This window comes from Anthonomus grandis, chromosome 12, assembly GCF_022605725.1.
Source record: "Anthonomus grandis grandis chromosome 12, icAntGran1.3, whole genome shotgun sequence".
Taxonomy (NCBI): Eukaryota; Metazoa; Arthropoda; class Insecta; order Coleoptera; family Curculionidae; genus Anthonomus; species Anthonomus grandis.
Genome location: NC_065557.1, coordinates 26,406,043 through 26,527,938, shown reverse-complemented (window position 1 = coordinate 26,527,938; position 121,896 = coordinate 26,406,043). Strand labels below are relative to the sequence as shown.

Here is a 121,896-nt window from a genome sequence, read left to right as displayed (position 1 = left end):
CAACATACCTTTATGCCACACTTCTAAATAACAAACAGCATTAGACAGGTACTTACAGGTTGTAATACTAGGTTATTGATTGAGTAGCCTCAGCACAGAAGATAGCGTATCAACAAATAGATCTATGTTGTAGTTACAAAGCGTATTAAACAAATTACATATGTAAAAAATCGGAGCTCTCTTGAAAATATTATTTAATGCTCTGTTGCAATAAAAAGTGCGAGAATTTCTGGAGTTTATCCTTGGGACAATGTACCAAATCTGATTTAGGAGTGAAATGCAGTCTATTTTGTTGTTTACTAGCTTATATAAGAAAGTTATAGCCGTTGTCACACGACGATCGAGTAAGGTTTTCATATTGAACCGTCCAAGCATGACATTTTGGCAAGTGCCTCTGGCTGGATAAACGCCATCTTCCCTATAGTGCAAATACTTTATAAACCTGCGTTGTATATATTCAACGTTTTTGATTTCAGTTTCATATATTGGATGCCATATAAGTGACGCATACTCGAGTCTTGAGCGTACAAAAGATTGATATAATAATAGTACCACGCTGGTATCGTTAAAATTACGACAATTTCTAATAATAAACCCCAAAGACCTGGATGATGATAGTACAATATTCTGAATGTGGCTTTTAAAGTCAAAATTTTCATCAAACGTTACACCCAAATCCTTGATTTCATGGCATCTTGTTAAAGGAAGATTCTGTATATGGTAATCATATTGTATAGAAGTTTTATTTCTACAATAGGAAACAAGAAAACATTTTGATACATTAAGAAAAAGTCTGTTATTCTGACACCAGCTATTAATACTATTTAATACTTCTTGAAGATGTTGGCAGTCGGCTAAACAGTTAATTTTAGTGTAAATTTTCAGATCGTCGGCAAAAAGCAATTTATAACAAGAGATGATTAATGCGAGATCGTTAATAAACAATATAAACAACAAAGGACCCAAATTTGCTCCCTGGGGAACTCCAGATTTCACTATATATTGAGAAGAACGGAAGCCGTCGATCTCGACAAACTGCCTACGCCCATTGAGATACGAGGAAAGAAAACTTAACAGACCTGTGGAACAGCCCAGATAATCCAGTTTTTTTAATAAAATTCTGAGATCTACCTGATCAAACGCCTTCTGAAAGTCCATGTAAAGGACATCTACCTGACCTCTAGCATTAAGCGCCTGACACACATATTCAGAAAGACAGCTCAGGTTTGTGACACATGATCTCTGCTCCACAAACCCGTGCTGATCGATAGAGATGAAAGATTTAACTTGATTGTACAGTTGTTTATGAATACAAATTTCAAAGAGCTTGGAAAAATTGCATAAAATAGATATAGGTCTATAATTTCGAAGCTCCGACTTATCGCCCTTTTTAAAGATTGGTATGACTCGCGCTATCTTCCAGCAAGAAGGAAATATACCTGTGCGTATGCAGAGGTTAAAAATGTAAGTCAATGGTTTCGCCAATGCCGCAATACAGTCTTTCACTATGAAGCTCGGAATAAAGTCTGTACCGCAAGTTGACTTGTTTTTAAGTTTTTTGGAGGCTTCAATAATATCAGACTCATTTAAATAATTTAAAGTTACATCATTTTGACAATGTTTTAGTGTAGATGAAGTAAAGTTGTTAGCGTCAGACTCAATGTAAACACTCTGAAAAAAATTGGCGAAAGCATCAACTATCGATTGTGGATTCGAAAACTCATCGGCACCATCCCTTATAATACCCGGTATTCTAGAATCGCCCTTCCTCATTTGAATGTACCTCCAAAACTCAGAACTATCCCTGCAAATATTCGTTTCTATATTACGTAAATAGTTAGGTAAATAATAGTCTATATTACGTATATGCGTTTGTTTTTAATGTTTTGAGAGTAGTTCGTATGTTTTTAAATTTATCATAATGGTAGATTGTATTATATCTTTTATAATTCTTGTGGGCTGATTCTTTACTTTTAATTAACTGTATGATCTCTGAGGTAAACCAGGGAGGATACCGACGCCTTCGATCCTTCCTCAAAGGTACAGTGTTCTGAAACATAACGTTAAGAGAGTTATATAAATGGTCACAGGCTTCGTTGACACCCAAACACTTAAACAATTGTTCCCAATTTGCATGCAATATTGAATCGTATAACAAAGGAAAATTGGCCCTTCGAAAATTGAACGTCTTGGGTGCATTTCTGCATAGTTCCAATGATGGTGATTTTTTGATTTTTAAGTTATTAACATAGACGAGTAGCGGGGGGTGATATTGATCAACCCTCGAAATCGGCATGTCTGATTCTATGACCGTACAGTCAACATTCGAAATTACCAAATCCAGGGTTCGGTCAATAATATTTTTGACATTGTTTATGTGCTTTAGATCTAAAATATTTAGAAAATAATTAATAAGTGCACATTTATTATCAAGTTCACTAATACCAAAGAGAGGTACGTTGAAATCACCCAAGACAATCAACTTCTGGTTTAAAACTGCATCATGCAGGCACAGTGCTTCAATAAAATTTTCCAGATAATCATAGGATAAAGACGGCATAAGATAAATTATAATTACACCAATACGAAAATGAGAGTTAATATTTAGTCTACACCCTACAATATCTATTAATGCAAAATGTTGATTTATATGGGAAAAGTCAAGGCACAGCCCTGAGTTCCCTTTTGATGGCCAAGAGTACACCCCCGCCCCTTGCGACACTATGAGACTCGAAGTTACGGTCGGCGCGATAGACGTCATAATAAGTTGGAAACAGTTCAGAACTTGAGATGTCGTCTTTTAACCACGTTTCAGTAAGTCCCACGATGTCACAAAAACCCGTAGATAATGAGTTATAAATTTCATGAGTTTTACTATTACAGCCTCTAGAGTTTTGATAGTATAATATAAGATCTTTGCTTAAATTCGTATCGGAAGTGGGTGACCTTATGAGTTTAAAGATACAATTCTAGGAATTCCTAGTACATATTTAATTGTAAGATCATGTTTACCCTGATCTACCCTAGCATTAAGTTGCGCCTTCACATCTTTATAATAACTAATTTGTTTGGGAGTTTTATCGTAAGATATGGTTACATTTTTATAATATTGCGAATCACGAAGTTTTTTGCTGTTTTTTATTAGTTTATGGATCGTATCTTCTCCTGGGAGTGACACTTTAATTGGTCGCGGTGTGTTTCTTCCAGGATCATATTTGCCCAGCCTGTGCATATCGAAATCATTGATCTGAGTGTCGGGAGTGATTGTCTTCATTATATTCTTAATATCCTCTCGCTCTTTGCGAATTCTTTGTTCTTTATTTTCATTAGACTAGGGTTCCTTTAGATTAAATATGATCAAATTTCTCTTACGGATATTACGCTCGTTGACCTTGAAATGTATACAAACTGTCATTAAACATAAGAATTTGATTATTATAAAAAAGAAAAATATTGTACGTAAAAGAACGGGTAAACAGAGCAGTTGAATGGCGTGGCATAGTGAAGGTATTATGTCTAATATTTCGTACGTCCATGTACTCGATTTCTAGGTAAAAGTTTTTCATACAGATATTTGGGGCTTTGGGTATTATTAATTAATATAAACGGTAAAGAGATGTAGACAATAAAAACTTAAATACAATATTTTGAGCCATTTTAAATTATAAATGCCTTGAGAGACATGATCAAACCTGCTTAAATTAAAAATAAATCGGAAAAAGGTGTTTTGATCACGTTGTAAACGGTACTGTGCCTGTTGATCTAAACAGGGAAAATAAACTATATTGGATAATGGATAAAATAAAAACTTTAGTAAGTTTTCTCCTAGTCTTATAATTTAAAATTAATTTGTTAGCATGAAGCATACGTATTCTCAAATAACACCTTTTTAGCAGAATACTGATATATTCTCTAAACCGCAAAGAGCTATCTAAAGTCAATCCAAGAACCTTCATATTACCAGAAAAAGGCTTGATGTGTTTTGTGTTCAGATGAATTTTAACGGATGAAACAATATTTTTACGATTTACGACATTTTTATTTGAAAATAGTATCATTTTAGTTTTGGCTGGATTAATGACTAAGTTAAGCTCCTTTGAGTAGATTGAAATGGAATTAAGTTCAGCATTTAAATTATATTCAACTAAATTATCGTTGGTCATACTGGTGACTTTCTGATAAATTAAAAACCTTTCGTAGGTTGACGTGTAAACAAGAAATAAAAGAGGCCCAAGAATAGATCCCGGAGGTACCCCTAATACTATGTTTTGACTCAGAACAGTTGGCATGTATGCGTACTCTTTGTGTACGTTTCCACAGATATGTTTTAAAAAAAGATAAAACCATATCGTTGCAGCCATAATACTTAAGTTCGGCAATAATTAAGTCATGGTCTAGTACATCAGAAGCCTTTGAGTAATCAAGAGTTACATTACTCTTGACTTGGAATAGTCAGCGAATTAAGTTGAGGAATTTTAGTTTTAAAATTAAACCAATGGGTATGTATATTTTGGGGAACGGCTTCATCCCAGTTTAGTCGCTAGAGCCATAGCTTTTGAAGTAGAATTTTAGCTTGGTAATAGATCTAGAGGATCGAATATTTGTCCAACCGCGGAAAGAATGATTCGCTTTGTAACGAGAACATCAGTGCTTTCAGGCTCGATCTTGAAAGTCAAATTGTCGGTGTCGCATGACCAACGGAGGCCTAAAGTTTTAACGTTTTTATCTTCCCCGAATTGAACTGTGTTTTGCGAAGGTACTTCGCCTTGTATAATTTTGAGTACTTTATCGCTTGCAGTTTAAAGCGAGCTCAACTATACAACGAATAGCTAAAAACGGCGCAGACGCAGTTCCGTAAGTAATCGTATTAAGTTCATATGTTTCTAGTTCCGCGTATGGATCACTACGCCAACCTATTGGTTGCAAGGCGCGTTGATTGGGTTCAATCATTACTTGCCGATACATTTTCTCGATATCGGCCGTTATAACAAATGTATGAATTCAAAATCTTAGAAGTATGGATAAAAGATTGTTTTGGATTGTGGGACTATTTCAGACAGTTCAGTCGTTGAGAGATATACCCGAACTTGTAGAAGCCGAAGCGTCAAATACAAGTTGAAATTTAGTGCTATTCGACGCGAAGATTTGGTGGATTGATTTAATTGTTTCTGCTTTTAAATATTTTGAAATTGAATCAATTAAAAATCTTAACGCTTTCGAAGACTCGAAGTTCTTAACTTCTAAGTTAAATAGTGCTTTCACGCGGTTATGAACAAGAAGCCTTTCATTGTTGTATCGTTCGCACAGCAAATTCCATGCTGCCGCGTAATTTGCCTCAGAAAATTCAATTGACGCTATAACCTGCGACGCGCAGCATGAAAGAGATGATTTAAGGTAATGAAACTTCTGAAAATCACGTAGCGCACTGTTTGCATGCACTAAATAATTAAAAGTCTCACGAAATTGCAACCAATCCTCATGACTGGCGTTAAATTTTGGTACTTCAACCAGCGGTAATCAAAAACCACTAAAATCGTTTACGTGCATAATGATTCATTTTCCGCGTGAGAACTGCCAATTGAAAGCTTATCATCCGTAGAAAATTTCGAATGTAGTCGCTTAGCTCGCGCTAACTCGGCATAAGAATGACTCGAAAATTTTTCGCATTCGGCATACAAAGCATTTATCTTAGCCTAATCGACTAAATTCTCTAAATCTGACTGTACCTGCTCATAAGCCTCTTTTATTTTGTAAATGTCATCTACCATCCACAATATCTACATCAGAAATCGCATATTTTAATTCTAAATCGTCTAAAAATTTCTTAAGAAGTCTGGATTTTACAGAACCTCGTTTACGTCTAATACTCTTTATTAGCTCTTCAACATCAGCCATTTTTTTAAAAATAAAGTAAAACAACCAAAATCGTATACGACAATATCCACACAAACAGAAACGATCTTACAGAGAGGAAATTATCAGGAAAAAACGACTTACCCACTTGCAAATTCTGCCAACCGACTAAATCCGGCAATCGTGCCCGCCACTGCTCCTCATTCGCGACTCGTCTCGCTCCCGTTACGCTTGCACTTAAATTATTCTCGCTGGACCCTTAATCGGAGTCGTAGGACCAACACTATGTCGATATAAGTGGACTGTATATTTAAGTTGTAATAAATAAAGACACGTTAGTTATATAAAAACGGTTTATTCTGTAAAAAACATTGAAAAAAATAAAATTTAGACGCGTTGATGCGGTCGTGTCGGCGGTCGGTGGGAGAGAGAGCATCATGGCGGTTGATCACGCCGCATACGAAGTGTTATTTGTTTAACATGAATAAATAGGTTTGTTAGCTCCTTCCTAGGCCCCGAGTCGTGTCTGTCATCTGAGTAAAAAGCAAATTTCCCAGAAAATAACTGGGACTGGAAAAACATGAGAAAAAACTGGAGAATGACAAAAGGATGTAGCCAGGCCAAGGAGATGATACCAGATTATGACTTCTCTAAAGTAAGACGACTCCTAACAAAAAGCCGACAAGGGATCCGAGACTTGATCCCTTGTCGGGACTAGGTGAGAATCCTAAGCTGGAACTCTAAATACTGGGGTTGGCGAAAAGGAACTTCGTCCTACTTGCCAAACTCTAGCTCTCCCACCCTTACTACTACTACTACTAGCCAAAGAGCAGAACCGGCCAGAGATTATCCTATCCCAGAATATTTCAGGGTGCTGCAAAAAGGGTAATCCAACTTGCAATGAAGGGGGCCAGCAACAGAATGCAAAAGGTAACAGGGCTGCTCACAGGCCGTGACATACATCGCATACATAGACTCGGAAAAGTAGATACTCCGCTATGTAGAGTTTGTAAGGAAAAGAAAGAAACCACTTTTGCCATTCAATGGTTCCTTAAATCACTCAACCAGACCAGCTAAACCCTCACCAGAGAAGATAAGAACTACAGCACTGGCAAAGTACTGCACTTCCTAAAACCAACAGAACTTAACATGTGGGGGAGTAAATCTATGGGACACAATAGATACCGGGGAAGTTTTAGTGGGTAACCGAGCACGGGACTCCCACACTACTGGAGATTCAAGAACTAGAATTTCCTCACCGATAAAAAACAGAAAAAAACTGTCGGCAATTGACGCATTAGTTGCGCTCTGGCTTCAACAGCGCCTTACTAAAATAGCCAATGAATTTTTCATTTTGGCTATCCTGGATTTGGAACAACACAGCTCACGCAGCAGCCCACATTGATAGCGTCGGTGCCCAAAACAAATTTTTCTTCGAGTAGGGGAAAACTCAGGGCGCTTGTCAGAGGCTCTTTTAGATGATTGAAAGCTTCCTGAGACCGCTAGAAATGTCGTTCTCCTTCTGGTTAAGCCTGGTCAATAATTTTGCGATGTTGGCCAAATCCTTTCACGTAGCGTCGGCAGCAAGTGCATAATCCCGAGAAGCTGCGTAGCTCATGCTTATGCTTATCTTTGAGAACTGGCTAATTTGACAGTTTGGATCTGGGCCTTGTCCACCGCAACTCCTAGAAATGACCTAGATACTGCACAGCCCTTTGAAACAGATGACGTTTCTTTGAGTTCAATTTTAGTCCAGAACCTCATAGTCTTAGGAACGATTTTTCTACCACAATAATGTCATCAAGGTAAACCAGGCAAATCTTCCAGGACAGTCCTCTTATATATAAGTGGCAGGGGCACAGTCCAAGTTGCACAGTCCAAATGGAATAACGTTAAATTACCATAATCTAGCACCCACCGTAAAGGCCAGCATTTCCCGATCTTTAGAGGCCAACTCAACCCTACGGTATCCTTTTTTTAGGCCTACCGAGAAGAAAATCTTCAATTAGGCCAGGGTGTCCAAAATGTCAACAGTACGACAAAGAGAATCGCTGTCCCTTTTAGTTTCATTATTAAGTTGTCAGCAATTCACGCAGAAATTGGTCGAGCTGTCTTTTTTCTTTACCAGTATCATACGGTGAAGATCATGACCATGGATTACTGCTAGATGGTTTCATGGCCTTGCTTTCATTTTTTGTATTGACTACGTTGGTCCTGCCTTCCTGCGCAGTATCATAAACATCTCGATATCTATTAATTAAATGCCTCTGTCTCCTTCTTTGGTCTGGCCTTAGAGCGGTGCCCGACGACGACCGACCCGTTTTTTAATAACACAGAATAATGATTGACATTATTTCACCATCGCGGAGTCCACCAGTAATGCTTGATCTGCCAAACATTCCATGATCCTTTCTTCGACATCTGGATATGCCAGTTGCCTTGCAAGGACTCTCCTGATTTTCAGCACCAATCTTTTAACTGAGGGTGGTAGACATGTTCCAGATGTGAATAGCCAGCATCTTCAAATGCCTCACGTCGGGGACATTCGTTGCAGGGTAGCAGCAGCATCTCTTCTAGAAGCCAATCTAAGAGCAGTTTCTACCTGGATGACCAACCTTTTGCTTTTGCAGCCGCTTCAAATTGAGGCGGTTTACGGCGCTTCACTATTATTTATTTTTCACCAATGTCCAGTCAACACCTAATACCAATGTATCGTTATTACCATTTATCAAGTTTTAAATTAAAATACTCGATACACTAAAATAGTCAATGATTTATTTTACATGCACACGCACACACTAGACACGATCACTTAAGACTACTAGAAATATTTATTTACACTGTATTTATTTATCACTATTTATATCCATTTTAAACGTCGCGTCAATGTTGACTTGGTCTCCCGGCGGCGCGGAATCCTTATAGACTGGGCAGACCATGGTTTCGAAAGATTCGCTAACTTTCCACGCGTCACCAGGGATGCCGCGCGGTGCAATGAATGGTGAAGGACAGCTGATATTCGCAGCGTTGCAATATTAATATTTAAAACCTAAGGTTCTTCCTTATCGTGGATGCAATATATAAAATAAGAGTATTCTATTATAAAGAGGATATTTATTAAAGATTATAATAAATATTTAATAAAAATCAAATTCTTATATAAGAAAATGTGTTCCTTTTTTTAATGTAATCAAGATATTAAAAAAAAAAATAAATAAATGTCTAGCTTATCGGAATTGCTTTTTTTCCAATAATTCCTTGTAGCCATCGCTGATGATTTGTAAAGCTTTTATGTCATTATTAACGATGTTGACGAGTTGAGAGATACCACTCTGTTCCATCTTGAGGAATTGTCGAATGTCTTCTTGGGCGTCGGCGTCAATTCTGTAACAGCCGCTTTGTTTGGCTGAAGTCTCTAACAATTTAACATGAGAGAGTAGTTCATTGATTTGACCCTGGAAAAAAAAATTATATTACTTTTTAAATTTTGAATCAAATAATTAGACAGATCAAGAAATTAAATAAGGCGAATACTATGTTTCTGATTTTTATCGTCATGAAGTTAAATGTTTTAGTTTAAAAGTGTTTTAAGGCGAAAAAGATCTGGATGGCTAATACAAAATATAGTATTGGATTGGCGTCGTTTAGTTAGTTACCTTTAATCCTTAGATTGCATTTAGATTTGAAGTTTTGGTACACTTTTGATTTTAATAACAAAATATCTATACAATATCTTACTGAATAATGTATTCACGTACATTGGTTACATTGGTGGTTTTTCAGAAAGGCAGAAAGGTGCAATAAAAATTCATATATATATATATATATATATATATATTCGAGAAATTTTGGATTTTAAATATTTGCAGTACTTTATACCAAAACTTAAGCAAAAGGCGAGTAACTAATTATCAATAATATATAATAATAATTTTAAGTAGTAGGGTATATATATATATATATATATATACCCAAAATCTTAAAAGAAATCTAGTCTTATCAAGAGAAGCTTTTTTTTAAACAGGTTGATCTAAATTTTGTACCTTTTGTTCCAATAACAAAACTCAGGTTCTACGCCAATCGCCATAATAATTGTATTTGTGACAAGATTTTCTTGCCGCACAAAGCGATGCCAATGTACCAAATTTCCCCAAAGAGTATAAGAAGTCTTCGAATTATGCAACTTTGTACTAAGATAAGTTTACTTAAATCGGCTAATTTTGATCTAAAGAATATGTAGTAGGTTTTTTTAAAAGCGTTTTTCCGATATCTTTTATAACCGAGGAATAGATCTATCCTTCGTGTGCTGTTTGAACATTATTTGATAAAGTTTTAAATTATTGTTAGATTTGGTTCACGTATTGAATAGCGGCTCGACATTCCCATGTAGATATGTACTCGAAACCGGCACACCCCGCAAACAGACCTTTCCGAATTACGTATTTCGAGAGAGAATTGCTTATGAAAATTATTTACAAAATTACCTTTGAATTTATTATCATTTCAAAAAGAAATTTATAAAATATTTCCAATAATTATCAATGTCATATAGTGTCATAACCTAACCTTAAAACATAAAACGAGAAATATACTATTTAATTGTTTCGTTAATTAGTATTTACCTTGCCTGCATTAATTATCCTCGTAGGAAAGTATAATTTTCATAAAATGCAAAAATATATTTAACTTATCAGTAAAAAAGTGGATAGAATTTGTTAATTGTAATGACTCATTTATAATTACCGCAATACTCTAAAAAAATGTGGCAATATTATCACTTTGTTAAAAAATATTTACTAGTTTATGAACATTGTCTGTTGTGCATCTACTTTTTTCAACACTGGCATTAGAAAACTTAGTCATGAATTTTCTTACAGATGCTTATAACAGCACTGTACATTTCTTCTCAAATACTTATGATAATATTAAGCATTCATTGTTCACAAGCCCTAAGAGCACCATGGTAAGTAATATCATGGTAAGATAGTAGTTATTTTTTTAACAATAATTATATGCTATATTTTCTATTAATTTCTGCTATACTGTAGTTTTTGAGTTACATATTATATCAATTTATAAAAAATTAAATTAAGCAGTCTGTACAATAACAAATAAATTGCATCTTATTTAATAAATATTTTGGGAAAGGGTAATTTAAGGTGTATGAGGGATAGAATTACATATGACTTAGAAAAAAACATTTTATCGAATTAATTTAGATTCCGACAAACAAAATCAACAGAAGATCTGCTTTATTTGGTATTAAAGAGCCTCTTGCAATATTGCCTGAAAAAAAAGCTTTTCATACCGTTTCATATTATTTTAAAAATACTAAATAACTAGGTAATAATAAATAAGTTATAAACCTTGCATTATTAAAAAAATATCATGAAGATTGAAAGGAGTTAAATCAGTGTCCACGGTGTAGTATACCGTGGACACTGATCAAGCAGATAAAGTTAAAATACACTCAGATCTGTCTATCCAAGAAGAATGGGTGTACTGATTTCGTTCCGATAAGATAAAGAAATGTAACGCACAAATGCAAAACTTCGTAAATTTATTAATAAGTTTCATCAAATTAGAAATAGTATAACAACTGATATTCTGAAATGCTATACACGACTGGCCAATTTTTTTCTTAGGTACCGGAATACCAATGCATTAGCAAGCAAAAGAAATTCATAGGCAAAGCCTTAAGAGCCTTTATACGCTTGGAAAAATGAGCAAAAAAAAGGGAATGATATCTAACGGTTTCTGGTTTAAACAGTGTTGCCAGAACGTGAAGTGAACCCTTAGTAGGACCGCTTCGATTTTTTTTTTGGGAAAACAAAATTTCAAAGCAAAAACCACTTATTGTATTTGTTGAAAATTTCATACAATGAGTACTAGTTTTTTCTTAAATTTTTTACTATTTGTAATAATTTCATTAAAAAAAAATCTAGTATGTACTAGTATGTTGTCTTTATTGGGAAAAAAATATTTATGGGGATCGCTAAAATTGCGTCGAAAAGTAACATAATGGTATTGACTTTGTATTGAAGATATATTGTGACCCGCAAATCATCGACATAAATGTGATTTGTCATTATTGGGATTTTTATGTCATTATCGGTATTGTGTCATAATTGCAAAGGTTTAGTGTCAGCTCTAATTATACTCTCTATATACCACTATTTTCATTGTTAATTATAAGGTTTGTGGTTTCCTTTTTCTATTTCTACTTAGTTGATTATTATTATGTTTAGAGCAATAATTTTTAAGAAATGTGTTAGCAATGCTACTAAGAGAAATATTTGAAGTGTTTTTTATAGTTTTTGTATTTCTCAAAAGGCGTTAAAAGTTTAGATTTAATAAGATAATTGAAAATTAATTGGCAAAGAAAATACTTTTGATTGTAGATGTCCAGAAATATCTCTTCAAATTCATTGATTAGGTTTCTTAAATATAATGTATGATACAATCACTATATCTAGTACTTGATTACGAGGATATAAAAGAGCGCTACGACTTAAGGATTGAATTAGATTATAAGAATCTTCTACAATACAAGATTGGTTACAGGTAAGATTTTCTTTACAAAAATCGCATTTTTTTTAAAGTGATATAGCATCAATATTCACTCAAATAAAATATAACTGGCATCTCAGGTTTTATAGTGTTTTTTAGGATAACACACTATCAATCTGGTTAGAATAACTTAAATGAGTATCTACGAACTAAAAATCACCCAGGATCTCACAATCAGGTTCGAAAAAATTGTTGATGTCAATATTTCCATAATGCTGAGATTTTAGTGATAATATAGATTGAATTCTAAGCCTCTTTTCTGATTCATATAGCTGACCAACAGAGATATGTTAATGCCCACCAGCTAATTGCCTATATTTTCCAAAACGCACTTCCAATGGATCTGTGGTATTTGTCTAATATATAATCCATATCTAACTCAGTTAAACAGTGTTTAGCAACTTGAGGAAGTCTATGGATGGTATAATTTAATGCTGTGTGTGTTTGTCGACTTAAGGGGGGAAATGATTGATGCACTCCAAGTATCAAGCCAATTGTGCATTTTTTTAAAAAAAATAAATTTTGGATCATTATTCTAGGCTGCTAATATTATTTTGGTGAAAGGTTCTTGCTAGTTTTTTGTTAGAAAGTTTCTTGCTACTTATCTAATAAATGTTTTCCCTTAAGGAGAGTTTTTACATTGACAATTTTCCACCATATCAATATAATGCCAATAAAATCTGCTGTACCTTGTGAAAAAGACATATTATTAACAAAGCTCTTCAGAGCCTCGATAACAAAAGGATTAAAAATTTTAAGTGCTAATTTAACATTTTGTTTTTCTATAGATGATGAATATAAAGCTTTTAAACTAAGTGAATAGCCACGTTTTAATAATTTGTCTTGTTCCAATTCATGCAGTCTTTTTATGATGGAAAAAGCAGCACATTTCTCTTGACCTGCCTCAAAATCAGGATAAGAAAATGTTTGATCTGGTTTTGAATTACGCCAATATCAATATTATACAAATTAAAATTAACTTGTTCAACAGTATAGTAGAAATATAAAAATAAACCAAGAATATTGCATCTTGTACCAATGATTTTCGTTGCATACATTTTGTGTGCTTTGTCCATTGTTTTGTGCTTCTTTGGTTGTGATTTATACATATTTTTTTAAAGCGCTCTGGGGTATTCGTTATCCCACTTTATTTTAGCCTAAAGTAAGTCTTAAATTATCTAATTGAAGTGAATTATAAATTTTTCGTGAAAATCGTGCTTTTCTGTGGAAAGATTTGCTTTCCAGTCTAAACACTCACGATTTGTTTATTTCTACATTGACAGCGCGAGTCGTTCATCAACCGGCAACTGAGAAGCATTTGTCTTTGCTTTTATTGAGAAATTTTAAATAGACGTCGCTGATAAGTCATTTATATGTCTAAGGAGTAAGTATTCTTGATAGGATTTTGCCTACTTGTTTTCCGCATTGATTGACTTCAGCATTTCATGGAGATTTTGATTGGAATTGTGTTTTCTTCTTATGTTTTTAGAGAAAAACGATATTAGGTCATTCTCAGATGATTGGAGCTAACTTTAATCTGATGCTTAATCTGTCAGCATTATAGCGGACTAATTCACCATCATCACACGATCCGGATTATTCTGGGTGTTAGCAAGTTTTATGTTTTTATTGCCCTTGGTGATTTTATTGTTGTCAGTAATTGTTAATTCTTGTTATTTGTTATGCCTTGTTATACATCTTTCCATCGAACGTTTTTTTTTTTTAATTTTAACCACGAGCGCTATATAACCATATTTCAACTTTAATCTTGGAAAATTCATAAATAACATGGAAATATTCCACGCATGACAACAATGTGAAAGTTTTAACAAAAAAGTAAGGAAATCATAATCATAAGCATTACCACCATTAAAGATGTACATATCTTGATAATATTGGCGACAGATTTATGGAGATACACAATATTTCCCTATTGCTATATATATTACTCATTTTTTATAAAGTTTAAAAAAACTTAAAAAAAGGAAATGCACTTGTGGTTCCTTAATTCCATCCAGCAGAAATCCCTGTCGCTTATCTTATCCATTTAGTACAACAACCTTAATTGTATAGTTTTGCAGCTCTTACTCTTTGGTACTCTCTGTGCATTCAGCGTCGACGTGACGTTATCGTATCTTACAGGATGCGACGAGCGTTTAAATATAAAAATAAAAGTTTGGTTCGCAAGGCCGTATTTATACCATTAAATTTATAATACAAAATATATTCATTACAAATATAAGAAAGCAACGATTTCTAAACAACTTTTTTCCTTAATTACTATAAAAATATTCAATTGTTAATACAAAATAAACAAAAGCGTATTTTGTCAATTAAATATAATATAAATGTTAATTCCTACCCTTGAAAAATTCGGGTCCTGTTTGCAAAAGCCTCATTTCCATGTTTTTTAAAAGAAATTGTCAAACTAAGCATGTGTCCTATAAATAGCTTAAGAATTTTGTTTGAGTAAAATTTAATTAAAGCTTTATTTACTAACCTTAAATTGTTTGGGTTGATTAAGCTGGGTGTACATTAATTCTAAGCGTCCCCTAAGCACCTCTTCCTCAGGTTGAATAGCCACTCCTACTTTCCTTGTGCTTTCTTGTTTCACCAACACCTGTTAAATTAAAATATTTTTGTGTCTATGCCCAAAAGTTGATATTAACTGAGATACAGAGTGGTTCGAATCGAAAATTTTTTCACAAAATTTGGTATTTGGCGATTTTTCAAGATAAAAATCGATTTTCTTCTTAAGTTTTGATGTAAAATGTAAAATTTAAATTTGTTAGGTTACAACTTTTTATTCTACGGTATTTTTAGGCTTTTGAATAGAAAAAAACGTTCAGTCACCGTTTTGAAATTATTTGCGTTCAAAATTGTTCGCTCAACCCTTATCAATTTTCCTAACTTGTGTGTGTTTTTTTGTGTAGCTCTAAATATTTATTTTTTTGTAGGCTATGAAAAAATAATTGATTCATGAATGAATTTCGCTTTTTTTTCTTTCAACACAGAAAAGCCTGAATGAAAAATGCTTGATTTTAAAATTTTCAAGAATCTTCACGGCGGATTAGGAGAAACCACTAAATAACATGGGCTTAGCACTAGGCCATTACATGGGGATAGATAGACTGACATTATTTGATAACGATAGTTTTTTTATCGTTAATTAATTTATTTTAAGGAACATGAGTAATCTTATAGACTTGTTCATAAATTCTGAAAGCGTATTTTTGTGATTTGGTCTAATATCTACAAGGTGTAGTATTAAATATAGGCTCCCAACTACCCTACACCTGCGCCAAAATTCAGGATCCCTGAAAAGTCCCTAAATTGCCCTTATATTTTTTCCTAGATTTCTTTAGTGAGTCTTTATTAAATAAAAATCTTATTACACATAAATACATATACAATAATAAAAAATATCCTTTGGTACTTTAGGTCTACTTTGTTAAGGTATCAAGTTTTCTTTTTATTAGTTTTTGCTGTTTTTAAATGGACATCCATCGAAATTTGAGACATATTTTTGTTCAATACAAAAAAGAAATGGTTGAAGTATAAAAAATCTTCTGTTAAACGTGTCTAGAAATATGTTCTCATGATCATTTACCAACTTATGAATTAAGTCCAATTTATCCTCAACAATAAATTGCTTATCATATACCAATATTTGTTTACGGGTGTCTAATTTTAGTTTTTTTAATGTTATGTAGCGTAATAACAACCTAAATAGCTACTTAACGGCAATACATCTTTGATGTCCTGAAACTAATTATCATTTATAATAATTTTAGGTAATACACTTCCAGTTAGATAAAGTCTTGTGGAGAGCAGTTTTCTTTTGGATCATAATCAGATAGCTTATACAGGGTGTCCGGAAAAAGGAGGCCAATCCGCCGGCCACATATGGGGTGGACCAAAATAATGCGACTTTCGTTATGCCATTTTTTAATTGCGCGCTCGTTATTCAATGTACAGGGCGTCAAAATAAGAAATATAGAATCGTTTTTTTTAATAAGTCGAGTGTTTCATAAGATATTGAATTAAAATTTGGTATGAGGGGGTTTTTTGGAACGAGAAATTGAAATCCGTTCATGGGTTCGCTATACCTTGCAGAGGGCGCCACCTGCGGTATATTGCATGTGTTAAAAATACCAAAACTTTTTTGTTTCCTTGTATAATAAAGTTCTAGTAAAAAATTCTAATTATCCAATATTTTCTTGTAAAAAAAGTATTCTTAGTAAATGTCGGCCTGAGAATCCGTTTATTAGATATCTTAATTTTAAAATCCAGATACTTCTTTCTAAGCAAATTGGCTGACCTCGGGATCCAGTAACTTTTTACGTACTGTCAAAGTAACAAATTTAAACGCTTCTGACACTCTTTACAAGCTTCTCAATTACTCCTAAAATAAATCTACGTTTTTTAATTACATATTTGTATTTGGTGTGTTTTCTTACAACTTATAAAACCATAATGACTCATAGACCAAGAAATGTACCCTTTTCCGAAATGGTAGATATGTTTTTGATGTTAGGCAAGTTTTAAATATTATTGTAAAGGGTAAATACCTGTCAATTCTTAACTAGGAAAATGTGACTCCAATGCTAGTTTAGCCGCTAGGAAGAAATTTTAAGAATTGTCGAAGAATCACCAAACAATAGCACTAGGGTTTTCGCTGAACGGGTGAGAACTGAGAAAACCGAGACACAATAATACAATAATATTTTACGGAGTTTACCCAAAACAACTTTACCCATTTCATCTTCACCCGAATACCCGACGATCCCGAGGCAAGACTTGCTTTTTGTACATGGTTATGTAAAATGAATAATAGAAATGTGGATTTTATAAGGGCAATTCTGTTTACTGACGAGGCCACGTTCACGAGAAACGGCATGACAAATATCCATAACGCACACATAAGTAGCGGCTGAAGAGAATCCTAGGGCCATAGTTAAGACACATCATTAAGTAGGCAGGTGTTCTGGATAATTTTCTTTTAGGACCTGTCATTTTACCAGGTAATTTGACTGGTGATTAATTTCTGTTGTTTCTACAAGAAATACTGCCCGATTTGCTTGATGATTTGCCTCTAAATTTAAGACAAAATCTTTGGTTTCAACTCGATGGTGCTCCGGCTCATTTTGCTATAAATGTTAGGAACTATTTACATTAAGTATTTTCTAATCGCTGGATTGATAGGGGTCGAGATGCTCCTGTTCCGTGGCCACCCCGTTCGTCCGACCTTACTGCATTGGATTTTTTAGTCTGGGGGTGTATGAACGACTTCATGATCATTTAAGGGAAAGAATCATTACAGCTGGAGAGTATTTCAGGTTAAAACCAAATATTTTTCAAAGCCTTATATTTTCATTAATAAATAGGGCTTGTATGTGTATACAAACAAATGGAGGTCACGTAGGGTGAAAAATTTTAGGGTGATTATTCTATGATTTTTATTATAAGAAGTAATTTAGCATTAATTTAGAAAAAATAATTTACGTTTATTTTGTTAACTTGTTAAAATGTATCTAGATTTTAAAATTAAGATATCTAATAAACGGATTCTCAGGCCGACATTTACAAAGAATACTTTTTTTACAAGAAAAGATTGGATAATTAGAATTTTTTACTAGAACTTTATTATACAGGGGTACAAAAAAGTTTTGGCATTTTTAACACATGCAATATACCGCAGGTGGCGCCCTCTGCGAGGTATAGCAAATCCGTGAACGGATTTTAATTTCTCGTTTCAAAAAAAACCCTTACACCAAATTTTAATTTAATATCTTATGAAACACTCGAATTATTAAATGAAAACGATTTTATATTTCTCATTTTGACGCCCTGTATATTAAATACCGAGCGCCCAATTAAAAAATGGCATAACGAAAGTCGCATTATTTTGGTCCGGCCTATATGTGGTCGGCGGATTGGCCTCCTTTTTCTGGACACCCTGTAGAACTAATACATATTAGCACAGATTTAACGAGACAAACAGATAAGTAAAGCAATGCATTAAAACATTACACCGAATGGATCCCAACTTTAAAAAGTTAAGATCCATTGGACTTCGACCCGACGGATTCGCTCCTCGGTCCGTGCTTAGTTGCCAATCCAATTACAATTTTGTATGAGGAAGGTTTTTATCTATTTTTAGTATTTTAGGAAAAATGCCTGCTTCGGTCTGCGCTGGTTGGATTCATTGCGGCCGTCGGCGATGAACGGCGTCGAGTCGATGAACGTCTTTACCCTTTTATTTAGGAACTAGGCAAATTGAAAATTATTGTAAATGATTATTTCTCACTTTACTCCCGTGCGTTCTATGGGTCTGATAGTCTGATATTTATAAAAGACATAATTGCGTTTTCAATATGCTTCCCCGTTCAAGGGTTACTGCAGCAGTCAATAAATGCGACTATTACAATTGCGGAAATACTAGACGTATTGAAAAAATAAAAATGTTTAAATTTCCAATTATAATATCCTATCTTATAATAGTAAATACAGCTATAATAGTAAGCTATAGTATATAATTGCCTGAACATTGAAATAATTACTGATATGAGTTATTTATGCTCGAATTTATCTTTTCGGAGATACCAAACATTTATCCTCTAACCAAATAATAATGTAATTTAGACATCTAGAACAATTATCAAACACATTTTTGTCTCTTAACCTTTTAAAAAAATTTGAAAAAGGCAAAACCTTATTTTATCAAAAATTTTTTTTAATAATAAACATAAATGCAGAGCTACTTTCTTATTACAAAAATAATTTAGTAAATTAGTACACATATTATACATTTATTTTAAATTTAAAATTATTTTTACAGTAGAAACAACACTTAAAGCCCCCAAAATAATAAAAAATAAACTTCTTAAAAAGATCTTATTGTTATTAATACTTTACAAATATAATTTAACTATATTAGCAATAAATATAACTTTTTTTAAAACATCTTTTTTAACAAAAATAATATGTTAATTTACACAATAAACAAATAAATATACAGGGTGTCCCATAAATAATGGTAAATATTTTAACAGTAGATTTCTTTAAAAAAAATGTAAGATTAGGTAAAATTTTGCTTGTCCGAAAGTCAAGGCATCCATGATTCAGAGTGATAAATTAAATAACGTTACTAAACGTAAGTGAGTTTGAATTTTTATAACCAAGCATCAAAGTAACTGACAAGAACATAAACCATAACAGTGACAATGACGTCTATAATAATTCATCTTGTTCTGCACAGTCTATTTAAAAAATATTTTAACTTCAAGTGGGAAAATAAAATTTTATCTTGAGGGCATTGAAAACCCTAAATGTAAATATTTCGAAAAGGGTGAATCGTAGCGAGATTTTTGAAGAATTTTTTTTAAGCAAAAATGTTTGCACAATGCATATTTTAAATCAACAAAACTTTTTAGACACCTCCTTAAACTTATGATAATATTTACTTTTATTTTTTAACGATGTTTGTTATTTTAGGAAATACACAACTAGTCGGTCTTCCGGAAGATATGCTTAAAAACAAATGTATTTGCGAAAGACATTTTACAGAGAATGACTGGAAAACGGAAAAAAGACAGTGCCGTTCCTATTAATTATAAATGTTATCGAATTCCCGGATACTCTTAACAGTCCAAGAAAAGTAAAACTTAAAAATAAAATCTCTTATCAAAGGAAAAAAATACATAATATTAATAGAAGAATTACTCGGTTGAGAGAAAAAGTTCGCAAGTGAAAATGTTCAATTTTTAATTTGCTACCTTTTTTATCATTGTTATCCATACCTGCAAAAACGTTTGTTATGATGCAAGTACGGGGTAAACGTCGTACTTTATATTCCCGTAACGAAAAGGAGTTGGCGGTCTCCCTGTACTATAAATCACCATCGTGTTACAATTTTTTAAGAAGAAAAGGCATTATATTACCATCTACGTCAACCATTTAAAAATGGATTGGTCAAAATACATTTAAGACTGGCGTAGATGATAATATAAAAACCTGTCTTAAGCTGAAGTGTGCAGGTATGGATAAGAATGAAAAAACATGTTTGGAGGCTTTTGATGAAATGTCAATCAAAAAATGCCTCGAATATAATAAAAAACTGGACCTAATAAAAGGTTTTGAAGACTTAGGTCCTCTAGGATGAAAACCAACGGAAGCCACTCATGTCTTAGTTTTTTCTATTAGAGGCATATATTCATCATGGAAATTTCCACTTGCATACTTTTTCTCTCACACCACTACAAGTGGCAAGAATTTAAAACTTTTGATTTTTTACGTTTTAAAATCTCTAAATGAGATTGGTTTTATTCCCAAGGCCATAGTGTGTAACCAAGGAAGTCCTAATAGGGCAGCTTTTAAATTATTGAGTGTTACTAACGAACGACCTTTGTTTATTATAATGATTTAAACATTTTTGCTCTATTTGACGCTCCCCATCTTTTCAAACGTATTAGGAACAATTTGTTGTCGGGAACTTTTAAGTTGGGAAATAATAGCATATGTTTCAATGTTATTATGAAAACGTATGAAATTGAAAAATCTTCATCTACAACAAGAACTCTTCCCAAAATTACCGATAAACATATTTTTCCTAATGCATTTGAAAAAATGTCATGCTCCTTAGCGCTACAGGTTTTTTCAAGTACTATGGCAGCCGCTATACGAATTGCTGTCGATAAGTGTTTTATACCCAAGGAGCTAGGTAATAATACTGCTGATTTTATAGAACTGAAACAATTTATTCGATGCTTTAAATAGCAAACGCCCTTTTGCCAAAAATCCTTTTAACCGTGGTCTTAGCGAAAACAGTTCTTGTGTGAATCTGGTTTTTGGCAAAGGTAAATCTGTTTTTGAAGCATTGATTAAGTTGTACCGTAAAAAGGGAAAGACCGTAATTAGCGAAACAAGGCCTCCATGTTTCGATGGAATTATTCATACTATAAATGCAATTGAACAGCTTTTTGAAAGTGAAAAAAAAGGAAAATATTCAGTTTATTCTGACAAATAGATTAAATCAAGATTTCTTGGAAAACTTGTTTTCAATGGCCAGGCAACGGGGTGGTTGGAATTTAAATCCAACTGCAAAGTCATTTCGACTAATTTTCAGGATTAAATCCATAAAGGGTTTATTAACTCCATCAAAGTTATCGAATTGAGAAGATGATACAGATACTCAACTTTTGTTGTCAGGAATTACAAGGAATATTGATACAAAATGTGACAGCGAAAAATCCACTCAAAGTGTTCATATATCACAAGAACTAAATACAAAAGAAGATCGGTCTGAAAGTCCGGTTTCTAAATTAGAAGAAATTGCAGCAGTCAAAGAACCTGAGATAAATTGGGAAGAATCGGCAAATAACTATTATGCGGGGTATTTAGTTCGACGTGTTATCGAACAATTTAAAGGTAAAAAATGCAAATTAAAATTTCAAAACAGCACAAAATTTACAGACCCTTCTCAAATTGTTTCCCTTCATAAAAGTTTCACTGGGCAAGAGAAAACATCTCTTGTAATTCCTACTTCAGAAGTTGAGTATATTGTGTCAAAAGCAATGTCCACGTTTCAAAAATATTTTAAAAAATATTTTTGAAATCATCAAGAGTTTGTGGCAACAAAAATTTAAAATAAAATTGTTTCAAAACATCTAATATGTTTGGGGAAAAAAACTGACGACTGTCATGACCATAAACTGTTTTTATTAAACAAACTTGTTCAAATAGGTTTAAGTTCTGCAAATGGTCAAGGGAAATGTCAAAAAATCACAAACAAAAAATTAGAAATTTGCAAAATTTGTAAAAAAAATATAATGTACTTAACTTACCTAAGAATATTTTTTATACTATACTTTATCTACAGTGCGTTTTTTAAGAATCATCATAGATGATCTTACATGGATGATTTTACATGAAAAAAGTTATTTTTTGATTTATCATTTCAAACATTTTTAATTTAATAGCGGAGATCAAAATTTGAATAGACAAAGGCTAGGATTCATGTTAAGGTAATATAACTGAAAATTTTTTTTCTTAAAACGCCTGGTATATTAATGACCACCAATTTTAATAATAAAATTAAGACAATTTGTTAAATTTGTTAATGGCTGGATTTAAATACCTATCTCGATAAAAATTTTACCTTTTTGCAATTAATTTTATTGTTTTTTTGTACAACTCCAAAAAACTTTTCAATAATTAAATTTTACAAAAAAAAAAAAATTAATTATTTGATAATTTTAATAACGTCTTTCAACACCAAGCACACAAAATTAGTACTTTACTACCAAATAACATCTAATAAGTTAATATAACACCTCCAAATCCATCCATCCATCCATCTAATAAGTTATAATAATTATAACAACTTCAATATGTAGGTATGTTGATATTCAAGGCATCGCAACCCACGAAAAAGACGAAAAAGTCTTTTTAGTTTGGCCGGGCAGCGTACGTACTTCGACTAAACAATCAATAAATCGCGTCTGTAGATATCAGGAGAGATTCTATCCTAGTAATTCACATATGGCTTATAATCTGGCAACGTGGTCTAATATCGTATTGCCGCGAGAGAAGTAAAATTTAAAATATTGAGAATTTAACTGATCGCTCGATCGAAACGCCGCCAAACACCGTGTTCCATATACCGCCGTAAGATTACGTATCTGTTTGTCTCGTTAAATCTGTGATATTAGTAGGGCCTAAACTGGGACAAGTGTTAAAATACATTGAATTCTAAACCTAGTTTTTGTCTCATCTAACTGACGCAGAGAAATATCATAATAACTGCTTGCCATTTGCCAGTATTTATTAAAACTGTCCTTGGGGTCAAAGAGAAAATATCTTAAATCTAGTTCATTGAATCAGTAAATTCAAGCAACCATTACAAACAACAATAACCAATCAAACAACCAAACCGCCAGTATGACTTAAAGCAGCCAACCTAGAAATTTTTCTAAGAACTCTTACAAAACTGCGTATTTTTTCTAAGGTGTTGAAATTAGGAAAATAAAATATTTGATAAGGTTTAGAGTTAAGCAAATGAGTAAGGATTAAAGATTGATAAAGCTGTGAGTAAGTAAACTGTGCCAAATAAGTGAAATAATGGCCTTTCATTATCTACTGGTTGAGGATAAACAATAATTAGTTAGTCTGTTGTTGATAAATGGCTCATTGCTTTCCCGTTAACAGGATTATTGTATTTTTTAAATTAATTTTTAAAATAGGGGCTATATTAACAATCCTCTTAAAGCTAGAACAGAGACTCGAAATGATATGAAAATAAATGCTGAAGAAACTAGAGAGTTATTATTAGTGCTCACAATACTATAAAGAGTCAATAGTCAGGTTATAATTACATTTGCTCAATAACAATTGCCCAATTAATATATGGGTTAGGTTTATATTCAATTTTAAAAATGGCCAATCTTTTACCGCCAAACCTAAGTTTTTCAAAATTAGTTTTCTGAAATAGAAAACCAATCTTTTGGAAACTGAAATGTAGCAAACTTGATAATATATGCCTCAAAATTTCCAAAATAAATGTTTTTTTTTTTAATTTTTTCATCAAATGCAATTATGCTTATTCAAAGGATTTTGATAAATTTAATTCATCAATATGTTTAAGCCTTTCATATTTACTTGGCCTTATTTGTAAATTTTTCGATAAATAAGGTGCAGAAAATACTTGGAACACATTCTTCTTTAAGTCGGGATTTTAATAAATTTGTTGTAAAAATTCTACCAGTATTTCTATCTTGATGTATGTTTTATACTGCCTTTAGAAAAATGGAATTCACCTACTTTTGTGTTGTTTGTTGGCTCAAAGCTCTCTCGGGGTATAGCTTTTAACCACTTTAGTCGCAAACTTGCGTCCTTTGAAAAAGCCAAAAGATTTGAACATACGTCTCATTTTTATGATTTCCACTACAGCGAAGAACACTACACTTTTAATGCATAATTATATGCAACACGCAGATAACAAAAAGCCGCGAAATTAGAAGATGCAGACGTAATTAATCACCAATAAAATCTTATCGGCTGTGATGAAAAGGATAAATATGAAATATCCACCTACCGGTAGAAATGGCTCAAAATATTAGCAGTTTAGGGATACATGTTTGAGCGTTTTAGCATATTAAACACCCAACACAGGAAAAATTGTATATCTAAATATTATGTACAAAATACAAGCACTAAATACACATTAATACTTTCGATTTAAGAAAAATATCAGTAATTACGTTAACCATTACGGCCAAAATTTAAAAATAATCCTATCGTTTTGTTCTGTTGCTCATCGTTTTGTTTCTGTTGCTCAAGTGATCAAGCGGTTGCTGGTTGTATAAGCAAAAGTATTACTTTAAATAAATGCACGAACGAGGCAGAATAGATTCAACAGCACTAGATTCCTTTCGTCAAAATAATGTGATTAAGATCAACTTGCCTTATCCTAACTTTAATAGTAACTGAAATACAGGGTGTCAAAGTGGTATTTGATTTATCGTTTTTTTTTCATAGGTCCTGTACCAATTGACGACCACTTTTCAAATGCGGTTTCTTTTTCCCAATAATTTGATATGATTATTTTTTAAATCGGTTAATAAATAGGCCCATAAGAAGAAAAAAACTAATTTAAAAAAACGAACGAACAGGAAGCATTATAATGACACGCCTGCCTATTTTTTCAACTGACGTAACACATCATATTTTTTCAAACGTCATATTACTATTTGAGAATAAAAATAGCGTGCGGCATGTCAACCTTTTCTTCATTGGTAAACATTTCAAATATTAGCAAATTTATTTAAGTAACAAATAATCATTGCGCTTGACAAGATGTCATGTACTATGTCAATTGAAAAATAATTGAAGAACGTGTCAAAACGCAGCCTACTCGAGAAATCAAAGCCTTGTATGCTATTTTTATTAATTAAATGCGTTTATTTATGTGAATTAGTTTTTTTCTTCCTATGGGCTTATTTATCAAGTGATTTAAAAAATAATCATATCAAATTAAAAAAGAAACCGCATTTGAAAAGTGGTTGTTCCCAATAATGTGCTATTTAAAAAATATGTAAATGCCAAAATTAATGGTTTAGATATTTTAAATAGGCGTGTGAAAGATTTAAGTCTTATTAGATAGGTACCCTACTAAATCTTTTACGTCACTGGAACAGATTCCTTGTCTTGCTAGGATCAATAATGCGATCGAGCGGCGTTGCGATGTTGTTGTCCTTTTCTCTAATATGCATTATCTATATTCATTTAACTTTAAATATTGCCTTTTTTATAGAGTATCTTATTTTATTTTATTTTAAAAAAATGCTTCATATTTTATTAAAGGGGAATAATGGAATTGTTTTGTGCCTGTCAAAATAAGCCATAAATTTATGTAATATTATAAATTGTTTTTGGTCATTTCTACATAAGCATTTGGCATCGTCGCATCAGAGATGTTGCAAGCAAACAAACTCCCCATAATTCCACAGCGATGCTAATTTTAATTTAAACAGGAAAGTATTTAAAGAAGAAAAGTGTAGGAATAAAATCTTCAAAATCAGAAGAGAATTGTTTAGTTATATTTAAAATCTACTCTTTTATTTTTTAGTCTGCAAATACTTTATTCGCTATTGTCGAAAGCTAAAATATTTGTTATAAAAGTTTTTCTTCTATTGAAAAAATACAAAGACCATTAAGTCCATCCTGAGCCATCGTACTTCTTAAAAACCACTTTAGGAAAAGTTTTTTTTATAGCTGTTAAACATATTAGGCAATTGAAGTTGTTAACATAATAAATCAATTTTATGATTTCGTACTTTCCTGTACGTGTTTGTCAAAATTTATTACATACATACTTATGGTTATACATATACACTATCTGCATTTTTTGACTGAACTTGATTAAAAAATATTTTGAATTGTGGAGTTATATGATAAACGATTCCCGAAAGGAATTTAAATTACGTATAGGTCCATTTGACGATGACATAGCATTCAATCTTTATTCTTTTGTAAAATTTTTCTAAGAATTCAAGAAACATTTGCATACTACCGTTGATTTATAAATCGGGCGTGGAACGACCTATCTTTTTTATTTCAATTAACTATTTTTTAAATATATTTGATAGTACTCATTATTGATATTATTTACATTAAACATAAAAAAATAGGTCTAACCGAAATTACGATACAAGATCCGCAATGATAATAATCGATTTAGGCTCTGCTGAACTCCGGAAGGTTGCAAACACTTAAGGCCGCAGTATCAGCAAGACGGTGCCCATTGTCACGGCAACCACAGACCTACTCGCCGATCTATTGACATCGAATTTCACTCGGTTTGAGGCCCTTTGGAAGTAAAGTTTAGCCACCACCAATGTCCAGTCATTATTTTACTCTTGCGGAAACACTCAAAATTACTTTCCGATCAATCTCGCTGTACGCGGACGCGGCTGCCCGTTTAGGCTTGGATGAGGGTTAAACATGTATGTTACGAAGAAAGTTTAATAGCTTAACCTGGTTATTTTTATTTTTAGTTTATTTATTATTTTATTAAAAAATCGTGTTCCTGTGCTTCCTGGCAGTAGCCGCTAACCACGGCAAGGCACAAAGTAAAATTACTTTTTTCGTCTGGATATTTTTGACCTGATTAGCTAACCATTTCATTATGGACGACTAAGGCTTCATGTATCATCACGCGATGCGTGGTCCACAATAAATAAACAGGTTCGTCGGTATTTTTTATTTATTCTACGTGTTTGCGAGACTTTTTTATTGCTTTTTCGATTTTCTTAAATTTTTTGTTGTTGTTTGTTATTCACTTGTTATATATTTGTTATAAAGTGATTACATTGGTTTCATAGAAATATGCCACGAGTGATATTAACATGGAAGTTTCAAAAGCAAAAATTAGGTAATAACCATAGTCATACGCATAGTCAACGGTAAAGTAATACATATCTCATACAATATTGGCGACAGAGATAACAATTCACTATTTATTTTGACTGGTACATATTCTCGATAAGGACCTTCTTAAAATTACATTTACATTAGCAGTTAGGAGTTTATAATTTTGAAAACTTTACTATTTTTATTATTAATAATATCTGTTATTATAGCTAATAATATTAAGTTTTTACTACATAAAGTTTCAAGCTATTAATTCTGTAATCTTTCATAATCATAAAAAGTATGAAATAATATGGACAATATTGTATTATATTTGATTTAGTACAATACATTATTCTACATATTTATAAAGTTGTTTTTTCTAAATAATTCAATATTTTTTTTATGATTTTTATTATGATTAGTTATTGACTTTTATAGAAATAAAATAAAAAAATACCGTACGCCAATGAAGCGGCCATATTTAATATCCGAACTCCATTTCTGCTGCTTGTATGTGGCTATTATAAAGATTGTTGTATGACGCTAGTTTACAAAGAAAAGAATTATTAATTAATCTCTCTAATTATTAACATTCATTGAAATTGAAATCAAAACAACTTATTCATTTACTACAAGAAAACCGGATATTATTTTCTTTTCAACTTTTTTTTTGTATGTATGATTAATTATTATTAACCTGTCTTAAAAGATGATAAAGATCTTATAACTTCGAAACGATGAGAAGGTGGAAAAAACATTTCTTCATTTAAAACTTAAAAATACCCAGGCACAAAAGTTGTTACTTAGTAAAATAGGAAAATTCGAAGAAAAGTCAAAATTAAATTTTAAACTTTATATACCGAGTATCTCAGTAAATATCCACTGTTGCAATAATTAAATCTTAATATTGTGGGATAAGAAAGCTGTGATTTTTTCACGCATTAATTAGCAGATACTTTTTATGAGATATATATTTATTTACCCTCAATACTCTATGCTGTAGTTCTAAAAATTTTTGCTTGAGATCAGCAATATGAGCCAGAGATGAAGCATGCTTGGTCTTTAATTCCTTAATATCCTTGTCGACCTTTTCTAAAAAGGCTGAATGCAAACCGGTCTGATATTCCTGATTTAACATTCGTGCTCGCAGGTCTGAGAATCCGTTAATGGACACTGGGATGTACTTTTTGGGATTTGGATTGTCCTGAATTGCAGCCTGCCACATCTGTGGTTCTATACCTAATTAATGAAAATATAAACATTTATTAATTAATAATTATATCCAACATATTTAACTATTATTGTACAAAATTTTATAAAAATTATATTATTACAAAAAATAATTAAATACAAAAATTAATTAAATAAATAATTAATTAAATTTAATATAAAAATATTAAATGAGTCATCTTGCACCCTAGGCATTTTCAACAGACTTGCTTATCACTTTTCCATAAAAATGTATACTTAACAAAACTCAATGAGATCACCTGTTTTCTCGGATATTTGGTTTTATATAATTTCAATTATATACTTTTAAGTTTAAGCTAACAAAAAACGCATATTTTTTGTTAGCTTAAACTTAAGGTCAAAGGTCAACAAGGACATTTTTAACAAATCTGAAGCAAAATCTACTGAAAAAAAAATTGCATTATTTTCAAAAAAATTATTAGAAGTTTTTTAGATAAAGCTAGCAATATATTATAAAACTTACCAAAGAACAAACAAAAAAAGACATACATAATTATATATTCTTAATCTGTGTACAATAAAATGAAAATTGTACAAGTATAATCTAAGTAAAAAATATAAAAAAATGAAACATTTTAATAAAAGAATATTTCTAAATTTCTATATTAATAAATAAAAACTGGTTTACTGCTCTCTACAGCAAGTATGATTTCAAATGACAATGGTTGGAAGGTAAAGATCTCCCATACCCTAAGTGGGTAGTGATGAGATGGTCTTTCTGAATTGCTAATACATGCTTGCGAATTAAGCAAATGAATAATTGATATTTTCTATTTTTGAAACAATTCTTCCAATAATTTAATCCTGGGGTTTGTATGCATTTCAAAACATGCACCTGATAATTGGTATGGAGAAAGGAAAGAAAAAGCCTGAGAATTTTTAATATGGAAGGATCCCTCAGTCTGGTCTCGTTAAGAAGTAGCAGGAGCAATTTTTTGGGCAAATCTTACATTTTTTTATATCGTCCTTATCAGAACCAAACGGCACAAATTTGGCCTCACCAGAATTTCTTACCGGTGATGTACAGAATTTGACACCAGCGGTGTTGCTTTTTCGGGAGTGATTTTATAGAGGATTTGTAAGATGGGGTAGTAATTTTTTTCTAAGTAATTTCTATTATGCCTTTGCTCTCCTCTGAATGGTAGATTTAAATTAAGAACTTTTTTACCAACAGGGGGCTATTTCTAATATTACGCTTATCTTTGGCAACTTCTTTATAGTCTATGCCATTATAATAAAAATATTCCCTGTGTTAAGGGAATTTTGAAAAAAAAAACATTTTCAATCACGTTCCGATTTAAAAAATGTGCTTTAACATGATCTTAATTTTTACCATAAAATTCACAATTTTGCTAAAAAAAACTACTTTTAAACGATGGCCGATAATGAAGACTCGACAATATTATTTTTTTACTACCAGTACTGAAATCTGACTTTATATATTGTAAATTATTGTTACTGTATTTCTACTGCCGATTTGATTTTGACGAGCTGTTTGAGCAAAACTAAAAGGTTCGCAGACAACTTTATCTCCAAAAAAATTGTACTGTGTTACCCTGTTAATTTTCGTATTATTTACAAGCCAATGAAAAAATAGGATAAATATTGATATGTCTCTATTTTCTTGAAATAATCAAGTTTATATTTTTTACAAGTAACCTTATTTTAAACAATAAACTTGAAAATTAGGTGAGTTTTGTTTTAAACAATATCATCAGGTAGTTACTGTACTTTTACATTGTACTATTACAAATGACTAAACACTAAATAAAAAAACTGATTATTACAATTCTCAAATTATTTAATTAAAATGGATTCAAATAATTATATTTAAGGAAACCCGTATCGAAATGCTTTCACGTGGCATTGCCAGGGTCATCCTATACGGAAACGATCTTTGAAAAACTTCAACTGAAAATAATAAGTTAGAAAGTGTAGATTTAATAATGAATTTCATCATGTAACAATCCTCAAAAATTTTTGAGGATTTTTTCGTAGCCACAGGTAGGATTGCCTAACAGTAATTGTATGGCCGGGGCCTAATAAATACAAGAGTAGGTAATATATCATATAATTATCCTTCAATATTAAATGATAAATATGTATAATTAAATGAAATGAAAAACAGTATTTTTTCTTTTAAATGATTGGACAAAATTATAGCAACAGTTTTTTTCTTATAATAACTAAAAAATTAAAAGTTAATTCTTCAAAAAAATACAATCACGTTATTACTTAAGGATTAATATTTTGTATAATGACTTGGCACTGACTGGAATAAATTGTTTATGATTTCATCCGGAATACTTCTCTAAGCCCCTGTGATAGCCTCAAACAATTCATAAAATTTTTATAATTTTGATTACGACGTTTTCAACAAGATGTTTAATCGGGTTTTGGGTCGAGTGACTGCGAGAGCCAGAGCAAAACGTTAATGTTATTGTTGTGCAACAATTTTGGACTAACTTCGAAGAATGTTTGAATTTTAATCTTGGGTCATTATCGTGCTGAAATATGAATAGCATAGGCATGAATTCCTTTCAATAGGGTTCCAAAATATTTTTTAGTATATAAATTGTCCCATTATTCCCTCTATTCTGTGCAGCGGACCCATACCATGACCCGAGAAACATCCCCACACCATCACTGAATTTGCTTCCTGCTTAGCGGTTAGACAGATGTACTAATATTTAATCTTTTACCTTTGGGGCACCTTACATGACATATACCATCACTGCATTTTTCTCCGCACTCAAATTTTAAGTCGTCGCCAAAAACAAGATTTCTCCACTGTTGAATAGTCCAATCAACGTGAGCAATAGCAAACTCCAGACGGGCTCAAATATTTTCTTTGGAAAGCAGTGGTTTCTTTGCTTGCAGGCGACTAAACAGACCACTTTCTATTAATTCCTCCTTAGAGTCGTTGTTGCTACACGGCATTGAGCCGTTCCTCCAAATTCTGCTCAGATTTTAGCCGATGAAAAATGGCTTTTCTTTATACATTTTTTGTATTCGTCGGTTAAGCACTGTAATTGTTTTTCGACTACTATTTTGAGCACCGTACGGTATTATTTTTTGGTATTCTTGATACTATTGAGCGCTAAATTTCAAATCTTTTCGATATTTCGGCTTGTTTGATACCAGCCCGATGCATTTCCGCCATTTTGCTTCGAATTTCAGTTCCCTACAATGTTGCTACGAGCCATAATTCAATTTAATTTTTACTCGCTATCTAACAGCAATTTAATATTACAGATCTAACTTAGCTGATGAATTGCGACAAAATACTGATAAAGAAAGTATTTGTTTCTATTTTTTTTTTAACACAAAATGTGATTCTTGCATATTTCAGAAACTATTTGAAATAAGACATAAAAATGGTAGATTTTATATTATCTGCTATGCCAAATATTTGCCATTTGAAAATATTAACCATATTCTTTTATAAGATACTGACAAATATATTTGAATATCACGTTTTTAGAAATTTTATAGGTGTTGCTATAATTATGTCCAATACTGTATGTTATTGTTTTGTTGAATCTTGCAAAAAGCATTCAAGTGGCACATAGATATAATTTTTTCGTATTCCCAATATCCAAAATAAAAAATCATTATTGTACTTAGCGAACAAATAGTGAATTCTTCACTAATATCCGAACAATCCAATACCGGCGTAAAAGTAAAGTCGGTTTAGCAAAATCAAAACATTAAGTCATACGAAGAAATAAACTTATATCCAATCATACTAGTATTTTAATTTATAAGTGAAACTAAAACGAAAGAATTACCTGGTGGGGGATTTTTTAAATATTCTTCCAACTCCGCTTTACTAGGCGTTACGAATGGGGTGACAGATAAAACTCCTACATTAGTAAGTTGCTGTTTCTGCATGGGTTGGTTTAAAAAAGCTGCCAGTTCGGTGGCAGGTATTTTTCTGTTAATACCTGTGACGCCTTTTTCTGACACACACATTTTTACCTAATGAGAAAACGATTAAACAAAAAAATACTTTTATCCAAAAATGTATGTAATGAAATGATTTAGAGTACTTTTTTAAAATATATATGTATAAATATAGGGTGGATCAAGGTATTAACCGACCTTTTTTTTAAATTTATTGCAAAAAGTTTTCAACAAAAAAGAAATTACACGCTAGCGCTCTTAAAAAAATAATTGAGAAAAACGCAAAAGAATTAGATAATTTTTGAATGAATTACTGACGATGGATAGGTCGAGGAGGTCCCTTGGAGCCAGCTGGATCTCCCGACCTCAAGCGAATTAATTCGATCAGATTTGTAACAAAGGCATTTGTGAAGAAGTAAGGAATGCCCTTAGAATAAATTCTTATTAAAGTAAACTTTTATTTATTATATAAACCTAAATTCGTTTCAATGAGGGATTTTGAAAGGTTTCACGGGCAACTTATTTTTGATAATCAATTATTAGAACATCATACGCGTGACAGATTTTTATCAACTGTCTCTTTTCTCGAAAAGGTTAGGTTTAAGCCACTTTTTGAAGAAGGACCTTTTTTTACGAAAAGTTGTTATTGTTGTTTTTCCCGAATTAGGCCTCTATGCCACTGACAAATTTAAAATTTCTGTTTATGAGACTTATGCCAAATGCAATTTTTTTGCCGTTTACCAAATTTTATGATGACGATTGGTGACGGTTAGTTCAAACTTTTTTTTTATCTTATTTGTGTAGCGTTTTCTAATAAATGTAAGATTTAAAATTAAGCAGACGTATTTAGAAAAAATCTAAGTAAGAAAGTTCTAAGTAATAAATATATTCTTAAAGTATTTGTAGTGATAATAAAATAGCCCCTATCATATATTAATACTTACTTCAGTCTGACTATCTGTTGTTGCTTTTAATAATACTATGTCAACGGTAAGATTAGGTCGATTTCCAAGGATTCCTGCTAATCCGTTTTTTAAGATGTCTTGTTGATTTCTAGATAAATAATATTAGTTAATGACATTGAAACTTCATAAGGCCAATCTTTTAAATACCTTAATTCCGTTACCTTTCGATTAAAAACCAATTTGACTATTCCTTCTGAGTTATCTTGTTCAGGTATAACATTGTATCCCATTGCTTTGAACCTGTATTTGAAAACAAATTCATATAAATATCGTTTTATTAACTTAATCTCGCATTAAATCACATCTTTAAAAAGTTTTGTATTTACCGGTAAAATGGATTTTGAGGTGTATACTCCACAGGCGGCAACTGAGAATTGTAAAAACCCTTTCCTGTTCCCCAACAAGCTTGTAACATATTCCATTTTTTTAAGATATCGTCTCTTTCGTCATTAAAAATATTTATTGCATAAACAGAGGCGATGATTTGTTGGTTTTTATTTAGGGTGGTAGTCTGTTGAGCTGCTTGAACACCTAAAATTTAATGCTTCCATTACTATTTTGATACAACGAAATAAAGGCACCTAATTCGATTTAAGTGGCCCTTGAATAAGGTCTACAAGTTGTTTGAATATATTTGTTAACAAACGCTTAGATTTTTATTCATTATCAGCAAACTTTACTGTTTTCAATAAAACATGAGAAATTGGTTCAAAACAAGTTACATTTTCTCTAGCGCTTTTAATTTAGTTGAATTTGTCACTCAACAAAATACCTATAAATAGTCAGCTGAGTAAATAGTCAATAACATATAGGTATTTTAACATGTTTAAAATCAATCTCTTAAAATGTCCAGTTTAAGATTAAGCCCCGCCGTCTTTGCATAATTACAAATAGCATGTAAATCTAAAGTCTCTAAACTTTATAATATATATTAGGAAAAAAAAATAAATCTTAAAATATGCTGAACGGCATGTCGCCATGTGTGTTTCTTATTCTTATTATCGGTAAGTAAGTCATAACTATGTTAGATAGTCTCTTTGGTAACTTTTTTAAGTATGCTTAATAAAGACTTAAAATAATTTTGTAGTTTTATAAGTAAATAAGATAACAACCTAGTCTCTCTACTCACACCATGAATTTTAAAGTAAACAATCCGCCCGCTCCCCCGGTCCTATGCATTTCTAGGATGGTCACCATCCCCGTGGAATTCATTATTTAAAAAAAATTTTAACTGCACTGTTGACGCAATTAACCATAGGGGACGTAAGTCAGGGTGGGAGGACTTATTTACTTCACGAGGACTTCATATAATTACAATCGAGCTTCATTACAGGTAAGTTCGTTTGATTTAGTAATTATATTTCATCCTCGTTCCATAAATAAGATAAAACGTAGATGTTTAAAAATAGTTAATTATGCAACTGTAGACTAAGAAATAAAAAACCTTTAAAACAAAGATAATAAAATACAAAACATTAAATTAATGTTTTTGATATTTACATCTATACCGGGTGGTGCGTCACCGAGCGGAACAAAATCCCATGTAAATTTTAAGGGGGTCAATTATTGGCTTCCCTGTACATTTTACAGAAGAAATGTAAGATAACTTTTTGAAGAGACCAATCTGGCAAACCCTCGTGCAAAGTTTAAAAAAATTGTAATAAGCGAATCTTGAATTATTCAATTAAATGTAATTGCAGAATTACCAAATTTTCGGTTCAGGTAAAACCAAACGGGCACCAGTAAAATGAATATAGTCACTGACGTGAGGAAAAGTGTCCATAAGTTAGTGACAGTCAATATTTGAAAATAAGTATGAATTATTCAATCGACGAAAAAATAGCCATAATTAAGTGGCATTATGCGGGAAACAGTTTTAGAGCAGTATCTGAAAAAATCTTCAGATACTACATCAACCATAAACATTTCTTGTATTCGGCTCTACGTCAGATTTGACAAAGCCTTATAACAAATTGCTTGCTGGTGGCTGGTGTCTGGTTTTTTTGCACGGAGATTTGCCAGATTGGTCTCTTCAAAAAATTATCTTATATTTTTTCTGTAAAATGTACAGGGAAGCCAATAATTGACCCCCTTAAAATTTACATGGGATTTCCTATGTTCCGATCGGCGACGCAGCACCCGGTATAAGAATTATTTCATGAAGACAATCTTAAACACTTAGTAATAATAATATCTTTTTAAACATTAGAATACAAATTGATGTATTTGATTATTTTCAAAAAATGCCCTTGCATTAATATCAGCATTACAACAGTTATTTTGCAATTGCATTACATTGTCTTCTTTTTTTAAAATGGCGACCAAAGATTTGACTGTTTTTTACTTGGATCAAAAGTTTTACGACTTTAAATAATTTGATGATTGAAAGACGTCAATCTTAAAAGGGAAAGACCTAGATTCCTCTGAGCAGAGGCAAAAACCTAATAACATGCGGATTTATAAGAAATCTATAATGCTCTAATATACTGATGCCATAACCAATGTTTGCAAATTTATTTACCTGACCCCTTCCAAAAATTCTTTAATAATGTATTTGAAAATTGTGAGTAGTGGCGAGATACAGTATGCATAAAAAAAAACGAAAGAGCAAAAGACGTGAGTAAAATCTATATTGTGACGTGCTTAATTGCAATCAAGATAGGTAAATATTAAATAATTTTTACTTTTCAATAGACTTATAGCTTTATTGTAGATATCATTTAATATTTATCAAATCATACATTAGGTTTACAATAAACAAATACTACAGTCCACAGAAATATCTGAAAAAAAGCTCGAAGAGGTAATTTTTTATTTTGATGGAGATTTTATCTGCACACCAAATTTTACTTTTGTGGCTTTAATTAAATAAAACATTCAACCCCTAAATATTCGGAAAATTGTATTAGGAAAAGGGGCAGTGTCGTGCCATATCACTTTAAATATATTTTGTGTCATACTTATTTATTATAAGAAAGATATATCAGTCTTGTATATTAAAATGTACAGGTGTCATTAAGAAAGATTTTATACCAATGTTTTTCAAAAAACCTTGGGCATAGAGTGGCAATCTAAATATTTTATGATGATTTAAAAATGAGTCACCAACTTTTTCAACATTTTTTTTAAAATAAAAATATTTCTATTCCTTTAAATATCATATAAGAGTATGAAGGTTATTCTACAAAGAACTACTGCTAAGAATCTGTTAAAAATTTATTTTTAACGTAGGATAGGTTATAATTATAATGATAAGTTATTTTTATATTATTCAGTCATAGTTTTTCTATGGCTATTTTTATAAACTTAACATATTTTTATAACGTTATAATATTATAGATATTATACTTTCTTTATATCTTCATATACGTACATTTAGAGTTTTTTTTAATTTATATATTTTTAATAAATCTGCCTTGTTTCATAGTGATGAGCCTGATACTATTAGAAGTATGTCACCTGAGATAATTGTGGAGCATGTCAAATTTGGTCACGTAATTCTCAATGAAAAGTATAATTTTAAAAACTTTGGTATGAGTATGTTTCTTGATAAAAAAATCGTTACTTTAACAATTAAAGTCAGATAGAAAATACCATAGTAGGAAAAAGAATATTTGACGTTCGACACTTGTTTCCTTAAATATTAGAGAAATAAATATCTTTCTTTTGGATGCTCGTTTGCGGATATGGAAGTTAATATGCCCATGATGATTTGTGAAAGTCCGTGGAGTTAATGGAGGTTGCAGCGAGTGAAGAAGCCAAAATTGTCATAAGGAAGGGGAATAAAATGGAATAAATACCTTCCATTGCCGTTGTAACTAACGATGTTTGGTCGAACCGCTCATAGAATGTGAATTATGACGAGAGGGCAAAAACACCTTTTTAGGAAAATTATAGTTGTAATTTGTTAGAAAACATACGATGGCCGATTATACTTTCAGTGGTATTTTCTTAGAGTCATCCTTTTATTTGAATTTAGGAAGAAAACGAACCAATTCCAAAAATTTACCAGTTTTACAAATGTTAAAGAAGTTTGGCTGTTATGTGTGTATTGTCTGCTAATGTACACAGAATGCGTATAGCGATAAACAAAATATTCATACACAAAAAATGAAGCTGGCGGTTACCTCGAGAAAAAGTGCATGAGAGTGATGAAATATGAAATGTGGCATCTCATATATTTGGAGAACATTAGATGTGCACATCATTGAGGGCACATGATGACATGGACATTTCACCTATACGATAAAGGGCATTGAAAAAAATTGTATTCCTGAAATCAAGGAATGCGGCTTATTTGAGGATATTGAGATTTGCCTTGAACGCGTCGCAACAGTACATCCAGCGTAATTTTAAATAAAGATAATAATTTGGCGGAGCATTACAATTCTATAATTTGTAAATTCCTTGGTGGAAAAGGCATAAATTATTCCCTTAAAGGATCCTATCCGACCGGTTGTAATGCAGCTGCAATTTTTTTAAATTCATGATTATTATATGAATATAAAATCCTCATCCATTTTCTCCAAGAGACCACACAAAATGTAAACAAACAAACAAAAAACAATGTCATGGTCTCATAAGCCAATTTTTATTGGCTACACGTGTTTCGCCCTGTATAATATATCATGATTATTATGATATTATTCAGAGTGGTTCAAAATTTTAGAAGAAAATTTTAGAAAAAAAAAAAGAAAATTTCAAAATATAAAGGCTGAGCGCAGGATTTCTTCAAGAAAAGACACTTTTTCAACAAAGACGCTCAAACCTAGCAGTTCTTCCTGATGAAGATTATGGCCTAACGAAAATACGAAACTAACCTAATAAACCTAACGAAATAAACCCAATAGACGGAAACGTAAGAATATAAAAATAGAGATTTTTTTTTTAAATTGCAGAAACTATCCAAGGAAACAGACGCCATTAAAAAAAAAACAGAGATCAAAACAGTTATTTTAAATGGATCCAGAAGAGATTCATAGGAATTACTGCAATCAAAAAAATATGCAAGCTAAGAAAAAATACTTCCTGCTTCAACACAGTTAAAAACTTATTATGCTCCAATTTTTTTGGAAATAATTCCATCAAATATGGTAAGGATTCTAAGTCTGTTGATTCTTGATGCCGCTTCCTGCCACAACGGAATTAATATTCAATTGTTTGATATATCAAAATATAACCATAAATCGTCACTAAATTTTTAAATTTAAATATATTTTTTATCTAACAGGAATCTAATCCTAATTACTAAGATTAAATATGAAAAATAAGTACCAACAATGCATATATAAAGAAAAATAATAATAATCATATACAGTGTGGCCCAAATTGGGTGTACATGTATGGGTATCTTGGAAACTATAAGAGATAGAAAATTGGTTAAATGGGGAAAGTTGTAGGGCATTTAGTTACTAATTTAGTGCCGCTTTTAGAACGATTTTATCTTTTTCCGATTTTGAAATATTTCGAAAAAATCAAAAAGTTGCATTTTTGAAAAAGGGCTGTATTTTTTTATTTCAGCGTATTTTTAAAATCTGTAAAAACATTATTAGGAAAACTTTTTAACGACAACGCATACCTGAATTCAGTTTTTGTTTTCGATGTTTCGGTTCTCAGAGAGATTCCATCCTCAACTTCTTTTTTTCTTATGGCGGCCATTTTGTTTTTTTGCTAAATTTAAAAGATCTTTTTTTTCCCTTTAAAATAATGTATAACACTTTATAAAAATATTTTGTTTACGTCAAAAAATTAAATAGTTTATTTTTCGCTGAGTTGGCCATGACTTTTGTTGGCATTTTGTCGTACACACAAATATTATTAACTTACTAACTTGCTAACTTATACTTTTACGTAATTTCTAATTGTAACAAAACTATTTGTAACAATAATATTAAATTAAACTATTCAGAATGACGGCCATTTTTGTTAAAACATTTTTCACATTTCTTTTAAACACTTCTAGTTACCTTGCGCAGGGTGCCTCTGTTTATATTATTTAAGACATTCCGAACCCTCTCCTTTAGTTGTTCGAGAGTCTTAGGAGGTTCAAACTCTTAAACTTCATTTTTAACATATCCCCAATGATAAAAATCCAGGGGTGTATACCTGGAGACCTAGCTGGCCAATTTACAGCACCGCGGTTCGCGATAAGTTTATTGTTAAATGCTTGCGTTAATAAGTTTTGAACGTCCCGAGTATTATGCGCGGGACACCCGTCCTGTTGAAACCTAACATTACTCCCTATTTGTTTTTCAGGTATTACAGCTCTTACGACAGGTAATATCTGCTCTATCAAAAGATTTAAATATCGTTGACCTGTCAGTTTGGTTATAAATAAGGGGCACAATAAATTGATTATCTAAAAATAATTATAGCATTTTACTTGAAAATAATTTTGTGGAGTGGGTAATTAACTTACCGTACATACCACACCATACTTTAAATCCAAAACTTACTTGTAGCCTACGTTCAGCCACTTCATGAGGATTCTCAGTAGCCCAAAAATGACGATTATGCCTGTTGAATACTCCGCAGTTGCTAGAAAATGTCTCGTTGGTTCAAATAATTTTCCTGCTGAAATTAGGTATTTCTTGACATTGGCTTACAAACCAGTTTGAAAATTCTAATCGTCTTGGATAGTCTGTATCTCTTAAACCTTGAACAATAGTAGGCTTATATGGACAATATTTATTTTTTTAAGGACTCTCTGAATGGTCTTTTCGGGTTCGCATTAAAATGGTCTAAAATGAAGTTTTTGACATAAGAATGAAATATTTTCATAAAGTGTTATACATCATTTTAAAGGAAAAAATATATATTTTTAATTTAGCAAAAAAACAAAATGGCCGCTATAAGAAAAAAAGAAGTTGAGGATGGCATCTCAGAACCGAAACGTCAAAAATAAAAACTGAATTCAGGTATGCGTTGTCCTTAAAAAGTTGTCTTAATAATATTTTTACAGATTTTAAAAATACGTTGAAATAAAAAAAATACAGGTCTTTTTCAAAAATGCAACTTTTTGATTTTTTCCAAATATTTCAAAATCGGAAAAAGATAAAATCGTTCTAAAAGCGGCACTAAATTAGTACCTAAATCCCCTACAACTTTCCCCATTTAACCAATTTTCTATCTCTTATAGTTTCCAAGATACCCATACATGTACACCCAATTTGGGCCACACTGTATAAAAATATAACTAATAGGTAATGATAAAATATATGCGAAAAAAGTACAAGAAAGTACAATACGTTACCTAAGTACTAATAATATTATTTGACAATAATCTTTTGTAAATGACGAGGAGACATGTGAAAAAGATCGACATCCAGATATAAATTGACAAAGTTAAACGAAGAGCATGCCCTGTACAAAGGTTGTGTTATATGTTTGTAAGTAAAAATGTTTTGTCTGCTAGTATTAAAGTAGGCACAACAAGAATAGAACTGCTGGCAATTCTGACCATTACATCACTTGAAAAGAAAAAGCAAATGGTTTTGATGAAGGGAAAGCATATTTAAGCTGCTGAATAATAAGTGCTGATCATATCCTTATTTGGGTTCAGCTTATTCAGGGATATATTTCCGAAATTTATGTTTATCTCTGACAATGTGAACAATATAGTTTATATACCAGAGTGGAGCCGCATGAAGTAATCGCGATTTTATTAGGGAATTAAACAAAATGATTCTAATTAATATATTAGTGAAAACTAAGAGATTTCTAAAGATGTTAGCTATATGATTGCACAAATTATTAATTATTCTTGTCAATAGTGACACCGAAATCACAGAACTACAGGTAGAAAGAATTGTACCATTTAATATATATTCGAAGCTAATTTCATTTTTCAACAAACAAATTGACATCTTTTTACAGTTTTCAATATTAAAAGGAAATTTACTAATCTTGCAGCAGTTGAAGATTAAATTAATCTTGTTTTGGAGAAGCAAATAATCTTCTTAAATAGCTACAATGCGAAATAGCTTAACGTCGTCAATAGACAAAAGACAATTGCCTTAAATATTAACAGAGATGTCATTGATAAAAATGGAAAACAAAAAGAGTAGCAAGATTGCTACCCTGAGCAGGATCGCTATATGCTTTATAAACATATCTAAACCCAATATTCTACAAACTGGTGTCTATCTGCCAGATAGGAAGCAAAAAAAATCTATAAGATTAGAATGAAAACCAAGCCTGTTAAGTTTCTGATCAAGAAGTCCATCTTATCAAAGGCTTTAGCTAAATCTGTGTAAATTACGTCTAGTTGACATTTGTTATTTATAGCTTCATATGCAGTCTAAATAAATGATGTTAAGTTATTTACTGTTGATCTGGACTGAAAGAAACCATCTTAAAAGTATCCATCTTTTTTTTTTGATCGAGATATCGCTTGGCTAAGTTATATCGGTGACACTCCGTAGTATAATTTCTAATTTCGATTTTGAGCAGAAGGTCAAAAATGTGTGAAGCTCATTTTATATTATTTAAAGCTAAACTTATTTTAAGTAGTGTTAATAAAGTTTTTTTTATACATTTACTCCATTTTGTATTATGTAATGACGCATAGTTATATCTTTCCTAAATCTGTATTATAAATATTTTTCGAGTAATTTAGCTAAAAAAAAATTATATTAATATTATATTATAAAAATTTGCTTATAGATGGTAGTAAAAACCATACTCGACTGTCAAAAAATAGGTTGAGCATATAGAGCTACTTTCTATAAAAAAAGCTATTGAAAAAAATATTGTACAACATCAAAGTTTAAATGTACTTTATAAAACTTATTATTTAAGCCTATTTAAAGTTATTCCATAATTAATAAAGATAAAATTTCCTTTTTTACTTTTTTACGGGATTCAGCATGTAAAGCAACAAATGCCTGTGCAACCAAGTAAATCTTTACAGAAAATTATCGACATAAGAAAAATAGATGATTATTTTTAATGTTACCTATGTTTTTTAAATTTTTAATTATTATTGATTAATTGATATAAGGGGGGGTCCATTTGAAAACTGCCCACCACGGATTTATCGAAAACCACTGTTAAAAAAAAAAAACGCCGAAATGTGTCAAAAGGTTTGTCAAGGGGGACAACTTTCTAACCTAAAATTATTTCACCCCCTTTCACCTATTGCCCCACAGGGTCATCCCCTTAAAATTTTTAAATGGCAAGGAGTATCGAGTAATAGCTTGTTTAAAAGGTCTTTCGAAGTCTTTTATTTTGACGTTTGATTTTTTTAAATCGGTCGATTCGTCATCGAGAAAATTATATCTTAATTTATTCACATAGAAAACAAAAACATGAAAATATCAGTTTTTATTTCAATAAGTGTTCAAAATGTTGCCCGTTTTTGGCCAAACAATAATATAGGCGATGTTCAAATTCCGAACGGACATTTTCAACAACATGTTAGTCAAAAACATGTAGTGAGGAGGAGCGCCGTCTTGCTGGAAATATATTTCAGCATCATCAAGTATAGGGTTTCCATCATCATCGATTTGGTTTTCAATGGATTCAGTGATAAGCGGATTGATGGTATTTTCCAACATATCCAAATAAATGCCTCCATTTAAATTTTCGTTAATAAATAATGGCCAAATCACTTTATTTCCTAAAATGCCTGCCCATACATTAATTTTTTGAGGGTACTGGGTATGCCCTTCTACAAATGCATGAGGATTTTTATTACTCCAATATAAATCCATTTAGATAAAATGTGCATTCATCGGCGAAGCAGATATTCTTTACATGAATAGTATTATCATTAATCGCTTCAGTCATTTTTTTACAAAACTCAACTCGCCTATTGAAATCGTCTTCGGTTAACTCTTGCATCATTTTTATTTTGAATGGATGAAATTTATGAAGTTTGGTAACTGTGTAAAATGAGCCTAATGAAATACCAGTGGCAGCAACAATTTTGCGTAATGAAGTATTAGGATTTATTCCAAAATGACCCAAAACTTCAACTTGAGCGGCTTCATCCAAAATTCGTCGATGATCACGTTTTTTATTTGCCAGTTTCAGTAAACTTAGTAACAAGGTCCAAAACATACCTATGCGAAGTTATCTTCTCCGGATGTCTGGCGTTAAACGTGACGGCAGTTTGCCGAGCACATTGATTTTGGGCACCATAAATTAGAATAATTTCCACTCTTTCGGCTAGTGTGTAAACCATTTTGGAAGTAAAATCATCAATTCAACAAATAAATTTTCACTATTCCAAGACTGTCACAAATGTAACTGACGGCAAAATAAATTCTTTATTTTCCTTAGCAACTATAAATAACTAAGCAGGTATAACAATAAAAACAATAAATACAGTTCGCCCAGGATATCTGTGTTGATGAAAAGAATGCGGAAAAAAAATTCAGGTTGTTATTTAGTTTTTTCCACGTCTAATCTTCGGAATTGCTGTTTATGTTGGTAGTTTCCGTTTTAAATTATAAACGAATTGTAGATTTGGCAAACCCTAACGGGCAACATTTTGAACACTTATTGAAATAAAAACTGATATTTTCATGTTTTTGTTTTCTATCTGAACAAATTAAGATAAACAAAGATTTTTCTAATTTTCTCGAAAACGAATCGACCGATTTAAAAAAATCAAACGTCAAAATAAAAGACTTCGAAAGACCTTTTAAACAAGCAATTACTCGATACCCCTTGCCATTTAAAATTTTTAAGAGGATGACCTTGGGGGGAAATGGGTGAAGTAATTTTAGGTTAGAAAGTTGTCCCCCTTGACAAACCTTTTGACGTATTTCGGCATTTTTTTTTAAACAGTGGTTTTCGATAAATCCGTGGTGGGAAGTTTCAAATGAACTCCCTGTATAATAGAAAACATTTTGTTCAAAACTTGTGAAAACAAAATTGTTACTGTCCAAAAACAATAACCCCAAAAAAGCCTATTTCTATTAGCTAATATTCAAAAAAGTAGTCCATTTTTCTCAAAGAGACCTCTTAATAATAAAAATTCAGAGATTGGAGGGACACAAAGTCAATGGTCTCAAATTATGTTTATTTTTTTAAAAAACGACTACACGTGTTTCGCCCTAAGGCATCGTCAGATCTAAAAGAAAAAAGAAAGCAACCCTAGTACAAAAACAACAATGCATAGACATAAATTACGATATTGAGATATGACTTACCGGTAAAGCTATTGGATTAACACCACAAACATTTAAGTTAAAACAAAAATAAATAAATAAAAAATAATGCTGACGTTCCCATTAAATCCGGTGTCAAAACTAAATAAAACACACAACGCACTGTGGTATTAGGTTAAAGTATACAGTGTGGTGACTTTAACTGGAATAAATTCAGTTAAAACTAATCAATTTTTATCTCGCAAAATTCCTGAGACCCATCGATTTTTGTTTATTTTTTTTTCAAATTTCAAGATAGTTTTGGTATTTATTCACCTACAGGAGGGGTCCAAATTAACCCAAACTTTTTTTTTTCAAATGGAAAGCCACTTTTTTTTAACTTTCATTGAAAAGAGCCCTTTTTCCTGATTAAATTGCTCTATTTACTTTTGTGATTATCTAAAGGAGAAATATGAAAAAAAATAAAAACCATTAAATTATTAAAAGTCTCGAAATATTTTGTGTTGGTAGATTTTTGTCGTGTTTGTTTATTTTATTGGTATCGAGATATTTCCTGACATTGTTGTAGTGTCACTGTTAAAGTAAATTTTAACCAGTTGTTAAATAAGTTAACTTATATTGAAAAAATGCCTTATTTATCCGAATCCCACAAGATTGAAATCTTAATGATGATTGGTTATGGGGACAGAAGTCGTACTCAGCTAGAGGTTGTCCACTTATTCAGGCAGAAATATCCAGATTTGCCACCTATTAACCAAGGTACGGTTAGTAAAATCGAAAGCAGATTTCGAGAAGTTGGGCACGTGAGGGATGTTATAAGACAAAGGTCTTCTACCACCCAATTAAATGTATTGTTAACGATGAAAGAAAATCCGGTAACTGCAGCCAGAAGAGTAGCTCGCGAAAACTCTATTCATCATGAATCTGTGCTAAAAATTTTAAAAAGTGCAAACAAACGACCTTATAAAATGCAACCCGTTCAAGAGTTATTGGAAGACGATCCAGATCGCAGAGTTCAATTCTGTGAATTAATGATGAACGCCATTGACGAAAATTGCATATCTTCGGAGTGGATCCTTTTTTCTGATGAGGCTACATTCACCCTAAATGGCCATGTTAATAAGCAGAACTGTCGCTACTAGTCTGACGAGAACCCACACTGGGTAAGGGAAACTAATACATAATATCCCCAGAAAACGAATGTTTGGGCTGGCATAATTGGCAGGCAAGTTATAGGGCCCATATTCTTCAATGATACTTTAACTGGCGAAAGATATCTAGAATTTCTTGAATATGAACTAGTTCCAGTCTTACGTGCCTTATATCCGAGTCAGTTCGATCCAGATTTGTATGATGAAAGAATCTGGATGCAACAAGATGATGCTCCCCCACATTATGCCCGTAGTACGCAAGTATTTAGATGACAATTTTCCAAACAGATGGATTGGTAGAAGGGGTGCAATCGAGTGGCCGGCACGTTCTCCCGATCTCACCCCACTTGATTTTTTTCTATGGGGACATTTAAAAAGTCAAATTTATATGAGCAAACCAGGAAACCTAGACGAACTCAAAGAACGTATTAGGCAAGAAATCCGACAAATATCTCCAGAAGTGTTAGAAAATGTCAGAAACAAATTTTATTATCGTCTTGGGCTTTGCCAACAAGTAAATGGTGCTCATTTTGAGCATCTTATACATTAAACGCAACTTTTAATAATTTAATGGTTTTTATTTTTTTTTTCGTATTTCTCCTTTAGATAATCACAAAAGAAATAGGGCAATTTAATCAGGAAAAAGGGGTCTTTTCAATGAGAGTTTAAAAAAAGTGGCTTTCCATTTGAAAAAAAAGTTTGAGTTAATTTGGACTCCCCCTGTAGGTGAAAAAATACAAAAACTATCTTGAAATTTGAAAAAAAATAAACAAAAATCGACGGGTCTCAGGAATTTTGCGAGATAAATTTTGATTAGTTTTAACTGAATTTATTCTAGTTAAAGTCACCACACTGTATTATAAAAAGGCACATAGAGCGTTAGGGCATTTAATATATACCCTACTACATTTTTATAGGGTATGGTTTAATATGGGAAATTGTGTTTTGCAGTACTAGAATGTATACCCAAACAGGGAATTATAGTTATAGTTAGTACAGAGAATTATTTTGGGGCAAACAGAGAATGGAAAAGTGGGAAATTTAGTTTTTATAGACTTTAGACTCAACTTAAATAAAACAAATAATAATATAAAAAGCTTTTATGAAAGAAGGCATTTAAAAAAAAACAAAAAATCTTAAATTTAATTAATTTAGCGAGCGTTTTGGACATTTATTTTAATGTTCTTTCCTAAGTCATGCTTTCTTTTTCGACTCGTGCTGGTTCGTTCTGCATTGGAAGGCCGTCCAGCTTGAATTCTGGACTTAGTCTTTCTTAAATCTCTATCTTTTCGTCGACTCAGTGCTGTGCTTTGAACTTTAATTTTCCTTGGTATACGTTTTGGTATCATCTGTTGGAAAATAAATTGTTGTCCTTGCTCTGAAGTATTAATTTTTTTTATCATACTTATAAATTTTGTTAGGGCTTTTAGATTGTGGATAGTTGGGTTTGCTTCAAACAACTGTGCGAAACGGTCTATTTCTGTTTTAAACTCTGCAAGTACATTCCTATATTGCTGTGGAAATTCTACAGCAACTTGTGCCATGCAAGATTTAGAATTGCCCTCATACTGCATTGCCTCTTGGGTATGAGATAAAGGGCACTGAGTAATGTCTAAATGATCATTTGGTGTTTCATTTAGGGTCATATTCATGTAGAAATTTTTATTTATATCATCTCCTGTCGCAATTCTTGCCAGTAATATTCTGTCATTAACCGATAGCCGAGAGGAATTTGGGAATATAAGACCAAATTTTTGCTCAATGATACATAGGTGCTTGCAGAATTTGCCACATTTTCCAACCTCACAATCGCAAACACCTGCATCTGTTCGAATACTATAAAAAGTATTTGGAATCGTCGCCGATTCCACACTATACTCATAATCGTTAGTATTTTTTTTTGCAGTCTTTACAAACATTGCATATATGGAATCCTTTGTCTTTTTCATGTTTGCATAAGAGATGATGCGCCGTTGGAATTAATTTTCAAAAATAGAAGTTATGAAATCTACTAATGCGCAGGCATTAAATGCTTTACAGCGCTGGAGTATAATGTCTTTGAGAATGCGTTTAGAAGCTTCTCTTATATTGTTAGTTATTTTCCCGAGTTAGTAAGTCCTGTCTATAAGCGACACACCATTCAACTCGCCGATTCCATAAATTGTTTAATTGATTTAGCAGAGCTGGCATTTTCTTAACATAATCGTCACCTGTTAAATTATCATACAATTTGGTTGCTTCCTCTGTATGAGTTGTAAAAAGGAAATTACGAAATCGAATCATAGTTAACTATCTTTTCATTATGTCAACTTTATGATCTATAACACAAAGCCACCGCCAAAATGCTTGGCTAACATGGAATGCACATAATAGTAATCGAGAATTTGGAAAAATTGTTTTTAAAGCATTCCGTTCTGCCGTAGAATCGTCCGTCACAATAATATCAGGATCGAATTGTTTATTCATCTCGTTATTTTCTATCCCTTCTTTAATAGCGGCAAAAACTAGCGTGTAGTTGAACTCATTTTGCTCGGTGTGTATAGCACAAGCTAATGGAAGACCGCCAGTTTTATGAGATGTAAAAACTAGAATAATCGCAGAACTGGTCTGGTCACATAATGATGTTGTGTCTACAAATATCATATTCTCATACGCAGTAGATAGAAATACCCGTTTCATTATAGGAGTAGCTATAACGATAATCCTGGGATTCTGTTCCAGAAATATCAAGTAGCCTTTGGCTTTTAAATCGTTAATTTTCCCTTCTATAATTTCGGGGAGATTGCATTCATTACGATCACCATACTTTTCGGAATGCCATTTGTTATACATATAGTACCCATGATTTTCAGAGGGATTTATTTGAGAATTCGATAACATCTCCAATCCATTTACACCAGTACCTTCAAACGAGTCCAATACGTTTAATTCATTGTAGTTGTTGTCATTCCACTATCGAAATATTTCTTGAAAGATTCTTCGGTTTCCTGACTGCATTTCAATAAACTTAAAGCCTCTGCCACATAAACATGATGAGAATGTTCAAAAACTATAGTCACTAACTCGTTATAACCATTCAACAACAGTTTGTCGTTGCGAGTAGTGCCCTTGTTAATTTTTTTAATTACAAAGTCTATTTTAGCCTTACAGTCTTGTCCACGAGGGGTTTTGCACTTAACCTTTTTTTTATTAAACGATGAGTGTTGGCATGTATACATTTTCCGGAACATAGGACGCTTTAAAGAAGGAAATGTCTTTCGAACTATCCAGTTAGTTTTCGTGAAATTAGAAAATGCTTTAACAAACTCGTCGATGAAACAAAAGTACAACAAAAAAAACAAACATTTTGTTTAAAGAGCATCACGGTTATACAGGACGTCAATAGAGGTGGTATAATTAGAGGAAAGTTGAGCAATATAGTTTCCTTTTATAATAAAATCCAAATACTTCCTAAATTTTGTAAAAAACTGAAATTTGGAAAAATTATTTTTATTTTTTTTTCTGGCGTTATTAAAAAATACATAACAAAAGTATTTATTAAATAAATAAATTATTGTGACCACTTTTTCTCGCCTATACGATGACACCATTAAATTTAAAATACGACGTTCTGTCTTTAAAGAGTTATCATCAACTTTGTTTTTCTTCGTCGGCGCTATATTGACCATTTGCAATTTTGAATAGCCCTTTTAATTACCTTTTTAATGAAGTATCTTGTATTTCGAATTGTATTTTGAACCATTATAATGGTAAATGTATACAGGGTGACCCCTTTGGACAGGCTGAGATACAGCCCTAAAATCTTAAATAGAAAGATACATAGTCAAATCAAAGATAAATCATCTCGAAGCTCTTGAAAAATGCTTTCCAATGAAACTATAGAAAATTCCTCTCTATTTATCAATGAAACCACATTTTTTAATATTATTTAATTAAATGTTCAAAAGGAACTAAATATTCAATATATAATATATTCAAATATGCTGGCATGAATAAATCAGAAAGATACTTACATTTCATAAGTTATATCCCTATAAACTGCAAATACTGCAAGAAGTTAAAATTAGTTCAAGTAATGAATTTATATAGGTATTAAAAAGAATAAGTCCCATTATATTCCCTTAAGGAAAGCCGATTTTATATAAATTCCTGGACAAAATTATCGCACCACTGAATATTTTGTCAAGAAAATTTAAATAAAAATAAATATCAGTTAAAACAGTTATATATCTTTTCTCATACAAAAAGCAGAACTACACAAAAACTATGTTTATGTTCTATCATGGAACATGCCGCTTGTGAGGAGTGGGAAAACATTCCGCAGGAAAGTATTCAAAATTTGATACGAGGAATGCCGCGAAGACTTCAAGCGGTCATTGAGTCACAGTCAAGGAGCTAGAGGTGGCAATACACGATATTAAGAATTCATATGGAGTCTATTGTTTTATTTTTGCATCAAAATTGAAGTTAGTGAAAATCAATGTTTTTTCCTTGTATTGAATTAAGTTACCTAAATTTCGTTTTGTTAAATAGAATATAATTTTTTTTGTTAATAAATAAGTTAACAATGCTTATTACTCATTTTTTTATCTTTATTAAAAAAAAATCTGTAAAAATCAAGTGGCTCAATAATTTTGTTCAGGAGTTTATTTCTGGGGAACCTAACTTGTTATTTACTTTAGTGTATTGCTTTATTGAGAATAAATAACTTTCAACGACTTCCAGCACAATGCCTTTCACTCCATAATGTTCAAGAACATCAAAGAGGTGTCGAAACCCTTAACAAGGTCCTTGAAAACTAGTATCACCTTTTCATGATCGTCAAGGCCTTTAGCCACTCTATAGCATCGGTGATCCCTCTTCCTTCTAAAAATCGCTATTGTCTCGATGGTAAGATTTTAGATTGCTTGAAAAAATGTATCAGTCTACCATTTAATGCTTTTTCAAATAATTTGGCTAGATTATTAACAAGGTTAATTGATCGATAATTTTGAATTTTATTTCGTGATTCGGCCCTATGAATTGGAGTTATTAAGGAGACTTTAAAGTGTTCTCGTAACTTTTCCGTTTTAACGATTGGATTAACTATGTGTTGTAAAACAATAAAAGGGTGAATCAATAAAATCCTGCTGATTATTGCGTGCATCCCTCGACTACTATCTGATTTTAATGATGAGAAGTCTGAGTCATATCTAGTTGTTAGTTTAATATAGAGCAGAAGACCACAATTTGACATGGGACTGAGATATTCATTTACTGTACTGCTATTTACGTCCTTCAAGTCAATATCTATATCCTCTGTAAAGATTTCTATATTATTTTGCAATTTGTCATCAAAAAACATTATCAGCGCATCATTACTATTAAATCGCCTCCATTATAGTATGTGCTATAACCTTCAATATTAAAATATTCAGAAGATGTTAATTGAAAATACTCAATACACAACTCACGGCAAAAATAAACACATCACAATGATTAAATCTTGCTTGTTGAAATAAAAGTAATAATTTATCAAAATTTTCTTGGTGAATTCTGACTGTATCAATCAATCAATGCTTTATTATCATAAAATTTAAAATTTTGTTGACAAAGCTATTATTTAAATAAATCATACAAACAAAATATACACAAAGACAAAACAAAAAATACAAATATATAAAAATAAAAAATACAACAAAACATACAAAAAACTTAACAATTTTATAAATTGTTTAGGTCACATTTCCTTAAAATCTATAAAACATATATACATTCACTTGTATACAAAGTCGGCAAAAGGCAGTTGTTTACAAAAACATTATTAGCAAACTACTAATTTGTTTATATAATATACGAATATTATTTATGTACATTATCATAACAACATAAACAAATTTACCAGTGTTTAGGAAGCGCGTGCTTAAAATTACATAACATTATTTATTAAAAAATTAAAAAAAGTCGTTTACTGTGTATAAGGCTCTCTCCAGCAAATATGATTTCAGATCTTTCCGAAATTTGGAAAAAGTTGTTATTGATTTGATTTCAAATGGGAGATGATTGTGCATTTTTTTTGCTTTGTAAAGAATGGATCGTTTAACTAGTTCTGATCGTGGGGTTGGTAGATAAAGATCGTACTCTGCGTTTCTAAGAGGATAATTATGAGATGGCCTTTCTGACATATCTGATAAGTGCTTGCGGATTAGGCAGACGGATTCAAATATAAATAAGGAAGGAAGAGTTAGTATTTTAAATTTTTTTAAATATTCCTGGCAGTGAGTTCTGTAATTTAGTCTTAATGAATAGCGTATAGCTCTCTTTTGTAGCTTAAATATGCGTTCAAATTGAGTCGCACCACACGTACCCCAAAACGGAAGGGCATATCGGAGGTGCGACTCAAACAGGGCATAATAAACTGTTATAGCCGTTGCCAAACTTAGCTCTCTGGATACTGATCTCAGAGCAAAACATGCAGAACTTAATTTTTTGGATAAGTAATCGATGTGGATATCCCATTTTAAAGAGTTGTCTACCATCAGTCCCAAGAACTTTACGGAATCAACGACCTCCATTCTGTTGTTATTAATTACAAAAGGTTGCAACGCACCGCTAAATGATAATACTCTAGTTTTTGAGACGTTAAGGCACAAGAGATTTGAATCGCACCACGATTTAATGGTGACTAGGTCACGAGATATGGTTCTACGAAGAGCCACCATATTTAAGTTGCTCCAAGAAAAACTAGTATCGTCCGCAAAGAGACAAATTTTACCATTTATGTCCAGATTAGCAATATCATTTATAAATAGAAGAAACAAAATAGGGCCTAGAACTGAGCCCTGAGGTACCCCGCATTCTATTGGCTTGCTCGAAGACGTCATCGAATCAACCCTAACAAACTGATTCCTGTTGTTCAGGAATGACATGAACCACTCGAAAGGTGTTCCTCTAATTCCATAGTGCTGCAATTTATTAATTAGGATATTATGGTTTACACAGTCGAAAGCTTTAGAGAAATCACAGAAAATTGTTGCTGTAGAGAGATGGCTGTTTAGGCTGGAGTATATATTATTAAAGAGGGACAACATAGCATCATTGGTGCACTTGTTACTTAAGAATCCGAACTGATGCGGGGTTATAATTTTATATTTAAACAAAAAGGATAAAAGTCGTTTCTTTACCAGTCTTTCAATAATCTTCGATAATGTTGGGAGAAGTGCAATTGGGCGATAGTTCGAACATTGATCCTTCTCGCCCCCTTTATGTAAAGGAATAATAATTGCCGGCAGCTTGGAAAGATTCCAATTTGAAGAGACATATTAATCAAGTTGGTAAGATGGTTTAAAGTGATATCCGGGAGATTTGAAAACATTTTGAGCGTTAGACCATCAGCCCCAGATGAAGATTTGTTTTTAATGTCTTTTATTGTGCTGCGTAGTTCTTCTAATGCTATGGGTGTAAGAAAGAAATTATGTAAATTCCCATTTTTGGCTACATTTATAAAGTAGTTGTTTAAGTTATCCGGTGAAGTGGGGATTGTGATAGATGGAGAAGCCTTATCCCTTAATTCATTAACAATAGACCAAGTTTCCTTACCAACATTTGCAGAATTAGAAATCCTTTTATTGTAATAGATTTTGCCTTTATTGTTTTATGGTAAATTTTTTTGTACAACCTTACGTATTTGTGGAAGAACACACTGTCTGAGAATTTTTTTAAGTGTGATAAGGAGCGTATATTTTTAGAAGACAAGCGTAAGCCTTTAGTAGACCATGGTTTTTTTTGTTTAATTTTGATGGGTCTAAGAGGAAATGAGTTGGATGCCAAATCAGACAGTGACTTTATAAATCGAGAAAACTCAGTGTTAACATCATCAGATAGGAAGTCCCAGTCCGTTCTTAGACATAGATTTTTGAAATTTAGGAAATTTTTTTCCCCAAAGATACGGCACATTTTGCGCGGGACTCTTTTATTTTTGTGATTTAGAGAAAATTTAGTTAACACTGCTTCATGATCGGAGAAACCTGAGTTAAAGACAGTTAAATCAACGAGTTCCGGATCAAAGGTTGATACGACGTAGTCAATGATACTAGAGCTAGTTTTGGTTATTCTGGTTGGGGAGTTAATATGCATAACCATCCCAAATGAATCAAATATGGACTGAAGGGATTCCTTAGCAGCACACACACTGGAGAAGTCAATATTAAGATCGCCACACAAGATTAATTTGCTTATTAAGGGCAGGGATTCTAGCAAGCTTAATAATTTTTGGCAGAAAATTTGCACGTCCGCGTCAGGTGTTTTGTAAATACAAACTATATAAAGGTCAAGGGTATTATGATAGACAATGGAAAATTCGAATACTTTTTCAGATAATAAATTATCAAATTTTGTGACCGCGGAAAAATCGTTGTTAGTGGACATTATCATAGTACCCCCATGAGATAAATTACTTCTATTATATCTAGCTAAAGTGGTATAGTTTTTAATAAATACAGGCTCATCAGTCTTTAACCAATGTTCTGTTATGGCAACAATATGTGGAAAGTTTAGCTCTTCCAATAAAAGATGTAATTCGTCTGTTTTATGTCTTAAGGACTGAATGTTAATGAGGAATATATTAAGCTTGCTAACGTCCATTTTTTTAGAGGGTGCTTGATCCTCTATTCGCGTCGTTTTATTTAAAAATTTTTTGACTTAGTTGGAGAAAAATAATTAGTTTGACCTTCTCTAATTTTCTGGAGCCGTAGGAGTCTTTCTGAAGAGAAGAAGGATCCAAAGGCGGAGAGGTCTGCTTCAATTTCAGCCGAACCAATACCATAGGCATTATGAAACCGACAGTATAATTTTCTCAGGGAGTCCATGTCAGTGGGAAGTCCTTCTGCGGCAAGCATTAGTTTAATGCTAGTTTTCGTGTGCCCTTCAAAGCATGTACTCGCCGGCAGGTCGTGGAGGTATGCCAGGTAGAGCCTTAGTGATTTTAAAATTGAGGGGTCCCTCAGTCTGGCCAATAGGTAACGGCTATTCTCAGGATCAGAATTTTGGGACAGCCTCACTATTGGCGGAGTCAACGGATCCATAAAGGGCTCGTCTTCGTTCATCGTTTTTTTTTCTATTATTATTTTAGAGGGTTTCCGTGCAAGGGACTTACTCGCAACGATTGCTTCCTTGTCTGAAGCAATTCTTAAAGATCTCTCTGGCGTAGCAGTGGCTTCTGGTGGTGGCTGAATCTTGGATGTTGGTGAATCTGGATGGGTTGAAGCATTCAATTTGTAGCCATCTACAATTGTACCTGCTGGCCACATAGTTGGGTCTTTTAAAGTTTTTAGGTGCTCCTTTTTTTGCACGCCAACTTTGAAGTCTGAGTCTGGACGGTCCTTGTTCTTCAGCATAGGAAAGCATCTAACAAAGTCCGTGGTTTTAAGTTTCTCCCTGACGTAGTGTCCAAGTTGATTTGCTGTATAGGATGAGGGGATCCTAGACACAACCACGTATTCCCATTCCTCTTTTACAAAAGATTTAGAAGGTGGAGGAGTGGTTTTGTTTATGGGAGTCTTCACATCTATAGGCTTTTCCAAATGCTCGGTCTGCGTTGAACAGGATTTTTTTGGTTTCAGGAGGCTACTTTCACTACTCGTGTCTCCCTTAGAAAACTGTCGATGGAAAGTGCCATTTGGTTAACACTTTTTCGGAGATCACGCATTTCCTTTGCGAGCTCTTCCCTTGATGAGTCGTGTATCTGGACCTTAACAGAATCTCCATGATTATCCAGGAGAATAGACGAGAGATTAAAAATGCCTTGCTTCATTTCCCTGATGGAATGGAATAAGGTTTCTTTTCCGTTTTCAGGAGTTCTTGTATGGAGGCAATGAATTTCATCTATTTTATCGTATAAGGTCTTCCATTTCGAGTCATGGTAGCTCAGAATGTCGTAGATCTCAGATAATACAGGGAACAGTTCGTTGTTCTTTTTTAGGCACGTTCCCAATGCTTCAACAATTTCAAGGGGAATCTGACTTTTTTGTAGATGAGAGACTTTGTCGTGCAAGTATTTGAGTGTCGGAGAGTCACAGACATTGCAAAAATATCTTACATTGTGGCACTTCTGCTGATAAAGCGCTTTTGTCATTGTCTTGTCCAGCCCGGTGCAGTTCATGCAGAAATTCCGGCGACACTCTCCGCTGCAACGAAGTTTATATTTATCCTTATCGGATACGATTTTTTGACACGAATCACATTTGAACTCAGTCATTTTTTTATTAAGGTGAAGAAAGAAAAGAAATATATAATAATAAAAAATGTAAGATTGTAGACTAAAAAGTTCAAAGACAAAAACACTTATGTAGGGGTCAATGCTAATTGCCAAAGTCAAGTTCAGTTAAGCGGGAACAAATTTATAAACAGGTAGCACGCGCACAATAAACACTAGCCGCGTCGTCGTAATGTTATGATGGTTCAACAAACTATGTTGACAAAACACGTGTATTAAACAGGAACTACTTTTAGATCAGGAACAATAACAGTCAAGCGGAACTGTTATTTTTTGCAGGAATCACGCACAGCAGAAACGTCAAAAAAAAAATCAAAACAGAACAAAACAAAACAAAACATCAATCCGGCAGAGCCAACGAGTGGAAACACGACCGCTTCGTACGACTGCTGCTGAACTGAATATCAATGTAGTTATTACTTTTAGACTATACAATTAATAAATTTTTGCGAAATATCCAAAAACATGATTTTATTTGAATTATTCGATTAAAAAACAATGATTTTCAAAAACCCAAAATTACACCACATGCATTCGACAATAACCATAGAATAAACTAGAATTAGAAAAAAAAGCTTCCTTAATTTTAGCAAAGGAACCAATTTCAAAATTACCTAAACTAAAGGAAAGTGCATTTATAATGTTAAATGAAGATAAATGCTTAGCTACTTGTTCGGTTGATTTTAATAATACATGGATTCCTTTGTTAAAAAGAGAAGTAGAACAGGGCATTCTCAAAATTAATTAATAATTTAAAATATATGATATTCATATATTTTCTATCATTAAATTACATTAAGATCACAGCCCTTTAATTTTAAAAGAAGTAACCTTTGAATTTTTTGTTATATTTCAAAACAGTTTGTCAAGCTATTAATCAACCGTGAAATTATATAAAAAAGTAATTTTTAAAAGTATTTAAAGGGAGGAGTTGTAAAGGAAGTATTAACGAGAAATTTAAAAGATAGGTATATTTTGTTCATACCTTTAATTTAATTTAATTTAACTTTATTTACCTTGATAACGGTAGTAGATATAACTACCGAAACGTTGGTTCAAATTAGGTATTTTTATTTAAAAAGTAGGTCTTCTCGTTGTTTTAATCGTTTTTAATTTTAATATTCATAACAAAGTTAGGTAGGATATTGAAAAGAAAAAACGAGCTCAGAGATTAATAGATTAAACCTCAGCTCCTAGGTATATAAAAAAAATCTATTATACCTTAAGTAAATTATTGTATTTAAAACTTATTGAACTTAAATTAACTTAAGTATAACGAAAGATATCATTAAAGATTTACGTTCATATTACTTTTAAATACGTGAATAAGTCTATTTTCTTCTTCTTTTCAATTTTTGAGCGTGTAAAATAGTATTTTCTAAATTGATTTTTGCTATAAGTGACGTAACACCCAATAAAATAAGTAACTCATAACAGATCTAAGTAATAAAATACAGTGAAAACTTAATTACTTAAACTATTTTTGCGTGATTACTTAATTGAAAATTAAGACTTCATCTCATTCATGGCACCCTATTTAAAGTTAAAAAAAAATTATATGATTATAATACAAAAAAGTAGCAAATGGAGTATTATTGTTTTGTGAATATGATTTTCTATTGAAATACGTACTACCATACCAAGTGTCCCATATAAAATAAGAAAGTTAGTGTCACACAGAAAATAACTGAATGTTAAAATATCCTCTTATTAAAGATTACTTACCTTTGCAAAATTTGGGAACAGTTGCCTTATGCAGCATCGTTCGTCCGCGACTTATATAAATGTAGTCTTTATTAAGATGGTTTTCACAAATAAGTCTATTTTTTAGTAAAACCTCATCCATAACATATATTTCCTGGTTTCCACAATTATTTCTCTTATTATTTATCTTATTTAATTTAAGCATTTTGTAATTAAGACTATATTTGTTTATTCACTTTCCAATTGTAAGAAATAGAGAATTCTTGGCACACATAACTGAGTCCTCTTTTTTATGCATATAATATTTACTGCATTTTTACGATCTCTTACCTACAGTTTATGTTTAATGTTTGCATATTGTGCACCTTAGCAAGACATATCATCGGTATCCACTTAATTGTGTATCTCTAGTTTTAATCGCCTTAACATGGCATTCAATCACATGAAGAAAATAGGGCTTATGACATTGGTACAGGATAGTGCGGATGTTGAGTTGACATGATACAGGGCTCTTTCTATACGCTTCATAATCTATCATCAATGATCAACTAGTGTTCCTGGGTCATTGTTGCATGTAACCATTATCTTAGTGACAGGTATATACTCATAAATATATGGATAAAAGGAAATTAATAAAATAAATATTAATTACCTTGTAATTTATTTTCAGCTGTGAAATAATTACTTACTTTATTTTACAGCTGAAAAGAAACTAAAAATCCAAAGTTAATCGGATATTAATATGTCTCAAGTTAAATGGACCACTCGACACAAACATAAATACATTAATTATTCTCATAGTTTTTGTCCTATTTTTTAAATTTACGTTAATTAGTTATTCAGGAGTCTACTTACGCTTAGTTTATTATTTTCACCTATAGTGGTTGAATTTAGTAGTCCATCTTATTTGACGGCCCCAATTAAGGTTAATACGATTAATTTATTAATTTGTCTTTTGTAGAATTTGTATACTTGCTTGCTTTAACTGTTAGTATTCGCTTAAAATTATTAGTCTTCATCAGCAAAAACAATGTCGAACATTCTAAGCATTTCTAAATTGTTCCGCGTTTCGCCATATTTTAATCACTTTTGTTGTTTACCTTAGAAACAATTAAACGACAGTCAATGTGAGTCGGGTGAAAGTTTTGACGTTGTCAATAAGAGAAGTTTGTTCCTGACATTAAAGTGTATTAGTGGAGTGTGTTCCTGAATTACGTTACAATGCCGATACTCACCAGAGACAGTAGGTTGTGCAGGTTTTTGTCCAAACAGACCTGTCCCGGTAGTAGTTCCTGTTCCAAATCCGCCAAATCCACCAGTACTAGTGGTCGCTGCACCAAAGCCACCAAACGAACTAGTCGTAGTAGTACCGAAGCTAGACGATCCAAATAAGGATGGGGCGGAACTTTGCGGCACAGCACCAAATAATCCACCCCCAAAAGACGGAGCTGGGGCTGCACTAACTGCTGGTTGTCCAAATGAGGTGCCGAACAAACTAGGTGTCGTAGCAGTTGCAGCTGGTTGACCAAAAAGAGAAGGTGTTGTTGAGGATGGGCCTAAGTTCATATTTATTATATTTCCAAAAATAAGAGTTACGATGTATACAAATTCTGCTATATAAATTTTAGTTTATTATCTATTTGTCCACAAAGATGCTTACCAAAGAGGGAAGGAGTACTAGCTACAGTTTGACTAGTTCCAAAAAGACCTGGAGTTGTTGTTTGTGCCGCTCCAAATAGACCTGTGGTTGAAGTGGCAGGGGTACCAAAAAGTGTGCTTGGTTTACTTGTAGCTTGTCCAAAAATTCCTAATAGAAAAAATAATTCGTTTCACCTCAACCGTTAAAGTCATATCAAAAAAAATTATTTATAAAACATTTTGATGCTTAAAATATTAACAGTTTCGAAGAGAGCTGGCCAATAAGTATTGCAGATTTAGTTTATTCATATTAGTTTACTAAACAGAAACTGAACTATAATAATGCAGGGGTAAGAATATAGGACGAAAAGTTGCATTTGTAACAGGTGAGCTTTATCCCTTTTTCACTCTTAGAATCAACTTTATTTGGCATATTAGGAGAATTCACGTTAATTCACGGCAAAGTTAGGGATAGATAACACAAACTTTCCAGCATCAGTAACAGTAGCATAGCTACAGATTTTGGGCTCCCACGCAATTTTAAGCATCGGGCCCTCCATACTTTACAAAACAGGTACACTTTACAAAAAGGACAGAAAGAAATTTTAATTCATGCATTGTATTTTAATTCCTGTTATGGTATATGATGTATCATACGATGGGGGTTCCCATTTGACATATTAAAGTGAGGTTAGCTGGAGGTGAGGAGGTGATTGACAGAACTTCAGTAAATGCATAATTAAACGTCCCCCTGTATATCTTATTTGACGGGTTTTTATTTTATTTTTTTTTAAGAAAGTTATTAAGGGTGGATCGTTTTGAAATTAAAGCACTGTATGCAATGCTCTATATAGCGTGTGACAATTTGAACAGCGAAGAAGAATCAAAGTCTTGAAGAAATTGACAAGAAAAACTTAAGATCTTTAACCTGTTGTGAAATTATTTATTTTCTATTGACCAAAATATAAAATACATAAACTAAACAATTGCAGAAGATCCTAAAATGTCTTCCTTCTAGCTTTCCTTTCTGAAAAAAAAAATGGCTTAGTCTACTAAATCACTTTTCGACTGTCAAAAGAAATAAAGAGGAATTTAACCTGTCTTGCAAAAATCCAATTTTTAAATAAGTTATTATTTTGAATATATTATGCTGAAGCAATGAAAATTACCTTTCATTGCTCGCAGTACTGTTAGGTAAAGTTAAGTGTAACTCAGTAACGCTTTAATTAGGTTAACAAAACTTATCCGCCTAGACTAGTAGTCTTCTCAACTAACAAGTACTTTAAGAATTTCCTAATACTTCAAATTTTTTGAAGATCTTCATACAATAATATATTATTTCTGATTGCAGCTAGTTTAAGACCCAAGTAGGGGGCAAAATCACTTTTATAAAATTTATGAAAATAATTCCTTTTTTTATAACAATTTCTAGTTGGGTAAAAACTGTGAGGCAATTTCGTTTATACAGGGTGTTTCAGAACTATGGGATCAAACTTCTAGGGGTTGTTCAGTGCAACAGTAGAATCCATTTGAGTATAGGAACCCATGTCCGGAAATGTGTCAATACGCCACTACAGCCCTAAGACTCGTTTAAATTTAGATAAAAATATTAATTACCTAAATAGGATCTGATGCATTTATTTTTACCTTTTGTATATGATACCATCACAACAATTGTTCAAAATGTCTTCCTCCAACCTCAATACACCGATTTAAACGCCGCACATGAATTCGGCGGACTACCCTAAAAATTTGATCCTCGTTTTGAATGATTTCAAATGCTGCTGTTATTCGTCCAATTAAGTCTAGCTCTGATTCTACTGGAGTTTCGTAGACTGAATACTTTACTGTCTAACGTTTAGTGGAACATTTTCAAGGAGTTCTGGGTGAACTTCCTCCAAGAAACGCAGATAAATAGGTCCTGTTAACCGTTTCGGTAGAAAGTATGGCCCAATTAAATAATCATCAACAATGCCTGCCCATACGTTGACAGACCAACGATTCTGATGTTTTCTTGGAAAAATTGCATAAGGATTTTCTTCGTCCCAAACATGGCTATTCCTACTATTAAAAATACCGTCTCTTGTGAAAGAGGCTTCATCAGTCCACAAAACATATCGTAAAAAATTTGGTTGTGCAATGATGTGATCCAGAAGCCATCGACAAAATTGAACTCTAGGATGATAATGGCTGCAATACCTTGAACTTTCTGGAAGTGGTAAGGATGGAGTGGTTGCTCGTGTAGTACCCGCCAGACAGGAGCGTTACTTGTATTCATATTAATTAGCACCTCTTCTTCAAATTCGACCGTTCTTACGGTTCGAGCAACACCATTATCATGCATCTTGGTCTTAAACATGCCTGTCTCAGCGAGCCGCCGATGAACCGCAATAAACTTTTTGTATCCAGGATGCTGTCGTTCGGGATAACGTTCATGATACAACCGCAATGCTTCTCGTGCATTGCAGTTTGTTGCTCCGTATGCCAAATGCATATCCGCCAATTCTTGATTGGTAAAGTTTTCCATTAGCAATAAATGTTTAAAAATTGTAAGCTATAAAATTTTTAAACATGACATTGAGAATTGACATTGATAAGCGTTGATTTTAAACAATTGTTGTTATGGTATCATGTACAAGAGGTAAAAATAAATGCAGCAGATCCTATTTAGGTAATTAATGTTTTTTATAAATTTTAACGCGTCTTAGGGCCGTAGTGGCGTAGTGACGCATTTCCGGACATGGGTTCCTATACTCAAATGGATTCTTCTGTTGCACTGAACAACCCCCAGAAGTTTGATCCCATAGTTCTGAAACACCCTTTATTTTAAATAGCATCATTTATCACTAAACATATAAATAATGCAGTTGGTTCAATATTACTTATCCTTTTCTGAACTCCTGAATACAAGAATACATAAGACTCATTAAATTAGAGCCACCAAATCCTTGGTTTGTACACTGCTGTATGGCGAGTCCTAAATTATTTAAGGTTTCTAAGTTTTCTAAATTTCTTAAGGTTCCACGTTATTCCATCAGCAGACTGTAATCCAATTTAAAATTTTTTTTAAAACCATTCTTTAAAATCGTTATCGCCTTTTTTAAACTCAAAATATCTTACCACTATACTGAGTTGAAAATGGGATATTATTACTTATTATTAATTATTTATTATTATTACTTAGTGCAAACATTATTTTATTTTAAATTCATTGGGCACATATGTAACATTTGGGCATACTAAGTAGGTACCTGCCTTAAAATTGTATCGAATTTAGAAAGTAAATGAACTAAACCAATAAAATTGCCATTATTATTCAATCACTCGCTTCATTACTTTGTTAAACTAAACGTTGTCTAAGACTTGACACCAAAACTTAGAATCCTGATTGGTCAAATCGATTTTTTCGGTGTTTCCTATTTATGGTACTTAATCTTTTTTCCAAAATCCATATATCAAACTGTACTTCAGCCAAATATTATTGTTAATATAATAGCTTTTAGAAAAAAAATTCTATTTGATTTTTCGGAGAAGCCCGTGTTCGATTAGGCCTTGATAATCCACATTCAATATTAAGTTTTCTAAATTTATCACATCGCAAAAAGTCAATTTGGAACAATATCAATATAAAAAAAGCAATGCAACAAAAATCCCATAATATAAATGATGTGAGCTGGCGACACCAATTACTTATAGTAAACTTACGTATTAAAAAATCGGCAGCGGAATAAAACAAAAAATAAAATAGATCTTTTGACCTAAAAAAAGACCTTCTTCATATGCAAAAAAAAATGATACGCAAAAAATAAAAAAGGCAACGCTGATTATCCTGAATGTAATATCAACAATTTAACAGTTATAATATTTAATAGTTTATAATGTATGTCAGATCATCTGGTGTTTCTCATTTTATTTTGTGTGATGTTTGCGAAAGAAAAACAGACGTAAGAATCGCAAACAACAGTGTTCCTTCAATTACATTGAGGAATTAATTTTCTTCTGCTCCTTTCGCACATTGCTTCTCATTTTTTTTGCAAGGTCTCGTTTGCATCAGGCTCTAATCTTTTCTTTAATTTATTCACTAATTTTCTGTATGTTCCATCTCTCTTGTCCTCTATTGCGGTAGTCGTTGTCTTTCACTTTCCACAAGCAAGGTTCACTTTTATAAATTTAAATGAAATCACCAAGAGCTTCATTATTTCGTTGCGACATTTTTTCAATAGTTTTTTGGGTTTCTTGATCTAACTCTAAAAAAAAACAAACAGTAAACAAATTTTACAATAATAAAAAAATTACCAAGTCCTTTTTAAAAATTAAACTGTTTAAATCAAAAGAACCGTAGAAACTGAGACCTGTTATAGGCTTTCGCCACACACACATTAAGTCTACTTGTCCTGTCAGGCAAAACTGATGGAATTTTCATTAATTGTCAGGTCGCCTACATCGCGTACCGATATAAGACTTAGGGACTAGGGAATTGTAACTGACACTTTTTAACAACTGACATAGACTTGCCAGTGATAAACAAAATTTTATCAACCACTCCGTAGAGCGCACTTCTAACTCTCCTTATCGCACAAATATAATTTCTTCGATGTGATATGTTTGGTAATGTTAATTGAAGTATTTTACTTTAAATAAAATTCTGTTTAAATCGATTTTGACAAAAAAAGTAATACTTCGTTCGCTCATTTTATTTTTGATAGAAATGTCATTCTGTCCGTTAAAGATCTCGAATGGCAAAGTCGTCGTTTTTCGCTTCAAAAAATCGTTCGTTCAATTCTTAACAAATTATTGGGAGAACAACGAGATGGCCCCAATAGTACAAAATAAGAAAAGTTTCATTACAGCGTATGATAAATGCTTTTCATTTGTTGCACCTAATTATCATGTAGTAAAAACTCCAGAAATTTATTTCGAATTAATGTTACACAAAGAGGCCTTTATTAGGATCATGTTTTATATTGCTCAATTGCCGGAAAACTCCAAAGTTTTCGTGAAAGCCTCGCACACCGATGTTCTTGTGATTATTTTGGAAAATGTTCAGAAAGGTCTCATCTGCAGATTTGGCTTTTATCTCTGAAAACACCAACAAGGGATCTGATCAAACTTGTGCGAATTGCACAAAGTTGGCGCTATATTAGGAAAATCGTCGTGTATTCCACACCTTCACAGGCTGTGAGTATAGTGCTTCGCTCTTCAGAAAAGCTGAAGTAAGACCTTTCAAAATTTTTGAAGCCAGCATATCTTTTTTAAAGAAATTTTGCATCTATCTTAAGTCCAGCTGACATTTTTGATGAAAAGAAAATTGATTGTACTCAAGAGTTCACGTGAAAAATTAATAAAGTGAAAAATTGCAAAAATGTAAACAGCATCCATTTTAAAATTTTTTTAAAAATATATGGAAGAAATAAAAGTAAATGGAAATCTTGAAAGCAGAAAATAGATATGCGTACAGCCTATACCGCAGATCCCACATGCGTGAAATTATGTGCATCCAATTGCAGTTGGTACATTGATGGCGGAGTTCTTAAATCTCGCTGGTATTAACGCGATGATACTCGTTTAGAAGACGATTTTGAGCTTATCCTCTCGACACTCTGAAGAAAACGAAAATCGCGATGAGATATGATGTAAGCGGGGATGACTATGAACTGCAATAAATATTGATTAAGGAAGAGACAATACCTTTGTATGATATAACATTATCAGTACAACCTTTGTTAAAGAAATAATATAACAAATTTATTGCTTCATTTCAAAGAGGTTTTTTTGTTGTAGAAAAGTGGACGGCATTTTCACTGTTTGAAAACTAAAATAAATTGCCGTAAAGTAGTTTTAAAACGACACTCAATTTAAAGATTTACTTGGAATTAGAGTCCTAATTAGTGACTATGTTTCTATATATGTAAGAAAACAGTTTTAATTAAATTATGATTTAATAAAACGAAAAATCTTAAAATAAAATAGAACAAATTTCTCTTCAGAAATAATGCGTCGCAGACGCTGTCTAAAATTCGAATGTCCCCTTTTCTTTTTAATAGCAAAACTCTTACTTAAAACTTAAAACTAACACAAGCACTCCGCATCCATAAATCGTCATCATAAAGTGTCCCATAATGTCAAATAAATAAGGCTTATGGATCGCGTGACGATTTCATGAAGAGGGCCCTATTGAGTTTCGAATCTAGCTGGTCTGGCACGGAATATATTCTCACATATATTTATAATTTTTATTTTTCACTTACCTCAAATTAATTCAAAATACAGCAATGCACGAAATAGGCTTTAAAAAGTCTAATATGTTTCTGTAAAGCAATTATTCAATAGTAGCATGTGAACAGTGAACATAAACATAAGTTTTTTGGGATCGCAGTATAGTTTTAACATATTTAAGAAAATTAAAATCTAAAGATATTTCTCTTGAAATACTTACAAAGAAAACTACTGTTTTATTGGCTCTGGCTACCGGTCAACAAATTCAGACCTTAAGTCTAATAAAAATGAAGGATATTCTCAGTCGCTCTGATAAGATAGAAATAAAAATTTCAAGTAGAATAAAAACTTCTGCCTTAAACAAACCGCAGCCTTTTCTAATATTGCCGTTTTTTAATTCGGATCCCGAAGTATGAGGAGCCAGGGCCCTTCTTTGTTACTTAGAAAATACAAAAGATTTACGAAACTTCTGTCAATCCCTTTTTATCACATTTATAAAACCACATCGCCAAGCACCTCAACGATTAGTAGGTGGATAAAGAACATTTTAGAGGTAAGTGGCGTTGATATAAACGAGTTTAAACCCCTAAGTACAAGGCGCGCCTCAACTTCTTTAGCAGCTCATGCAGGGGTGAGTTTTGATGCTATTAGATTAGCAGCGGGATGGTCAAAAGACTCAAAAACTTTTGCAAACTTCTACCGCAGACCGATAATAGATAATGCTCTTTTTGCTACAACAGTCTTAAGTGCAGCTCAGAAATAAATATAAGAATATAATATAAGTAGTCATATGTTTTACTTATATACCATATATATTTAAAAAGGTTTTGTCATATTTTGTATTTATATAGTTCATATTTTTCATATTAGTTTTTATAAATACCTATAATATGTTTATATGTTTATGCGTTTGTTTACATTGATGAGTGCCAGAAATATATTAATGTATGTACAAAATTAATAAAATAGTGTAACATGATCTTTAAACATCTACACTGTTTATTTATTTATAAGACGAAGCCAAATATCATTAATAGATCAAACGAACTTACCTAAGTGATGTTCGATCTTAATTATATGAAGGCTTCGTCGAAATAAATAAAGTCCCAGTCCCACCCTTATTCAATATTATTAATACCCCAAACATACTTGTTACACTTATTTTATTGCTTTAAAATTAACTGAATATCTAATGAATGCGGTTGTATCGGGATACCGTAGGTGCATTGTCAGCGCTTCGTTTTTTTTGGATTTACTTTGAAAATTGCGGCCAGTTGCGCAGGAAACGAGGGCACTACACACTGTTTATTTATTTATTTCGACGAAGCTTTCATATAATTAAGATCGAACTTCACTTAGGTAAGTTCGTTTGATCTGTTAATTTCTATTCACTTCATTTTTAATGAATCTAGTTGAGAATAAGACATCGAAGATGTATAATATCGAAAATAACGAAATAAACTACGTTAATTCTCATTTGCCAGATAACAAAGTTAACACTAGTGAAAACAAGTCCTTTTCTCTTCTACAAAAATTTATTCAAAGTAAAATACTTCAATCAACATTCCCAAAATACATCACATCGAATAAATTTACATCAAAATCGAAAGAAATCATTTCTATGCGATAAGGCAAGTAGAAATATGCCTTTGCTTTTCTCTAGGGGAAGCGCTACGGAGGGCCTGACGAGCGTGCAACCAAATTAGTCAAATAAGTCATCAAAGAGATTTTTCAAGTCTATAAAAATAAGACAAAAACAGAAAAAGACAGACGTACTTCATTGGCATACGCAAATCTTTTATTCTTTTTAGAAAAAAAGTCAAATAATGTGTTATACTAAATCGGGTATAATACATTAATGTAAGTATTATTATGTCATACTTATTAGCTAAAATAATAGATAATAATAATATAAAGAAATAATTAGTGAGTTGCCATAATCTCTATCGATAATAGTATTTGAGATAGGTACATTTTTAGCGTTGGTGATGCTTATGACTATGATTTACCTGTGTCCAATATAACCTCAGAAGTCTAACAGCTTTGCACTATAATCCAAAGATTCTGTCAGCAGAGTGACACCACACTGAATGAATGAGGGCAATTGCACCAACCTGCCTGTCCACAGTTCTGAATGGATTTCTCAGAACAATATTCCAGATGTTATTTTTCTAGATATAGAGCTGACATGTAGTTCTAAAGTAAATTTTGATCCGAAAGTAACATTTAAGTTATGGATTACTAGGGTATTTTCATCTTCTTGAGGAGAAGTAACTATAACATGTCAAAAACAAAGAAAATCTGGCTTGTAAAAAAAAGCCAGGTTAGCTTGGTGAGTCGATTAAGTAAAGTCTACGCACTGTCCACAGTGTCTAGTCTACACAGTGGCGCATCGGCAAAATGGTCCTAGAAAAATAAATAGTATTTCTGTATTATACTATCTTCCAAATGAAAGGAACAAAAACCGCAAGATTTGAAAGAGTCAAAGCGATTATCAACTAGTTGATAAAAGAAGACTTACACTATTTTTAATTAAAAAAAACATCGTATAAAGCCGTATAGAGATCGCCAAAAAGAGTAATGTGAAAGCGATAAAACTTCTGCTTTAATTAGAGACAAATAAAAAGGTGTCGATCTAAATCCGGTTATTTAATAGCACCATTCGTACCTTTTACCTTGTATGATAGTCATTCAGCTGATCGTAATAATTATAACATTATGATATACTAATTAAGAGTAATTTTTTATTTACCTGTGGCTCCTTGAGTTTGTGTTGTTCCAAAGGTGGTCCCAAAAGCCGGAGCTGCACTGCTAGCAGGCGTGCCAAATGCGGACCCAAAAACAGAAGTGGAAGCCGCTGGTTGTGCACCAAATCCCTGTGTGGATCCGAAAGCGGGTGGAGCACTGGTGGGTGCCGCCCCAAAGGTAGAACCAAATGTTGCTGCTGACTGGGATTGACCAAAACCAAAGTTGGTGGATTGTGTAGTGGTCGGCTGTACTGAGCCGAAAGGTGCGGCGAAACCCGTAGCTAAATATTAAAGTTATGAAACTTTATAGTTTAATCTCATAGAAGTTTTTCTAATTACTGTTTTAATACAAAATGAACTATTATTCAATGACCATCGTAAGAATACTTACTAGAAATACCACAAGTAAAATAGGGAATTGTAATAATTATATGATAGTGGTGCAAAGGACAACAATTATTATTTAGGAAGAGATAATATATTTTAATTAAAATTATCAATGAGTTTTTTTTATTAAATGAGTAAAAAGAAAAACCAACTTCCTATTTGAATACTACTTCCTTAAAACATTTTGCTTTCAGAATCTTTCTTCTAATTAATCAACTGATTTTTTTTTGACTGCGATGTTACCTGAACATAAACTAAAATTACAATAATTGTATCATATTATGAACCTGCGCTGGTTTTTAATATGGATGAAAATAATGTTTTTGGTTAATTATAGTCAATATAGTATAATAACATACTACTCTTGAATAAAAAAAGAAAAAAAAACTTGAGTTGAACTAATATACAAAAAAATTAAATAAAATATTTATGGCCCATTTATTTTTATCAGTTTGTGCCTATTAGTAAGTACGTGGACAGAAAAGCTAATTAAAATTCAAAAACTTATCAGTATATTGCAAGGTCATTCGACTACTTTTGCCTTTACCAAGATCAATAAGTACTATTCATATTTTCCTTAAACGTGCAATTTTTCATTTACTTTAAAAATATGGATATTTTAAAAAATGTGTTTGAGTGGTTAGCAAATAGAACAATAGGATTTATTAGGGTAATTTTTAAAAAAGATTGTGATTTTATGTGATAGGTTTCTTTCAGTTTTTGTCAATGTCATGGCTTGGCAGAGTTATAAAATATAGTCGCAAATAATTCTGTTATAATTGCCGTCAACGTTAATCTATTTTCTTTGTCCGAACATTTAAGAATTGTTTTTGTCCGAATTCTTAAGCACTACATATTTAAATTGTATCAATATTTACATACAATATTTTTCATAATACAACCCAGGATATTTATAAAATCAATTTAAAAAAAAACCTTTTCTTTTAAAAATATGACTTAACAATAATTCAATAAATATAATAAAACCCCTCTTCAAATGGATATTGAGCATGCGTCAAAATGGCCAACTTTAGCTTTTCTTTGTTGTGGCATATGTGAACGTTGAAAATATTTAAGTTTATGTTTCCGTGATTTTTGCTTTTCAATTGAGTTAAATTCAATATTTATAAGTGCCTGATATTTTGGTAACGACTTGCGTAATTTGTGCTAGTTGAAAAGGTAACCTTATTATAAGTATTAATGAATGTTTTTCCCAGAACAAATATCCTAACGGCTATTATCGTTTTTTTTATTTGGCTTTTAGACTATTATTGTTGTTATTGTCCCTCTGTTGTATCAAATTAAATAAAATAAAAATTGTATTATTTAATTGAATTGGACTAAGGACGCTTCCGAGCAAGCCAAACCTAACACAAAGTTGTCTACCATAGCAGTCTTTTATATTGAACATGGTGTTAGTTGAGAATAAACTAGTCATAAGTAACCAAATAGTTAAATTGGTCTTATTAAGACAAAAAAATGGTTTTGGGGCTCAGAATATATTGAAATTCATTTTTAGTGAGTTATTTCTTATAATAATTAAACTTTTAAAAATTTACATAATAATCAACAAAAGTAAGTAACAAAAAAAATAGCATTATATATTTATACAGGGTGTGGATTCTATAACTGGAATAAATTCACTAGCACTCCTGAAAAAAATATTTAAGCCAAAACCTTATCATGTTGTCTTTGCAAATACCTATCGTATAGCTTTTATGTTTAGGTAAACTGGCAAAATTGTGGCCAAGCAGCATACTTAACATCAAGCAAAAACTGATATGTGGGAGATCAAATTATTGGCCCAATATTTTTTAATAGAAATTTAACTGATGACAGATATCTTGATTTTTTTACAAAATACATTGTTACTGGAATTAACACGACTATTTCCTACTAAAGATGGAAATTTAGACGAAAGAATCTACTTTCAGCAAAATGGTGTACCTCCTCATTAATACGATAATTTCTTAATATTTTTTTCGGCACTAGATGGATTAGACGGAGAGGGACAATCGAACATCCAGCAAAGTTACCTGACCTTAGTCCATTAGATTTGTATGCTTGGGGTTACCTTAAAGATAACATTTATGCTGCAACGCCCAAAAATATTAAAGAACTAAAACAGAGGATCAGAAATGAAATTCAATTAATTACGCTGAATGTTTTAAGAAGTTTATATCATCTTTTAGGGCTCTGTCAAGAAGTCAATAATTTTTATTTTGAACAGTTGCTTAAGTAATAAATATTTTAAAAAAAAGTGCACGTACATATTACTTGCCATCATCTTTTAAAACTAAAAAAAATTATTTTTTAATAAATTAATGACAAACAAAATGTGTGACTAAGCTTAATTTTAGTTAATTTTTTTATTTTTTAAATTTAATTCACTAGCATTCATACAAGGTGGCATTCATAAAAAGTACTATACCACTTGAAAATATCTGTGATGTAAGTCATGACCTGACCCCTACTGGGATGACTCAGGTAATTTTTTAGCAATTGATTACTTTGTCGAAAATCCGGATTTAATGTCGAGATATTTTATTTTAATTTTCATAACTATACCCTAAACAGTTTTTTCTAATTTAATTTTTAACAAGTTAAGATGTTTCAAAAAGAAAAGTACACCTTCAATGTTGTTTTTAAAAGCGCTTTCCAACAGGGTGCAACAAGTGGCATCATTCCATTTAAAAAAAATTAAGTAGGGTGATTAACGTTAACCTTAGAACATTGAAAGGCTAGAATTAGCATTGCCATGGAACTATGGGCAGTTTATTTGCTTGCAACATCTCTGATGCAATTTAGAAGTGGCAAAAACACAATTTATAATATCATTAAAATTTGTCACTTATTTTGTCAGGCACAAAAAAATACTAATGTTCCTTTTTAATAAAATATAAGATACTCTATAAAGAAGTCAATATTCAATTAATTCAGATAATGTATATTAGAAAAAAGGCAACAAAATCGCAACGCCGCTTGATCGCACAAGGAATCTTTACCAGTGACGTCGTCAAAAAATATTTACATGATAAATATTTATTAATGATAGATTATGCATTAAATTATAAACAATATTACCGTTTATGAGCTCTTTACGTTTTTTAACGTACTTCATTAGAGTAAAGGTGCCTATCTAATAAAAAGCATTTTTATGGAAATTAAATATTTTATAATCATTATAGATTTCTTAATAAGTTTTTATTATTTAACGTTTATGATGACAGTATCATGATGTTATGAAAGTATCGGTATTAACTTATGAAAAGATCGGCCTGAATCCCCTTTTTTCCATGGTGCGGCACAAACGGCTCAAGTTTTTACCATGGCAACAGTTCACAAAAATACTCAAATGAGACCTTTTTCCTTTGTCAACCAAAAACTAAAGAAAAAACACAGAACTTCAAAAATGCCGAATGTAAACACAAAGCCGTTTGACAAGATGTAATTTCGCAAGTTGATATTTTTCTTTTGAAGATCTTATTTTTGCGGAGGGGTCGAAAAAACTAATTTTACTTTTCTTTTTTTGTAAGTATATGTTTAATTTATTAAAACACTTTAAGCCCCATATTTCTAAATTCCAGCGATTTATACAGATGACATATTTGTTTGGTTTATTAAAAGTGTTGTTGATTTACTTATAAAAGCTGGTTTTTAACCTAATTTATAACTTAATGTATGTACAACTGAAAATGCCTCAATTAATGAAATCAAGTAGCTAAAATCGCTACGTCACGCGTAATCAGTATTACTACAGGTATGCACGTATAATTAAAAGATCCTTTTTTTACCCTTTTATTTCTACATAAAAACACAAATTAAGTTTCTAAAAATATACATTTTCCAATATGGACACAGATTTTTATTTTTTAGAAGGAATATATTTATGTTCTTGTTCTAGAAATTCTATTGGATAATTTGAGTAGTAGTATCTTTGTTTTCATAGAAATTCTATTAAGGTATTGTTATTTGAACCTATTTTTTCATTATTTCAACCTTAAAAATTTTAAACTTTCTTTTAATCTTTCTTAGCATTTACAATATTGTCATAGCAAATTGTCAAAGTGTTTACGCACACAGAATATGCCGATATGGTGTTCGTTTATGGTGCCTGCAACGAAAGTGCCAAAGCATCTTGTCGAGAGAATATGGTCGACAATTTCCGAACAGACGATTACCGAGTCCAACAGTATTTACTCGTGTCTTAGCCATACTGCGTGAGACTGGTAGTGTACCCAACATGTTTAAATCTGAACCTGCTAATCAACAAAACTTGGATGAATAAGAACATATCCTTGAATCGGTAGAATGTAGTACTCGTACGAATGCACGGAGAATGGCTGTCTGTACACGCTTATTAATGTACGTAATGTAGCAAATTAGTAATATAATAACAAAGAAATAAGTTGCTGAAAAATCAATTGGTCATATATGTATAATAAAAAAGAAATAGTTAATTATTTTATAATATTTATTTGTTGCGGCTCGAAAATCCCACCGCCAACTTCAATACACTTGTCAGCTCTAGGAATAACTTCAAAAGTAGTAGTCCTTTGGAGGGCATCATGGCATTCCTTAATGCGGTCAGCACAATGCATAATCTAAAGGATTAACTCGTCTGGCGTATTTACTTTTTCTTGATAAACTTCTTTTTTCAGCCAGAATCTAAAATCTAATTTAGTAAGGTCAGGCGACCTGGGTGGCCAACTGATAAGACCACCGCGGCCGATCCAACATCCCGGGAAAGTTGGATTTAAGTATTGTGTCACTTGGCGGCTGTAATGTCCGTTGTGCTGAAATAGTATATTCTATAACAAGTGCTAAATAAGCAAAATTCTACACGAGTGTAGAATTGTCTATTTCGCAAATGTTATAGACTATACTTTTTCTACGACTATCAAATAAAACAACAGGATGTCCCAAATTTAAGTGTAAAAAATTCAAAGATAAATGGTCAGTCAAATTAGGGTAAAATAGCGTAAATTAATACTTTTTAAAATGTTTTGTAAAAATTTAAAACTTACGAGTATTTCGGGAGATATCCGAATAAATCAAAAAATTTTTTAATTATTTTTTATCATGTAAAGTCGTAGAACAAAGTAAAAATAAACTTTTTCATAGCCACTTTTTTCGCCCTTCATGATGGCAATTTAAAATTGATAATACGACGTTTGGTCTTTTAGAGTTCATCATCAACTTTTTTCCTTAGGTTCACTATAGTCAATTACATCAGATCCAAATACTTCTATTTTTACCTTTTCAAAAAAAGTACCACTATTGTTTATTATTATATATTATTATTAAAAAGAGTTTGCAAATAGAAACTTAAAATCCAAAAAAAAAAAAATTAAAAATATAAATTAGGTTTATATTACTCGATAAAAAAAAACTATTTTTTTTTATATCAAATGTTTATTTCTCATTCTTGAACAAACAAAAACTATCAAAAAACAACAAAGATTCAAATAATATGTTTGCTTTTATTTTTCATGGTTTTTGTTATACAGGGTGTTCATTTGAAAACTTCCCACCACCAATTTATCGAAAACCACTGTTTAACAAAAAAAAAACGCCGAAATACGTCAAAAGGTCTGTCAAGGGGGACAACTTTCTAACCTAAAATTACTTCACCCCCTTTCACCCTCTACCCCTCAGGGTCATCTCTCTAAAAATTTTAAATGGCAAGGGGTATCGAGTAATAGCTTGTTTAAAAGGTGTTTCGAAGTCTTTTATTTTGTCGTTGGATTTTTTTAAATCGGTCGATTCGTTTTCGAGAAAATTATAAAAATCTTTGTTTATCTTAATTTGTTCAGATAGAAAACAAAAACATGAAAATATTCAAAATGTTGCCCGTTTTTGGCCAAACAATGATATAAGCGATGTTCAAATTCCTGAGGGACATTTTCAAAAACATGTTGTGGGATATCATGGTAGCTGTCGATGATGCGTTGACGAAGTTCATCGAAACTTTCAGGTTGGGGAGTAAACACAATAGATTTCAAATGACCCCATAGAAAAAAGTCTAACGGCGTTATATCAGGAGATCTAGCAGGCCATTCTATAGGCCCCCTTCGCCCTATCCATTTATCTGGAAACTCGTCGTCTAGCCATTGCCGAACGGGAAGAACATAGTGAAGAGGAGCGCCGTCTTGCTGGAAATATATTTCTAGATTTTTTTCTATATTTCTATCTATCTTTTATATTTTAGACTTTTTTTTAGCACAAGGAAGCTCTACTTGTTCCTGCAGTTTTGTTTGCTGAAATTTGGGTTTTTTGGGTGCTGGTTCCTCATTTTCATTAATTTGGGACATTATTTGACTTGAAACATTTAGGCCGTTTTGTAATGAGTTATCTATTATAGATAACTCATTACAGAAATTGCTGAAGGATATATAATATATCCTTCAGCAATTTCTGTAGATTTCCACCCTCCGTGTCTTTTTAATGTTTCTATATTCGCACCAGAATCCACAAGCATTGTTGCAGATGTTCTTCAAAAACAATGACCTGGATTATACATCCAGGGTTGGGTAATTTCAAAAATTGTGCCACTTGTTTAGGCATATTTCCTAGTTTGTTTATTCCAATCACTTGCTTGGTGCAGCGTCCATTTTGAAAGTTAATGAAGATACTATTTGTTGCAATATCTGGTGGCCTTAGAGATAAATATTTTTTAAATAAGGTATAAAACTTTCCAGTGATTGTAAATTGTCTAGGCACTTTAGTTTTTATAATAGGAACATTTATTATTATAGCGGAAGTTTCATTAAGTAGAACTCCTGTCTTCAACAAGCTCCCATAATTCCTAATATCAGAGCAACCTAAAAAATTAGTACATTATATACATGTTTATGGTATTTTAAAGATCTAGGATATGTGGGTAAAAATATGTCTAAATATATGTATGTACCTTTGTAGCAAGATAAATATGATCTGGAGTATTATTTATAAAATGGTTGACTTCTTCTCCAGTTAATATCTTTGATTTTAACTGATCTTTGATTTTTCCTTGATAACCATCAGATTTTTTTTTCAAAAATGCTCGTAGCCTGGCATTTTTTGATATATCTATATTGTGTTTAATGTTAATTGTTGTTCTAATCATTGAATACACTTTCCATAGCGTTGAAGCTTTATTAGATTTAGCTAACTGACTAAAATAGGCGAGAACTTCCGGGGGAGTAGCAGTGAAATCAAAATCGCTACTGCTTTCAGTATCAGTCACTAAAAAGAAATAAAGCTATAGGAATAACTAATGAAATATTTAAATTTACACTTACTTCTTTTAATTGTATTGGCCAACATAGAAGAAATTTGTAAAAGTATTTCAAATAGAAGTATTTTTCTTAGCTTCGGAATGTTTGGATGTCAAAATGCATAAAAATATTACACAAATAGAAAGTTGAAGATAGGTTAGGATGTCAACGTTTCTAGGTTGGGTTTAGATGCACACGGAATTACGGTTCCGTTGTAGCTTTAATTGGTTGAATGTATTCATCTTACTATAAAGTTCCGTGATCGCGGACTCGTGTAGATTTGAGTTTAGTCAATTCGAAATATGACATGGCTTAAAATGACATAGCGGTGTTAAAGTGACAACGGGAAAAATTAATAAGGGTTATGTTTTTAAATCTAGTCATCTTAATTCAAGATTTGAAGTATGACTTTTAGGTGGCGCCACAAGTATTCATTCCGCAACAAGTGCGAGAATGAACTTTCACGCACTTGTTGCGAAATGAAGCCATTTCTTTACCAAAAACTATAGCGAAATGTACCTATTTCGTAACAGTCGTAGAAAAAATCATATTTATTCTTGAATTCAATGTTATATCCTCTATTTGCACATTGTTTTTTAGAAAATTTAAATACCCGGCTCATGTAAGACGCTGTGGTAAAACAACAGGTCCAAGCAACGTTCTGTCAATAATTCGGCACCACACATTTACGGAGAATCGATGTTGGAAATTCGATTTAGTAGTGGCATGTTGATTTTCATCAGACCATGAATAGTATTAATGAAGTTCATTGACGGTAAGCATTTACCCAATGAAAAAATTCCAGTCGTCTAGCGAGATCATTGGGTTCAAGATGTATCCCATATAAATACTTAGCCAGATCAGCTCAGATTAACAAGGTGAATCCACTAACCTACCAACATAACCCTGTCTATAGGGTCAGTGGGAATAAATAGGTTTGCTCAATAAAAAGATATCAAAGTTTATTGGCACCTTTTCCTGATGGTTGGAACCACTTGATATAACCACTACTTGATATCACTCGATTGCCTCCTTTGTACCTTGAGGTAACTCAAAGTCAGCCTCAGTGTAAGGTGAGTTCAGTACATTCAATAAGCAGAATTAATAAATGGCTGTTTGAATAGAGCTTGAATAGAGCACATATAGAGCTTGAATAGAGCAGACTAAATACTGCAGCTGATGAGCTGAAACAAAATACAAATTACCACATGCTTCAGAACCAATAAAAGGTCTGACTTTACATATATGAAATTTGAAGAAAGGTTAAATCAAATTAGAAAAACAACGAAAGGATTAAATTTGTCTGCAAGTCCGTCCCACATATGAACAATCACAAGACTGCAGACTGTAAATATCACTCTTTGATAATGTGTCAAGTTTATCCTTGGTATTGATCAAAATCGAACACAAGTTGTATTTAGTTAAGTTTATTTTAATTAATGAAGCTATTGTTAATTTTCTTATTTAGATGAGAATTAATGAATGGTAAAGATATGAATTGACTATCTTTTTTACCATCAGGAAAGATCTGTTTTTTTAAATTAGTTAATTTGATTTTTTTTTATTAAAATAATAATTAGGTTGGGGTCATTTGCAAGCAATTTGTTTAGGAATATTTCATTCTGAAAATTAGAAGATGATAGAAAAATGTTTAAGACGGTGAATGTAACAATTAAAAGCAGCCATCTTGGTTGTGAGGCTGGTTGGAAACATGTGAAATTATGTGCTCTGTTTGAGTGAGTTTTCGGTATATTGATTGTAAATTATTTGGTTGTTTATGGTTATAAAAATTATAATTGTAAACTATTTGGTTGTTTATGGTTTTAAAAAAATTGTGATGCTCAGTCTCCCACATATTTTACTAGTATGTACATCCCACTTTAGTTTTAAGTCCAGATTAATGCCCAAAAATTTTAGGGAGTCATCAGTTTGATACATCATCCTTACGCCCTTTTTTAAAAACGGGGTATTAGTACTGCTTTTTTGAGATATGTTGGAAAGGTACCTCTCGATTTACCAGCTTTGACAAAAGAAAGAAGATTTGAGACTTATATATTATACTTTTATATTGTCTTTAGTATTTTGACATTAAAACCATAAAAATCCCTGCTGTTTTTTTTGATACCCCGCGTTCAGCAACTTCTTTAAACCGGAAAGTGAAGGTTTTGTAGATATTTAAATCCTTTCAATTTTCAATTGGATCAATATTAATCAATATTCGTATGTTGCGTTTTGTGAAAAGGTAAGCTATTCAGCTATTTCAAGTTCAGCTATTGTGAAAACGTAATGATTAAAAGTGTTAAGGTCTGTAGTTGTTAATTCTGTGTCTTTTATGATTTTCCACTTTAACTATTTATGGTTGCCGTTTGTTTTTACATTTTCAGATTTTATTACCTAACAATACTGTTTTCTGAAGTTTTTATTCTACTCTATTTTCGAGAGTGTCAAGGGCATCACAAAACTCCTCTAAAAAGTGGAATATCTCCCTCATCTATCGTAAAGTGTCACTGAACCATTCTATTTGATGTGGACTATTTTCTTTACCTTATAAGCTTTTTTTGGAAAACCTAGCCTAGATATGCTGAGCCAAGAAAGTCAACTAGCAGAAAGAACTTTGTGTCCACTGATAAATCTGTGCTGTCGAGAAAGTCCCTTCCCCACGAAGAAAGGGGGGAACCGTTGTAAGCCGTTTTGTGTGATTGGTATACAGGCTTTTTTCTCTTGATTTTGCTCCATTACTATCGAGCAATAAGCTATGTCAAAGCTTGACCCTTATGATGTAAAAGACATGAATTTAGTATGTTAGAAGTGATTATTAGAGACATTAACAAAAACATTGAAAAGAGATTTACGCAACTAGTTCTAAAGTAATTTCTGTTAATTTCAGATTTACTTTATCATTAATTATTTGTTTTACACATTACAGATCTTAAAGAATGCGTAAGTATATTATATATTAAAGGTTTATCAGACCCTTAAAAGTCACCTTCAAAATGTGGTAGTGACAATTTAACAAAAGAATCTTTCATCTAGGTGTGTTAAACCTTAATAGTAAGTACTCAAAAATATGTTAGAAATTGCTTTATTTACAGCCTTCAAAGACGCAAAAAGAGATATTTTTTAAATATTAACAGAGTCCTAATATGTATTAATGACATAATAAATCTCTTTGCAAATATAAATATCTATTAATTTCTCTGCATATGTAGTAAATGCATATGTAGTGTAATTACATTTTAAAAATTATTGAGATTATGTTACAAGCTTTTATAGAGTATGCTGAGTTCAATTAAATTATTTGGGTCTGAAAAATCACCTATATCTAAGACCAATTTTTTTAGTTAATTTTATAAACATTCGTATGTTATTTGTCACTTTATACTTCTTTGTAGGGAACAGTAACCTTGTGCCCACCCCAGAGCATCCCTAATTTAGTGAATCAGAACCAAGTTTCTAATATTCCCCAATAACCATGTACAGCCTACTTTTAAAAAATGTTTTTCTTGAACTATCTATTTTTCCAGCGCGAGGATGACGCGGCCTTTGAAGAAACTGCAACGCCATTCAATATTCATCAGATAGAGTTTCATGTAACAGCAAGACCCTTGGAAAAAGATCCTTCATTATTTATTAAGGATGTTTCGGAGACTCCGGATCAATCTTCCTCTTTAGATGGAATTATCAAGAATTTATTAAGTAGTTTTTCTGGAGGTTTTGATAATGAAAATACAGAGGATTTCATATCCGAAATTTTAGATTCTTCTACTGAAACTATTTTAGATATTCCTGATAAAAATGGGCATACGTTTATAAAGGTAATATTGATAGAGCTAAGGAATTTCCGTAAATAAAAAGAGTTGAGCAGATTGAAAACTTTACCAAATTTTGATTTAATAGAAACCTTCACCTAAATGCACGTCATTTAAATATTAGACAATATAAGCATTTGTTAAAATATCATATTTATTGTCTTTTGTTTCACACATTAATCATTTGTGTGTTGATCTAAAAAACAATGTCATGGGTCAAGTAAATTACTGTAAAAATTTTACTTAAGAAATATTTTTAATAAGAAATTATATGATATTTAAGCTATTTTTTCAATATTCTAAATGAAAACCCCTGTTTTGAATAGCTAAACCTTTTAAATTGTATTTTAGGTTATTGAAGATAGTACCGGACGAACCATTGAATTTTTGCACGATTCCCAAACTGAAATTACTCCAGCTACTAAAAAAATTCCAAACGCTGTTACAAATATCTTGAATTCGACTAACACCTCGACTTTTATAAATAAGGAGCCTGAACACAGTGATGAGTACTATGTAAATACTTATATTATTAGTATTTGGTGGTTCAGAAAAAATCGTTTAAGAGCTGAAAAAAGAAATGCATATCCTGTTTTGTCAGTAGCCAATGGAGAATATATGGATCCGAGTATATATAAGAATAGTGAGAAATGCAAGAACATTGCATAGACAAATATTACATTCTAAACAATATAGGTTCATAGTTTTCCTTTTGGTGAATTTCTTATTGTGTTAGTTAAAAAAACACTACTATGCTTATTACTTATATATTATTACAGTTTAATTATGAAATATTCATGTGGTTAATTATACGTTTATATTTGTATTTGAATGCGTAGGAAATTAGGTAATAAAGGTGGCTTGTCAATACACATTTCAAATAAATTATTTATATGAATTATTAACCTTCACTGTCTTACATTTTATATTTTATGTTTTCTATGAAGTATACATATAATTAACAACAATTTATATGCTAACCTGTATAAATAAAGGTAATATAAGGTATCAGGTGTATGAAGTATAGAATATATTAATTTGAATTATTTATGAGTAACAAATAAACAAACAAAAATGCTGACATAACTTATTATTGCTATAGCTTACTTATATGTTATAGATTACAAATCATAAATAAACTTATTATGAAAATAAAATTGCTCAATTCATTACATTAATAATTGTGCAAACAAGCAAAGGAATAATTTCATTCGGCTCAAGATTATTATCAACCAGCTTTAGTATACCTAGATAACTTAAAAACGTTCTTTTATAATATAGCTCTGCTTATAATTTAACCCTTTTATAATTAAAAAAAGTTAAAATCCACCTTAATAAAATAAAATGATCTACAAATAATATTCATCAGATAGAGTTTCATGTAATATTATTACAAGGCAGGCATGTGTGCCAAAATCTCACAAATTATATTGTAACTCAATTTGCGTAACCATTGCAAAGTCTGACTTTTTTAAAAGTAAATATACCAAAATTAAATCCCAGTGATTTTTGGGAAATCCAAGCATTTTTAAAGCAGAAAGATTATCAGAGAAATGGCTAATAGCTATCGTGGAAGAAGCTCTCGTGGATTTTCAGAATTCAACTAAGAAGCATTATCGATAGCGGACCAATGAGACGTTGCAGTAATGCGAATATTAATATAACGTTTAAGTAAGCAATTGGACAATTTTCTGATGTCATGAGTAGAGTTGTTATTAGTTTCAAGGCAGGGCCCTTTAAAGAACATAATAAATAATAATAAATAATGGAATCTTTCAATGTTTGATAATCTAGAATTATTCCCAATGAGCGAATCATACATATCTATGTGAGATCTGAACTAAAGAACATCGCCATCAAAAATAATAAAGATAAAACATTTTTGGTAATTGAATGTCTGTCTGGCGAATTGATTTTTAGTAAGAAAATAATGTTGATCAAAATATTTACGAATATTGTGGACTTTGTAACACATAAAATTGTTGTTTAATATTATTCACTTATTAAGGTTCTGCTCAAATAAAGAAATTAAAGAAGGTTTTGCAATAGCACACTTAGATATATCATATGTTTCATTAAGACGATTAATCTGTGTTTGGTGATATGTTCTATCTTTTTTTGTTTTATCTTCCACTGTCGAATTTAGTTGATGGGGATTATATAAATTAAAATTCTCGAATAAAAATAGCAACAAATATAGCTGTCGAATGCAAAAATATCTCACTAAATTAATGAACGAATTAATAATGCAAACAAATATATATAAGTAGTTTCTTGCATTATATTTTTAATGTTGAATAAAAAAAATTATACAAGTTGTTATTTTCTCTCGATTTATTCGCAATTACAAATGAATAAATACCCGAACGGAATGATTATTAAAGGAATTATTAAAAGTCTCGAGGTGTTTTTTGTTTTTATTTATTTTGTGCGGTATATGTCTATTTAAAAATATGTTAAATGAACTGTACGACATACCTGCGGTGAAAATTAAAAAAAAAGAAATGTATGTACTAAATTGGAATTTAATTTATGAGAAATATGCGAAATCTATTAAATAAGGCTCGAAACGGACCATATGTTTTGGGATGATACTTAAAAATTTGCTCAGAAGAGAAAAATGGACTGATAACAGATTTTACATTACATTTTCTAAGAAAAAATAATATAAAGTAAAATGAGAAGCCTTAAAATAATTAACCTGTAGTGTTATCCTAGCTGTAGCCGGCCAGCCTCTTCTTTTTTGAAATATTACGGTGAAAGGTTTCGTTCGAGGATGAATAGGATAATAATTCCCTTTTCGCCAAAAATAAGCGAAGCAGCCTCGTAAAATTTGCAGAACAGAATAATTAAATTTTAAGGCTCAAGATAGGATTCCTATGAAAATATGTCTTATGTAAGTAAATTCTATCATGTTATATAAATATAGTTACACTTAAGCTAAAAGTGAAATTAATTTTATTGAAGCCATATCACATATTTTTAAAATGCGAAAAAAACAATTCTCCTTAAACGCTTTGTGCTTCATTCCACTCTATTTGACCACTACTCACACTTGAAGCAAGTTTTATAATGTAAAATAGGAAAACAAGAAGCACTTAAAAATAAGTTAAATAATATAAAAAATAAAACAAACTTGGCTGCAATTTACAATAAAGTGGCGTTGGATAATTGCGATTCAGAATTTATATATACTGTGAAAAAAGCAATAGTCATTTACGCAACAAACAAGATGGAAAATAAGTGCAAAGACAAAGTTGGATTTCTCCCGCTACAAAAAAACCACTTCAGACGATCAATTCATTTTATTTTGGTGGACGTTTCGAACTCTATGAGATTATCCGGAGGACTACACGAAAGGAAGATACACGAAAACATAAATAAATTTTGGCATACAGAGGCTAAAATTTCGCGCACCGTAAAATTATTAATGTTCAATTTAAAGTAAGTTTTCTTCAGTCTAATTTAAGAATTTTGTAAAAAATTCATTAATCTGAAAAATGAGTTTATCAGTGTGTAAACCCAACTCAAAAGAGGATAAAAAACTAGCATTTAAAACAACAAGCCTTTTAAATTCAAACACCAAAAGCTTACAACAGATAGAATATAAAAAAATGTATCAAAATGAAAAGACATATACGCTTAAAGATATCGTAGATCGTCTTCGTTAATAATAATAATTTTAAAACTATAATAACTACAAAGATTTATAAGGTTTTCGTGGTATAAAGTTTTTAATTTTTTTTACTATCTATCTTTGGAGATGAATTGAGGCGCTGCTTTGAAATAGCTGTGAGACAATCATTTTTTAAATAGCTAATCTTATTACCAATTCTTTATAGAAAAAAAGCAAAAAATTGATAAGTTAAAAATATAACTGGGGACACATAATATAGCATCTTATGCTATGTACAGGGTATTTTTAGTTTTTTTATGTTGTTAGTTTTTTAAGTAGGAATAATCATTACTTAGATTATCAAGGTCCTGTTTTTTATTTGTCTCTTTTAGACCCTTTTTATATTATTGCTGCTTTTTCAAAATCGAATGAATGTTCAAATTCTTCAGCGCTCAGCAAGAGACGTTTTTGAAATACTGTTACTAAGTACATAAAATGTTGTAGTTCTCGGTAATATAAGTAGGAAACAGCGACCCTTTTTATGACTTTGTAGGTCTTTTGGTGTCTGTTTTTAATTTTGAAAAGAACCGTTTAGTGGTGTTTTCATTCTTAAAAGTAATATTAAGATTATCGGTATTAAGTTCTCTTGCAATCTTTTCACAGAAATTACTGACATAGGACACTTTAAAGAAATTTTTGTAAATTAATTTATGGGGATAGTCATTATTTAAAGCAAGTTTTTAATTTTAATAAGATTTTTTTGACATAGCCGATATGAGGCAATTGAAGTGCTATTCGTTTACATTTTTTTTAAATATTAAATTTCTGTTTGAAATAATGTTGAGAGTTATAGTTAGAGTAAAAATCTTTCTGAGAATTGGTTTTTGGTACCAACATCTTTTTATTATATTTTGGTTAGTTCTAATAAATAACATGTCAAGGAAAGGGATTGAGTTGTAGACTTTCTGTCGATTGTTAATTGCAGTCTTCAATGAAAACTATTAAATATAAAGTGTTAAGAAGAACATCAGATCGTCAGCAAGCACGCTAGAAAGTGCTAATACGATCGATGTATCGTTTGTAAAAAAGGTAAGTTAAAAGATAATTGACCTATGCATGTTCTCTCATAATGATGTCGGGATAATAGGTGATAATCAATTACCCATACCTATTCTAAAAACTTGTTGTAAAACTGTCCATTAAAATTGAAATAAATATTTTGAAAAACGAAATTTAAGAGCTCCATATATACTTGCAATAACGTAGATCAGTCTTTTATTAGGTCCCATCTTCTAATTAAAATTGCAAAAAGGTCTGTTGGAATATTTGTAAACAAAGAAATAATATCCAATGATACTAAAACATAAGTTTGTGGTCATTGAAAATCTTGCAATAAGGTCAAGGACTTCAAAGGAATTTTTTACTATAGTGATGATATGGGAAAGGTACTTGATGGTACCTTTCCGAGAGATCAATTATATTAGCATAAGCTCTTTTTCAGCTTATATCTATAAGCCGGAACTAGTACTTGAAAATGAGCAATAAAAATTGTATTGGCATCGCATTTTACTTACAGACCAACAAGTAAGTAACAACCTAACCTATTACTAATTGATAACATTTCTACGAAGACAACCCTTATTGAGGTATTTGTAGCCGGTTTCAAGAAAAAAATAACTTGTGATTTTTGATTAATGAAAACTTGTGAAATAAATGATCACGTATCATCGATCATCAAACTCTGTATTATAGTGCAAAATACTTAAAGACTTTATAGGGGAAAAGAAAATATAGTATTTGACTCAAGCGGTGGCGATCGGTGTTACAACCCTTATTTGTCACCGGGTCAGCTTAAAAGAGAAAGTAAAAAATTTTTAGAGGGACTTAAAAAAATAGAGAAGAAATTAAAATAATAGAAAAATATACCAGGCAACAACATAACATAAGTCCATTTTTTTAAATGGAATACCCTATATTTTATTTTATATTCTAATGGAGAGTTAAAATTCCTTTAATTTAATACATCATATTCCTAGACTATGTAGCTTAGTGTTTTAGAAGTAAATACTAATTTTTATGAAATTTGATAATTTGTTTAAACATTTTTATTTTGTAAATTACTTAGTTAACCATGAAAATGACATAATTATGATGACAGTGACATATTAAATTAAAATAATAACAGTGTTTTATGATCTTAATCAAAACATATAAAAGAGAAGATATTAACTACTCAAATAAGTTTTGATGAGACTATTTATTTTTCATGTTTAACTCATCAAATAATCTATCATCAATAAATCGACGAAAGTTTCTAAGGTTACAAAATAATTTTGTTTATGACTCTAAATTAAAACCTGAATTAAATAAAACAAAGCCAATTACCAATGAAGAAGATAATATTATAAAAGTATTGGCATCTTTTATTGCATATCCATAAGCTTCAATTAGATGTATTAAGGATAATTTAGGTTTGTTTTATTATTTAACTAAAAAAATATTGACCTATCCTAAAATGCATTCATACAAGTTCACGAAAGTGCAGGCATTGAAAAGGGTAGAATTCTGTGAAAACATTTTGATCCGTATTGATGAAGATGCTTACTTTCTAAGAAAAATAATTTGAACCGACAAGGCAAAATTTTTCAGGGAGGTAATTTTCAATAAAAAATATAATTATTTTTGGGCTGCTGCTAATTTATTAGAAAATCTGCCATTGCAAGATATTCGTACTTATTGGTTTCAATTTGATGGAGCCCCGCCTCACTGTGAAGACAGTGCAACACGACATGTTCGATAATAAATGTATTAGGCGTATGGGACCATGGGATTGGCCGGCGAGATCGCCAGATCAAGACGTACGACGAAGTAACGATAACCAGTACAAAATAAAAATCTTTAAATTAAAATTATCAGAATTCAGAAAAATAAGTATTTACTTCTAAAACTGGCTACTTAGGTCTAGGAATGTTATTGTGAATGTATATTAAATTAAAGGTATTTTAATTGTCTATTAAAATAAAATATAATATAGAGGATTCCATTAAAAAAACTGGACTTTTCACCATTTTATTAAATAAAGAATTTTGATTTTATTTTCAATGACCCTGTATATTGCTCATTAAATTAGGCTATGGGAAGTTAATTAAGATGGTCTCTTAAAAATATATCAAATTGAGAATTGAAGGCTTAAATAGATAACAGCAAAGTATAAAGGCTAAAAATGAATAAGTTCAAAGTTTAATTAAAGAATTAAAAAAAAAATTAAGAATTTAAATTGAACTAAATACCATATCTGGCAGAACACTTGAATATATGAATTTCACCCTTTTTTCTGCTAAATATTAAGTTAATACTTTTTTTTAAAATCGAAAGTATAATTTGGTTTCGCAGAGATTTTAAAAATGCACTATTTTGGTAAATAAAATAAAATACTGGCCCGGCTACATGAGAAATGAAGTAATTAAGTAATATGTAGGCCGCTACGTCACTTCACATTTTACCTATTTGTCTGCTAAACAAATTTCATGTATGACTTCAATGGTACCATTGTTATTAAGTTCACAACTTTATTAAGAGAAAATAAAATTGCAAATAACTATAGTAGTGCTAAAATGACAAATAATAGACTTACAAATAAGTAGAGGTCTTTATAAAACTACTAAATTACTATATTAGTCCTATATCAAATTTTAAAAAAATCGAATCAAATACACACTAGTTAAATGCTTTATATTCATAAAAATAATTATTTCTGTTTAAAAAATGTTCATATTTAAATTGAAATTATTTGACCTCGTCATCATTATATTGTTTAAAAATGCATTATTTGAATAAAATATAATACGGGCCTGAAAACATGAAATTGAAAATACCTCTAAAACACTACGTTAAAAACGAAGTAGTTAGATAATCCGTAGAGGACGCCACGTCGCGGCGGTTAAAAATGTACTTGGAAGGGTTTAAGATATATCGTTTTTTTTGCGAAAGTAATTTTTTTGAATTATTTTTTGTACCAATTTACATAAAAAGGTTTGCTGAATGCCTAAAACTACTTTAAAATATGTGCCTTGAAGTATGCCAATATTTAATTGATAAATTCATATATTTCTTAATTATTACTACGCTTCTCATATAGTTTTAGACATATTTTAGTATCTCATCATGAAATATAAAAAAATAAGCCGAAAAGTGCAACGGCGTCCAAATAAAACGATATATGCCAAACCTCTAAAAAGCAATTTTCGGGGTCCTGGGAAGCGGAGCCTTAAGTAGAGGGATCTAGAACATCAGTTAAAAAGACAATGAAAAATGAGAAAAGTGTGGATAATACCAATTATTATGTCAACAAGTATTATACCAAAAAGCCTGATCAAAAACATAAAACTGCTCAACTTTAAGGAAAATATCTATAAGCTAATGCAGAAGCTCGTTAAAAAGTTCTCTCGATTCGTTAAAAAGTTCATTGGAAACGCAGATAACGTCAACTAGTTTAAGAAAGATATCATGTAATTTTGGTCTAAATAAATTATTTATTAATAAAAGTAAATAACAGAATCCGACAACTCAACTAAAGTTGCCATTAATTTTAAAAATTGGGAAAATATTCGCAATAACCCCCATGGGGGACCGGGGTCAAAGTACTCCCTCGGTATGCAATGCCTATAGTAAAAAGCGACTAAAGGGGCAACCTGGGCCACCAGGGTTAAATGGTGGCACACACCCATAAAAATGGAGAATAACGGAAGCCTCGGAGAAAGGTCGCTACAACGTATTTTGAATTGTTGTGAAGAGCCCATAAAAGATCAAGCGCAATCAAAATTATTTTGCATATTTTGACAGAATACACTGGCACCAAAGCACAAACCCTATAGTACAACAAACTTATAGTTCAAATTTTAATTTTTCGTAAACATAAGTATACCTAAGAATAAGTTTGTTACGACCAACCATTTCACTTTCAAAAAAATATCTTCTAATATAAGTAAATAATCATGTTGTCAGGTAAATATTTTAAATTAATTAGAAGCATCAGGTGCCAAACGGGATATAGACTGCATTTTTTTATTGACATACGTAAACCAATGCAACCAACCTCGTTTGATCAAGATATATGAAAAGATATATGAATTGACTTGTTGTGTCAAAGTAAAATCTACCGATGCTTGAGCAATTTATTATCCAACGGTTTTCCAAAAAATTTTAAAAAAGTTTAAACTAAAAGACGTAATTTTTAAAACATTTCAATGAGAAAAACCCTCTAACCAAACCCAACATTTTCAATTGTATTGTCACATGATCCGCAGGCTGTTATGGTATTTGTACCTACAAAAAATAATTTCTACCCTTATATAATCTCTTATAAATGTATGTTAAACAGATTTTTTTTGTGACACTAAAACACAGATAAATCTGTGATATGATTTTCTACATTAAGGAATGCAGTTTTTTCATCAAAAATATAATACAAGGTTTTACAAAAAGCAATGACTCTGTGAGTAAGAAAAGACACGTAAATAGCGCCCTGTATAAATTCAAATTTCTCATGTCAAAAAAACTCCAGGTGCCAACTTTCATTTACAAATGGGAATTATTTAAGAGACATTATTTAACAGATTAATTAAATTAAGGGTGAAATCGTAAGTATTATATTATATCATCCAAAAAATAATATTTATAATTGGACATATTCCAATAAAGTAATAAAATCCAAAATGAGTTTTATTACAATAATTAGATCCTACGTAAAACTCGAGGATAATCTCTTAAGATTTAATGGCTTTTGGGATATTTTAATTTTCATTATTTCAAATAATATAGCTTTTAACTATTAAAAGTTACATAAAATATTATACAAATTTTGTTCTGCTAAATCATTGCCTATAATAATTCAAGTTAAAATAATAAATGCCTTGATTATAGGAAAAAAATGCAAATGTAATTTTTGAAATAAATGTTTTTTTTTTAATCTTCTAAAGTAAAAAATAATATTTTAAATATGGTATGTACTTCCAAATATTATTCAATAATTATGGACTGTACCCCAGATACAAGTAACACAGAACAAATAAGCCTTGTTTTGAGTTATGTGGTGTTAAATCAAGATTGTAAAAAAGTTCAGATACAAGAGAGTTTTTTAGTTTTTAGCCCAATATTTGATTCTACAGGAAAAGGACTATTTAATTTTGTAGTTTAAATTTTACAAAATTTAAATTTAGGTATTAAAGACGTGAGAGGGCAAGGGTATGATAACCGTGCTTTCCACGCATATTGGCTTACAAAAACGTATACTAGACGTTAATCCTAGAGCTTTTTTTGTGCCATGCGCTGCACATAGCTTAAAGTTAGCAGTAAATGATGTTGCTAAAGTATCAAATAAAACAGTAAACTTTATTAATATAGTACAAGACCTCTACGTTTTTTTCTCTTCCTCCACAAAAAGATGGGATATTATTTAAAAAAATGTACCTGCATTAAATCTAAAACCCCTAACTGATACTAAATAGTTAAGTAGAGTAGATGCTATAAAGCTATTAAAATGTATTTCAAGGTATTATATAAGGCAAACAACAATTAACTGTGCTTTTAATAAGTGGGGCAAGGAAATAATGTTTAGGTTAAGTCTAGTTTTAATTTATGGTCTACTTCTGACAGGATATTTCTGGAACCGGGATGCTGTTTCTGGATTACCGAGACCATCCATGGACAAACCGGAGAGTCCTAATACAGTTATGGCCAACTTTTACTTTATTTTTCATTTATGTTTTTATTGAATGCAGCTTTTGCTAAATAAAGATATTATTTATTTATTTATTTATTTTAATTAAAATTTGTTTTTAATTTTAATTAAAGTTTGAGTCTTAAACATCATAAATATCATATTCAAACATTTAAATTTATTTGTAGTGTAATTATGATGTTTTATTTCAGATTAAGTATGTAAAAATTATTTAAAGAATTTAGTCTATCATTTCAAAAATTATAGAAATGATAATTTCTTTAAGGAAATAATTGCTCAATCAAGTAATCATTACTACTAGACGAACATATAAACCAGTTGTTTATACTAGTTGTTGATAGACCCAATGTTCACAACCAAAGTTTTTTGATTATGAACATAGGGATGAAGCACCTCAACATCCAAAAACCGCGTTTAAAGTTTTTTTTTGAGAATAATTGATCAAGTAAGTTCTCTAAATAGTAGATTTCATATGATCTCTAATTATGACAATGTTTTTGGTTTTTTTAGTAATATTTTTACATTATGTGACGATGATCTCCTAAAGAACTGCCAAGCTCTACAACAGAAGCTTAGTAATGCGGTAAAGATGGAGGCAGATGTTTTGTTTAATGAGATTAAAGCTTTAAAGTTATTTTCAAATTCTCATTCTTTAAATCGTCTGGATATATTGCAATATATATTTGAACACAATTTAACCTCATCTCTACCAAATGTTACAATTTCCTTAAGAATACTTTTAACTTTACCAGTATCTCCGGCTTCTGGGGAGACGTCATTTTCAAAATTAAACATAATAAAAAATGTTCTTCGATCAACTATGCTAGCCCAGATAGTCTCTTGTGATGACTAACTGGGCTAGCAATATTAGCTATAGAGCTGGAGATGGTTGACAAAATCGATTTTGATGAAGTTATAAGAATTTGCTACCTTTAATTCAAGAAAAACACCTATATTTAACATTTAACCTAATAAAAGTTCTAGTTGTAAGTGATGGATCACAAATTCTTTTTTTTGTTATTAATGAATAATTTAATAATAAATTAATTTTTATTTCCATAAAAATTAAATTTAAAAAATGTCTGTTGTTTTATTATAAAATTCAAAAAAATTTTTTTTTTATAACTGGAAAATAAATGTAAAATTTATAAAAGCAAAATATCAAAATAAGTGTAAAAAAGGGAGTGGCACCCCAATAAATTTTCCTAGCTGCCTAGGAAGTCTGACTGCTGGGCGCCTAGGTCTGCGGCGCTCCACCTTCCTAATATGTCTCGAGGCGACATTGATAGGGCGCCAAAACAACGACCCCCACGCAGGCGCCGCTCACCCTTGCGAGGGCCCAGGGTTAAAGTCACCAACAATCAGAATATTTTTAAAGCACTTTGTCAGCAATTGGCAAACAATGGGATTTTAGGGTGTTGCTTACTGCTAGGAGCACACCACCACCTCTATCGAGCTGTTGCTTCCGTTCTATATATGTTGCGGTCCGTTCTATACATGCAGTAGTTGTAGCTAAGGAATTCACTATCGTTGACTGCCGGATCCAGCCAAGTTTCAGTAAGGGCAAGAATGTGATAGTCTTCCAATTGAGCAACACAGAGAAATTCCTTCAATTTAGTTTTTAAGCCCCTCGCGTCTTGATTTGGTGTGTTGGATCTAGCTGAAAATTCGCCCCCTCGGCTTTGAGTGCGCCTGGGACGAAATTCCCTGCTGGATGAACAGCTATTCCTGCTGGCCAGAGATTCGGGTCAAGTATTCCCTTCAGTAGGAGTACCTAGTACTTTTAACCCTATCTTAAAGGATACAACATCCTCATTCTTATTCAGCGTGACACATTTAACATCCGAGATGTTTAGTTGCCTTTCAAGTTAGTTTAATATCTGTTGCTCAGTAGTTTCCGATCCAGTTGCAGATAGTGAAGAAGCTTCAGAAGAAGTCCCAATGATAATAAAAACAGTATAATCTGGAGATGTTTGAGAGGTTTCTTAGTTGGGAGGCTGAATAACTTTGATGGGATAAGATCCTTGAGCAAGTTTAAATTATTTTCCAGTGTTCTCAACCTGGCCTCTAGTGTGTCGTTTTTTGCTTGTAGTAGCTTTATTATTTAAAAAATTGCTGTTAATCGTTGTAACAGAAACGCCATTTCCTCCAACTGCGTTCTAGACTAATTTCTTAAATCCTTCCTGGAATGCAATATTAGCATCATGGAAAACCACAAGATATTTGGTTGGTAATTGTGTTCTGAAAGGATTGGAGAGCCTCCTTCATTTGGGCTTCTAGAGGAATAGCAGCACTCATGGAGGAGCTGTTTTCCTTACTGAATATCCACAAGCTAGGTTTGCACAGAGAACATACAAAACACATAACTGCAGTCTTCATTTGAGTGACTTGAGCCTCTGATGTAGTAAATTTTAAACAAGCAATGCATGATATTACAAAAATTACAAACAATCTTATATGTTACTCCTTATCTGTTAAGACTTGCGCCACACATTTCGCAAGCCGTGATATAGAGAAAAATAACAATTTGGCACGCTCCCAAAAAACCCCAAATTTAAGAGCACATTGACTTGTAGATTACTATTAAAAATCAAATAAATCCAGTTCTCCAAACTTGTTGTCTTAAGCAGAGCAATAAAATAAGCTGAAATAAGTGAGCTCATTTTGCAAAACTCCAAAATAGCGGTGGGACGCCATTTCCATTTATTTCTGCCCTTAGCAAAATGGCAGCCTTTCAATATCTCATTTTTTGCATTTCTATTTCCATTTAAAATAATTAAACTTTAGGTAACATAGAAATGTAACTATTTCACTACAAAAGATATTAAAAATGTGCACTATTAACTTCAAGACAATAAAATAATCTATTGGAGAACTCTTCTTAAATATTTAGGAAAGTGGCCACATCAATATTGCGACATACAACATTTCTGCTAAAGTGAGGCAGTGGCCCATCTTATTGAAAAACTGTTTCCAACTCAAATTCATGAGGATTGTCTTTAATAATCTCACGGATCAGTGGTCCTACTGCATTTTCCAACATGTTTAAGTAATGGTCTCCTGTCAAATTTCGGTCTAAAAAGAGAGGCTCAAAAATGTGATTCCTTAATATGCCAGCTGGCGAACTATTACTTTTTAATGCTGAGATACACTGTATTAATTATTTTTTTGTTATAGGGTAGCAAGAAATATTATTGGGCTATGATCTAATATATCTGCTTTAATTACATATAAATTTAGAAGTAAATGATTTAAGTTTTTGATTGATTGTGAAAAAAGTGATGTAGGCAAGTTATTGAAAGAAGTCTTGTGACTCAGTTAATGTATGATCTAAATCCCAATCAGTTCATAAAAAGATAATTAGTAAGATAATTATCATTTTCTTTTAAAATATTTAAATTGATTCTAAGTATGTAAATAATTCATGTATAAAATCTGTCTTTGAAATGGAGAGAGGCTTGAATATTGCTGTTAATCCAAAAGTTGTGCCATTTACTTCAAAACGTATCAAAATGTATTTTACTTACAGTTGCTTTTCAGTTAGTCAACAGAGTAAAAGAAAAATCAACACAAAGGTTTTAAAAAACACAATAATATCAATAAAATGCAATTTATATGTTTCTAAGAAGTTTTAGTAATCATGTTCTTATTAAAATGTTTAATCGTAAAATAAATTAAGCTAACAACATATTTTTGATCAACCATTCCATTGTGAGTCCCATTTTCTTTTTTCCAATATATCATCCTAAGAGCTAAATACAATTTATTATAAATTGATAATCAACCTTGTTCTTTAATCTTTTCATATTGTATTTTAGAGATGGACATTCCTAGTCAAGTGCTGCATGATTTACGTTAAGTTGGACTTTATATTTCTCATTGATCATTTTGTACTTTATACATAACTTTGATGTGTATAGACTGCAAAATGGTACCATGAACTCCCACTTTAAGGATTGTTAAATCTTCATAAACTTGTAAATGTTCTAGTCCGACTTACATTTTCTCATTATTTAGCATCTTATTAAAAAGACTCCCAATAACATATACAACTTTGCTTTGTTTATTTTTAGGAGATTTAATATATTTAATTTTTTTGTAGTCCTGTGTCTTTATTATCCATTTATTCTGTTTAAAAATTTTACTTTTCACATGTATGAAAATATTTGTACTCTATGTTTCTCATTGTACCCAATAATTTTTATTTAATGAGAAATTTTTCTTGCTACCCATTTCAAAGTTTTTAGGTTTTTCTTCAGATTCATGTTGTGTTCTGTATCACATTTAACTATAATTTTTCCATTCCTAGTTTCTTTAATATTTCTTATTCTTAGATTCAAGTTTATAGAGTTTATTGATGATTGAACTGCTATTTTCCTTTTTGAACTTTGTTGCTATTTTGGGTATAATAATAATTATGGGTAAGTTTGCTATATTCTTTTCTGGCAGCCGATGGTGTTGTACAACTGTTGCATAAGTCTTCTTCTTCACAATTCTCCTCATTGGCCATTTCCAAATTTGTATTTGTTTATTTATTTACATGTGATAAACTATAACAAGTCAGTCAGTTCATTTTTTAAGAAGAATATAGGTGTATTATTGTATGCAGTTTTGTTTAAGTGTTAATCTCATTGTGCAGAAAAACTTGTTAATTATACATTTTAAAAACTGATTCTGAACTGAATTAATTATGTTTGAAATCATAGTAAGTATTTATAAGTACTTTATGAAAAGATCATTCTTTTCAGAGTTTCTACTTACTAAAAAGCACTAAAATTTTATATTTATTGGGAGCAATATTGCTTTATACTCTCACTCTCAATCTCTCATAAGTAATGTATGGCTTTGACTATAACAAACAGTTTTTTTTTTATTTCTTAAATGTCAAAACATAAATTGTATTATTAATATTTAAATCCCCAACATCAAAAGAAACTACATTACAAATAAAACAATTAACCATAAATGTAAATAAAAAAGAATGAAACAACTAGAAAAACAGTTAAGTTTTGTTTAGGTAACTCACTTTTCTTCTTATTTTGTTAGAGGTGCAAAATTTTCTGTAGATGACGTTAATTATCAACACCCATGATGTATATAATAATCTTATGTTATTACCGAAATTAATAAATAAAAATACTTACGTTTCTGGGCAGTACTACCAAAAGCAGGAACAGAGGTATTTCCAAAGCTAAATGCCATATTCACAGCTAAGCAAACAATAGGGATTTTAAGGCAATTGTTATAGTAAAGACTAGTTATTATAACGATAATCTACCTACAATAATAGTTTTCTCAAGATTTATTAATCAAGCCAAAGCAAGAACGAAAAAAACAACAAAAACAATCATTGATAAAGAGTAAAGAAAGCAAATTTAAAATACCTAACCACAAAAAATTTTGACATTTATTTATGAAGGCACTTGCAGTGGAAACATCCGCTGACAATATTGTCTTGACACCAATGGACCAACTTGCTTCTTAGGAAGCGTTGTTATTTGAACTGAAATAAACGCGGCGATGAGAAAGGCTACTATGCATGGTTTAGATGTCCGGCTGAAGCAATGTTTATGTCATATATTTATTTATTTTTGCCAGTACAAAATTTGTTTAAATAGATTACAATTTTATGTCACTTATTTTTGACGTCAGATTACGAAACTTTCACCTAACTTCCGTTGACTCTACCTCAAATTGTTTCCAAGATCACTGTTTCCAAGATGATCATGAATATCAATGTGCAGTTTCAGCAATACTTCAACAATTTGCGGCTGTGAAAACCAATTGGAGTTATTCGCAGATAGCTCGATGACTACCATTGCCCAAGACGGAAGCAGACTCTTAACATCATTGAGATTAGGGCTAAGGAAAGCGTCAAAGACCCATCTAGCAGTCCATGGTATTGACTAGTGGTACTGGAAAACAAGAAAGACAGCTTGATCAGATTCTGCGTAGATAACGGGCAGCTTATAATACCCAGAGTAAAAATGACAGCTATCCTCTTCCTCGCATTAATGACACTCTTGACAAATTGAAGATCTTTTCCATTAAAGACTTGATTTTCATTAAGATCTTGTCCATTGCTAGACTTAAAAAATTAGTACTGGCAAGTTAAGTTAGCTGCCGCAGCCAACTCAATTCAGATCGAGAAAAGACGGTTTTTTTTATAGTGCTGGATTATGGCAATTTATTGTAATGCTATTTAAACTGTGCAATGCTTCTGCCGCTTTTGAATAGCTGATAAAAACGATTTTAAGAGGACTGTCCTGAAAGACATGTCTGGTTTACCTTGATGACATAATTGTTGTGGGAAAATCATTTGAGTGATAAATGAGAAAACTAGAGGAAATATGCCTGAGGCTTTGAGGTCCTGAACTAAAGTTGTGTCTAAACAAATGTCATTTACCACATAATGTAATAGTTTTAGCACGTATATAATAAATACAATTTTTAATGTATTGTTTTGGTAACTAATAAACGTATTATTATTATGAAGATTTCATGCCAAACGGCAATCGCGCTTTTCCCTGGGGAGGGAGGAAAATTCATTTATCACAGATATCAGAAGGATGAAGCTCTGATGGAGTCCTTTCCATGTTATTGAACTCTATTCATTACCCTTATTTACACATAATACACTTGTTACATACAGAGAACTAAAATTACATACAGGGTGTTCATTTGAAAATTTCCCACCACGGATTTATCAAAAACCATTCTTTAAAAAAAAACGCCAAAATACGTCAAAAGGTTTGTCAAGGGGGACAACTTTCTAACCTAAAATTACTTCACCCTCTGCCTTTCAGGGTCATCCCCTTAAAAATTTTAAATGGCAAGGGGTATCGAGTAATAGCTTGTTTAAAAGGTCTTTCGAAGTCTTTTATTTTGACGTTTGATTTTTTAAATCGCTCGATTCGTTTTCGAGAAAATTAGAAAAATATTTGTTTATCTTAGTTTGTTCAAATAGAAAACAAAAACATGAAAATATCAGTTTTTATTTCAATAAGTGTTCAAAATGTTGCCCGTTTTTGGCCAAACAATGATATAGGCGATGTCCAAATTTCTGACGGACATTTTCAAAAACATGTTGTGAGATATCATGGCAGCTGTCGATGATGCGTTGACGAAGTTCATCCAAACTTTCGGGTTGGGGAGTAAACACAATAGATTTCAAATGACCCCATAGAAAAAAGTCTAACGGCGTTATATCAGGCTAGATCTCCTGATATAACTGTTTAGCCGTCATACAGAGTAGACGTCTATACTCGTAGGAGGCGTCGGTGCTCAGTTTTGTTTTGATTCGTTTTGATTTCATTTAAATTGTTTTGATCTAGTGTTGCGTGTTTACATTAACGTGCTATATTTTCGCGGTACAAGTGTTTCCTAAAAAACTAATTAAGTTCCTGCATCAGTAAATGTTTTTGTTTTATAAACAGTTCCTGTTTTGACTAAATTTAAAATTATGAGAGTACGTGGCAACGTACAAGAGAAGTACGTTGCCACGTACTTCTCTTTTAAGTATTTTAAATTCTTACGACTTGAAAATGAACGTGCATTTTTTCCCACACGAATAACTTCTTCATCTGCAACTAAAATTGACTATTTCTGTACAAATTTTGATGACGTTTTATGCACAGTACTCCCATCTGGTATTTCCGACCATGAAGCTATTCTTGCTAAAATGCCATATAATACTGTATTATCTTCATCTCATTATATGGGAAGAATTTTCAGCAGGAGAAATTTCAATGCTTTTTCTGCTTCGATAAATTGGAATGCACTTGAAACGGCTTCTGACCCACTTACTTTATTTTTTCAAGTTCTGTGTGATAAGATCAATCAATGCTTTCCTAAAATGAGGCTTAAAACTAAGAAACGAAATGGCTATGTTTTTGGCCGCCTTGGCCTCTTGTAAACCCTGGGTTACAAGAGGCTTTAGAATTTCAGCTAAAAACCTCCGTTTTTGGACTAAATTGTGCAAATATACCACAAATGAAAATATCCTTGTATATCATCAGAAATACCGTACTCTGTACAGAAAGACAATTAAAGCAGCAAAATCTAATTATTATAGGGATCGCTTAAATATGTCATCAAATAGGCAAAGAGAGTGTTGGTCGACTATTAATGATTTTAGACATTGCCATAGAAAAGTATCTGAATCGGAGTCAAGACCTGACATTTTAAACGACTATTATTGTGATATACCTAATATCTTGCTCAAGGGCATTCGTAGTAACATTGATCCCTTACACTATCTTCAAGAAGTGTCGGTTGAGCATTAATGTTTCTTTCATCCTGTCGATCTTAGCGAAGTAAAAAATGAAATCAAACGCCTAAAAAAACATAAATCATCTGGAGCTGATGGGATATCTTCGAGGTTGTTACTCTTTTTGCCTGATTCAGCCTTAAATGCTTTAGTTTCTACCATAAACAATTCTACATATTGGCATTTTTCCTTCATGTTTAAAAGAGGCAGTGGTTATCCCTCTTCATAAGGGTGGAGATTTGGATCAGCCTTGTAATTTCTGTCCCATTTCTATTTTGTCTATCCTCTCTAAGATAGTTGAAAAACTTGCAAAAAGCAGAATTTTGTCCTTTTTACATCATAATGGCATTTTGTCTGCAAATCAGTTTGGATTTCAACCGGTAAAGGAACTCATGATGCTGTTTTTAGCTTTTTGGAGAGCGTCTATGTGTCCTTGAATTCTGGAGAGTCATCGGCGGCAGTGTTTTGTGATCTATCCAAAGCATTTGACTGTGTGGATCATGGAATACTGTTATCTAAGCTCGATAAATATGGTTTTAGGGGCGTAGCGTTGCGATGGCTTGAGTCCTATCTCAAATCGTACTCAGAAAGTTAGTGTCTGGGCGTTTGTCTGCTTCTAGATCCCTAAAATGCGGCGTTCCCCAGGGTTCAGTGTCGGGACCACTGTTATTTTTACTGTATGTGGATTACTTGAGTTCATTGAAACTGCAGGGCAAGGTGGTTCAGTTTGCTGATGATACCACCATACTATGGAGCCATAAATTCAGATTATATTAAGACTTGTATCCTTGAAGACCTTCATATTTTATCAGGGTGGTGTGCTTCCAACAGGCTCGTGTTTAATGTAAGAAAGACGTCTATTATGGGGTTTAAGTGCGATGTTCAGGGTCTGATGTTTGACGAAAATTTCCTCTTGCAGAATAAAGAGTGCTTCAAGTTCCTAGGAATTACCATTGATGGTCGCCTTCGGTTTGAAGATCATATTTTACATTTAGCTGGGAAATTATCTTCTGGATGTTTTGCAGTAAGAATGGCAAAACAAGAGCTGGGAGAGGTGGTTGCACGTTCAGTGTACTTTTCACTTATTGAATCTCATATTCGGTATGGCTTGCCTTTTTGGGGTTTAACCAATAAGGGGCTACTTAACATTGTCTTGTTTATTCAAAAAAAAGCAGTTAGATACCTGTGTTCTGCTAAGTTAAGAGATTCTTGCAAACCCCTCTTTATTTCTGAAAAAATCCTAACTATTTTTTCACGCTTTATCTTAGAAACAGCTGCTCCCTTTCACAAAATTCCCAAACTACCCTCTGATACTGGCCATTTGACTCGTCGTGTAAATGATGTTCCCCTACCTATTCCTACGTCTTCTCTTACCAAAAACTCATTAATTTACATAAGTAAAAAAATGTGTTAGACATATATCGGATGTTAAGAAATTTAAAAGAGAACTAAAGACGCTTTTATTGGCTAAGGCATATTATAACCTGGATGACTTTTTTAATGATAGGTTTAGTAGTTGATTGTTTTATTTAGTTATCTTTAATTCAAGTATGTTCAAAAAGTTTTGTCTTCTTGTGTTTAATTTTGTTCATTGTTTTGTCAATTTTTGAAATTGTATTTTTGTTTTGCTTTTTTAGCTTGTAGAATGCTTGTACACAAGATTATTCTTACGTAATATAGCACAATTTCTTTCTTTCTTTCTTTCTTAACGCCAGGCCATTCTATAGGCCTCCTTCACTCTATCCATTTATCTGGAAACTCGTTGTCTAGCTATTGCCGAACGGGAAGAACATAGGAGGAGCGCCGTCTTGCTGGAAATATATTTCAGACGTTTGATTTGTTGTTGTTTCAGATGATTGTTTCTTGATATTTCACTTTTAGTTTTTATTCTTTGATGGTGTTCGTATCATGAAATTAAAACACCCGAATGATAATATATGTATGTAGTTTTTTAATTAAAAATCTAAACAAACATGTATTTTTGTCTTTTGCATTGCAAAAATAAGGCGGAAAATATGTAATATAATAAAAAAATATAAAATACTCGACTGATTTGACTAATCAATAATTTTTCTTTACAAATATGCCCCTGAATTTAACCTGACTAGTATTATAATTCATACTACCATTTTAATCCGTGTGATAATGGAAAACAGAACGTTAGGATTAGGGAATAAAACACAAACACAAATCTTAACAAAACAATTTATTGGCCCGAAAATTAAATAATTTTAAGCCCTTCTTTAGGAACAAATCAATTGAGAAGTATAACAAGTACGGTCACAAAAGTATAGTAAGAATCTAAGAGAATGGGACTGTACCGATTTGAATGAAGGCATGCTTGAGCTATTATAACCCGGTGTTTTCGTGATGTAGATGATGAGAAAAAGCTGCTGGTGTTAACTTTTATGTAAAATTCTATTTAAACTATTCTTTTTGTTAACTACGGCAACGCCGCCCAATTTAATTTTGATAAGCGCCACCAGGGGTCGCAATGTAAAAAGTCAGTGTGCGACCCTCTTGCGCGACTCTCTGTAACCATAAATTATTATCGCAACCACTAAACACGTTTAATTATATACAACCTATATTAGACCTGTTTTGAACCAGCAGATTTTATTTATATTAAATAATAGCTAAGCTATCGAAGTGTTTTCTTCGCCAACCGAAATCCACGACTTGGCGGGTAGATACAATTATACAGCTGGTATAATTAGTTCAAATTCGAAAAAATCAAAAAAAAAATTTAATAGGGGGATACCCGAAAAATGAAAAATATCAAATTTTGAAGGTCGATATCTCGGCTTCTATGGGCACCATTAAGATAAGTCCAATAGTTTTGTCTTGGTTTCGTTCGTTGACCTTCCTTAACTCCAAACAGCTGTGAAAATTGTCATATTGCGCAACTCAGTATGGTTTCCTGCCTCTGGTACATCATGCACATAAACCATATTTTTTATTCAAAATTTGCCATTTTCAGATAATGAGAACCGTATGCTTTGCAGTTTTAGGAGTATAGTTATAGTTTGACCATCGGATCTGTGTCTACGAAAAGAATGCGGGCGAAATTTTGAAGCGTTGTCACGTCTTACTGCAAAAATGAAATAGTATAGAATAAAAAGTAAATATAATGGTAAAATTCAGCTATTTAATCATAAAAAAGATAATAAATTATGTAATGCAGTTTAAACCATATTTTTTTGTTCTATTTGCTAATGTTTTGCATATTATAAAATCCAATATTGACTAACATTTATCCGAAATTCCTAATAAAACTTACAAAGCCGGCAACGTAGTGCTTTCGCGGAAGCATCTTGCTGTTTGGGGACAGGTGATTGGTTGATGACATCGCGGCCATTAATTTATTATTTTTATGCAGCTCTCTGTCTTTCTCTATCTTATTGGATCGCATCCTACCAGGTTTTGTGTAATTTTAGGAATAATATCGATTTCTTGCGGATTCAGTGGCGGCGGCGTATGTTAATACTTTTGAGCTATTAAACTGTTTTTATTGTTGTATTTTTAGGTACCTACTTAATTTATGACCTGTGACTTTTGAGTAGTGTAGCATAGTTTAGTTTATTTGCTATTATTGTTGCTGTTTTGTTGTTGTTTTGTGTTATTTGTTTTTTTGTTGTTAAAGTTCATAATTTTTAACAGTTTTGGTGTTATTTACGTTAAAATGAATAACTTTATTCATAGAAAGACAATTCATAGCCAGTCAAGGAAAGTGATTGCGAATGTTTATAGGTAAGTAAAATGATTATAAGAGAATTATAAAGCCTAAGCACAGTTATAAAAAAAAAACATTAAAATAAAATCATAATTTATGCGACACTAAATTTCAAAAATTATCTGCCTAATGTTGTAATAAATAAAAATCATATTCAATGAAATAAAACCAAGCTCGATTGCTTTACAAACAAATAGATTTAAAGTCAATGTTGGTTATTTTGAATATAAAATGTCTATAAATATAAGTAATATGAATTGGAACGACGACAAAAAAAATCGAATATCAGGATTATATACTTCGGCAAAAAAAAGACCGCGAATGACGAAGGTGGAACAAGACGACAACTTTCATTTTCAAATAGTTAAACACCTAATAAATCAAATTTATATAGGTTTAAAGTTGTGCCTACTAGCAGAAAGCTGTTGCAAAAATTGCCAGAAGAAGAAAATATTTTTCAAAAATAACATCTTTAAGGTATAAATACCTAAGAGAAATAAAAAAACACCGAGCCGAAGGTCGCAATATTGTCTATTTAGATGAAACTTGGATAGACAATGACCTAACGTTTAAAAAATTCTGGTAGAGTGAGACTGTTACTGGAGTGGTTAGCAATATATCTTCAGCAGGTACAAATTGATTATACTTATTTAAATAATAATTTAGATTATACATATTATGTAGTAAATTCAATGTTTAAACAGCATAATTCGGATTATCTGCCGTGTGCTTTCCCTCGCGATATCCAGGCATCGTGTACGGCACTCTTATTTTAAGTGAATAAACTAAGTAGGTGTATTACAAATTTTGTGTTTTCTTTACTTTACTTTTATCTCAAACTTCCCTAATCTTGTCTGTCATTTTTTTATTACATATTTACAAATAAAATATTTTAGAAGACCTTAATTTTCAAATTAATATCTTACCTACAAATACCTATTTTAAAATTAAAACAACCATATTTTTTAATATTTAATACATTCAAATCTGTGTAATCGGTTTATAAAATTTCGCACGTCACTGGCCATTTCATGAATGAAATGAGGCGGGTCTAGTCTACAACCACGTTCCCCGCACCGATACCGCTTAGCTACAGATTGGTTGGGCAGACTTTACCGGTTACCGTTTTTCCCAGGGAATAGTCGTGGACGACGCATGAGAAGCGAGAGGGGAAATTCAGTTGGAATTTTGCCGTGTCATTGACGTGCATTTTGTTTTCATTAATTTGTTTAAATGCATTATAAAATATTAGTTCATTAAATGTCTAGCAAAATATATATGTGTGTATATGTATGTGTATGTGTATGTGTATATGTATGTGTATATATGTACAAGAAAACTGTATAAAATCTTGACAAAGAAGAAATTAAACAAAAATTAAATATTTTTTGTACACATTTTTTTTACTAATTAATTTTTCTTGTTGCGAATAAATTAAGATTATGGCCAAATAAATAAATACTTAAAACTTTTTTTGATGTAAAATGCACTTAATTATTTTATAGAATAAAAAAAAAATACATAATTTTTTTATTTAAAAAGCTAAATAGATTTTATTCTTATATTGTATCATTTTTTTGACCTTGTTTTAGCCTATTTTGCAATTTTAAAAGTCAAGTATTATTATAGCAGGCCATTATGACAATGTACAATAATAAGATGTATTTATACATATGATGTAAATGGTCTTTAATGTAAAAGGCTCGGCTGCTATGGGAGATGACCCTTGTCGTTGATGTCTATGTCGCTATGGTCCTTTTTTATAATCCAAAGTACGCCGTCGTTAAAAATGTGAAAGCTGTCCTAATTTTTAATCTACAGCTTAATTTTGAAAATCTATGATTGGGACTCTTTCTTTTTATTTCTGTTACTATTTAAAATTTTGAAAAAGTAAAAAACATTTTTAATTGGGTTTTTTCCACAGAACACGGAGTTGTTTTATTATTTATGTATTCGTTTTATTGAAGTGTTTTAGAATTTGGAAAAAAAAAAAAACTTTAAATTTTCTTTTAAGCAATGTAACACACTGCTCGTCAGATAAGTGAGTCTAATATACTATACAGGACCCACTTATCTGATGCGCAATACTTTCTATGAAATTTATATGAGAGGAAGATTATCTGATTTACCAGGAGAGCATCTATATCTTTTAAAAGTTCTTATGGGAAGTACACGAACCCCGGCCATATCTGGAAATCTATCATTATATGCATGTATGATTTATCGTTAAACAAAGATTTAATTAGTCTATCTACTAGTGCTAAAATATACAGTTTTCTATAAAAAAAAATATATTTTTTTATCTGAAAATCCTACATATCTACAATAATACAGATAACATAATCGTGTTCTACAAAAAAACCATATCAAGATAAGTTGTATTTTTTAAATATGTTATACAGAGTGTTTGGAAGGTGAGTAGCCAAACGGAAATGGTGAATAGGTGAGGTTACTGGCTATTTAAAACGCATAGTATTTTTTTGTTTTTCCTCAAATTTAAGGAGTAATATATTTTTTCCTTTTTTTATTAAAGTTTCCCCGTTTTTTTACTTTAACCTTCAATTTTCTTTAAATTTTTGGCAAAAATGGCGCACAATTAATTTTATTTTAAAGACTAATGTTGTCTCATTCAAATTTAGGTAATAACTGAGAAAAATATTTAAAGAGAAACTAATAGTGGAGTAACAAACTTCCTCAAATTAATAGAAAAAAATGTTACGTCAACTTTACAATAGAAAAAATAATAATAAAAAAATAATAAAAAAGTTGTGTGGTTTTAAAACGTGTTAAAAAACTTCTCTAGTTAATAGTCTTTCTAATAATATGCCACATTAATTTTTTATTTTTATTTGTTTACATTCTGTTGTTGACAAGCACTAGGGGTGACATCTATGGGAAAAGTTCTAAAAGTGCCATGGTACCTGATGGTGTGTTACTACAACTTGTTTTTTTTTTGATTGGTAAAAACAAGAGGAAAGCAGAAGGTTAATAGAGAACATATTAGATGCGGCGGTTAACATAATGATTCGTACGCTGTGGAGAAGGAAAGCAACGGACAATACTATAGCCATATTTTAGCGAGTAAGCGGCTATAAGTGTCTTTAAGACATCTTATTCGAGCGATCAAGTCATGACGTTACCGTATAAGGCGCTTTAAGCGTTTGTTAGCGGTCTCCCGAGACCGCTTATAAACTCGATATGTCAAAGTCAAAGGGAAGCTATACAAACAATAATAAACAATAAATATTTATATCAATTTTTTTATATTTTTTTAGAGTAGAAGCATTATATTTCCTAATATTAGTTTTAATTTATATAATATTAATGTCTCATATACATTAACAGTTAAGACATCCAAACCAAATAAAAATGCAGAAAATAATAAATTATCAGAAAAGCAAATAGATTTGCAAAATATACAGTGAAGAACGTAAAGGTGAGGTTGCGCGGATATTTTTTTTAAATTGATTTTTGATTAGTTTGGATTTATTTCTGTGTGAAAAAAATATGAGTGAGGTTATGTTTAAGCTAGTAACTTTTTTGTTTATTGTATTTCCTCTTGATCTGATCCTTAAAATGTATGAGATCGGATTTAGTTAGTTTAGTATTTAGACTCAAAACATTTTGAAAACTTAGACAAATGGGTGTTTTCATGGTTTAGGTCAGTCTCCAAAGCGAATGCAACACCGATGAAAGGTATAGCCACGAACTTATAAATATACCTGGACTGTCAATTCAATAAAAAGTAAATGACTGATTGAGATTGAAAGATTGTGTCCTTTCGATGTTGGTCACTCTGACAAATTTTAGTTGTGCCAACTGTAGGGAAATAAAACAATTAAAGTTTTTGAGAGGTTATGTTTACAAAAATACAAAACAGAAAGTTACATATAGGTAAGAATTTAAGATAGTTGCGTTAGATCTGTGATTTTTCTGGTACTTCTTTAAGAATTTCGTTAAATGTATGAAAGAAAGCAATCCTCACCTAAAATGAGACAGTCAATCAATTTGCAATATATGCGTGCACTTTAAAATATTTGTTTTATTATTCTAATAATCTTGAATCTTCAAACTAAGTTAAAAACACCTATTTTCTTTCTATTTTTACTATTACAACTTTTACTTTCCTTCTATGCACAGTGTTTCTACATTAATAGGGGTTTATATAGTAAAAATAAACAACTTTATATATTATTCTATAAACAAACAAAACAACACAGACAATTCACAATTATTCAGTTTTGAGTGTGACTGAACCAAATACTTTTAAATAAGGATGGTGATACATTATCCACGTAATAAATAAGAAGGAAGCTTTATCGCCTGTTTCAGACGATATACCCAAGCGTCGTTTATAAATCGCCAAAAACTAGGCAATCCGCTGTACTCACACGTCAGATGTCAACGTCGTCAACTTCACTACCGTTATTTAATATATTTTTTGTTGGCAATACTAAAAATTTTCAGAGTGATCAACATCAAAAGGACACAACCACTATAAAAATGGCGGCCACCATGCAGTGGTCATTTTTGGGTATCATGGCTATATGCATTAGCAGTCCAGGTATATTTATAAGTTCGTGGGTTTAGCTAATATTTACTAATATTTAGACTCTGACAGCTGTCAAACATGACGTCATTCGAGCGCAACCATATGATGACGTAACGCTTAAGACATTGTAAGGCAATCGAGTAAGACGCTTACTCGTTAAAATAAAGCTTATATAAAAAAAAATTGCAAAGGGTAAGAACGATGTATTAAGAAACTAAGAGACTATGAAGAGTTAAGACAGAGTGAGTTGAAAAAGTGAGTACAAGAATGATGTACTTGATCATTAACAGTAACGGTGGTTGTTTTGTGTAGCTTTATTTATTTCGAGTATTTCCAACAGATCAAGTTTGTTGCTTTTCCGGCGGAAATGTAAAAGCTTTAAGTCAGTAGTTGGATTAAAACTGTGGTTGCTAGTATAAAAATGTCTTGCAAAGTAAGATTTGATGCTTGTAAGGCAAATATTTCGGTTCTTGCTCTTCTTAATCTCCCTACAATGTTCATTGATACGTATAGAAAACCCTCTACCGGTCTGTCCAATATAAAATGCATTGCGATTCTCAGTCGAGCACCCCATCCGATAGACTCCTGATTTTTGTTGATTGTTGATAATAAAAGATCTTAATGTATGTTTAGTTTGAAAGGTAGTATTGATGGTATGTGAATTAAATATATTTTTGATTTGGTATGAAACCGTACCTCAAAAGGGGATTGGATAATATTTTTGATCGTCTGATTGTTTATCAGATTTTTATTTAAATGTTTATTTAAATGTTTGAAATAAATTTTATTGATTAATTTTAAGGGAAAATGGTTGTTAGAAGCTATTTGTTTAATAATATTTAAGTCTATGTTGAAGTCAGCTTTATCTAGGGGAATCGAGAAAAGTCTAGAAAAGTAGGAATGAAAAGCTGCAAATTTCTGGCTATTAGGGTGATTTGAGTTATAAGGGATGGTACTGTCAGTGGATGTACGCTTACGGAATATTGAAAATTTGATCTTAATGTTTATACGTGTTAGTTTAAGATCTAAAAATGTTAAAGATTCGTTGGTTTCAATTTCAAAAGTAAAATTAATGCATGACTATGAGGAGTTTAAGAACGTAATAAAATAAAAGGTCGGAGGGGCTACCCTTAAAAATGGCAAAAATATCATCCACAACATATCGTTTAATGAAGCAAATGTGTTGAAAGAGGGGACTTTTTTTTTTTCTCCGCTACTTTACGTATTTTTAACTCCGCTCTTCGCATATTGTTTTTGTTGTTCATTTTCGTTAAGTTTTGTTCATTTTCGTTAACTTTGTTTTATTGTTACTGTTGCCTACTATGACTGGTGCCTTTACCAACGAGGAGTACGCCGATATCCTAATGGCATATGGTAGAGCTGATGGAAATGGACGAGAAGCAAAAAGAATTTACTAAGAGCGTTTTCCCAATAGACGCCATCCTAAGCGTCATACTTTTGAAACGACCTTTAGACGCTTAAGAGAAACTGGTAGTCTAAATCGCCGTGAACCTGGAGTTCGCAGACAACGTAATGTTGCTTATGATGAACGAATTCTGGAAGCTTTTGAAGATCCCACAACGAGCATCCGGACTGTAGCTGCCAATCTAAACCTAAGTGTATGAAAGGTCTGGTCTGTTCTTCATGCCAAGGAAAAGCATCCCTTTCATTACACTCCCGTGCAAGATCTTAAAGAAAGCGACTACCAAAGACGCATTCAGTTTTGCCGCCTCCTGCTACATATGGACGTGAATAGCCGCGGTTTCTTGAAACACATACTGTGGACAGATGAATCCAAGTTTTCAAGGGAGGGAATTACCAACTTTTGTAATTTGCATTATTGGGCCCCAAAAGAAGAAAACCCAAAAATGAAGAAAGTCGTGTCCTTTCAAAGAAAATTCTCAGTAAACGTTTGAGCAAGCCTAATTGGTAATACCCTTATTGGTCCACATTATTTACCGGATAATTTAAATAGAGATAATAATCTAGATTTTTTATTAAATGATTTGCCGGAACTCTTGAACGGGGTTCCATATTTTCTCAATGAAGAACAAATGACGTTCCAACACGATGGGTGCCCAGCGCACTGGAGATTGCGAGAGTGCGGTCATCAGTGATCAGTGATCTGGGAGCACCTAGACAATGCATTTCCCAATACTTGGAATACACACACTTACAAGTGGGTTTTGTAAAACAGTTAACCACTAACAGCCTTTTACTAATGCGATGCATAATGGCCTACCTTGTTCGAACATTTATTGAAAAAACACAGAACCATATTAAATCTCAATCTATCTCAATATCTAATACAGTCCACTAAATCAAAAATTCTGACAACGACAATTATTTTGAATATTTGTATGAAAATATAATAATTTATGAATACTTCCCTATATCAGCTCTTTAATAGGCCACTGAAATAATTGAAAATATTATCGAAACAATTTCACCAACAAAATATACCACAAAAAAAAGTAGTAATCAAGTTAATAAAACAAAAAATTTAAACACAACACAAATATCGGAGCAGACAGTATCAAAAACTATAAATTATATTGTACGCCTATGATCAAAACCAGATTGAAATACGAAAAATTTACACCTGTTGTGAAATTCTCAAAATAGATAGAAGAAAAAAAGTATGGAAGCAAGACGCCATAATTAAATATTTGATTGCTGACCAATTAAAAAATCGTGTACATCGAATGCCGGTAAGGCCAACCCACTTTGACCCCAAAATTGCATCGTCTAGACCGTTGTTGCCACTTATTAGTGATTTGAAAACGAAATATTCCTTGTGTATTTTAATTAAACAAATCAATAGTCAATAGTCTATTGATAGTATAAAACTATGAAACTAACAATAATATCTATATATTTTTAGCGAAATTAGTCCTATTCGAAAGACATTTTAAGACTTTTTAATACAAAAATTCATAAATATTTAATAATAGATAACTAAATTCATAAATGAAGTTTGACAATCTCGCAAATGCTAGAGATTTATGTTTTCTGCATTCTTTAAATTCTTTCCGTCCACGTCTATTTGCTGGGCGAACTATAGTCGCCTAGACCCGAAGATGGCTCGAGGAGTGAGGACACCTTGCGACATCTCGTGGCACACATGGAGGTTTTGCGAATATTCCGGAACAATGGCTTACCTAATACAGAAAGAGCCCTCGCCGCTAGGAGGCCAGTTCAAGTATAAATATTGGCGTGTCATTTAAATTGAAATAAACACTTAGAAATACAGTATAAATAAATGTTTCTAGTGTTTAGTATGTACTACACAGAACACAAATATGTACTACGTGTGTAATAAATCAGTTGACTATTTTGTGTCTCGAGTGATTTAATTGTCTCCTAAACAGAAGTAAAAACGCTACAATTCGATTGGATTAACTTATGAGTGACAATATTCTACAACTTTCTATAGATCTTCAAAGAACAAGTATGACGCAACTCTTTGTTATTAGAAAAATTAACTACTTGTCAAAAGGTTTTTCGGATAATTTCGGCATCAAAGAACCCCTACTTCGAATGGCAAACTACTAAAATAAAGTACAATCAGAGACAACCTTCAAAATTTCAAAAACAAATTTCAAAAAATTTCAACCAACAAAAATGGTTGTCTCTGGTACAATATTTTTTTATAACTTTCGGTATAACTAAGAGAGTTGGAGCGTGGCGAACATAGTTTATGTAACATAACGAATAGCGAACACAGGTTAGAACACATAGTTTTCGCATATTCGGTGTGGCCGCGCCTTATTTTTACTGACAATCGCTTTTGTGTTTTGTTGGGACGACAGAATGACGGAAAGCACTAAGCAGCTGATAGCTGATTTGTATTTGTGATTTTCGCTATTAGTAATTATTTTTGGTTTGTGGAAGGCGTAATAGAAGTTTTGGGCCTCAGGCTGCAGTCCATTAGTATAATCCATCCTTATCCTTAATACAGTTTCAATATTAAACTATCAAAATGCCTCTGCTTAGCAAATTAAAACCCTTTCTCAACGGCCTAAGCTCCCTTCAAAAATCAGGTAAATCATGAACAATTATGTAACTGAAATATTTTTGGGAACAAAAATGTAAATTAAAAAACTAAAAATAAATTTTTTTTACTGTAGCCTTTTTACGCCAAATGTCGGAACATAGGATCTTTCCCATGGAACCCTCCAGATGGCAATGGACCAAGTTCAAGGATTTGACTCATTTCTATATAATGTTGGGCCTTATCCCTTGTGGGGCATTTGTTAGCTACATGAATCTTTTCCAAGGGCCAGCCACCTTATCAGAAATTCCTGAGGAATATACTCCTAAATATTATGAGTACATTAAGGTACTAATTTTTTATTTCAATATTTAATGTCTAGTCAATAGCTACATTTACAATGTGCAGATCATATATTTATAAATTTAGATTTTTTTTGTTTTCATAATGTCTCAAATTTTGATTTAGAGCAGATTATAAAAATATTCTCTTTTTGGATCAGGGTGAAAGGTAACAAAGATTAGTTTGACATTTTTTAGTGAGTAAAGTGAAATTAAGGAACACAGAAAAAAGGAATAAATTTTATGAGAATAACTAAATTACAATTTTTGTGAAAATATAAGGTCAGATAAGTATGTTAAGGTAATTCCTTATGGATTATGCACATAACTAACTATAAAAAGGCAAAATACAAATTGGTTGTACAAGTTCTCAACTTGCCTCAACCTCTCAAAAGCATTTAGCAAATAGAGCTGATAGGTGAGCAAATCAGTTTCTCTGATCACTAGCACATGACCCATGCTGTTGATTTTAAATACTCAATAAACTTCAAATTAATATTCCTAATACATAAAGTGACGGGGACAATTATTGCTAGTACCTTGTGAACGACTTATGCATCTTTTAGAGATATAAAGAGCAAACATGTTGTATAAAAAGATGATCCACATCATATATGTATATCCTCATTATACAGTAGTATTATGAGTATAGGAAAATATATTAATTACATCAGTATTGCACCTTGATTATTATATTATTGTATTCCTATTGATACTACTGAAGGGCTCAATACCACACCTCTTATACATAATGGTTTAAAGTTTGCAGCAGGTTTTCATGAAATGAAGACAACAATGCATATTTTGTTTGTGTTCAGATTTTTTGTGATTTCTGAAGTGAGTTTATCGAGAGCATAGGCAGATCTGTAAACCCAATCCAAGAATTGAATAAAAGATACTTTAATCAATCAATTTTTTTTAAATGTTTGCTAAATTTGTATACTAATAAAATTGCAAAATTAATAATAACTATGGGGCAATAGATTTTAAATTTGGTAATTAAACCTTTTTTATATATAGATTCTAATAAATTTGTTACAAGCTTCTTCTACATTATTTGCTTTCAAGATATCAGACCAATCTGTACTTTTTATTTCATACAGAAAGCTTTTGTAAGCACTTGTCATGCACATGCCATTTTAATTCAATTTTAATCCAGTGTTTCTCATGAAAATTAAAGTTTGAATGATGAAACATAATATGAGGATGGTCTGGGATTTCTGTGTCTAATACAAATGACTTTTGTATTGATTTTACTGTTCTGATCAACTTACATCAAAAAGTATTTGATGTATGTTTTGGTCTGTAACTCTTGTTGGGATCCCAACAAATTCTTGCAGGCCAGGAGTTAATAATATATCTATTTAGATAGATATCTATTTACATTTACTTTATCTCTTTTTTTATGTGATATAAATTTATATTCATATAACCAGTAAATGTTTCCCAGTCTTGATTTAAATTTTCTGCAAAAAAGTTTTCCATGTCAAGGGGTTGTTTATATACTGCATTGACTCCAAAGAAAGCATTGTCAATTGAAAAAGTATACCTGCTTATAGTTACTCGGCTTATCTTGTTGTAAATATATTATATTCAGGAATATTGTAAAAATCCATCCTTGCTATATTAAAGGTTTCTGAAAAAATTGAAATATATAAATGAATGAAGAATACTAATAAATTTTGGTACTAAATTAACATTGTCTATTAACTCACGAAAATCTATTAATTATTGCCAATGGTTCCTGTGTTTCTAGTATGATTTGTTCAGGAACTTCTAATTCATTTTGACCCAACATTGTATAATTGAATATATTACTGATTAAAGTTTACAATGAAACTACACCAAAAATAATTTATCTATAATTAAGTTGATCAGGTACAACAACTGCCCCTGAAATATACAAGAGTGCTAAATTAAATTCAATGAATTAACTCCACCCACCATTCTTCTTGCCACTTGTATGATATCTCTCACACTAAACATATATCTAACACTCAATTCAGTTGTCTCTAGACTACACATCTTTTTCTGTGCAGATAGGAAAGTAAATCTCATTAATGCTTCTCATGTTCGCGGGGGTACTGCTTAAACTATCAACTTGCTTGAAACTTTTAATGTCTGTACTTATCAAAAATAACTTGTAAAGCCCCACTCAATTCTCTTGGGGCCCAAGAGAATATACATTTATAAAATCCCAGTTAATATTGGTTACCACATCAAAGAAATTAGAAATCCCCTGTGAAGAGTTGGCTTTTTTAATTAATTTTGATGTTGTGTTGTGTGATTACCAACATTTCAACTGAACTAACAATTCACATCATTAACCAACAACGAACGACGCGCAAATACGCATGTAGTTTGAGCTCTGTTAATTTCCTAATTTTTCTATAGTTAACTGTGACCAATATTTTACTAACAATGGATGGAATCTCTATTGTTCTCTCTTGGGTACCACATTTAGGAATTTGGATCATTTTTACGTTTTAGTATATAGACTGAATAAGGCATTTATTTATTGTTTGTTTGGATGTGTTGACATTGATATTTACATTTTATTTTTTGTGTTTTAGCATATATATGTTTTATTATTTGTATATATTAGGATATTAAGACTTAGTAATTAGGACAAAATTGTGTAATCTAGAACCTTTTTACATTCAAGTAAGTTTTTTTTTAATATTTGATTTAAGCTTTCTATGAGGATGGATAAATCTAAATTTAGATGTGTGCAACCAAGCACTATGCTTATTACATTTATATTAGTTGTTACAACCTTTTTCATCAGAGCTGTCTTAACAGAGATTTTAAATTACATATAAAGTTGGGAGAGCAAAAAGTACTGTGTTCCCAAGATTGTAAGATTGTATAACACTAAAGAATAGCTGTGATAATAGGCTGAGCATCTGCTTGAGTGAGCTGGAAAATCTTAAACAGTTTAACCATGCTTTAAAGGCTGAATTGGAACTAAAGAATACGAAAAGGTAATAGAGGAAAAAAAAACACCAATATTATTATTAAGTTCACAAATAGTTGAACTTAATAATAATATCGAGCAACCTAAGCAGGAAATCACTAAAATTGAATCTGTAAGTCAAAAACAACGGCACATGACAGAGGCTTTTGAAGCAGATATTATCTTCGAATATTATCTAGAGAAAAAGCTAATTGAGTTTTTGGAGAAAAAACCAGGGAAATAACTGCTCTTCAACAGAAACTGGTCAATTTTGAGCTTGAGCGATCTTTACTGGAGAATGAGATTGCTAATCGATTGGGAACAATAAAAAGTCTTTGGAAAGAAATAGATGACCTATCTGACATAAATAGAACGATAGTGTCCACAATTTATGTTCTAGAAACAGATAACAAGTCCTCTATTAATTCTATTAAAGAAATTAGTAAATATCAAGAACAGATTTCCAAGTTTATCACTGAAACTACACCCAAGTCTACAGTCTCAATATGCTCACAATCTTGTATGTTATGCAAAACCACCTCCACCTCTACCCAAACAGTAACTTGTCATTCCGATTCTGTCAGCCAGCCAGAACTTGACCAGTCATTTAGCCCACATACCACCTTCACCTCAGAGGCTCTCAATTTAAACTCTAATTTACAACATCAATTACATGAGCTTGAGGAACTAAGAAAAAATTTAATGGTCTTTATAGAAAGACTTACAGCAGATAATAACTGTTATGTTAAGGTGGTTAGCCTGCTTAAGAGTGAAATTCAATTGCTATTGGGCAAGCAGAATCTGAGCACCGGACCATGCCTCCAGGATTAACTCATTACTGTTACTTCTAGCTCTAGAAACATAACTGGACAATGCCTTTCCACAGCCAGATCAACAACCATTCACTGTGGAGGGCAAACTGAGGGTCATGTAGACTTCAGAATGGAGGAAGAGCAACTGAAAACAAAAAATTCGCCTTGTATATTGAGATACGAGTGCCGAGGGTTTTTCTACTAAAAACTTCTGGCCTTAACTCATTGTATGTCTACATTTCAACATTTATGTGAGCAGGTATTCCCTTCAGTTGTTAACTTGTCATCTGTAGATAATTTTATTTTATGCTTAGATTTAAATGTTACATTGCCTACTTATACCGAGATTAGATTTAACAATAAGAATAAGTACTCTAAAATAATTAGTTTTATAAGTTTTTTGTATTAAACTCAAGATTATCTGTTAGAATTATTGTGAATGAGTTTAGGAAACATGGATTTTGTCACACTGTAGTCTCAACATGTCAGCTTTTATCTCTTTATGTGACGATGTCTTTCATTAACATACACAAAATCAAACTAAGGTCTATAAATTATTATGCATTAATCCAATTATGTCTGATAGCGCCATAGTAATGGACTCTCCTGAAAAAACTTCAAAAGATTTAAATAAAAAAAAAATTATTTACAGAAGCTAATAGAAATTCCACCATAGCTCTTTTAAACATTCAGTCGTACAACCCAAAATTGACCAACTATTTCTTGAATTACTTAATTATCCTGGTATTGTGACTTTAGTTGAGCATTGGTTATGACCCCTTGAACCTTTGTATATGACAAATTATGTAGTAGTAGCTAGATTAAATAGACTAAGTAGAATTCATGGTGGTATTTTAATTATGGTGGAAAAATCTTTACATAATAGACTTGAGGAAGAGTGAAAAAATTGACAGCTTTAATATTTTGTTACAGGACAAAGTATTTGAATTTTCTGTTGTGTTTTCTGAAATAATTAAGTTTATGTAATTTGTATTTATAGGTCACCACCCACAAATGTTAGAGATTTTTTAGAGAGTCTAGAAGTTTTGTTGAGTCAGTTCTCAGTTAATTCAACAATATTATTAACAGGAGACTTCAATATCGATTATTCAAATAAGTTAGATCCCAATGTGCAATCATTAACTAATTTGTTAAATTCTTTTAATTTGTTTATGCATGTTGATGAGCTTACTATATTCTCTGCCTTTTCTTGTTTGGTTCTAGAATATGTATGTACGTCTTTTGATACTGAAGGTAAGAAATGCAATAAATGCTGGATAATCAGATCATGAGGCTGTTGTTGCATCATTGCCACTTAAATATTATGGTCAAGGTAAACTTCAGAAAAGGATGGGTTGTATATTTTCCAAAAGAAATTTTGAAAGATTTAGTTTAATTTGTATGGAGACCCATTGGGAAAATGCCCTAAGCTTTGATTGTCCACCTAAGGGATTCCACAATACTCCTGCCAAATATAATTACTATCAACAGAGTATTTTAAATTAAAAAAAACCTAAGGAGAATAGTCAATAAATTAAAAGGCAAAACAAACTCATCATCTCAAACTTTAATCCTTGATGCTAGCCAGATAAATGAGTTCTACTGCAATATTGGACATAACATGAATTATGATGCTTGCACTAATCATGTGGATTTTCGGGAATACTTGAATCATTTGTCTGTTTCGGATGCTTTCTTTTTTGCTCCGGTTTCATCATTAGAAATTTAGGAATTATTTGGATAAATTAAAAATAAAAATTCTTCTGGATATGATGATGATATCTCATTGAGAGTGCTGTTAGCTCTACCAGACACAGTTTTGGAGGTTTTGGTCGAAGCTAATAATTCTTCATTTTTAACAGGTACTTTCCCTTCTTGTTTAAAAAAAAGCTTGTGTTATCTCTCTATACAAAGGTAGAGATGCAAATAATCCTCCAAGCGTTCGACCAATATCTCTTCTACCAACTTTGTCAAAAATTGTGGAAAAACTTATTAATTGAAAATTATTAAAAATAGGGTCCTTTCATTTTTAAATATGCACAACCTTATCAGTGTACAGCAGTTTGGCTTTCAGGCATCCCTAAGCATGACTGATGCTATTTTCAATTTTTTGGAAAAGTTATATCTTGAACTAAACAATGGTGATTGTGCTGCCGCAGTTTTCTATGACTTGTCTAAAGCCTTTGACTGCGTCAGCCACATTGTACTGATGTCTTTTTAAGTAATAATATAGTATTGTCTGCCAATGTGTGCAAATTTCTTGGGTTATATAGTGGAACTGGATTAAAATTTAAAAATCATATAAGCACATTATGTAATAAAATTTCCTCTGGCTGTTATGCTCTTCGTGTCATTGTGAATAATTTAAACAGCTCATTGGCTAGAGCTTCATATTTTTCTTTAGTTGAATCCCATCTTCGTTATGGTATTTGTTTTTGGGGATCATGTTCTAAGTATGTCTTTAATATAAGGTATTTATATTGCAAAAGAGAATAATATAGGTTATAATACCTGGCATACCTCTTATATCAGATTGCCAATCCCATGATCTGAACAAGTAAAAAAATCAGTGGTGTACAATGGAAAGAAAATGTTCAATAATCTACCCTTACCCATACACCAAAGTATCAACAGCTTGGAATTTAGGCGCTATACCAAAGCTTTTTTGTTAAAAAAAGGGCTACTATAGCCTCACAGAATATTTTAATATAGGGTCTACCAATAAGAATGATATAAGTTTAAATTGCTAAAAAATAAAAACGAATTGGTTAATTTCTATGATTGATGTTTCATGTTGTAGTATATTATGTAACATTATGTTTTAAACAAAATATCATTAAGATGTCCACCTCGGCTACGGCGGCAGACGTTTAGACGATGAACCCAATTTTCAATCACTTTTTTTAACAAGTTGGGCTGAATTTCGCGAATAACCCTAGTTATGTTAACTTTCAACTCCTTGATGGTTTGAGGATTGTTAGAATACACCTTCGACTTCACATATCCCCAAAGAAAAAAGTCCAGGGGAGTAAGATCACAGGACCTTGGTGGCCACTTGATATTGCCATGTCGCGAAATTATTCGATCTTCAAAACGCTCTCTTAATAAATTAATTGTGGCTCGGGCGGTGTGTGATGTTGCTCCGTCCTGTTGAAACCAATTCTGTCAATTTGAGCGACCAAGATTCATTAATAGAATCAGAGAGAGCATCCAAGGCTCTGTCAGGTACGTGTAGAAGAACCTCCGTCGAAATTTCGTCCACTAGACCTCTTATTTTTAATCTGAGAAATTACGTTCTTAATTTCATCTATGTTCGTCTCAAAAAAGGAAAATGAGTCTCTGTATGAACCATTTCGAAGATATGATATTGGGTCTCTCAGAAATGCTAAATTTTTGGTAAGATTGGAAGCGATACTACAATAAAATGTATTCAATTGATCAGGATCTATGTCAATGCTGCCACTAGCAGCTGTATTACGAAACTAATTAATTATCGCCCATCATTCTTTATGTTTATTTTTAGCACTAAAAGTCTTATTTCTATAATAGTTGTCCTTAGCAGGTAATTCTTAAGGGGCTCTGGGAATGTTTTGATTATTCTTTAGGAAGCTTGCAAGCGTCGGTATACATTTAGTCTTTTAGTTTCAATATTACAGCAACCATAAATTTCAGTTTACTTCTCCTGTTTACGTTGACAGATTTTAACAGGTAAATTTTTTATTCTTCTGGACCAAATTTCGTTTTTTGTTTTAGTTTATTTTGTTTTAGATTTCTTTATTCTTTTTATATTTTTTTGCAAAAAATAGCCAGTCTTATTACTAAATCAAACGAACTTATCTGTAATGAAGTTCGATTGTAATCATATGAAGTCCTCGTGAAGTAAATAAGATAACAACATAGTCTCTCTGCTCATACCATACACCACGAATTTTAAAGTAAACAATCCACCCGCTCCGGTAACAACGTAGATGTTTAAACATATTTAATTGTGCAACTGTAGACTAAAAAATAAAAAACCTTTAAAACAAAGATATTAAAATACAAAACTTTAAATTTATGTTTGTGACATACATCTATAGTAGTAATCTATAAGAATTATTTTATGAAGACAATATTAAACACTTAGTAATAACAAAATAACAATGATATTGTTATATTTCTAAACATTAGAATACAAATTGATTTATTTCATTATTTTCAAAAAATGGTCTTGCATCAGCATTACAACAGTTACTTTGGAAAAATTAGCAAAGGTGTTCGAATTCCAGCTGGCACCTAATTCAGTAATATTTATACATCTTTTCAGTAATATTAATACATCTTTACGATCTAGGTGATGATGTACCTATGTGTTGTCTGAAATTCACATTTGGCAGTATCAATATCAGCCTACTTTACACAAAACATCGGATTCAACCTAAAATTGTTTGTGTTGTGACATAGAGATTTTCATACAGAGTTTGTAGTTTATATATTCTTATCTTCTTTCTTAAAATGGCCACCAAAGATTTGGCTGTATTTTACCTGGACCAAAAGTTTTACGACTTTGAATAATTATTTTAAAGATTCAAGGTCTTCAATCATAAAAGGGAACAAACCAAGATTTCTCTGAGCAGAGGCAAGACCTAATAACATGCGGATTTATAAGAAACCTGCTCTAATATACTGATGCGGTAACCAATGTTTGCAAATAATTCAACGTGATCACATGATCCCTTCCAAGAATGAGAGTCGTAAGAACTAAACCTTTAGCAACTTTAAAAAGTTGTTTTTTCATTCTAAGGTATGCTGCTAATAAAAGCTTACAAATCTGAGCTAGAATCGACCTATAGAAATTAAGGAAATCATATGGTGCTCCATTATTCTATTCTTGGAAATAATAAAATGTTTCTTAATCTCTTTGATCTCTGTTTGAAGATCTCCCAGTCAAATTATCAAACTCTTAAAGAGCGCGGACTTGATTGGGGAAATAGAAACACCTGAGCAGTGAGGCACAATAGACATAGGGTCGCAGTGGAGGGACACAATTAAGGTGCTCCACCCACAATAAACCTTATAATCTAATAACCTATTTTATTCTTGGTGCAGAAACTCTAAATTGGTTGAAGATGATGCAGAAAAGCAGTCTTTCTGCACTGAACAGCGAAACTGATTCCAAAGCTTTAAACCAGAATTATACCGATTGATAGAAAATGTTGTAACCCGTTGTTTCCCGGGGCACCTCTTTTACTCCGGGCCACGCTCAATAATTCTCTTTTACCAACAACATTGTGACTGAGTGAATGTTTTAATTAATATAAAAAGGAAGCATAATTCTGTTATACTAAATATCACCCATTCCACTTAGAGATGCTTGTGGTGTTATTAATTCGCAAGAAAATACAACTTTAGTGAGAAGATTGGCAAAGCATTTTAAACTAAAAAAAGCTTTTCTCAATTATAAATTATTTATCCAACGATCCCCTTCTTCTAACTATCAAAACCCATGAGATTTGCCATTATTATAAACAAAAATCTAATTGGAAAAAAATAATAGCAAAAAAAAAAGCAAATCAAGCTATATTTTATGTATGACTAGCATCAGAGATTACTATGTAAAAGGGAATTTCCGTTAGATTGTTTTAAAACTTCAAGTGTTTTTCTAGTAACTAGACAAATACCCAAAAGCTGGGCATACATAAACTAATTATGTGTTTTACAATGTTTAATCCTTAAAAGGAATTGAACAGATTTTAGAATTTGAGTTTTTTTTTTCTTGTAAAGAAATGAAGAATTTCTTGAGTCCCCTTTCTATATTGGCAAATCACCCGACAATTTAGCAGGAGCTCTGCTGGAACGACTAAGAGGGAATTGAATTTTGTCGAATATGTGTGGGTTAAGTATGCATTAAAAACCAAACCAGACATCTTATATCCTGTCATTTCAAGGATGTTCCAAAACCACCATTTATCTGCAGACACATTTGCTCACAGTCTCTTTCAATTCTTTGCGGAAATCCAATACAAATTTCTGCTCTTCTTCATGAAAGGGAGTATAATATTTATTATCCGATAAGAATCTACGAAAAGATCATCAAATTTTTTTGAGTAAGGAGGGCATTTTATAGATGCTCGTGGATATAAATCCTCTCATAATATTAAAGCATTAATAATTTAGGGTTAGTATTTGGTGGTTGTAAATCTGAAGTATGCCATAATATATCAGAAAACCGACAACAAAATTTGCAAAATTATACCGTAATAATTCACAAAATTTCAAGATCCTTATCAATCATTTGCATAAATGATTTTTAAGTAAGGAGGGGCATTTAATGGCTGTAGATCTAAAATATGCCATAATATTTTAGAAAACTTTATATTTATAACATTTTTATATGCCTTTCTTATTACTCCTTTGTAAAATATATCCTAATATTTTGAAACAATAGTTTTCTAAGCAATTACATTAGAGAACGAAAATTACTCTATAATATTAGTCTATGTAAAATATGCTATAAGATTTTAGAAAATTCGCGACAATTTTGGTAAAGTATACCATAATAGTATCCATAATTTAAATATGACCCGATCTTAATCCCGACCCCTTTTTCAACTTATCACTTAAAAGTTACCAAAATTAAACACATAACAAAGACAATTAATTTCTGAATCACATTGACAAAAGAACTACACAGGATGGGATTTTTCCAGGATATTAGAAGCACTTCAATACTTAAAATACTTGAAACTCACAACATCTTGAAAACATATATGCTAAGTGCCCTAAAAAAGGGATAATATCCTAGGCCGAAACATTTGCGATAAAGGAAAGAAAGTTTTGAAGATCTTGGATTTTAATTGACTTTTTCTAAAAAATCTATTGTAACCTATTTCTATGTAAACATGCTGCAATATTTAAAAAACTTATTATCAATAATTTTTTAAATTATTAACCATAAATGTTGAGATAATATTTTAGAAAAAACAATAAATGTAAAATATATCATATTAATTTCCAATTATTCAATATGTTGCTTTCATCTTTCTTAAGTATATTATTTTGATTTTTTGAGAACCATTTTTTCTACTAATTAATAAGAAAATGGAAAATATTAATTCTATGTAAAATATGTTATATATAATATTTTACAAAAGTCATCAATATCAT

General features: G+C 31.6%; 2 protein-coding genes and 2 long non-coding RNA genes across 7 annotated transcripts in view; 2 read left to right on the top strand and 2 right to left on the bottom strand.

Annotated features, from left to right (window-relative positions):
- Window positions 1–8,947: 8,947 nt before the first annotated feature.
- On the bottom strand, window positions 8,948–95,708 carry LOC126743044 (nucleoporin p54). 4 transcript variants are annotated; one of them, XM_050449970.1, is made up of 12 exons: window positions 95,478–95,708; window positions 95,238–95,371; window positions 68,289–68,564; window positions 59,343–59,489; window positions 58,918–59,238; window positions 33,785–33,989; window positions 33,606–33,698; window positions 33,438–33,546; window positions 32,379–32,568; window positions 28,319–28,575; window positions 14,924–15,043; window positions 8,948–9,308 (listed from the first exon to the last, which is right to left on the bottom strand). In XM_050449970.1, the coding sequence occupies exons 2-12, from the start codon at window positions 95,293–95,295 to the stop codon at window positions 9,081–9,083; spliced, it is 2,004 nt and encodes a 667-aa protein (XP_050305927.1). In that variant the 5' UTR covers window positions 95,296–95,371; window positions 95,478–95,708; the 3' UTR covers window positions 8,948–9,080. The 4 variants fall into 4 exon arrangements, with proteins under 4 accessions (XP_050305927.1, XP_050305928.1, XP_050305926.1 ...); XM_050449971.1 differs by lacking the exon at window positions 95,478–95,708 and adding an exon at window positions 95,376–95,394 and having other exon boundaries at window positions 95,238–95,303; XM_050449969.1 differs by lacking the exon at window positions 95,478–95,708 and having other exon boundaries at window positions 95,238–95,471.
- Window positions 10,644–80,643, top strand: LOC126743047 (uncharacterized). Its single transcript, XR_007662764.1, has 3 exons — window positions 10,644–10,816; window positions 79,454–79,744; window positions 80,090–80,643. It is a non-coding gene; the product is annotated as an uncharacterized LOC126743047 (long non-coding RNA).
- LOC126743054 (uncharacterized) lies at window positions 63,141–67,959 on the bottom strand. The gene is made up of 2 exons (XR_007662769.1): window positions 67,546–67,959; window positions 63,141–63,567 (listed from the first exon to the last, which is right to left on the bottom strand). It is a non-coding gene; the product is annotated as an uncharacterized LOC126743054 (long non-coding RNA).
- A 14,741-nt stretch (window positions 95,709–110,449) lies between the features above and the next one.
- Window positions 110,450–121,896, top strand: part of LOC126743046 (NADH dehydrogenase [ubiquinone] 1 beta subcomplex subunit 5, mitochondrial) — a 15,420-nt gene continuing 3,973 nt past the window's right edge. Inside the window, exons 1-2 of the mRNA XM_050449977.1 lie at window positions 110,450–110,690; window positions 110,778–110,989. Coding sequence (XP_050305934.1) covers window positions 110,630–110,690; window positions 110,778–110,989 — 273 coding nt within the window. The 5' untranslated portion in view covers window positions 110,450–110,629. The remainder of the gene's footprint in view (window positions 110,691–110,777; window positions 110,990–121,896) is intronic.

Excerpts from the sequence above, each read along its gene's own strand:
- LOC126743044 (XM_050449970.1), bottom strand. The coding sequence starts at position 95,295 with ATGGCATTTAGCTTTGGAAATACCTCTGTTCCTGCTTTTGGTAGTACT. Across the intron at positions 33,699-33,784 it reads CCTCAAAATCCATTTTACCG|GTTCAAAGCAATGGGATACA; the intron begins GTAAATACAAAA and ends TTTCAAATACAG. Across the intron at positions 33,547-33,605 it reads CGAAAGGTAACGGAATTAAG|AAATCAACAAGACATCTTAA; the intron begins GTATTTAAAAGA and ends TTATTTATCTAG.